The 144,179-nt window shown below is 38.8% G+C and overlaps 4 protein-coding genes and 1 long non-coding RNA gene across 37 annotated transcripts in view; 2 read left to right on the top strand and 3 right to left on the bottom strand.

The window, feature by feature from the left end:
* LOC112568905 overlaps window positions 1–10,442 on the bottom strand; it is a 94,985-nt gene extending 84,543 nt beyond the window's left edge. The window contains exons 1-2 of the mRNA XM_025246457.1: window positions 10,308–10,442; window positions 2,454–2,669 (exon numbers count right to left, since the gene is read on the bottom strand). Of these exons, the coding sequence (XP_025102242.1) occupies window positions 2,454–2,643 (190 nt within the window). The 5' untranslated portion in view covers window positions 2,644–2,669; window positions 10,308–10,442. The remainder of the gene's footprint in view (window positions 1–2,453; window positions 2,670–10,307) is intronic.
* A 135-nt stretch (window positions 10,443–10,577) lies between these two features.
* LOC112568921 lies at window positions 10,578–48,163 on the top strand. 8 transcript variants are annotated; one of them, XM_025246492.1, is made up of 16 exons: window positions 10,584–10,716; window positions 12,329–12,498; window positions 12,974–13,088; window positions 19,636–20,040; window positions 20,577–20,621; window positions 29,596–29,634; window positions 32,156–32,182; window positions 34,532–34,543; window positions 35,708–35,725; window positions 37,071–37,154; window positions 38,910–38,936; window positions 39,401–39,481; window positions 39,946–40,021; window positions 42,353–42,496; window positions 42,864–42,895; window positions 44,807–48,163. In XM_025246492.1, the coding sequence occupies exons 3-15, from the start codon at window positions 13,013–13,015 to the stop codon at window positions 42,886–42,888; spliced, it is 1,059 nt and encodes a 352-aa protein (XP_025102277.1). In that variant the 5' UTR covers window positions 10,584–10,716; window positions 12,329–12,498; window positions 12,974–13,012; the 3' UTR covers window positions 42,889–42,895; window positions 44,807–48,163. The 8 variants fall into 8 exon arrangements, with proteins under 8 accessions (XP_025102278.1, XP_025102277.1, XP_025102276.1 ...); XM_025246491.1 differs by lacking the exons at window positions 10,584–10,716; window positions 12,329–12,498 and adding exons at window positions 15,972–16,055; window positions 16,450–16,565 and having other exon boundaries at window positions 45,668–48,163; XM_025246489.1 differs by lacking the exons at window positions 10,584–10,716; window positions 12,329–12,498 and adding exons at window positions 15,972–16,055; window positions 16,450–16,565 and having other exon boundaries at window positions 44,835–48,163.
* Window positions 48,164–49,690: 1,527 nt separating this feature from the next.
* LOC112568930 lies at window positions 49,691–61,145 on the top strand. Its single transcript, XR_003100256.1, has 3 exons — window positions 49,691–49,957; window positions 57,249–57,284; window positions 60,751–61,145. It is a non-coding gene; the product is annotated as an uncharacterized LOC112568930 (long non-coding RNA).
* Window positions 61,146–78,603: 17,458 nt separating this feature from the next.
* Window positions 78,604–94,233, bottom strand: LOC112568904. Of its 4 annotated transcripts, XM_025246454.1 has the most exons (17): window positions 94,045–94,232; window positions 89,787–90,158; window positions 89,359–89,489; window positions 88,719–88,905; window positions 87,875–88,117; window positions 86,377–86,670; window positions 85,120–85,446; window positions 84,703–85,017; window positions 84,014–84,325; window positions 83,632–83,766; window positions 83,354–83,378; window positions 83,084–83,127; window positions 81,739–81,763; window positions 81,479–81,522; window positions 79,690–79,800; window positions 79,067–79,168; window positions 78,604–78,799 (listed from the first exon to the last, which is right to left on the bottom strand). In XM_025246454.1, the coding sequence occupies exons 1-16, from the start codon at window positions 94,100–94,102 to the stop codon at window positions 79,074–79,076; spliced, it is 2,718 nt and encodes a 905-aa protein (XP_025102239.1). In that variant the 5' UTR covers window positions 94,103–94,232; the 3' UTR covers window positions 78,604–78,799; window positions 79,067–79,073. The 4 variants fall into 4 exon arrangements, 3 of the variants coding, with proteins under 3 accessions (XP_025102239.1, XP_025102241.1, XP_025102240.1); XR_003100252.1 differs by having other exon boundaries at window positions 79,067–79,800; window positions 94,045–94,233; XM_025246456.1 differs by lacking the exons at window positions 78,604–78,799; window positions 79,067–79,168; window positions 81,739–81,763 and having other exon boundaries at window positions 79,665–79,800; window positions 94,045–94,231.
* A 5,365-nt stretch (window positions 94,234–99,598) lies between these two features.
* Window positions 99,599–138,712, bottom strand: LOC112568902. Of its 23 annotated transcripts, none has more exons than XR_003100243.1 (12): window positions 138,583–138,708; window positions 127,162–127,554; window positions 126,578–126,613; window positions 122,461–122,496; window positions 117,958–117,981; window positions 117,526–117,603; window positions 117,079–117,097; window positions 111,551–111,662; window positions 109,221–109,270; window positions 101,179–101,250; window positions 100,649–100,749; window positions 99,844–100,177 (listed from the first exon to the last, which is right to left on the bottom strand). XR_003100243.1 is itself a non-coding variant. In XM_025246446.1 (12 exons), the coding sequence occupies exons 1-12, from the start codon at window positions 138,659–138,661 to the stop codon at window positions 100,159–100,161; spliced, it is 1,188 nt and encodes a 395-aa protein (XP_025102231.1). In that variant the 5' UTR covers window positions 138,662–138,708; the 3' UTR covers window positions 99,844–100,158. The 23 variants fall into 23 exon arrangements, 8 of the variants coding, with proteins under 8 accessions (XP_025102230.1, XP_025102235.1, XP_025102231.1 ...); XM_025246446.1 differs by having other exon boundaries at window positions 100,649–100,918; XR_003100239.1 differs by lacking the exon at window positions 99,844–100,177 and adding an exon at window positions 103,103–103,852 and having other exon boundaries at window positions 100,680–100,749; window positions 101,179–101,883.
* Between the last annotated feature and the right edge of the window lie 5,467 nt (window positions 138,713–144,179).

The raw sequence follows: 144,179 nt of genomic DNA, 5'->3' as shown, positions 1-144,179 counted from the left end.
TAAAAATCTGAAGGGGTCCCTAGGACCCCAAAGAATTTAGCCTTAGCAGAAGCCCTGGTGTATCATTTTCATAGCCACCTGTTGGTTTTTTGGTGTTTGCAGCAGAGTAGAGCACTTGAGAGAAAATATAATTTTTTGGTACCTTATATGGTTGTTGTGGGGACAAGAAAATAATTCCTTTGTTAAATATGCTTCCAATGCACTAGGCTGCCACTAAGTATTTCATTTTGAAATGTGTGAATAAATAGTATTAATGAATCAGTGCTGTGGGTTTTCTTTGATAGCAGCCAGGGTATAACTGCTGAACTTTTTTTGTCCTCGATGACACCCATCGGATAAGTGACCTGTGCTTGGTTTCGGTCTGTGTTTGAAGACATGCTATTATTTTTCTCTCAAGCTATTAAAAATCTGACACAAATTTCAAAATTATCTCGCCATTGAAAGAAAGTTCATAACAGAATTTTTATAAGAGTGCCCTCACACTTTTATATTTTAATATTGTATTAAAGAAAATACAGAAACCTAAGGAAAGAATTAAATTATTTTATCCTTTTTACTATAGTTCAAGTGAAAATATGATTATTTTATTTCTTATTTTATTTGCATAACAGCATATAAGGACAAAACCCTTTCATACCACTTCAAACTCGCGATATGGTACCCGTAATGATGAGTACCCGATCCGCCACGTCTCTGTGACGAACCACCAACTAAAGAATAATTAACAATGTCAAAACAAAATCTAGAGTAAATTGACAGCCAACATTTAGTGATCCGTACAACCACGAATTAATACAGTGATACCTCGGTTCTCGAACATAATTCGTTCCGGGAGGACGGTCGAGAACCAAATTGTTCGAGAACCGAAGCAATGAAACCCATAGGAAATAATGGAAACTGGATTAATTCGTTCCAAGCCCCAGAAAATGCCTATTTACTGGACTAATTTGTATATAATATGTAGACAAACATGAGTCTCAACAAGAAATAAGAAATAAAAGTGTATTTATTAAAACAAAAAAAACAAACAAACAAACAAACAAAAAAATGTACTGTACAGTACAGTACAGTAAATTGTGTTTCATTTACTGTACCTGTACCAAACTTTATGGCAGGAGGGAATGAATGTGGAGGGAGGAGGGAAGGGGATGGTTATTGTTTTGAAGGGAGTCTCTTCAATAAAAACAGAGGGTAACTGCTCTTCGGGTGTTTCTGTTCTCTGTATCTTTTGCTGAGGAGAATCAGAATCTTGCTCTGCAGTTGCTTGTCTGATTTCTTTACGGAAGAATGTGTCAATTGTTTGCTGTTTTTTTCTCCTTTGCAAAATTTTGCGGAAAGTGGACATAACATTGTCATTAAAAATGTTAACTGCTCTATTTGCTACCACTTTATCAGGGTGATGTTGTTCAACAAAATTTGCGATTTCTGCCCATTTTGCACACATTTCATGACTCTCTCCACAAAAACGTGACTCTCTCTCTCTCTGCACTCACACTGATGACGCAAGCAAGGCGCGCTGGGCCGAATGAACGCTCAACTCGGCTCATCTCGGACGTTCGGATGTTCGAGTTCCAAATATTTGTTCGGATTCCAAGACAAAATTTTCTCGAATTTCCTGGTCGAATACCGATTTGGTCGAAAGTCAAGGCGTTCGAGAACCGAGGTATCACTGTATCCTATACACGTCCTTGGTACTACCGTTAACCTCGATCGCCAAGACCAGTGTTAGCCTTGCAGGGGCTGCTAGTCTCACTAAGTGCCGAACATTGCAGCGTGAGAATAGGCCTTTATTACGAGTGGGCCTTTCACAAATAGGTTTGCTGGCGACAGTGGTGTCAGTGCACAACTGTAGCATGTGTGCTTCGAGCTATAAATGTCTATCCGATCAGCGAAGTCTTTTTATATAATAATAATAAGCAAAAAATACTCATAATACCAGTTCACTATAAAATGATGATAAAATCTTTAATTTAGTCTAAACTCTAAGGAGAAAACTCACTTGGCCAAGTGGATATTTTTGTTAAGTAAAATTGTGGCTAAACTTACTGGCATGGCTCTGTTTAAAATAGGAAGCTGAGGTTATGTATCTATAGTTCAAACAATGTATGGCTCTTTTTTGTAATATTTGACATTAAATGGCTACTTTTTTCATCGGTAATCGATAATTGCCTTTTGGGCTTGGGACCTACGTGGGACAAATTGACTTTTGGTCTGGGACGAAAATTAATGGTAAAGGCGAAATGGCATTGGGAAGAAGTGACCTATGACCAGTAGAAATTTGCGAAACACGGTTAAATATTCTGTCTTTTTGTAACGTTTGTAACTGAGCACGCGTCCTAATTTATAACTTCACATCGGGATTAATGAAGTTAGTCATTTGCCCTTATGGGATTAGTGTCGGTTAAGAAGGCTCTTCAAAGATTAAAAAATGCGTAGAAAATTGATTTACGTACCGTTCGATGCACTGTACGCGAAAATGAAGCATGCAACGGCTAAATTCATAATTCTTTCTTTCTCCTTAATGAACTCCTTCCTCAGACTCGATTTACAGCATGCATTCAGAGCTGTGGGAGCGGAGCTAGTAATACCACTAAAAATAAACCACAGCACATCGCTTGTCGACACTTGTCTGCGCGTGCGCATTCATATCTACGCCTTCATTTGTCGGGCCGGGCCGCGAATTTGCTTTTCCCCCGCTAGCTCACGTGACTTACTCTCTAACCCATACAGATTTGCACATACACATATCGCACTGTTTTGGGTTGTCGTCTGCTCGATGTCAAGACTCCACATACGGCAGTTTGTGGCAGGAATAAGCAGTTTTAATAAATATTACAAAGTATCATTTAAAAAATAACCATTAGATTTTATATATCTCTAAACCATACAGCTGTGCACACACACGTTGCACTGTTTTAAGTTGTCGTCTGCTCGTTGCACTGTTTTAAGTTGTCGTCTGCTCGATGTCAAGACTCCACATACGGCAGTTTGTGGCAGGAATAAGCAGTTTTAATAAATATTACAAAAGTACGCGCGCTTATCTGCAGCAGTTTACTGTACAGCTTATCATTTAAGCGAGCATTTGGCACAATATCGACAACGCCAGTATTTTAGTCATCATGTCGATTCAGATGACACACACAACTAAACCCTGTGAATCAGGTGTACCAATCAAGGAATATCCTGACTTGCTGGTATGTATATATTTGTCAATTTTCAGACTTCATGTGCACGTGTACATACATTTCTTACGATAAAACTACGTGTTAATCCCAGAGAAAGACGTACTTTTGATCGGGAAAGTTTAGACAGTAGTTTTGCCTTATACTTTTGTTCTTCACAGAAAGCAGCATAACTGTCTTCCTCTATTATTTTCGGCCTGCAAAAATATATACATTTGCCCATTATATATAGGCCTATATATAAGGTTCCCAAATGAAGATTTATCAATTTTTTTCAAAGAAATCATTTTCCCAATGGTTTCAGAATGAGATACTAATGCTTAATTGTGTTGCCTCATTATTGCATAAAAACATTTCTTTACTCATGAACAACAATTATTAAATTAAAAATATGAGGAAATGGTAATTGCTATTAATAATGTTTGAAAAATGAAAAGCAAAAACCAGGCTCTTGAATTTCTAACAGTTTAGAAAACAGCAGAATCATTCATAAAATAATGTATTACCATTATGCACTTAGCATGACTGTTCTCTGCTGTTCTAATTCTTATGCAACAACAGCATTTACTTGTTAAAAATCAGGGTAATGCTAAATACAGCTGCATGCTATTTTTTGCTTCTCCTTCTCCTAAACATTGCTGTTTTATTAACAAAACATAATTTTCATTGTAATATAAAATTAACTGAACTTTGCTATTTTAACAATACATTTTTTTTATATTTGACAGGCTGTTTTTGGTTTATACTTAGCATTCAAAATTTCAAAATGCTTATTGCTAGCTTTTACATTGTTGTTGAATTATTGGCAGGCCATCCTTCCTGAAGGACAGGAATATCATGTCTGCTGGTATTCAGCAATGGGTGAAGGCAAGTTTAAGTGTGAAATAGAGTGCCCATCACTACTGCAGAAGATGCAAGAGCTTGGTTTGACCAACACAAGAAAAAGGCCCAGATTACATGGCGTGTAAAAACAACTGCCCGAGTTACTGGGAAAGGAACCCTACTGAAAATCTATTACAGGTGTCAGCACAATACTTTAGCAAGAAGTAAAACAGCAGATGAGAAGCCAAACTCCAAAAATACAAATTGCCCCGCTCAGATGACCTTGACAGTCAAAGCAACTACCATGTAAGTTCTGTCTTTCGATATCAGTATTACTTTGGGTGTGTGTGTATGGTGAGAGTATATTAAGTCATACATCTGTCATGTTACATCTACAGCAATGTTATTTAACTTTCTGAGTGGTTTTGCAATATATTATACATAGCTAACTATTTTGTTCCAGGAAAAAAAGCAGTGACCATCATTTGCCAGCTTTGCCTATGATTGTGCATATTGAGCATGTGCATAATCATCCAATCACAGGCAATGCCAAAGTAATGCAGCACCGGGATGTCTCAGAGGACACAATTCAAAAATTTAAAGATTTGTTTGCAAGAGGGCACACTCCAGCATCTGCTCTCAATATGCACAAATTTAATCTGCATATGGAGCACCCAGACAATTACATCTATTTGGCCTCGGACCGTTCAGTTTGTCCAGACTTGAGTTTTGTTTACAAGTAAGTAAAGTCTCTTGTGATACTACATTAAGTGCATCATTCATTGAACATTGAATGGGCTACTCTCAAATGTTGCAATGCACAAGGTTACATTTTCAAATAAGGTCACTTTTTGTGTTTTCTGTTGGAAAGAAGCAATGTATATGGGGTCAAATTACATGTAGCAACTTATCATGGATCATAAGGTTGTAATATAAGTTAAAACTGGAATAAGATTGCGATTTTTCCTGATAGACCTCTTGGTACCAAAATTATTCAATTGTCCACAAGAAGTGATGGTTACCTCCATTTTTAGTTTAAACATTAGTTTAATAAAATAAGTCCACGAGACAATGCAGTGTTCAGAAGTGACAATTTAATTCTCCCAAATGCTATTCTCAATTTAAACAAACATGCATGAATATGCCTTTTTTTCCAGACTGTATGCCAAAGTTTTCCAGAAGAGCTATGGTGCAGATTCAGGACAAGGTCTCCTGACTGCTGTAAATAGTCTGATTGAGAACTATAACAATGAACAGAAACTGAAGTGTGCATCAATGGAGCTCATTAAGGACAAGACTGTGATTGCTGTGTATACTCCTTTAATGAGGCGCATTAGCGAGAAGCATAGGGCCAGCGGTGAGCTGGTTTTCATTGATTCTACAGGAGGAGTAGACCGTTACAACTGCAGGGTCTTCCTCCTTCTTACACACAGTGCTGCTGGAGGTTTGCCACTAGGGTGCATTATAACCACCTCTGAGTCAACAGATGCCCTAGAGCTAGGCTTTGACTTGTACAAGAGGCTGCTCTCAAAAGATTCCTTTAATGGACGAGGGAGAGAGGGCCAGTTGTAATTCTCACAGATGACTGTGAAATGGAGAGAAAGGCACTGAAAACGGTGTTTCCAGAATCCATTCTTATTCTGTGCGTGTTTCACATCCTTCAGCAGTATGGCGTTTCTGTGGGACAGTAAGCACGCAGTTCCAAGAGATGATCGTCCTCACCTCCTGAACTTGTCCGAAACCTTGTGTACGCGGACAATCAACAGCAGCTGCAGGACTGTTACACTGTGTTAAGGAATGATCCTGTTGCTCTGCAGCACAGCAGTTTTATAGAATATGTCAAACGATTGTATGAGCGTCAGCATGTGTGGGCCATCTGCCACAGAGAGCAGCTGCCTGTTCGTGGCAATGACACCAACAATTATGTTGAGGCAGCCATGCGGATTTTAAAGGATAGGATCTTCCAAAGAGTTCGTGCATACAGTCCTGCACAGTTGCTTGATTTTCTGCTCACAAGCTTGCCAGCATATTATGAGCGAAGGCTCATAGATGTCGCCAACGGACGCCTGGATATGACTTTATCCAAGAAGTACGTACCCAGCAAGACAAATTTCACTAAGGACATGATAACACCTTTGCCGAACAATATTTTCCAAGTGCACAGTGGGAAGGCGTGTTATCTGGTGGACATGTCTATTGAAATGTGCACATGTAAGTTAGGAAAAATGGTGCACCATGCAAACACCAGTTTGCAGTAGTTAGCCACTACTCACTGGAGGCTCAAAATTTTTTGCCTAGAACAGATGAAAAAATGAAGTCTCACATGATGTATCTTGCAACAGGCAAGCAGAATGTGCCATTCACATGGTTTGCACACTACGTGGAAGTGGGCAGACACAGGATCTGGAAGATTGCCTTGAGGAAATATCTGATGCAGAAAAAGAAAATGAACCTACGCAATCATTTGACTCACTTCCTCTTCACAATGATTCTGCAGACGAATTTGAAAACCCTGTATTACCTGATGAGGAAACAACACTGAAAAGGAGGCAATCATTTGACTCACATCCTCTTCATAATGATTCTGCAGATGAATTTGATAACTCTGTAACATCTGAAGAGTTGACAACACTAAAAATGAGGTTCCACAACTTTGTAGCTTCTGTGGAGAAACAGTTGAATGAAAATACCAATGAATATGCACCAGCAGTAGAGGCTTTTGTATCGAAGTGGGAGAGAATTAAAACAGACACAGGTCGTGTTTCAGCCCTGCACACTTTTGGTAAAGACCATCAATGCATGCCATTTTCAGTCATAAAGAGAGGTGGTATTAAAGTCCAACCAACAGCCGTCAGCCGCAGACAAATGCCTCTTGGGGTCGGCGATGTTTACAATCAGGCAGACCACCAAAAAAAACATGACACTGAGAACAAAGGATTGAAGCGTTCAAACAGTGAAGATGGGGAACATGCATATGATGCCAAGCGGCGGCCTCAGCGAGCTCCCACAACTTAAGCAAATGTGTCCTACAAACGAGAACATTGGAAAAAACCACACATCCAAATGGTAGCTCTAGAGATTCTGGAAACATGACACACACATCGTCAGAAATCAGCTTTTGATATCCTCCTTCACACACACATACACACTTTCTCTCTCACACTCACACTGAAAAATAATGAAGCAGCAGGGCCCAACTAAGTGAGCTTTTCTAATATTCCTCAGCATCCATTGCCCCTTTCCTATTAGCTCAGTTTAACCACCTTTTGAAAATGGTTTGTTTCCTGATGCATGGTCTGAAGCTACCATGCAAGCTTTACATAATAAGGGTGATACTAAATGTATATTTATTTTTCCTAAAAACTTCTTGTATATGGACCTTACCGAGCCTTCAGATTGAGAAAACTGTAGAGGTATTTCTCTGTTTAACATCTGTAGTGAAATTTACATTTCTATACTTAACAAAAGAATCGCTGAATAGATTGAGCAACACAGTACTCTGGGTGAAGAACAAGTAGGCTTTAAGAGGGATCAGCACAATAGATCATATACTTTGGTGGCACGTATTTAGAAGCAGCTAGTAAATCATGAAAAGCTCTATGTACCTTTCATTGACTTCCAGAGAGCTTTCGATTCAGTGATTAGAGAAAAAACTCTGGACCGTATTACAGAAAAATGGTATACCTGGCAAAATGGTTAAAGCTATCAAAAAGTATGTTAAGGACAGAGTAAGGTTGGTGGGACCTGACTTTATGTTATAACTGCCCAAAAGGATTAAAACAGGGTAAATCTGCATCCCTGTCCTATTCTCTGCATTTCTCAATGATTTAACACATTAAATTAGACAAAAGCTTACATGGCTATATTATGTGATGATTTTTCTGTACAAATATGGATTTGTTTCATATGGAATAGTCAAGGGCTCTGTGTTCCAGTTCATGGCATGTTATTCTGTTCTATAGCGTCTATAGAATAGTTTTGATGACACTGAGGAGTCTTGCATGCCAACAGATTGACCTCTACTCTTCACACTTGGAAGCCTACATTTCAAAGGCATTAAGCAGCATGAGTACGATCTGCATGATTGAAACAGTTTAATAAGTAATGGTTACACTCGGCCTAGAGTTTTCATAATCTTAATGGGCCCATATTTTTCTCTAATCATTAAGTCATGTATAATATATTAACACTTAGCACTGTTATAGAAATCCAAGCCCTGGACATTTGAATATGAAAACTAAGTTTATCCTCCTCGCTGCTCACTCATAACTAATTGAGTACCCTGAAAATTCAGGTAAAGATGTTTAGCCATCATGCTTTCAATCAATCCTCTGGGTTGCCTTATGTAATAATTTCACCTGTTTTGGTGACCAATGAAAGTGGAAAATAATATCAGGTCAGGACATAGCATGGAACTCTTGTAAATCCTAATATTGTTTCTTGTGTGTATGTTGCTATTATTATTCAGATGGTTTCCAGTATAACATTTAGATTGCTGAAGGAAAAAACAGTAGTTACTATCAAACGCTATGGCAAAACAACATGCTCAAAATAATAGGGAACACAAATACCGAAACACAACATGATACTGGATTGAAGAATATAACAGAAAATGGACTCACTTGCTAGAGGCTTTACCACAAGATATGCACCAAATGGAATGAGCATGTATTTGTCAGTATAGTCAAACCTGAATTTGTTTATGATTATGCTTAATGTTAGTAAAATATACAAAGAATGTTAAGAATTGTCTTTTGCCAGTCCTGATATTTTAAGTTTACATGCTAGTTTATGATTTACGTTGTCCATTTTTATGAACATTTTTACTAGCAAGAAATTATGTTTATATCAAGTTTTAATTTGTTCATTTTTACACATAATGTTTTTTAATGTAACATTTTATTTCTATAACATCATAACATTGCAAGTCAGAGAAGTTGAAGTTAATACAATCACATGTCAGATGAACAAGTTGCATACAGAGCTTCCTTCATTCACCATGTTTCATGGATTATACAAGTGGGCATAAGCATATATAATCAAAATTTCTGGAGTAATTACATAGAATGTTAATGATACTAATGTTGTACTGGTAGAATTTAACAGAACTGATTACTGTTATGTCAAGAAGCCAATTTGGAATGCAGAAGCCATTTCTGTGTGCTTTTAGCTAGACTGTTGTGTTTTGCGAATTTGCTATTATGAGCTCAGGTTAGTGTGGGCTTTAAAATTCTCAGTTTAAAAATATTTCACTTTTTATTGCTAAGAAATTATTTTTATAACTTACATAGAGGAGTACCACTTGTTCTGTGTAGACAGAACCAGTGGTCACCGCAAAACAAAAAAATAAAACTTGGACATCAGTTGTTTATTGAGTTTGTGAGTCTCTGTTTAAGAAGTTTATCATGATACTGCAAGTTCTGCAAGAATAGTAGGAATGCTTGAACAATATAGACTACAAAAAAAGCTGTTTCTTTTGAAAAGATTCAAAAACAAAATAGCTTTTGGCAGCCATTAACTGTTGCATTGTTCATCCAAACAGGTGATTATTGACCATACTAGAACTTGAGAACCTGCCAGACTTCTTCTGGGGGGGAGGTGGGGGTGGAGAGATACCGATCTTAACATGCACGTTGAAGTACATTGTTATTTAATATTTCCTATGCGGGATGGAATGTTATTTAACAGCACACACAGTTGTCATAAACTCTGAAGTACATGGGTTAACAGATGAAGAACAAGAACTGATTGCTCATGTTAAGTGTGTTGAAAAAGAATCATCAGTGTATGGTATGGAAATCAACACAGAAAATTCAAAGTTGATGACCCAGCAACAGAAAGTGGAGTCAAGGGAGGAAGCAGACAGTCTCAAATATTGGGGTTCACTAGTCTCACTTGAGATAAGAGGATCTTTTGCCGTCATTTGTCTTTGTTTTGGTAGATGGTTACAGTTATAGTACCCTACAACGTAAATGATTTAAAAATAAAATCATCGACGATGTTTATCGCTAACTACGACAATCTACACCGCATGAATATTGGCGTCTTCCTAAAATTTATTAGCCTGCGTGTTTCATACACAGCTACACCCCAGTGAATGTGCAATTTCACCTTTATTGAAGCGTAGCAGTCGCTCGTCACCATCAGACTCTTTTATGAACAGACAACCCAAAACAGTGCGATATGTGTATGTGCAAATCTGTATGGGTTAGAGAGTAAGTCACGTGAGCTAGCGGCCAATCCGAAGGCTCGGATGAGGTCGCTATACAACAATTCTTCGGGAAAAGCAAATTCGCGGCCGGCCCATAGACTGTCAATGGTCGGGCGAATGACACGAAATTCGTTGCGTAGCTGTGAGGAGGCTTCTGTTTTCACCACCGAAGATAAGGCAAGATATGTTCAGACATCTTTGGATATGCTGGTATATAAATCAAAGTGAATGACATATATGAAGTTACTCTACTCTGTTCAGTTTGCTGGTAGCAGGTACCCATGATGAGATCCGACAGTGGTCGACATGGCAGAAGTGGTTTTTTTTCCCCCCCCAAAGGGTTGATGTCTCACGAATTTGTAACATAAGCGTTTTGTGTACCCCACAACCTACATCATATCTGACCAGTTTTTGAGTAGCATAGCTGGACGGATTCAATGGAATTGAAAGAAAACTGGCGGTGGTTGTTTATTGTGGTGTGTTTGAAAAGCCATGTCGGAGGTAAGTCTCTCGAAGTATGATTAAAATTAATTTATTGATAAAATAGTTATCACTGCTTCAGAACCTTCTGAGGAAACTGCGAAGAACGAAGGCAATTATGTTGATAATAAATAATAAAGCTTGCGGGAACAAATGTAGAGTACAGCTGTTTCATGTGAAGTAATCAAAACGTGAAAAACTGTTAGCCACCGATGGGGGTTCGGGACAGGTCATTTGGACCCAAAAAGCACTCCAGCCACCTGATCCCAGCCTGCAAATAGATTCGGGATTTTGAAGGGCCACGCGTGGAACGAGGGGTGAAGCTACGGGCTAAATGACCGAACGTCCAGCGGGCGTATACGCGCTTACAATGACCCGAATGACATTTCGCTCGATCCGCCGTGTGACCTCGGCGCCCGCTGGGTTTCTACCTTCAACAACAGCTTTGTTCATCGCACTAATGAGTTTACAAATTAGGTGAGAAGTGAGCTCTTCAATTCTGTCAAATCTTATAACATTAATTATTCATACCAGTTGAAACTGTATCTACAAAAAATAGTGATTTCTTGTATTAGTTTTATTTGTATATATATGATTATTGCCCAGCCCAGCCATTGTTTTATCATGTGGTACTTCCGCTATAAACTTGTTTGCTTTAGGAAGACGCTGCATGGGTAACATAAATATTTACAAATTCTCGACGCAAGATGTTAGTGTTTCAAATAATCCTTATAATCAATTTATCCAATATTAGTTCTTAGCAATTTACCTTATCGAAATGTGAACGCGTGCACCGTAGGATGATAGATTATCGTAATTGTTCTTTTTTTTCAATCTAGTGAAACAAAACTTTTTGAATTTAGACTTTGGTTAAACTTAGTACTCATGATATTAATTTCATTTTCTAGGAAAGGCTGAAAATTAAGGATCGTGCTTAGTCAAAGTGTTGTAATTATGAAGCAGACTACAAAACACAGTCAACTAATGACTCCACACAGTGTGGCTGAAGATGAGCCGAACTGTGTGTCGTATAAACTGTTCCATGCTGTCAAATAAGGCTACATATATCTTAATCTTTAGGAACAGCAGATAGTATGAAACAGCAGAGTTTGGTCAGATGTGATATATATATATAATTATAGTAGTCCAGTTTTCCAGCTGTAAGCGTATATTAAGTTAGAGTCCTCATTTTCAATTGTTTTGCATTCAGCAATTATAACACATAGAATAACATATTGTTGTAAAGGTGATGTAAAGTTTTGCAAACATTTAGACTGACCACAGTTACAGTTTATTAAACACAATGTAAACACAACTAAACCAAGCTCGTTAGCTTAGAATTTCATCTGTTTGAAACTTGAGTGAATAACCATAAATAATCTTTGGGCAATGAAGGATGTATATTAGAAAAAGAGACAACACAGGCTGCAGATTGTTTATGCATAAATGTGTGCACACATGATAACAATTTGTCTTTCCCCAATAAGCTTCCTTGTAATACTGTTGCTTATGTATGTCAATAATGTATATATTATTTGTCTAAGATGACAGTAATTAGAAGTTTTTCATGAAATTTTGCCATAGTTTAGCATGTTCTATGGGATCTGTAAAATGCTTTACTTTATTTGTTTAGGATATTCAAGATCCTGGAGGGGCTGTAAGAAAATTCACTGACATGGTATACGACAAGACTGGTTATTCCCTATCTGGAGGGAAAGAGTGGAATTATAAATTGCCAATGAGTGAAAGAAGAAGTAAAATATTTCAACACTCTGCATATCAAACAGGATTATTGCTGTACCAGTAAGTATTTTTGAAGTGGCTTCTTAAATCATTACTTTCATGATTTTATGAGTGTTAGTATTTTGTTTTGCAAGGAGAGCAATTCTCACAGTGAGTCTGACATTCAGCTTGACTGGGTTTAACTGTACGTCAGTCTCACAAGATAAATAATCTCCACCTTTATTTAATTGTCTTTTCACTTAAAACAATATAATTGTCACTACAGAACAGGTGCTTTTAGTCGGAATGCTTCTGAGAAGGAATATTTTGGGCAGGCAGGCATAAATTGTAATGCTAGTTATGTTCAGGGCAAAAGGTGGAATAATTAAAGGACGTTGATTGGCAAGGCTTTTTTCTTTTTGTTTCTGTAAGTCAATATGCTTGTATTTTTGATTTGCATATGACTCTGAAGTATACTGTGGCTTCATGTAGAAATGTATTACATGGAAACACTTGTATTTTACTTCTAACCATTACAATATTCCTTTGTGCACAGTAAGAAAACTCTCTGGGGATGTATTTGAAGTAGAAATTAATGCCACTGCTTACAAGTAGTTTGAAAGTAAAAGGGAAGAATGGAGGAACAAGTCAAAGGGCAAAGTCATCTGATGGTGAGTGAGATTATAAATTAAAGAAATTAAGCTTGCATGTGTTTAATTTATTAATGTAAGTATGCCTTTATCAGGGGTCTCAAACACGCGGCCCGCGGGCCGCATGCGGCCCGCGAAACATTTTTGTGCGGCCCGCAGCCACGTCCGCGGTGTATATGTATGTTGTGCTTGGTGATTAACTCCCACGGTGAAAATTACCCCCGTTCACAAGCGAAATGAAAATAACACAAGGGAGGGAACTACTAAACTTAGTGAGATGATAGCAAAGGCATCGCGACCATTCACTTAAGGCCAGTTTGTAAAAGAGTGTATGCTACAGGCGTGTGAAATTATCTGCCCCGAGAAAAAGAAGCTCTTCGAAGGCATAAGTTTGTCTGCGAACACAGTTGCAAGCAGGATCACCGAGTCAGCGACAAATGTTCAACAGCAACTGATTGCCGCTGCAAAAGACTTTGTAACATATTCCATTGCACTGGACGAGTGTACTGCTGTAACACACACCGCATACTGTGCCGTTTTCATTCGTGGGGTCGACGAAAACTTGAACATTGTTGAAGAGCTGTTGGACTTACTACCCATGAAAGGAACGACGACTGGACGTGACGTGTTTCAAGAACTGGAAGCTTGTATTGACAGGTGTGGGCTACCGTGGGAAAAACTTGTTTCATTGGCTACGGACGGTGCACCAGCAATGTGTTCAGAGAAGGTTGGTGTTGTTGGATTAATGGTAGAGAAACGGAATCAGCTCAGCTTGGCGGGACCTTTTTCAGCCATACACTGCATTCTGCACCAAGAAGCACTTTGTGCCAAAAGTCTACAAATGAAGAACGTGATGGATGTTGTCGTGAAGACGGTGAACTTCATACGTGCACGGGGTCTCAACCACAGACAGTTTGTGTCATTTCTAGCTGAGTTAGAAACGGAATACGGAGAGTTGCTGTATCACACGGAAGTCAGATGGTTGAGTTGTGGAAAAGTGCTGCAGAGATTTTTTGAACTGAGACGGGAAATAGTATTGTTCATGGCAATGAAAGACAGAGACATACCTCAGCTCAGTGACCCAATGTTTTTGTCGGATCTTGCTTTTCTTACTGACATCACGCAACATCTCAATACACTCAATTCACAACTACAGGGCTCAAAGCAGCTGATTACCGTGATGTTTGACCGCATCAAATCATTCAGAAGCAAGCTGACTTTGTGGGCCACTCAGCTGGCAGATGGAAACCTGGCTCATTTCTCTTTTCTACAGAGCATAACGGTTGAACCACAGCGCCTGAAAGACTACGTAGACATCCTCTCCAGACTACTGGAAGATTTTGAACACCGCTGTCAGCAACTCACTACTCTCCAACCACAGTTTGTCCTTGTTGCCACTCCGTTCGCAGTTGATGTGAAAAACGTTCCAGAGGAAGTCCAGATGGAACTACTTGACCTGCAGTGTGACACTGTTCTCAAGCGAAAATTCGTTGATGTTGGAGTTCCAGATTTCTACCAGTTTCTTCCTAGAGAGAATTTTCCAAACTTATTCTGCACAACTGCTAGAATTCTAGCGATGTTTGGGAGTACGTACGTTTGCGAACAGTTTTTCTCCAGAATGAAGATCAACAAAACAGCATTACGATCAAGACTGACTGATGAGCATCTGAGAGCAACCTTGCGGCTTGCCACTACACGCGACTTCAGGCCTAACGTCGATGTCTGGTCTCTGCCAAACGATCTCAGCTGAGTGGACAGAAACATGAGTGGCGAGCCATCTGCAGTAGGCCTAGTAATTGTAGTTGTTTTTTGGGAACTACAGTTTCTGCTTTTTTATTAGTGACAGAGACAACGTCAACTTATTTTAATAAACTAAACTGCCTGTTCATGTAATAAACTACACTAAATGTAATTAATAATTATAAAAACTTTATTTTAGTATTTAACTGCAGTGACAGTAGTGTTCGTAAAATTTAATGAAAAAACATTTTCTTTTCGTGGTGCGGCCCGCTGACTGGCTCTTACTTTCCACTGCGGCCCACATGCTAATATGAGTTTGAGACCCCTGGCCTTTATCATTCATGATGTGTTTATGAAGAAAGTATATCTTTCCAGTTACCCTGTGCTGGGTAATATCTGCGTGTTGTACACCTGTTTTCAGGGCCAACTTTGTTGTGATATTTTTCTAGTAGTTTTGCCTCTTACTACTTTTCCTTTCTAATCCACAAACAGCAATCAACACTAGGTGCCAACGTACATGAACCTTTCTATCTACACAAGTGGTGTTGACCATCAACTTCCTATTGCCTCCTCATTGCTTTAAAGCTCATAAATAGGAAGAAGTAGAAATACATGCACTTAAACTGACTAGCTCATTGGTTTTAAGTTCCAATAATTTTTCTTGTAAGTTTATTTTACAGCTTCCTGCATGATTTCATGGTAAACACTTTACAAGTATTTATGTTTTGATGGTTTATATGCATCTCCGTATCAACCTTAAGTTCTTGGACTTTTTAAAAAGTCAATAAATTGAAATGCCTAGTTTTTGTTTATCACTGAAGGACTAATATTTTGACTTCATATTACTGAACAGACTGAGTCATGCTGTTGAGCAAAGAAATATGCTTAAAAGCTTGCTCTACATATGAATCAAATTATGAAATCTAGGTGACTCCAGCAGCAATTCCAGATGTTTCAGATGAGGAAGCTTATAAGGTGGAAGAGGAATCTGCGTGTAGAGAATTCAGGGAAAAACTGGCTGTCATGAAAGATTGTGTTAGTAACATACATTCTTTTAAGCTACCATTTCTAATTAACGTTTTGAGACTCACATAAAACTGTTATTTTATATAAAGTCCCTAAGATTTTAAGTAATGTATAAGGACTTCTTTTTCTTGTTCCTAGTCATCCCCAGTGGAGCATAGAGCTGCAACATGAGGACTGGATTGCAGTTATATGTATTATCAAACCATCGGTCGCATCAGTGGAGTAAGGTTCCCATCATGTCGTAAAAAGCCCAAATCCAGATAACTCGATTTTTTTTATTAAACAGATTTGACCCATTTCCATAACCTCCCTTCTGTGGAGAATTTTAAGGATGTTTTGTTCTGAACTTGCACTAATATATAATTTTAGCCATGCAGAAGAGAGAAGCTTTCATCTCTTACACCCTTATAAGAAGGGTCTTAATTGGTGTGTGGTCTTATATATGACTACTTTGACATGTACAAAAATCTGTATGTATTAAGGATAATGTTTACAAATTGATTTTTCTAGTGACATGTAATATTATTTTCTCTACATTTACAAAGTTGTTATTACATAGGTTTGTATTAGAGTCCTACCATTATAATTTTCTTCTTTTTCATTCCAACTTTGAAAGCTGTCATAGATGGAATAGCATGCAAGTGGTTTGCAAACGCAAGAGACGGGAATGGAGGGAGAGGCTAAAAGAATGCAGTCTGATGTTGAGTGCAATTAACATTTCTCTTTTTTTAAGTAAGCATACCTTTTATCTATTTTTGTGGGCATAGTTTTACTGATAATGTTTCATATGCAGGACACAAATTTACCTATCTTGTTGCACTAAGGATTAACTTGGCTATCGGCAGATAGCAGGCATACCCCAGGATTTAAGAACTTAGGGTAAGCCTACACAAATCAGTCTCAAAAGATTAAAGATGTCAGATTTTTTTTGTGTAACATGTTGTTTAAGCTTTTCATTCTGCTTTTATTAAGAGTTTTGTAGTCGGACTAGTGAAGTAAATTTATGAAGGCAAGTGATTTCATATTCAAAGTGTGAGTTGTTGTCACAGATCTAGTCAGAGTGCTAGGACTAAGCGCACGTGCAGGGACGAAAGGGCGCGAATGATGGAAGTTTCCAGAATGTGTGTCTCTATGATGTTAAAAAAAAAAAAGAAAGAAAAGGTGTGACGGGAGAGGGGAGAGAAGACTGGGGGAGAGAGCGAGAGGACGTGAAATCAGACGCTTAATTGTGAGGAGAAAATATTGTGTTATTGGAAGTAAAAAGCCATTGCCAAGACAGTGAGCTTGACTGATTTATAGAGGACCTAAGGAATTCATTACATTTTGTGGATGTGTTATTTGAAGTGAAGAGCATTGCCAAGACAGTGTATCTAAAGGAATAGTATAGAGGAACTGAAGAACACTTTACAGTCTTTGTTGACGTTATCTCAGTGTATCAACGGATAGCCATTGCATTATTGACTGTGTTACTACCTTGAGGAAATAGATCGTAGTTGGGACTTTTGTATTATTATTTACGTTGTTTTGTTTAGTAAACATAGGCAGACTCTTACTGGCAAATCATTTTGTTTATTTGTGTGAAAGAACACGTAATTGTCTGACCCCGCAAGTGTGTTCGAAAGGGAGTGAGCGAGAGACACTACACGGTGTCATGATAGTTGTTTAAATTGTAGATTGTAATAAATATTTTTTGTTGTTTTCTTCATCCAGCATTCACAGTGACACCTAACCTAGTCATCAGGAGTTTGAAGCAATAGCTATCCTGGGGCCTGTTGTGTTTTATATATATAAACTTCATATGAAAACTTGTGTATGCAATGTAGTAAATTGTTGAACCATGGATGTCTTTTACCTACTGGTATTTACCGAGAGAAAGAGGAGTGAATGATAACACCTGCAGTTAAATATTTGAAAGATGTAAGATTGTTTTGGTGTGCCAAATGGTGGTTAGAGAGTGAATCTTGGGACAAGGTGAAGGTTAATTAGGGTTTCGAGCAGGGCTTTTGAGATGCTTTGAAGGGTTATGTAAGGGCTGAAAGCGTACAGACCCAGATCGATGAGGTATAGAGGCGGGAAAATTACAGGTAGTTCTCCGAAAACCCTCAGGGTGCCCATGCAGATCCTGCTTCCATCCCCGCTGGGCTGGGAGTGTAACATCCCTTTCTCAGCCTGTAAGGGGCCTATAAACTCTTGAGGGCCAGGTCACCGGTCATTTCACCCCAAGACCATAATTATCACTCCACTGCCTGAGTCAACTCGTCCCAGCCCCAAAAGACAAATTCATCACCGATGACAAAAGTAGCTATTACAGTCAGATATTACCAACAGAGCCATAAGTTTTTCAAACACTATACAAATGTAGGCTGACTGACTCCTATTTCAAAAAGAGACATGCAAACAAATTCATTGATTTTACGAAATAGAAATGGCATCTTGACAGTAGAATCCAGAGAACATATTTTTGCATTGAACATTTTTTTTTTACCAAATTAAAGATTTTTTTTGTTATTTATTCTTTAGTTTGGAGGTTTGTATTCAATTTCTTGATTGCTTCTGTATCTGTTGCTTTGTCAGGGCCGGTCATTTTGTACCAGTCATATCGCCCACAGCCTGAGTCAAACCGTCCCTTCTATGTCCACTTCATCCCAACACCAAAATGTCAAATAGTCCCTGGCCCAAAATATGAATCGATCACCAATGATATAAGTAGCTATTAACAGCAGCAGTAATATTGAGGTGAATGTTGCAGTCTGACATCCAAGAAACACAGTGGTATATGTTGTATGTTGTCTATTGTGAAACGCACTTCAATAAATGTGGAAAGTGACATGTTATTCAAACAACATGTGGGTTATTTGGTAATATTTGATGTTAATAGCTACTTGTGACGATTTGACTCAGGCTGTGGGGGAAAATGGTCTTAGGGCGAAATGACATATGACTGCTTTGTCTCTTTATTTTAAAGTTAGTAGGCAATAAGTTCCAATTCAGCAGCTCTTTGTGGAAAGTAACAGTTGCATTTAGTAGTGAAATAATATCTAATGAATAGCATAATTTTCCATCTGAATTTCTAGTAATCATAGTTTTTTGTTTATTTCTTGTTGCTTTTCTAGGACCATAGAGGCACAACAATGTTAGTTTGTAGTGGGGAGAAAAATACAGACATATCGATGCTGTCACAGCCATGAAAAATCTTCAACATTTGAATGAGATCCCCCCTGATTTTCCATCCTTTCTCTCTCTACTGCCAACAGACATGCAAACAAGTTCAATCACCATCAACAAAAATGGCCACTAGGCAATAGGCATTTAGAGAACATTTGCCTCACCTCTTAGGACCCTCTTAGTCATAATGCTGTTTCTCTTTAGCTGACCCCCTCATCAACCCATGAAAATGATGCATTTTGCCTATTTGTGTCCAAGCTTAAAAATGCAACTTTAGTAATTATTATGATTGTAGGGATATCATCTAAGTCCCATTTCATGTTGACTGACCAGAGGCTAGCTGTTCTCTTCTCATGTTTTGATGATGTCATGTGAAACAGCTCAATTTTCTTATATTCTAGATATGGGTGCTGTTGGGGAAGGATGGGGATGGTGCATGGAGCACTTTTAAGTTAGTAAAGATTTAAGTATGTTTTGTAAAGTGCTATGAGCTTGACTTCAGTTGCAGAAAAGTGCTAAATAAATTCTCTGAATTTTTATTATCATTACAAATTTAAAATACAATAAATGAAATTACAAATAAAAATATAAATATAAAAGATAATGCTGATGCATGTGTTTATTGATTTATTTCCAGTTCTTTCACAGAGTGATGGGAATTTAACATGCCCAGACAAGTGGCAAGATCAAGAGAATGTGACTTTGACTTGTGAAATTCTAGCTACGAGCGTGAATTCTACAGCTTGCCCTCAAGGCTCAGGAGATTTACTGTTTGACTTTATTCCACCTGCAGGAAGTCAGACAACATTTTGTAGTATTTTTTCATATCTTAATGCTGGATGTAATGGGATTTTTAATGTACGTGGCTGCAGATGTAGCAACAAGACCAGTGACACTTATATTTTTGAGTACAAGTTCACAGCTTCCAGAACTACTTTTGCAGGAGGAATCTGGAAATGTATTCCATCATGTTATGATTCCAATTTTGGTTCTACTCCAAAAAATATTGATCCAATTGGCAATTGCATAAATGTGCAATTTTGTAAGTACTTTTTTAACTATATAAAAAAATCTTGATAATGACATTTTGCAGCTAGCTCTATAAATTTGTACAGTTGTATTTATTATATCTGGGATAGCCACATTATGAAGCCCATAACAGCCACAACAGATGATTGAACTTACATCACATCCACTATTCCAAGCAGGTCACATATAGTCCATTGTAACAAATCCCTCAGATTTGAAGTCATTAAACAAGACAGGTAGACAATGATCTTACTGATGTTCTCACAAAGTACCTTGATATTCAGTGACCCATTCACTTACAAGTTATAATAACACATTATAAGTTTTAGTCGAAGACAAAACTTCTTATCATAGAATAAAATAAACACTCTTTAATTAACATCAAAGCAACTTGAAACACTGAATTGGGCACAGCATTTGGGGCCTAGTGAAGATTTTATGAGTAAAGGTGTTAGGAAATTCCCAGGTTTGTTTCTTAAATATATTTGTATGTACTTTGAACTCATTTCTTCTGTTGTGTATTATTATCATAAAGGTCTCCTTTTTCAGTAACAACCACACCATTAACAACAACTGTGACAACAACAACAAAAGGTATTTTTTTGTCTTTCATCTGGTATGAAATATGAATATGATTGACTTATCATCATTATTCATCCCTTAACTGGTACCAACCAATCCCCAAGCAAACCCATGCTCTAATTGTCAACAAGAAAAGAGAAACGAGATCACCCTACACACACACACACCTTGCCATAGTACTAGACACAAGCTGTCTAGAGAACAAAAGTTGTGTGGGTTGGGTTGTCTTAATCAAGCCTAATGGAACAACCGTAATGTTCACAGACTAGCATTTCATTTATTCCTTGTTACTCCTTGGGCAGCCCTCATTTGGGTCCATGTGATTCAGACATCATTTGCCTCGCACTCTCCTATTCTTTTCCAAGTCTGCTTTGGTCTTCCAACTCTCTTCTTCCCTGATGGTTCCATCACAGACTAGCAATTACGTATAATATCCCTAACATAGGTAAAATGAAAAATGCCATCTAGTTAAGTTTGTAGTATTGTCTACAGACTAAAACACTGTCAGTGCCCAGAGTTGCCAGACAGCTGGTGCTTTCCCCAGAAATTTTTGACAGAAAACATGAAACCACCTAGCCACAGAAATCATCCTTCTTTAATCTATCTGACTACATAGGTAGTGAATAAAATATTATACAGAAGAATGTTCTGTTAGATTTTAGTTTAAGGTTCTGGCTTAATGGTGGCTGTGATGAATTGGTGCGGGGAGAAGGGTGGCCTAACTTGCCCAAGGGGAAAGGAGATGCTTCTGCTGGCTCGCTTCACCCGACTTTTGCCCTCACACATCCACTCACCCACTTATTCGCACATCCACATGCATATGCACTGGTAACCACTTTCACCTGCGTGTGCAAACACAACCGACAAGACAGTTGTACAGCGTGTAAAATTATTATTAAAACGAGGAAAGCAAAATTAGGTTAATGTGAAATCAGATGTTATCAAATCAAATACGTATATAAGCTACTTAAAGCGACCCAGCATCAGGTCAGGAAATTGAGACTTACAGAATGGTGAATTTGGAAGACGAGGTCTTATGTCAATATCTATACATACTCCCAGACACGTGGTCCATTCCTGACCTACAGTTCACAGCCTCGCAATCTGGTAGGTCCCTGGGACACAAACTGCTCCTTTGCGCTGGAACTGGTAGCACCAATTGGCTACCTTGGCTCGGGTTACTTGGAGATGAGCGGCGGGTGCACCGCCTGCGAAGCACAACTGATGGCAAACACCACTGCTGGACTACTCTTGTCGAAGGTTTCCTGCCGCTGCTCCACAACAGTTGCCCCCGGCAATGGACGGCAGCAACAATTCCAAGCAGCAGTGATGATTTGTCAGCTGTCCTCTGAAGACAGCCACAACTGGACCAGTGGCACGGGGAGAGGGGTGGTCTACCAGCCACTGCCTTGCACTTCTTGCTACTGGAACACAGTTGGCTCCTTTCCTTTTCGCTTGGGAGAACCAGCCTCTTACTTGCACTGCACTCTCTTCTCTATACAACCAGACCGCAAGTGCCAGCAGGTAGACATATGTTATAAACGGAGCGGGCCTCCCTTTCTCAGACCTGCCTTGGACTGAAAATCACTCAGAGAGCTAAGGCTCTGCTGGAACACGAGGAAAAGCCTCGACTATTAGACCATGTGACTCTCTGAACCGCATATAACTTGCCCTGACGTTATCGATCTTTGGCTATAGGGACTACATTGCCCTGCGCTATAGTCGGGATACCTAGGACTTGTTTATTGTCCCTCTTTCTCGAGGTCCGCCACATCAACCTCCGACTGTTGCGACACCCATCTAGCTCCCTCATTCAGCACCAGCATCCAGTCAGTAGCAGTGCAAACAAACGCTGTTCTCCAGTGCTAAGTTAATCTAATCAGTCTTCTAATTAATGGACGTACCCCTGAAGCGATGACGCCGGTCCCCCTTACATAAGCAGCTGCAATTCCCAGGCTCAGCTAATGCCAGGGGAGATGAATAGTCCAACTCGCAGTCTGGTATCGCCCTAGGGCGACCGCTGGCTCTCTTTAATGTTTTATTACCAGCTTCAGCCCTGTTCTTCTGGCCTTGAACCAGTCGGGTTCGTGACAGTGGCCTCTACACCCCTTTAATTTATTATCTACCCTTTTATATTTTTTCCTTATGTTGGCTTCTATTGCTAAGGGTGTTTGTTGTTATTGTATCACTTCAGGGGCCTTGTTTTCCAATCTTTTAACAAATCATTACCCTCTATTGGAATGAGAATTTTTTATTTGATGGCTGAGCATAAAATGCAGATAAGAAGACCAAAACTATCATTAGACCTTAGCATTTTGCGAGTAGTGTATATTCTTCTTCTTCTTCTTCCTATTTGCCCCCAGTGGAGCATAGGGCCGCAACCACACCCTACAGTGCAGTTAATGTGTTTGCGGTTTCTGTAGCGTTTTATTTTTTTTACTGGGTGGGGTTGCTAGCCCCATGCCCAACCCTCCCTCCGTCATCCGTGCTTGGTTACCCAAGTGGTTTCCAGGCAGAGTTGAGTAGTATATATTACTAATGACATTTTAGAGAGTGAAAAATGAAGACTGACATAAAATTGCATCAATCTGATTGCTTACCAGAGCAATGGTTGGCAGTCTAGGACATAACTGACATGAGTCAGATGATGCTTCTTTCTTGCACTCTCTGCCACATAATGACAGGTGCAAAATGTATACCTTGCAACCTGGTTTTTTCATAAATGGTTCTACATAGGATTTGAGAGGTAGATTTATTTTTTTCTTCCTCTCGCAGTAAATGCTTCTTTGGTTATGCTGTGCTTGGAAAATACAGTGAGGGCATGCATTCTTCAAATAACTCTTGATTAGGAAGTAGTACAATTGTTCCTGAGGTTCCTAGACTGATGATAATTATGGAGTAAAGATTTTTTACCACGGTAAAATCAGTAGTATGGTAGGCTTGCCTTATAAGTGGATGTTAAAGAGGAAAAGGCCCATATGTCATATGATAACAAGGAATGTGGCTATAGGGTTAGTTTGCACTTCTACTTCCTACATGAATCAAGCAAACACGCTGTTAAATGGGCTCTTACAATAATAATGGGAATTTATAATGCGCAGCATCACGACCAAGATAGATCGCACTCACTGTGCAAACCAATAATGATAAGTAAAGATATATAAAGATAACAGCCAGTAGACAGTGAGGTACGTATAGGTACACTGAACAACGTAAAGATGTAGTACAATTGTAAAATGTAAAGCAATGGATGAAGGGGTGTAGATACTATTAACAGTGTAAGATGGAGTAGTTACATGATGGTTAGTGTGACAGACAGTATTGCCATGGAGTTAAGAATAGTAATTCTGGGATAGTACTTTGTGAACAGACATGTTTTCAGAGCGTCTTTGAATGTAACCTTGGAGTCCCAGTGATGAATGTGATGTGGAAGAGAGTTCCACTGCTTAGCAGCTCAGACTGTCTTTGTGAGAGGGAGGGATACTTGACACTTTGACTCTTTATTGACCTTAGCCATTGGGCTCAAATCAAGGGGTCATCCATATTCCAAGATTACATTGGTGCCCACTGAACCTCCTGTTGCTGTGTTACTGTATGAGTGGGTGTGTGTGCACATGTGTGTGTGTATGTCGCCAGAATCTATTCCCTTTCATCTCTCACATCATTCTTCCCTCTAGTGTGCTGGCGTGTCATCATACCTCTAATTGCCCTTGTGGATGAATAAAGTTGTATTGAATTGAATTGAATTGAATTAAACATTAAACTAACATCGCGGAATTTAAAAACTCTATACAGATAGCGGGAAAGCTGTTTGATGGTTTCCTCAGCCGCATCTCCCATAACCCATGACACATTGTTTGGGTCTATAGGGCACGCACCTTGCAGTACTGGGACTTGCGTTCTGATATAAGTGTAAGCTTTACAAAAAAAGAGTACATGTGCTTCAACTTCTATTTCTTCTTTGCAGAGGGGACATGCCACGTCACGTGGGGCCACATCATTTCTGTATCGTAGCTTATGTGTTGTTATATTGGATATCCCAAATCTGAAGCGGATATAAACTAGTTTAGAACATTTTAATTGGTGATGGTCAATATATCTTTCAGGTTGGAGGTAACTTTTATATGATGCGTACACTTCTAGTTGAGAACTGTTCTCCAAGTCGGAGTGCCAGCTCTGGACAAAACAGTCTTTCAATCGTTTTCGGAATGTCATCATCATCATGATCAAACTCTTTGTGTATCAGGTTGCACATAAGGCCTTGACCAGAGTCCGCCACCGATGTCGATTGGCTGAAACCCACTCTAGGTGACCCCATGTCCTTTCCTTTCATCTCCCTTTCCACCGTTCTTCTCCAAGTTTCCTTTGGGCGGCCTCGTTTTCTTCGGCCGTCTGGAGTCCATCGAAGGCGACTCTAGAGAGGTCAATTGCACTTACCTAACTCTTGCATATGTAACATCATATTGTAACCTTTACGTGGAAATCTATCTTCTGGCATACTAACAAGCCTAAGCCAGTATTTGATACACCTTACTTTGGATAGCATACATATTGGAAATCTACCTAGGTCGCCGTAAATTATTTTATTTGGTGTATTCAACCCCACACCTAAAAATCTTTTGCAAGCAAATAGATGAGCTTTTTCTAGCACATCAGAAACTTGATAGCCCCAAATTTCAGATCCATACAATAATATGGGAACAATCTGTATATCGTATATCTCAGGGATGCCCAACCTATGGCCTGCGGGCCATATCCGGCCCGCGACGCAGTGCCATCCGGCCCGCGAAACTTCTGCCCACAGTGCAGGAAATCGGCATGTTAGTAATAAAAAAAGACCTAAAAAAACGAAAAAAAGGGAAGAAGAAGTATTTATCCCTATGTAGGGGCGTCTCTCAATCTTTTTTTCGATGGACGAACATTTCGATTCAGTGCTCCAACTTGGTGTCTCTACGATGCAGAAGTTGATTTCGGGTAAACAACTTCAAATATCCCAGTAATTACTACATAATTAATGGTAAGTACAACTTGTTTCTAATAAGAATGGTATCTGCTCTATTTTTTTTTTTTTTCTTTTTTTGTATTTTTGCGGTGAAGTGGCCCGTGACACGTATGTCGGAAATGTGTATGGCCTGCAGGCCGAAAAAGGTTGGGCATCACTGGTATATCTTAAAGAAGACCTCTCTCTGGATACTGTCACTTAATTTCCACAGGCACCGCAGGAGCTGGCTAGTCCTTATCTTTGCTTTATTTGCTAAGTCAGTTACTGCACTAGTAACAGAAAGTTTCGTGGTAAAGTAGAAGCCCAAGTATTTATAAGAGTTGACGACTTCTAATTTATGGCTTCCGTAGTGCCAGGATTCTTTGGCACTCAGAAAACCACCCTTCCTGAAAACCATAACTTTTGTTTTCTGTAGGTTAACTGACATATCAAAGCTGTCTGCTAATTGTTTTAGTATGTTGATTTGCTTTTGTAGACCTCTACTAGAATATGATGTAAGTGCAACATCATCATCAAAGAGTAGTAAACAGTTGTACCACACATGGGGTAAGCTGTATACCATGTTCGCCATTACTACCTATTTCCACCGCGAGCTCGTTAATAAAGAGGGAGAACAGTATAGGTGAGAGGTTACACGCTTGTCTGACTCCTACCGGGCAGTTAATCCAAGCTGTAAGTGTTTCTCTACATCTTATACAGGACTTGACATTTTTGTACATACTTTGTAACATCACCAGCATTTTTGAGCTAACTCCTGCAGCTCAAAGAACGTTCCATAGGATGTTTCGGTTTACGGTATCGAAAGCTTTCTTAAAATCAACAAAACAGACGTACATCTGTCCACACTTTTTCAACAAGTATCTCTACCATTGAAAAGAGAACAAAGATATCATCAACGGTAGAGCGACCTGGTCGAAAGCCACTTTGTTCTTCTACAATCTTCCTGTTGCCTTCAACCCAGTCTGTAAGTCTTTTGTTTAAGATATGGGAAAATACTTTGCCCAAGATGCTAAGTAGTGATATACCCCTGTAATTATCCGGATTGTCACAGTCCCCACTTTTATGTAATGGTATGGCAATAGCACCTCTCCATGCCTCGGGGTACTGGGCGGTGTCAAACATTCTGTTGAAAAGTAGGACAAGGAATGTTGATATAGCTCCTAGAGCGCCCTTGAGCATCTCTGTGAGAGGGAAGGATAGAATGCGTGAGTCTGATGAGGGGTGAAGGTTTCAGACAAGATTTCAGTTACGTAGTGGGGGAAGGAGCCTTCTAAGAATCCATAGCATAGAGTTGAGAGCTTTTAGTCTATTCTATCTTTAACTGGTACACAGTGAAGAGAGTGAAGAAGTGGTGTGACGTGTTCAGATTTGTGAGTCCGGTAACCGAGATGAGCAGCTGAGTTGTGGACTTGGTGAAGCTTATAAATGAGGTACTGTGAACAGCCAGCAAGAAGAGAGTTAAAGTAATCTAGTTTATACAGAACAAATGAGCAGTTGAGAATTTTGGTGGTTAGGATGGACAGAGAATGGCAAATGGAGCTGATCTTCTGGAGCTCATAGTATGTAGAACGACGGATGTGAGAAACATTCTTATCAAGAGCCCTGTCAGCAGACATTGTGTAACCTAAGTTATGTGCTGAAATAACAAAAGTAACATCGACATCGCCTACCCAAACAGAGACAGGCAGTGAAGGGAAACTCTGGCTCCTCTCTTTGAAAAAAATTTAAGCTTCTTTTTTTTTTTGTCATTTAGTTTTAAATTTTTGTGGGTCATCCATTGTCTAATATCAGAAATAGTTTTGGATGCTCTGGATAGAAATGTGTGCCTGAGAACGATAACAGCTGGAATACAGCTGAGTGTCATCAGCAAAGGATTCATCAGATATAGAGTGAGATTGAATTAGAGTAGTAAGTGGCTTCATGTACATGATAAAGAGGATGGGACCAGGTACAGAACCTTGGGGGACTCCTGAGCGTATAAAGACTAGTATAGATACGAACCGTCCACTAGTCCTATCTGAAAGATATAACTGAAACCAGTTGAGTGGGGAGCCTGAGATGCCATAGAGAGTACTGAGTCTATGAATAAGAATAGTATATAGTCTGTAGTATCAAAGGCAGCAGACAGGTCTAACATGGTGAGAAATAAGATGTCACCTCTATCCAGAGCAGACAAAATGTCATTTGTCGTTTTAAGCAGGGCAGTCACAGTGCTAATCAGATGGACCATGACTATGACAGCAACAACAACGCTGGAAGACTTGGACTTTGCTGATGACATTGCCCTGTTGTCACACCGCCACCAAGACATGCAGGAAAAAACAAATGCCTTCTCAGAAACAGCTGGAAATCTTGGCTTGAAGGTCAGCGCAAAGAAAACGAAAAGTTGCATGGGCTCGAACCCTCTCCAAGGCTGCCTGGAGCTGATCGTAAAAAGCATCCTTGTCTTCTGCCACGGAGTCTTCTGTTGGTGCATAGCAAGCTAGCACTGTCAGCTTGGTGTACTTTGAATGGAATCTTGCTCTCAAAAGCCTGGGTCCATAAGGCTTCCATTCTAGCAGTGCCTTTTCAGTTTTCCTATTGAGGAGTAGTGCTACTCCTTCAGAGTGCTGACCATCTGATCTTCCTGAGAACAAGATGGTATGTCCTGATGATAGTCTACTCTTTCCGGTGCCAGTTCATCTGACCTCACTGACTCCCAGGATGCTCAAGTTGTAGTTGTCAAACTCCTTGTCTAGTTGGAGCATCCTGCCAGTCTGGTACAAGGTCTGGACGTTCCAGCACCCCACCCTCCTTCAAAGCCTTTTACATTGCCTCAGGACTCACAAACCTGAAGGGGTAAGATGTCAAGCAATCCCAAGAGGGAGTAATTGGAATCTGTTTTTAGGGAACTTGATTTCTGCTTTTTAAGCAATGGCTGAAACACATGTAGGCAGCCATGTGAAAGCACTGTTCTGTCAATTTGTTATCAGTCCCACATTATTGCTAGATTTTAATGAGAAAGTGCATTATGACCTCTGTAGAAGTAATCATTTTTCAGTAGTTATAATATCATTTTGTCTGTTTAGAGTCTGATAGCATTTTAACAAAGGCAAACTGGCTATCCTTTCAGGCCCCCTAAACCATCTGCCTCTCTTCAAGCTTTTCATAAGCATTTTGTGAACATTTCTCACATTGAAAAAAGATTCTGTCGATGTACTGGATGTAATCTGATGCTCCCTCTCAAGATTAATTTAACTGCTTTCTGCTACTTCTCTGTCTCTCTCTCGCTGTTTAAACACAAATGCATGTGTGTACTCTTAAAAATTGTTGATCAGTAATTGTCATATGAAGCAGATTTGTTTCTTGTATCTCAAGCTTCTCAGTTGGTGATAATTTCCAGTCACTCTGATTTGCAAGTTTTAGCTTTTGTTTTAGTTTAGGAAATTTGTTTTCTTATTAGATATACCTAGAAACATTGTTGGCTAAAAAGGCTGTGTTGAACTGAGGTACCTCGAGGTACTTGTGTGCAAGTGGGACCATTACAAATATGTATGCTAATGAACTGTAGTTATTCATAAAAATTAACTTACTAATTTAGCCACATAGTTCAAACTTTTTGTTTTACCATTATACAAGATGTAGTTATACACTATATAACAGGCATTGAAGAAGTTATGAATGGACAGAAAAGACAACTTTATTTATGTATAAAGGTTTGAAAGTTGTGTGTGTGCTCAAATACACACATATTCTGGCACATGCATGTACAAATTCATATTTGGCTATGTCAAGCGTGTATCTAACAAAGAATTTGTGAAGTCCAAAATTAATAAAGTTAATGAAGAGATCAATTTGTTTAGCAGATTTCCCGATGAGTCATATTTTTGCTAACAGATCATTTTTCAACGCTGCATAGAGTTTAGCTTCTAGTCCCTGTATTTTCTCATACCAGTTTATGCCCTGTATTATTTCATATTACAATCTATGGATATGATCTTACAGCAGTGACAACAACAGTCACCAAATCAACAACATCAGAAGGTATTATTTTCAACTTAGCACATTTATTATCAGATGGGACAAGCTTTTATTTTTGGACATGCAATCAGTTAGGTGCACTTCAGCTTATCAGTATACCTGTATAATGGCATGTATGTATGTCTTTATTTCATTCTGGGGAGCTTTCCTAAAACTGCCTTTCTCTTAAAAGCTGTCTAATCAAGACAATGTTTTATGTTTTGTTTCTATGTGTCACTAATGGGTCTCTGGTTTATTAACCTGAGCAGATAACATGTTCTTATAATAATTAATTCTAATATATGAACTAACTTAAAATAAATTAATAGTGCTTCCCAATCAAGGCTTGTCCCACTCCTCTGATGGCTTTTCCCCATTTTGTTCATGTAGCATGTGTCTTTTCATGTCTTTTCATGTCTTTTCCGGTGCTTTCCATAGATATATATATAAAAAATGCAAGAGATTTTCAGACCCACAGTTAAAATAAATGGAAATTTTCAGACATACAGTGTTCCCTCGCTACTTCGCGGTTCATCTATCGCGGATTCACTACTTCGCGGGTTTTTTTTTGAGTGAAGCATCGATCGATATTTTCGTGCTGGGAATTATCGTTCTACAAAATACCATAGATATTTCAACAGGAAAAAGACGAAAAATGTAGCTATATTTGTATTTCTATTAAAATACCATGGTTATTTTGTAGATAGAAAGAAAGAAATAATTGTGTATGCGAAATCCATTGCTATGCGGAAGCCACGAGCCATGATTGTTATCTCCCATCTCGCATCAGTTTTTTGGGTTTCTTTGAGTACAGTTATAATTTTTTTACACTAATTTGTTATTGTACTGTATTAATACCATGATTACTATATTACTTTACACTCACATGATATTGTTTTACATGTATATATTATTATTGCATGTATGTCCCTATTTTGCGGAAATTCGTTTATCGCGGCTGATCATAGCACCTATCCCCCGCGATAAACGAGGGAACACTGTACACTTAAATTTGTTGGGGTCTTATTGACCAGTCACTCAGAATAAGGAACGAACCAAATTCATTCCATTATGGCATTTAAAAAATCTGGGGTAACGCATATGAAAGGATGAGTCTTTTGATAGTGTTGCTGCCCGGGTTACCCTAGATAAGACTATCACTATTTGCTGTGTCTAACTTCCTCCTGCTCGGACATCCCGACAGGAGGATCTTTTGCGGATCTTTTGACCCAACTTCCTGCTCCCGTCCTTCTTTTGGGGGATTTTAATGGGCACCCCTTGTGAGGCGGGGCCTTGACTGACACCAGAGGAGAGTTGTTGGGATCATTTTTTTATGGAAAGTGATCTCTGCATTTTGAACGACAGCTCTTACACCTTTTGTCATCCATACAGTAGTACAGTGTCAGCAGTTGATCTGTCATTGGTCAGCCCAGCACTGTTATTAGATTTTAACTGGGCTGTACATGACGACCTGTGCGGCACCACCCCTGACACCAGGGGAGACTTGTTGGGATCATTTTTTATGGAAAGTGATCTCTGCCTTTTGAACAACGGTTCTCAAACCTTTTGTCGTCCTCACAGTAGCACAGTATCAGCAGTTTATCAGTGGTGAGCCCAACACTGTTACTAGATTTTAACTGGGCTGTATATGACGACCTGTGCGGCAGCGATCACTTTCATATAATTTCACAATTTGTAACTAGTCTGGAGCGGGAAAATAATCTTTATAACGGTGGGTGGAATCTGACTAAGGCAGATTGGACTGCCTTTCAGACACTCTGCTCCACCTGCCTCCTCCGAAGTTCTAGTTTTAAATGCGAGGTAAAAGACCTTGACAATTATACCACGGTGCATCCTGCTAAGATGTTCACCTCAATTTTAAATGAAATCGCTTCAGAGACGATTCTTGCACGAAGGCATCGTAATAGCCATACACGTGTTCCTTGGTTTAGCTTTTTATGTTCTAATAGTTTTTGGTTTTGGGTTTTGCTTTGTTGGGGGCCTTTTAGGCCACAACCCTTTTTTTTTTTACTTACTGTTTTACACTGTTCTTGCTTCTTGTGTTGGCTTTTATTGATCAAGAGTTTGTGTTTATATCACACGGGGGATTTGTCCCTAAACTTTTTGAAATAAGATTACTTCATGCTGCCGTGATATATAGCTTTAGTTGCTGGCACAACTTAAAACAACCAACCAACTGTCCCACCGGCAGCTATTTTCATATTTTTTAAGAAGGATATGGCTCTATCATAAGATTTAAGCTTTTTATGTTCTAATATTTTTTGGTTTTGGGTTTTGAAGTGTTAAATTAATATAACCAGTAGTCTAGTTTTTCACCCTTTTTAAAGTAATGCAATCTTTTGCCATAATATAGCCTTAGTTGATGAAATGGCATAAAACTTGAAGAAACAAATTTATTAAGGAACTGAAAATTTTCATCAGATGGGAGGGATGTGTGTGTGTGTGCATGTATTTGAGGTAGTTTAATTTAATTTTATCTTAAGGAGTATTAAATTGTTAATTTTATATATTCTATTTCTTCCAGTGATTTTTGAGGATACACTTCATCCATGTAAGTACATTTTTTTTTTAAGATGAGATCTACAAAGGGTATTCTGCCTCCTTTAAAAGTAGATGGTGCTAGATAATGTATTCAATGTTGCTAATTATACAGAAGAGTATAGCATATAACAAGTTTTGAAAGTGCTTGTCTTCTCATGCTTACATACACACACTACATATATTTATCACTCTAACAGACACTTGCACAAACAAATCAAAAAGGGATAAACCTGCTGAATGCATTATCACTAACGTAGCTGTTGGTATTTTTTTAGAACCCCAGAGTACAAGACATCCGAGTGTCTTGCCAAATTTGGATGAAAAGGACAGCAACTAGATATTAACATTAGAATGAGAAAAAGACCCTTGTGAAAACCTGCAATATGACCCCCATTCTCAAATAGTGCCTAATGTTATCTTGAATGATGACAACAGAGAGTGATTTTGTGTCTACATACAGGTTACTGCTTACTGAATGCTTATGTGTCAAAAAAGATTGTTGGCACTTTCAGCAAGCTGTATCTTAAAGCAAGGTTAAAAGATCAAATGACCAAAAACATCTTTCACAAGTGAAGGCAAAAAGGAGAGATGTGGCACGGCCAACAGGCATCTCACCTAAAAAAAAAACTCCTGGAGCAAAAGAAGAATTGTAGGATACTGCATCATGCATTCCAAGGGCTGGATTGTAGACTAGTAAACAAAAAGAAGTAAAGTTTGGCATAAACTGCCTAGGTCACGAGTAGTCTTCTTTGTGGAGGTGGAGAGAAGGAAGGGGTGAATTGGCGTTATTGTGAACCAGAAACTGCCTTTACCATGACAAAGCTGCCACATGCAGAGATTTGGAGTAAGAGATATAAATAATGGAGATTAAAACTCTTAATCTGTCCATTATGTAAATGCCAGTTTGAAAATTGTACTATTGCAAGGCACAAGATGAGTGTGCAGTTTTTCTAGAAACCACTGGAGAAGATGCATTTAGTATTCTTGCAATCAAAGGCTAGCAGAGCAGACCTAGACAAAGTGATGAAGAAGTTTGAAAATTTCTTTATTATGGGAATTCTCATAAGGTGTACAAATTGTGAAAATTTCACCCATGAAAATATAGTCATATACAGCACCACTTTCAACTGGAAAATATGATGATGCAACCAAGCTGGAGGGAAAGTAGTTAAGGAGGACCATTACTGTAAGTGAAAACAATTTCAGTGTGTGTCAGAAAGGGCAAGATCAGAAAGAAAAATGTACCACCAGATAAAATAAATACAAAGGAGGAAAGCATAAAAAAGTTGCAAAAGCTCATTGGCTATGTAGCTTTGTCATTGAGGTAACTATCCTGGTATAACATGCGCAAAATTTCCTCATTTCCTTAGTAAACAATAAAAAAATAAACGACATATCATAGAAGAACAAATTTAATTCAATTTAAAAATGGTTAAATTAACAATATGGATATCATATCAGCTTTATTGGTCATTTTGGGTATAAAAATTCTTTACTTTAGTACTTTAGATCAGTGGTTCTCAAAGTGTGGTCCATGGACCACTAGTGGTCCGCGGGCATAAGTCAGGTGGTCTGCTGCTGCAGTCGTCATATGACAGCAAAGTGATGTTTAAAGTGGTGCAATCCTCGTATTAACATTTTAATTACAAATAAGGAGGTAGTTTTATGTCAACTTATTACTATACTACTGTCACAAAAGTACATTTAATTTTGAATTGTAATGAAACAAATGCGGCAATTTAAATTTGAAATTCATAGTACAGAGTGATTTTTAGGCCTTGGTGGTCCGCCATATTTTGTACTTAAGTAAAGTGGTCCGCGGTCTGAAATACTTTGAGAACCACTGCTTTAGATATTCAACATAATCCCATATATCCAGTGAAATAGATAAGTAATAATCAAATAAAACACCTTAAATGTTCAAGATGTGGGAGGATCCCTTCACATCCAAGAAAAATATTCATTCCCAAGATGTAGAATGTCCTCATTTAGTGTTTAAAAGTATAAACTCTAAACTAATGTTGAAGTGACAGGAAGGAGGTGAGATAAATTATTTCTTTCTTTATTTCCATTATACAAAAGAAGTAAGAAATGATCAGTACAGTTGAGTAGTCATCAGATGTAAACATGAAAGATGCCATAGAAATTTGTAAAAGAACCAAACAGAAATTTTGGGTAAGTACTGAGGCTGACGACTATAATTCCAGAATATTTTTATGCAAGGGATTCATGCCCCTCCCACCTGCTTCCTTTCCCAAAACACACACACACCTTGATATGCATGTATCCAACAGCATTTGATGTTGATATTGCCTTCCAAATATTTTCTTTCATTTTATTTCTTGTTCTATTTTTTCAGGTCCTGTTTGTGGTAAGTAACATTTTTTCTTTTTAATAATATATTTGTATGTTTTTCATTTTATTTTGCAAGCCTATTTCTTTTTCTTACTCGTTCTTACTTTCTTTGATATACTCCCACACACGTGCATGCAAGCATGTATTTCCTAGAAACTAGATACTGAGTTATGAAAATTAGGGACAGTCCCCATTGTCCAACATCTCCAGTTTTCATCCATTTTCATTAAACACAATTTCTGGGTATGATCCATAATTCATGCACAAAACGATTCTTTTTTGCTGAGAAAAGCATCAAAGCCCAAGACTTAGTATTTGTCACCTGTCCACCCGAATTCAACAAACAACACTTTTAAAACCAACCCCATATATGCAGTGTTAGAGCTGTTGGCTGGACTAATTTTTGCTTGTCCCTATTGCTCTTCTAAATGTCTTAAAATGCATCCTGCTTTAGCTGTGAAGGCTTTTCATAGCTTTTCTGAAGGACTTCCTGAAGTACAAAGAAAATATGCCAGTCTTTCTTTTGCATTCCTAAGATCATGCATATCAGACTTCAAGTCTTATAGTTATGAAGAGGAGACTATTCAGCGCACAGAGAAACTGCATGGTGTCTTGCTGACGCTATCACAATCTGGGTGGCCCTTTAGGAGAATTCCCGCATCCTATCCCTTCTTATTCTGCAGCCATAATAAAATAAGTGCCACATTTTGTCTCCTTAGATCAGGTGGATCAGGTCCCCATCTTCCATTCTTCATATTCTTCTATAGATCATTTTTGTCCCATACCTTTCAGCCACCATCCTCATCAACATCAAGACCTATATCTGGTCTACATTTAAACTTCAGCACCATGCAGCATCCTACAGGCACACAAGTGTGCACACAATTATTATGCAGGGATATAAACTCCTAGAAGCTAGTTAAAACAACCATATGTGGAAGACAGAAGAAATTATTATTTTAATATTAAATTTATGTTCAAAACATGATGAAATATAAGCTTACCTATATTTATATATCATTTTTTTTCACTTGCTGACATCTCTTTTATGCTGCACTTTGTAATGAACTTTATTTTTAACTTTATTTTGTGTCTAAAGCACCTCTCCATGTTCAAATTGCCCATTGGGACAAACAAAGTTGGTCATTTTCATTGTTATTTGACATTTTGTGTGTTTCAGATCCATCTGGTTACTTAAGTAAGTACCTAATATATCTGAATTTGCTTTGTTTCCATTTTGTTTTACCTGACAATTATTAATTATGACGATCAAGAAATAATCTTTTCAATATGAGTGAGCCGCTTCAGTCATCTGAATGTCGAATGCAATTTATGCCAGTTTCATCAAGGCTCTTCAGCAAACTGCGGATAATATTAACCCTAACAATTATTTTAAAATATGAATACAGTGATACCTCGGTTCTCGAACGCCTTGACTTTCGACCAAATCGGTATTCGACCAGGAAATTTGAGAAAATTTTGTCTTGGAATCCGAACAAATATTTGGAACTCGAACATCCGAACGTCCGAGATGAGCCGAGTTGAGCCGAATGGCGTTCATTCTGCCCAGCGCGCCTTGCTTGCGTCATCAGTGTGAGTGCAGAGAGAGAGAGTCACGTTTTTGTGGAGAGAGTCATGAAATGTGTGCAAAATGGGCAGAAATCGCAAATTTTGTGAACAACATCACCCTGATAAAGTGGTAGCAAATAGAGCAGTTAACATTTTTAATGACAATGTTATGTCCACTTTCCGCAAAATTTGCAAAGGAGAAAAAAACAGCAAACAATTGACAAATTCTTCCGTAAAGAAATCAGACAAGCAGCTGCAGAGCAAGATTCTGATTCTCCTCAGCAAAAGATACAGAGAACAGAAACACCCGAAGAGCAGTTACCCTCTGTTTTTATTGAAGAGGACTCCCCTTCAAAACAATAACTATCCCCCTTCCCTCCTCCCTCCACGTTCATTCCCTCCTGCCATAAAGTTTGGTACAGGTACAGTAAATGAAACACAATTTACTGTACTGTACAGTACATTTTTTTTTGTTTTTGTTTTTTTTGTTTTAATAAATACACTTTTATTTCTTATTTCTTGTTGAGACTCATGTTTTTCTACATATTATATACAAATTAGGCCAGTAAATAGGCATTTTCTGGGGCTTGGAACGAATTAATCCAGTTTCCATTATTTCCTATGGGTTTCATTGCTTCGGTTCTCGAACAATTTGGTTCTCGACCGTCCTCCCGGAACGAATTATGTTCGAGAACCGAGGTATCACTGTACTTAGCAGATGTTAAGTTACTGAGTCCTGACAAAGTAATCCTGCATATGAAAGTGTATGCTACAGGTAGGACTGTTCAGAAATAGAATGTTTGGGTACTACAAACAGAATGACAAAATATGCCAATGGTTAGGGTACATATCCCTTGCAATTTTGACCACACATTGCTGGGATGTATGTTGAAGTGTGAGGTTATTGTGTGTGATAAAAACAAAATCTATGGAAGGAACTGATAAACTGGCAACTTTTGCATTTTATTTTTCAGAGTGGTGGCTGATTCTCATCATTGCTGTTGGTGCCATTTGTCTCTCAGCATCTTTAATACTTGTTATATTGACTGTACAGTATTGTGAGTATATTTTGTTCATATTTCTAAGATCATTCTGTTTTCCAAATAAAATTACATTAAAGTTTAATGCTTTGATTACTTAACCACTGTTATTGATCATTTATTGGCTTGATAGTTTCTCGTTTAAGGCATGATATAATCAAATGAGGTTAAATTTAGGTTTGGGGTATTATGAATGAGCTCTTGTGTGGTCTACTGTTTGTAGCAGGTCGAGTCCATATCTGTACGGCTAAATAAAAAAATTCAAACCTCATAGCATTCACACCTTATTCTGAAACACCATAATGTGACGAAACTGCAGTGAGAAGAGATGCTGGTTCACTTCATGCTCAACTTCCACCTTTTTACACACCCAATTTCACAAGTCTGCTTGCCTTGCTCCAGTGCTCTCATACCACTGGCGTGTGCATACAACAACTGATAACATAGTTGTACAAGTAATCTCAAACTATTATTAACACATAAAAAGCTATGTCAAGCACTATTAAATCAAATATAGACATATAAGACTGATAAGATGACATGACATCAGGCCAGTGAAACTTTAGTGTTATACATACACATCACTTCCATTACAGCCAGGTATTCTCTGTATCTCTCAGTTTAAAATCAGGGCAAATGAATTCACCCTCACGTCCCCGGGATGTAAACACTTGCCCAGCCTCGCACATAGCTGAGAGTATCTCAGTGTCCTTGCAGTGCACCTTGAAAACCAGTAATAGACACCTGCATAGTGGCCTTGGTAGCACTCATGGGCCCAACTTCTTGCGCTGGGGGTGAACACCCAGCCTCTCTCTGGCTGGATGGCTAAGCTGGCCCACCCCTTTCTCTTATGCTTTTCCTTTTTAGTGCGATACATTTTTTAATTTCTTGTCCTGAATCCCCCAGAGTATCCGGCAGGAGTTTTTTACAACAGCTTCTTTGTTTTCCTTGTTTAAGTCCATTCCATCTGCAGCTATTTTTACTTTTTTAGGAAGGACAGAGCTTTATAATAACATTTAAGCTTTCTATGTTGTGATAGCTTTTGGTTTTGGGTTTTGATTTGTTGGTGGCCTCTTAAGTCACAACCCTATTTTATACATTTTAGGCTTCTGTGATGGTGCTTAAGTTAACAGACAAACATAAATTGTAATGGCCACCTGCACCTTGCAGAATTTGATGATCATCAGTGATGCTTGCCACGTGGTACTATGAAGTCATTCTTGGTTGTCTGCAACCTGAGCATGTTGTGATTGGGGTTTGAACCGTCACAATTCTATGTTTCAAACATGTAAAGTTTTAAAACCTTTAAGGAAAGAAAGCAATGCTTCATGCTTGTCTTCATTACCAGAGCACAATAAATGAAGATTGATGACATTGATATATTGCCCTACCTGATTATTATATGCTTACCATCACATGCAAGAGTGAGATTTTGCAAGACCTTCTGACTATAAGTGGAAATCATCAACTTTGAAATTAGATAATAAATAAGCCGCTGTTTAAGGTATATACTTGTATCTACCTGCCAGAATCTGTTTATAATTCAGACCAGTTGGGTAGGTCTTTGCAGGAAAATTCATCCTAAGCCTAATTTGGTCTTAAATTTATGTTCCAAATCTTTTTTGCTCAAAATTTTTGGGCAAAAAATAATTACTTATAATTGCGCTGATTTATTTTAAATGGTTTATTACCTGCTGTTGGTTTATCTGAGTTTTTTAAAAGACCTTAATATCTTAAACTTAATGATTTTAAATATTACTATGCTTTTTTCAGGGAATCCAAACTATTTAACCAGAAAAGGTATGCTATGTTTTAAATTTTTTCTTCAAGGATGTTGAATGTGAAAGCTAAAAGAAAAACATAGAGGTCTATTAAGTTATTTTTCTTCTTCTTTGTACCTTTACTGAACATTGTTTTTGATACAAACTCTTCATCAATTATAACTTTGATTCCCAAGAAATTTTTCTGTGAAATCAAGTATAGATGTATTGTCACTCAATCCATAAGCTATCTTTGCAGAATTTGTTGACTCAGAATAAAATAATAAGGCTTTACATATCCTTTTCACATGTTTAAAATACTAAGAATTAATACTGCCCTTATTGTATGTAAATATTCCTGCACAATTCATGCATACCCACTTGTCTGTACACTGATGTGTATTTACACTTGGAGAGACTCTGATACAAGTGGAAGGTAAGGAACAGTGTATCTGTAAATTTACCTTAAAGAGTGAATGAAAAGATTACTTTCTTACATTTCAGTATGGTGGTTTATTCTTTTGATGGTTCTTGCATGCATCTGCGTCTTGGGCATCATAATTGTTGTGATTATTTTGCTGAAATGTGAGTATATATTTTTCAAAATCGTGTTCATTAATTTTTTTCAGTAAACAGCTTTTGCTGTAATAGTTTATTTCACAAAAATAGATTCATATCAGCATTATAAAACAATTGAAATATGTGCCTTTGTGCAGCATTATAAGAGCTTGTGCAATTTCTTCATTTTGTGCCATTTTTAATGTGTGGACTAGGAGTTAGCTTGCTCTAATGCAGCACTAGATGCCAACGTCATTCAAAGCACCAACAAAGAACAAAACTAAGAAGCAAAGTTGTTTTGTTGTTGTTGTTGTTGTTTTTGTTGTTGTTTTTTTTTTGTTTTTTTGTTTTTTTGGGGTTTTTTGGTTACATTTTTTGGGGGGCTCTGCTTAAGAATACGACTTTTTCACCTTGTCATTAAATCCATGATATCTTCAACAATTTTTTTTTTTGTGTTTTATTTTTCCCTCCTCCTTAATTGTGCTGGCAAGGGAAAGAAAAACTGTGTTTCAAAAAAACAGAGTTTAGCCCACCAAGGCAGCAACCAAATAAGAATGGACAAAACGGGTGAGTTGCATATTTTAACAAACCTGTCTAATTCTGACAATATGAAAATATTTTGTAAGCATCAAATCAAATCAAACTTTATTGTGTGTCCGAGGAAGTCCAAGACAGAATTTTTTTCTTGTGCTCACAAGCCCAACCACATATACAAACATAATATGAGCATAACAAAACATAATTGACAAGACATTCAACACACACACACCTACACCCTCTCTCACATGTATGTGAAACCTCCTAAGGAGGATGCCAGGTAGTTTGGCAGTCCTACGAGTCCTTGTGCCTCTTATTTAGGATAGTGATGGCTGCTGGCAGGAAGGAACTCGGGTAGACAGTTTTTTGTGCACATGGCACTTTGTAGCACCTGCCCAAGGGCAGCAGCTGAAATTTGAGATGGAGAAGGTGTGTTTGGTCTCAGGAGATGTTGTATGCCTTCTGTCTGACTGCATGAAGATACAAATCAGCTGTGGTGTACCAGTAATTTTATTTGTCTGGTGGATGACTCTGGCCAGCTTTGCCTTGTCTTTGACAAGAAGGTGACCATACCAGGCAGCAATGTTAAATGTGAGAATGCTCTCAACAAGAGACCTGTAAACAGTCTCCAGCATTTCAGAGCTGACATTGAAGCTGCTTAGTTTTCTCCAAAATGTCAAAAACCAGTCTTCCAGTTTCCCCATGCAGGCCAGGTACTGTGACAAGGACTGCGTGTCTTTGAGGCAGCCCACAAGAGCCATATGTCATCTGCATTTTTAACAAGTTTGAGAATAGCACTGTTAATAGTGATCGCAGTTGTGTATACAGAGAACAGGATAGGGAAAAGCACACATTCCTGAGAGGTTCCTGTGTTGAGGGTCTGCTCGTCTGACACTGTGAGAGTCAAGGGAAAGCTGAAAAAGTCTGGTAAAGACCCCACCTAGCTGACTAGCACACTCCTTTAGAACCTTGCATCTCACGTGGTCAGGTCCAGGGCTTTACGTGGGCTACCATGAGAGAGAATTCTGATGACATCTCCCTCACAAACTGTGACAGTGGCTGCCGACAGTGAAGAGCCGATATTATCTACTTCCTTACTGAAGTCTCTCAGTGTGTAGAAAGTGTTGAGCTCATTAACAAACGTGAGTGGGTCAGCACACTTTACTCTTTGTTTCTTTTGTTCTCTACCCATCATGGTGTTTAGTCCCCTCCATTCTTCCTTTGTGTTGCCCTCGCTGTAGCTTTTCTACCTTCTTTCTGTATTCAACCTTCGATGTTTTGGCCTTTGATCTGCCAAGCGGTGGGCGGCATTTTGAAACATAAGCATCCAGCACATTACCAAAACATCTGTCAAGCGTTCTGTCGATGCGGGTGGGACATGTCGTGTATTGACGGAGACAGGGAAGTATCTTACTGACATCACAGCGGTTGAAATCCCCGAGCAAAATTACGGGCTGGTCTACCGATCTCGTGTCCGCGATGTGCTCAGCTGTGAGGTTGAAGTCTGGGCTGGGCACATAGGTTAGTATCAGTGATTTGGCCGAATTCACGAGGTAAATGTGGCCCATTTCTCACTTACAAGCATACACAAGCCTCCCCCTAGATCAGGGTTGGGCAATTAATTTTCCCAAGGGGTCGCATGAGAAATTGGGATGGTTTTAGAGGGCCGGACTAATATAGTTAACTCAGTTTTACCCAATACTGTCTATATAGTATATATACTGGCGGGCGGGCCAGCGGGCGGGCCGGTCAGAAACAGGAGGCGGGCCGGCCTTTGCCCAGGTCTGCCCTAGATGCTCATTTGTTTCTTGGGCATTTCTGTCAAATTGAATCGTTGCGTATCCTTCTAGATCGAATGTGTTAGCCATGTTTCAGCAAGACAGAAGAGGCCACAAAGTCGGTCATTTTTGATTTGTTGATGGCTTTTTGGGGCTTCACCACTCCTTTGTACGCTTTATCCACCCTCTTACATTTTGTTTATTTATTGTGTTGACTTTTTAAAGAATGTTATGATCATATGACTTAGGGAGTTTTGTCCCTAAATTTTTAAAGTCAAAATTACTTTTGTTGCCTTGATATAGCCCTAGTTGCTGGCACGACATTAATAACAAACAAACAATGTGAGACAGTTTTGCCATTTTGGTAAAAGTGTAAATTACGCAATGGTCATATCTAGTTAATAATATGAGTCTATACATATTTATTCAAACAAAGATTTTGCTCTTGGGATTAGATGGTAAGTTCAATTTTTCTTCGTAACTATCAGCCAAGTGCGAGCATCCTAATGGTAAAGAAATCATTTGAAAATGATTACGACCCTGCAGTAAATCCACTTCATTATTTCTTTCCTAAAACCCAAAGCCCAGGGAATGCACAAAAACCACCAAAGACGCCACCAAGGCCGTTACCAGTGCCTAGCAAAGATACCTCCATTGAGCTTAATTCAGCTACAGATCTGCCTGTTCCATCACCTGGAAGACAGCCTTTGCCTCCAATATCAGGAAGGTTAGAGAAATTGTAGTGCTTACCATTATGCAGCTTCTATAGAATCATTCTTAAAAGTGTCTCAGAAATGAATGCCTAGTAAATATTTGTGATTTATCATTAGAGACATTTATCAGAACACTCAAGAAGAAACCTTGTATATTTCGGTCTGCTTCATTGGGTTGTGTGTTTTTTTTTTTTCTTCTCATTTGTCATGTGACTTTTGATATCAGTCCACTAAGATTATCAGATACAAATATTCATCTGGGAAGTAAAGTGAATGTGTATCTGGCATGTTTGTGTAGCATTGAATAATATAATCAGATTCCAGAATGCTTTCAGTGAAGATATACATGCTGATAACCACATCTGATCTGTAAATTTGCAGTGTTCACAACTCACCCACAGCATGAAATGAAGGTAGTTTTATTTTTACATTTTTGGGGGATAGGACCTTGCTTTATCTGCTTCTTACCACGTCTGATAAATTGCCTATCATTTCAGTCGCACCTGTGGTGTAGATCTGTGGTTTCCTACCAGTTATATCAGTCTTATCCATTGCATGAAATTGTGCTTCTGGAGCTAAAAGCCCTTTGTAACCTTTTTTTTTTTTTTTTTTTTTTTTTTGAAAAATCTGGACCATACTATAAATGGCAATGGTGCATGATATTTTTTTGAGCTCATTGATCATGTGTTTTTTCTTTGAATTCACCGTGTTCTATCTTCATCAAAATTCCAGTTATGTACAGAGTAAATACCTTCTTGATGTATAGCATATTACCTTGGTATTAGTACTAATTTTAGGTGGGAGAGGGCAATCTGATATTCTTGCACATGTACATACAGCTGTAACAATTTCCCTCAATGTTTTCATTTTGATTTCTCGCTATAACCATAATTCTGTGACTAGCATACCTGGATCATCATCATTAATAATAATAATGGTGTGAGCTTTTATAGCGCAGTATCCCAGCCAAAGCCATGCTCTCCCTGCATTACAAACACAAAAACACAACACAGACAAAATTTCTGTGGCTCTGTAAGGTTAATGGGAAAGCCAGGTCGTTCGTCTGCCCAAACCATTCATAGACCAAGATGTCAATGAGACAGATCTACAGACAGTCATTGGACTGGAGCAGAATATTAATAATCAAACACAGGAGAATGTCCAGATGATCACAAAGCAGAAATTACAGTAAAATGTTGAAACACATGACTGTTTGGCATGGATAAAGTCTATCGCAGGAACTACTATTAAAAATGAAGAAACTCTGATGGCATTAGCCAGAGAGGATTAACAACAATGAGAGAATTGATATTATCAGAGGAAAAAGGCCACAGGCAGGTAAACAATCAAACACAATTCCAATGACATCAGAAAAAAAGTGCAGTTGGTACAACAAATCCAATCTGAAAATGTGGAGAGCTGACCCCCTAATAGGCTTGTGTAATTATTATTAACAGTTTTAATTTTTGCTCAATACTTGAAATTAGATTGGTTTTTCTGTTTATGGCAATTTTTAATAATTAACACTGACCTGTAGGTAGATCTTTATTAGCCCTGCTGCCTCCCAACATCATGAATGTGGCTTGACACTTGCACTTGCTGGTTTTATTACACAGCTGTACAGAGCTTAATAATATTTCCTCACCCTTGCATGTAACTCACAGATCATGTATTTTGCAATGATCAGTGATCACATGATTGAAGATGGTATGCAAACTCTGCAGTTCCTAGCACTTACATGAAAATGGTGGCTTCAGTGCTGTGAATATCCCAGTTCTTTTGAAGTACTATATAACATTCAGCCGCTCACTAATCTTTGTTTTCAGTTAACAGAAATAAATCGCACATTAAATGAATTTGAGCAATGCAGATATATACATTGTGAATGTAATTTTTTTGTGGGGAAGTGAGGGGAGATGGTGAAGGGTTAGGGCTTTGTTACCTGAAATTTCTTTTTCACCTTCAGCTTTGCCCATCCCTCACCACCATTATCATTTGCAGACATTTCTTAAGATTATGATAGTTCTATGTCCAAGTATGATTGTCATTCATGCCCTCGTAATATATAGACCTTCTATGTTTTATAACTTTGCTCAGCATAATGCACTGCGAGAAGGATAAAACACTGGCACTGACATGCCACATTTCATAACTAATGCATCTTATCTCACTTTTGTTATGTGCCTTTTGAAAGATAAAGTGCTTATGAAGATAAAATTATTTTTAAGTTTGTATAAAGTTAGGCACCAGATTGTGAAAAAAAATGTATTTCATTTAAAAGAATTTTTTTACAATATTTGCTTTGCTTGGTTTCTATGATATAGTGGTGATTGTTGCTGCTTTTAATGTCAGCAACTGAGGCTATACCATGGAGTTAGACCATCACTGTAAGAGGGGCCATATACAGAGAGAAATTAAATGTGTTGGAACCAAAATCTGAAACCACAGCCCACAATCCTCACTGCGTTGGTGACAAATGCTTTACTGTTGCACAGCTGGAGATAAATTCAGTTTTGTTTACTTAATTGTTTTTATAGGTAGATTTTATGCATGTGTACCTGTGTATAAGTTTGTGTAATAGGAGGGGGAGATTATAAAATAGGGATGATGGTTTCTCTTGCCAGCCACAGAGTCTATAGCCTATTATGAGGGGATATTTTGGAACACAATTTGTAACCCTGTTTGTAGCTGAATAGCTATGAATGAGAAGTCAAGCTGCTTTAATTGCCTGTATGGACTGTAGAATTTCTTTTTAAATGATTGCAAGCCAAAGGGGGGTTGTATTTTATGTTTGTGTTGTATTTTAGTATTAAAGTAGTATTTTATGTTTATGTTGCCTTCGTGATTATATGTACTTGGATGCATATCTGTATATGTCTGCACACAAATGATTTAAGCACACCTCAATGGTTTTGTTTGTTTTTTTGTTTTTTTTTTGCAACTGTGATAATTTTGTTTAGTGTATCGTTATAATTTAATATATATTTAAAGGATGCCATTTTGTGAAGAAGACTGATAAAGTGATTACTGATAAGAAGAAAGCCGTTAATTTTTTCAGCTAAGCATAGTCAATAGCTTTTAATACTAAAAACTAACATGCATGCAAAATTGATTTTTGAATAAGGAGATTTGAATTATTAGAAAATACTGATAAAATATGAAAGAAGTATGTTCCATTTATTCAGTACAAGCCTTTGAAGATCCCAGACCTCATCTTGATGTTGAAAAGGGGGGTTCCTGACTGGGAAATACTTCATTAGCATATGCTCAATGTTCTGGCATTTGTTCCAGTCATCAGGGACATCAGTTATTTGAATTTAGGTCAATCCACATTTGCTTTTCTTCAAAAAGTTGATTACAAATTCTGTGTAACAAACATAATGTTATGTTGACTTACCAGAAGTATGGGCTTAAATCTCAATATTTTACTCAAAATGTATAATTAAAAAAAATACATGTTTACTCAGTGGATGAGTAAATCAACTCAAACTCAAAATGACTAAAGTTAATCTGCAAGTAAAATTACTTTTAAGTTCTTGAACATTCTAAAAATTCTTGTATAGGAGTTTTTGTATGAGAGTCTTTATTATTATGCATAATGATATAGTGATAATGATATAATTATGCATAATGTCATTTCATCACAAAATTTAAATACAAGAATGTTCTCTGATTACAGGCATTATATAGTCATATTACAGATGATTGTATAATTAACTTTTTGGAAGCCTTTTACATCAAGAAATGAGCATAATTAACACTCAAAATGAAAGATACATGTTACTGGTCATAATTACCAATGATGCAACAATTCGCAAGACCGAATAATGATGTATTTCAGTTCTTTGTACAATGTATAAACATATTTTTGTATTTTTATTTTATTAAATTATGCATAACTTGACAATGCACAGCTTGCAAGTTATTGTGGAAGGACAGAAAAGATGTTAAAAAAATTTGATATGTATTCTCATTAATAATCACCAGTATGTCACCAATCACATTTGTACCCGGTCCAAAGGCACATTCCCGTGTTCTGATTTTTCAAGGGGTTTTCCCTGTTATTTCTGTTTTATATTTATGCAACATTTACATCTGTATTATTTAATTTAATGTGTAACAGAAATTGTGCCATATAAAATATAATCACATATACAACTGTGTCAAGGATTCTTCATACACATGCAAACATTCCTGTGAATGCAGACACAGCCATGTGTGTACAAAGTTGCATATAATGCCTGCTTAATCTATCTAAACTTATAAATATTTATGGAAATAGTATAGATATGGCTTTATTCTATTATTTACTGTAATTTTATAGTATTATTTTCTTTGTCATTGTAGAATGCTTTTTGTTTTTTATGATCATCTAGCAAAATGGTAAATATCTGTAAGAAATTCCCCAGTTCATTTAGTTTGTTGATCAGCAAAAAATAAAATGTTTTTTCGTCAGTTTTTCAGCATATTTTATAAACAAGGATGTACACTTTTTCATTTGCTGGATTTATTTGTGTGTGCATGTGTTTGAGTGACAGAGAGGGTGGGATGATTGTATGCATGAAAGTGATCATAGCTCACTCATGGCTGACCTATATGTAATAAGTTCTTTAACAGCAAAGCTTTGTTTTCTAATCAGTTAGCTGGTACAAAGAAAGATTAAAGGTTATTTTCATTAGTAGTAGCTATAGTCCATTTATTAAAACTTGTCCGTTTTACATACACTATATCAATTTTAAACATTTTTCAGAAAGTTTCCTGGGTATCTGTTAAGAATTTTCCTTTACACTATAAAAATTGCATGATGTAAAAAGAAATTTTAAAACATGACCATCTCCAGCTTATGTAATGATAATCTTTGCAAATAGTGCCTTTTTATATTATTTTCTCTTAAGCAAATGTTGCGCAGTTCATATCTTTCCTGTTTTGTTTCTTATATGGGTTTTTAAGTATGATACTTTTCAATTTGACTGTTGAATAATCTTATGTACTGGTAATTATGTGATAAGTGTTTGGTAACTTCTGAAGTATTCATCACAGTTTGTATTAAGTTTTCCCTCTCCTATTGTATTTTCCTTATGGCTTACTGTTTTATTTTCATTTATAAATATATATTTACTATTACATATCAACGTTTAATTTTTGTGCTTTAATGCAATTAAAAATAATTTTGCTTTACATTCATATATGCAGACTTCTGGATTAAAGACATAGTTTTAGTAATAAAGGAACAAAACTAGGGTTAGAGGTTTTTATTCTAGATGTAATGTTTTTTAGATGGCAAATTCTGCTTTTATTGTTAATACTATTTTTATCAACTAAAATTTTTCACACCTTTTAATATATAAGTTAATTCTACATTAATCGGTGTTTCTTCTTGTTGTGGTTCTTAATATGGAGAGGAAAGCTGAAATTTACCTAGCGTCAAGAAAATGAAGCATTTGAAGGTACTATTGTAGAAGATTTGTAATCAGTACCTCAGCTTAAAAAAGCTAGTGATAAGCAGATAACAGTTTTTGACAGTTGGAGAATATATTTATCTGACAAGTATGAATTAATAAATAGTTATTTTAAATTTCATGTACAGTTTAGTATCGCTTGATAGGTGCACATATACTTTTGCAGTGAGCACTGTACCTTGTATTCACTCTGCTGTGCATAAATAAAATACATAAATCGGAGGTCTTTGTGTTTTTGAAATTTTATGAGTGACAATTGGAAAAGAAGATCACATAAAGAGATGAGGTATTTGTTTTCTGTGTATTCAAATGCTGATAATACATTTTGCAACTCAATTGCTGACGAAAGATTCTAAGCCTTAGTTTAAGTTGAACAGTTCATATACAGAGCAGCAAACTTATTTACTATTGAAGTAGAAGGAATCAGTTTCACTGGATTGCAACTTTTCTCCATGATAAAATAGTTCCATAAGACAACAATATAATAAACGCAGTAGAACTGAAATTGTATCCAGGACATAGATCACGTGCAGGCCATGAATCTTCCATGGCTGAGAGGCTATCAAAGACGAGAACTTGAACATCTAATGAAGATTGATGATGATGTAGTTTTGTAACGCGCTAGTATCCGCATCACAAAGATGCGCTCAATGCGCGGTGATCCCAGCAGCCACCAAACTGCAGGTCAAATGAAAACTTCAAAAAAGTTTGAACAAGTGAGTCTTAAGATTTTTCTTGAAAGATGCAATACTATCAGACTCCTTGTCGAGAGGGAAGCGAGTTCCACAAAAGCGGGCTACATTGGAGAAGGATCTGAACCCGCAGTCTTCTTGTTAGTATTCCCTGACTGAACACTCGGTCGTTCAAGTCTGAAGTGTGCTGCTGAACGAAGGTTCCGCTGGGGTTGGTAACAGCGAATGAGTTCTTGCAGATAGACAGGCGCAAGGTCGTGAAGACAGCCATAGGTTAAGGTTAACAATTTGTGCTCAATTCTCTTCTCCACAGGAAGCCAATGTAGGTCACGAAACACAGGAGTAATATGGTCAGTTGTTTTCTTTCCTGCAACTATCCTCGCAGCCGTATTTTGCACTCGCTGTAGCCTCGACAACTCGCTCTTTGAAATCCCCCAGAGGCAGCTGTTGGCATAGTCTAATGTAGAACCGATGAGGGACACAGCAACTGCATTTGCAGTCTTCTTATTAAGACTGGGTCGGAGTCGTCCAAGATTGCGGATATCGAAATAACATGTCTTGACTACAGAACTGACATGATCAGACATAGAAGATTGTCGACATAGAGTCCAAGGTTCCGTACGGAGCTGGAGAGGGGGATTCTAGCTTGACCCACTTGGATGGAGTCTAGAGAGACTTTACTAAGGCTAAGCTTGGAACCACATAGCATCGCCTCTGTCTTCTCATCATTAAGCTTGAGTTTATTCCTCAGCATCCATGACTTGACCTCTAAGCAACAATCTTCTACAGCACAAACTGCCTCACGCACCGACTCACTGTCTGTACTGAATGAAAAATAGAGTTCAGTGTCATCTGCAAACATCTTACGGTTCACATTATGCTTCTCAATGAGAGGACCAAGCTGAGATGTGTAAATAGAAAATAGAACCGGGCCCAAAACAGAGCCCTGCGGGACACCGCACAGCAATGGAACTGTCACTGAAGAAGCTTGATTGACCATCACCCTCTGAGTGCGATCACTGAGGTAGGAATGGAACTACTGCAAGGCCATTTGTTCCACCTAAAAGGATTGACTTCAAAGTAAGATTAAGTTCTGGTTTATTGACTTTGTGTTCTCCTGATTATCCTCCTTCGTCTTGTGCACAAAACACAACAAAAGGAGCCTGCGTTTGTGCACATCAAAATGGTGATATATCTACATACCAGTACAATTTAATTGGCAACTTTGATCACCAAGGAGGAAATTTTACATGTGACCTCTGTGCATCACCTCAAACACCTCTGAGTACAAAGAGCAGTGGCAACTGTACATCTATTATCTTTGGTATGTATCCTTTTATAGTACAGAGAAATTATAATAGTTCGGTTTCACACATCAACACACACGATCATGGCCAGTAACATTTTGCACTAAAGTATATTTAAAGAGTATTGCTTATGATGAAAATTATGAGGGCAAAAAGGATGAGGGGTTTTTATACTGTGTAAAAGGGGAAAAATTACATAGTTCTTAACCATATTCAATTTACAAACTAGTATGTTTTGTGTTGATTCATTTCCCATGCTTTTTAGCTGTGTATGATTCATTTATATCAAATTTAGTTTTAGTTAGTGTTTTTATTCAGTTATCTATCTATTCCTCTTCGTGCATCAGGTTGCACATAAGGCCTCAGCTAGAGTCCGCCACTGATGTCGATCGGCTGAAACCCGCTCTAGGTGACCCCATGTCCAGCCCTTTCCTTTCATCTCCCTTTCCACTGTTCTTCTCCAAGTTTCCTTTGGGCGGCCTTGATATCTTCGGCCGTCTGGAGTCCATCGTAGGGCGACTGTGGAGAGGTCTGCTGTCTGCTGGCGGAGCACATGTCCAATCCATCGCCAACGCCTTCGTTGAACCTGCGTTTCAGTCGGTTTCAGTTCTTCGGTGGAGTTCTTCGTTGGTGATGGTATTTGGCCAAAAGATGTTAAGTATGCGCCTGAGGCATCTGTTTTGGAAGACGTCAAGCTTCTTACTGATGGTTTTGGTCATCTTCCATGATTCTGATCCCTAAAGAAGGGTGCTGATCACATTTGACTTGGATATTCTCAGCTTGATCTTCTGACTGATGTTTTTTGTCTTCCATGTGCTCCTGAGTGAGGCGAAGGCGTGGCTGGCTTTCGCCAGTCGGGCTCGAATCTCCACCTCCGCATCCCCGGTGTTTGACATTTTGGACCCAAGATAGGTGAAACTGTCAACTTCCTCAATCTCTTCTCCATTTAGTTTGATACTGCCTTGGACTCTGGCGTTCACTCTCATACTTTTTGTTTTCTTTGCGCTGACCTTCAAGCCAAGGTTTCCAGCTGTTTCTGAAAAGGCATTTGTTTTTTCTTTCTTGCATATCTTGGTGGCGGTGTGACAGCAGAGCAATGTCATCAGCAAAGTCCAAGTCTTCCAAGTCAGAGCCTACAGAGGAGCAGACGTTTCCAGTGACCACACTCTTGTGATAGCCACAGTTTCTCTGAAGCTACGTCGATCGCGAGGAAAACAGGCACGTCAGCAGAGAGTGGACTCCGGCAAACTAAAAAATCAAGCCACCGAAAAACAGGTTTCAGGCACTAGGAGACCAACAAGAGATGACCTTAGACGACTTCAATCAAGTCTTACAGGAAACAGGAGAGAAAATACTGGGCTTCCAACGAAAAAAGAAAGAACAGTGGATCAGAGAAGAGACATGGAAGAAGATAGAAGAGAAAAAAATCAGCCAAACAAAACATCAAAAGCACTAGATCTGAACGCCTGAAGGAACAACACAGACAACGATATACAAAACTAAACAAAGAGGTAAAGAGGATGACAAAAACCGACAAAAGATACTACACAGAGAAACTGGCAAATGAAGCAGAAAAAGCAGCGAGAAAAAATGACCTGAAGACACTGTACAAGATAAGCAAACAGCTAAACAACAGGTTTAAGAACAGTGATGTGCCAGTGAAAGACATGTGTGGTAATGTAGTCAAGGGAGCGCTGGAGGGAGCTTTTTGAGTCAGTTCTGAACAGACCATATCCTCCTCATCTTGCAGACATCCAGCCAGCAGCTATAGACCTTGACATCTGCACAGACCCTCCAAGCCTGGAAGAAGTGACAGCAGCAATCAAGACAATGTAGAGCGGCAAAGCACCAGGGGCAGATGGAATAACAGCAGAGATGTTGAAAGCAGATGTGAATGTGACAGCTCTGAAGCTGACTGAAATCTTCAGGCAATTTTGGGAATCGGGGCAGCTCCCTGATGCGTCAAAGACAGGGCTCATCTTCAAGTTACCCAAGAAAGGAGATCTTGGAGACTGCAATAATTGGAGGAGCATAACACTTCTTTCCCTCAACAGCAAGGTCTTTAGCAAGATTGTTCTGTCAAGACTGACGGCAACCCTTGAGAAAGACCTCCGACCACAACAAGCAGGATTTCGTCCTGGGCGATCCTGCTCGGAACACCACCGAGACCTGGGCAAATATTGAATCAAGAAAGGGACTGAAACAGAAGCTCAACCAGTGTCAAGATCAACAAGCGAAGGAAGGTCTCAGAGCTGAATATTGGGAAGACAACCGCCAAGTGAAGAGGTCTGTCAGAGAGCACAAAAGACACTTCACCCATGAACTGACAGAGGAAGCAGAGACAGAAGCTATACAGGGAAAAAAGAAGCGAGTATACGAAATAACATGAACTTTGTCAGGCATTAACCCAAACAAGCCAGTGAAAGACAAAGAAGGCAAGACCATAACAAACAATGCAGGACAAAGAGATCGCTGAATGGAACACTTCAGGAAGAGATCATGAATCAACCACATCCATCATCTTTACCTAATATACCACCAGCAACTGAACAACTTCATGTCAACACCAGCTCTCCCACTAAGACAGAAATCATCAAAGCTATCAAAAGCATGAAAATGGTGAAGCAGTAGGCCCAGATGGCATGCCCCCCAGAAGCACTAACCGCAGACCTAGAAACAACAGTAAAAATTTCCAAGCCCCTCCTACAGAAGATCTGGGATCAAGAGCTAGTACCAATAGACTGGAAGCTAGGCCACTTGGTCAAGTTACCAAAGAAAAAAGACTTCTCCCAGTGCAACAATTGGCAGGGGATCATGCTGCTGTACATCCCCAGTAAAGTTCTATCAAGGGTAATTCTAGAGAGATGGAAGAAGGCAATAGACAAAAGACTGAGAGCAGAACAAGCAGGGTTTCGCCAGGATAGATCATGCACTGACCACATTGCCAGCCTCAGTATGAGCAGTCTGTTGAGTAGCAGTCCTCCCTCTATATAATTTTTGTGCACTTCAAGAAGACATTCAACAGTATAGACAGGGACGTCATCTGAAGGCTGATGATCCACCACAACATTCCACCTAAGCTCATAAACATCATTTAAGGATTGTACGAAGACTCGTCCTGCCAAATTATTCACAATGGCAAACTCACTAAACCTTTTGTAGTGAAGACTGGCCTAAGACAGGCTTGCATATTATCACCAACAATCTTCCTATTGGTCATAGATTGGATTATACACACGACAACCTAAGACAACAACACCGGTATCCAGTGGACCTTCACCAAACAGGTAGAGGATCTGGACTTTGCAGATGTCATCAATCTCCTATCTCATTGGCAACAACATGCTAGTAAGCTAGCAGAAAAGACCGGCTTAAAGATCAACAGAAAGAAGACTGAGGTGATGAGAATCAACAACAAGCAGGAACTCTCCATCCAACTTCAAGGAGAGAACATCCTGGAAACAGACCGTTTCATGTATCTGGGGAGCACAAGGACGGTGGAGCGGATGATGACATCAAAGGCCACATCAACAAGGCCAGGCATGCTTTCAACAGCCTATGCCCCATCTGAACTCCCAAGCATTATTCTTCTGCAGTAAGACCCGCATCTTCAACACCAATGTGAAGATGCACTGTATGGTTCTGAAACCTGGAAACTGACAAACACCATCAACAACAAGCTCCAGACCTTTTCCAACCGATGCCTACACCATATTCTGGGATTAAGATGGCCTGAAAAGATCTCCAACAGCAGCCTGTAGAAAAGAACCAACCAGAATGCCACTAGCCAAGACATCGAAAAGCGCAAATGGCGCTGGATACACACACTGCGCAAACCAGCTGACACCATTGCCAAGCATGCACTTGACTGGAACCCTCAAGGGAAGAGGAGAGTAGGGAGACCAAAGGAGATTTGGAAAAGAACAGTAGAGAGCGAGGCAAAGGACATCGGAACCACATGGGCCCAACTGAAGGGGGCTGCCCAAAACTGGGTCCGCTGGTGAGGTGTTGTTGCAACCCCATTCTCCTAAAAGGAGCAACAAGGAATAAAATAAACTAACTAAACTGATCTTGGTGATGTCATTGTCTGCTCCACCATCTTTGTTGACAATGCTTCCCAGATACACAAAGCAATCTTTTTCCTGGATGTTCTTTCCTTGAAGTTGGATTGGGAGTTCCTGGTTGTTAATTCTCATTGCTTCAGTCTGGTACTCCCAAGCATTATCCTTCAGCAGTAAGACCCACATCTTCAACACCAATGTGAAAGCAGTTCTACTGTATGGTTCTGAAACCTGGAGATAACATCCACAACACCATCAACAACAAATAACAGACCTTTACCAATCGATGCCTAGGCCATATTCTGGGAATAAGATGACTTGAAAAGATCTCCAACAGCAGCCTGTGGAAAAGAACTATCCAGAATGCCACTAGCCATGACACTAGGCTATGCCCCTAGGAAAGTAGGGAGACCAAAGCAGACTTCGAAAAGAACAGTATAGAGAGCAAGTCAAAGGATCTCAGAACCACATGGGTCCAACTGATGGGGGCTGCCCAAAGCTGGGCTCACTGGCAAGGTGCTGTTGCAGACCTATGCTCCTCGAGAAGTAACAAACTACAAATTAAACTGAAAGCACTTTATACATATACGGGCACATAAGGACACATTTTTAGGCTTTCTTTTTCCTATCATGCCTTTTTTAATATAGCTCTTTGTCTGTGGCCTCCTTTAGCCCCCCTGAATTTTACGTGCAGAGTGTCCCATGTTGGGAAGAAGGATGGCATCCTGGAGGTTGAGGTCTCTAATGGGTTTCGACCCATTATACCAACACCTCTTCGGCCCGATGAGGCTTCCAGAGAAAATTTGTAGGGTAGTGTAGCATGTCCCCAGTTTCTTGTTGTGGAGGGCACAGCATCATCCCAGCCACTCCCCCATTTCAGTTGCAAAGGGGTTCAAAAGCATTTCATCAATCAAGCACTTGGACACTGGACAATTTCTGGTCCAGTGCAGCACTGAGAAGGCCTCTAAAGCCCTTCGTCGATGCGATGGTAAACAGTTCTTCTGAGGGCCCTAACTGTCGTGAATACCGGGGAATGAGCACGCGAAGATGGTCAGAGGTTGCGAATGGTGTTGCTTCGGACTAATCACAATCTTAACACTTCTTCTTATTCACACCGACATTCACCTTGCACGCACACTTACACTAAATTGGTAATTACACTTTACTTGACTCTGAGGCCCCCAGCGCACATCCCCAATAACCAACACAAGGCAATTTAGTGTGATGAAGAAATTAATAATTGAGAGTTTTACAAATCAATTTACAAGATTATACAATTCCAAATATGACTGTTCTCTAGGTGCCCCGTCGCTTCTCTATCCCTACTCCAGATATTGTGAGCCACTAATTACCTTAACTACCACACACAGCACACTACACTTGTCTCTTCACACAAGTCTCTTGTCACGTGAGGGCTCTCCAATGTTCTTGACATCCGAGAATCTGTTGTTATATCCTCCGTCAATCGTGCTGCCTCCTTCACGGGCGCTGAGACTTTGGTACTGCCATATGTCACCACGTGTCTCTTCCTCACCTCTTAGGCCGTAACAGCGGTCAGAGCTTGACCACGCCTAATATGGACCAACGCTTATCTATCAGCCTCGAACTCTTCTGTCTGCGACCAGACAGCTGCTGCTGCTGAACCATTGAGCACTTTGTGATAGAGTGGGTCTTGACGCACTTCCTGAGTCAGTTATACTGGATCACTTACAATTCCAAGACAGACTCACAATGGAGAATCTGAACAGCCTTGAACAGATCTCTGTTACAACTTTCCTCCTCGTGAACCCTGTGCAAAGATGCCGATTTCTCGACGGACACGATGTTAATTAAATTTGTGTCTCCGGCAATCTTCAACTCTCACGATTGGCTAACTTAACCCAAAAATCTTTCTCTGTCATTCCGTGACTAGCTATGACCAATCACAACCTAGCTAGTACGTGAGACAGGTGGTCACTGACTTTCTACACACCCAATCTATGAACTACAACCGATAGTTCATCAATGCTAGTGTAAGACAAGTTCTAGAGGACCTTCACCCAAAATTAACTTACTTGTTGTGCCCACCATTTCTAAAGAATGGTCAAGTCGCTAAATTGTCATCCGTGTAACCTCCACTGAAATGTGCGGTTACCGACTTCTATTCTTTCAGAACCATAGATAGCGCTACTGCGCTTGATTACTTTGCATCAATCACTCTCCTATCTCCAATCTCTACCTGGGTACTTGAGGTCGGTGACCCGGCTGGCCTGCCCTACTTGGCAGTGTTTATGACCCGGGTCGACTCCGCCTACAGTCCATCACTGGTCTCCCTCCCTGAGCAATCCGACACCTGCCGTCCTTTTCTTCTGATGGACAAAAGGATGGGCTCTACACTGACACATGGTATGCCTCTTCCTCCTTCTACAGGCAGTGGTGACACCCAGTCATCACAAGTATCTCAAACCTTACAAGCATCACAGTCAAAATAAGCTTTACAGCCAGAAATACTATGCAATGAATACAATGAATACAATGACACAAAATCACCGAAAAACAAGAATACTACACCATTGACTGACAAAAACACATCACCAAAAGGAAAATCAGAAAAAAACACTTGACTGCACCAAACATCAGCTGTCTCTAACTGTTTTGCCTCTCTTGGTGTGCAGGGGATGGATGTGGATGAGTGACCTTTAACATCACCTTCTCCATCCCACTGTTTCCTGCCTTCTCCTTCTCCCTCTGCTTCTGTGAGATTTTTTGTATCTTTTACTCACAGATAAAGCATGTCAACGTCAACAATCATTCAAATGGAACTAGGGGGGGACCCAAACCAACTTAGATGAACTCCAATGCCTAGCATCATGTTTCTCCCCTGATATCTTAGCTCTACAGGAAACTCTTCTACTTTCCAACTCATTTTCCCTCAAAGGCTTTTGAGTTTTACATCAGGACATCCCTTCACTTTTTCCCACCCTTACTGTAGCATTATTTCTGCAGTAGATCTATCAGTTGTCAGCCTCACATTATTTCTTGATTTTAACTGAACTATGTGATGACCTATGTTGCAGTGATTACTTTCCAATATGAAAATATGATTAAAATGTCAAATAAAAAATAAGTAATGAGACAGCACTGAAGTCAGTTACTCTCTTTTTAAGTTTATATAAAACTTGTCTCTGTGTACATGATGTCTGCTTAATGTTTCTTATATTTTTTTTCTATAATTGACAGTTACCTCTATTAAAGACCTCTTTTTCAGAAACAACCACTGCAGCAGCTACGACTACAACAACAGGTACAGGGCATTTTTTGTGTATTTTTTGTAGCATATTTCAGTTTTCAATACAACTTTATTCATCCACAAGATTATTTCAAGATAGTGCTCATGCTAGAAAATACATTTATATGTATGTTGAAATAATTTATTTCTTTCTTTCTCGTACACACACAAACATTCACAGCAACAGTAAATATACCTCAGGCTAGTAAAAGATGATGGCCAGTAGAGTTTATCAATTTACTGGCATGTGTCATGATTGAATTGCTGTGTCAATTGGTTCTGCATACACACATTGCATACCTACAGCCAGACTGCAAGAGTGAAAACTCACATGCCAACACATGATCAGAAATGAAGAGGATGTGTGATACCTTTCTAAGGATTTGCTGATGACATAAGGCTGCCAAGTCCCTCTGCCTGATTCTGTGATCTTGGAATAGATTTTAACAAGGGAGACGAGACTATTTCTGTTCCCTAGGGAGAGGATGTGGAACCAAGAGATACAAGAAAAAGTGATACAACTATCAATTAAGGATGGATAGAATAGAACCGAGTAAGGATGACAGAGCTGACAGAAGATCTGAGTTTCCGTAGGAGGTGCAGTCGTTGTTGACTCTTTCCGAGGATCGTATCATTGTTGACAGGGATGGGCAAGCTACTTTTAATTTGTAGCCGGCTAGGCTACAGCTACTTTTTTTCAAAATGTAGCCGGCTACACTACAGCTACAATTTTCCAAAAAGTAGCCAGCTACTTTGGGCAACTTTTAAAAGCGTGATGTTGTAAAAAGTTAGCTGTAGCCAGGTGGCTGTAGCAACATACACAAACATCAAACATACACACAAAACACTATATTACTTGCTAACACAAGAACTGGTTTTTATATACATTGACCTTTATTCTGATCTGAGACCACCAAAAACTCCATATTAACAACAAAATGCAAAGGTGTAAAACAACCTTTTGACTTCGTGCTGATAATTTGTGAATACTGTTCAAACAAATCTACATGCTTTCAGTCCTTCATGGAATTGAACTTGACCAGAACTTTGGCCTCGAAGTTGCTGTCTGTCACACTAGTGCGCAGCTTTGTCATGATAAGTCCTGCCAGACTGAACTATCTCTCAACCGCAGCACTGCTTGGCAAGACAGTGTTGGTGCGCAGATAGAGTTGTTTGATCGTGGGCTATTTGTCCAGTTCATTGACATTCTGCGACAATCCAGACATCAGTCTCAGGGGTGCCGGTAACTTCTTCATAAATGATGAAATCTGCCTGTTCAGCTGAGCACTTGGTTGGGGATTGGACTGGCGTGTCCATCAATGCTGCCTCTGCAGTCAAGAGGGATCTGCATTTCTCACGCAGGGTATGGTCCCCAGTCCACATCAACTTGCACCTGAAACAATAATATGCACAATAATTAATGCTTTGTTTAATTTGGTTAAATTTTCTTTTTTTTCTTATTGTTGTTTTTTAATTACTGGAGTGGGTGGGAGGGGGAGGGGGAAGTGAAACAATTTTGTTAGTAAACAAATGAAATACACACACACACACTTTATGACAAAGACTAAATAGATAGCACAGAAACGGTAAAGACAGCAGTTTGATCAGTCGTCGCCCCAGCGGTAATCACGTTGATGCAACCCATTACCTTTCCACAATCTTTACAACATGTACACTCCTCTATTCCAAAAGCAGACAAGCAAGAAGACGAAGAATGAAGATCGATGAAAATCTCAACGAACTTACCTGCAAGTGCGTTCTCAAATTAGACGCCGACGTCTTGTTCGTTGAGTACTTGTTCGTGCTGCCGCACCCATTCTTGCATTTGAAAGTATACCCACTCTCTGTTGCTTCACAAAATGTAAAGAATTTCAATTAAGGCTCGAAATTGATGGGTACGTCCATCTTCGTTTTTCAAAGGAAACAAAATACCTGGCAAATCGCTCCCGCCACGTGGACGACCCGGTACTTCCGGTTACTGAGCGTTCGAGACACGTGGGTGTCTGGCTGTCAACATACCGAGCAGTGAGAGCAGTGTCTGTCGTCGTCTTGCTGACACGCTGTCGACGAATGGTCGTGAAAGTAGCCAACATGTAGCCAAGCTACGGCTACTTTCTAAAATGTAGCTACGGCTACAAGCTACTTTTTTAAAATTTGTAGCCGGCTACACTACAAACTACAAAATTTGTAGCCGGCTACAGTAGCTGTAGCTATCCCTGATTGTTGATGTCCCATTTGAGCTTGTTATCGAAGATAGTACCAAAATATTTGTAATAAGAGTCAGCTATCTTGATGGCATCATAATGGATAATGCTGACGACTGCTTCAAGCTTGTTTATTCAAAACTCAAAAGTCATTTCCTTAGTCTTTGAGGCATTCAAGACAAGGAAGTGTTCATCACACCAGTGTACAAAGTCAGGAAGAGCTCCACTGTGAACATGTTAACTATCATACAAAAGTGACAGCAAGACAGAGTCATCAGCAAATTTTACAAGAAAGCTTCTATCCATAGTGCATCTACAACTGATAGTATAGATCAGGGGTGGGCAATTAATTTTCCGAAGGGGCCGCATGAGAAATTGGAATGGTTTTAGAGGGCTGGACTAATATAGTTAACTCAGTTTTACCCAATACTGTATATATATAGTATATATACTGGCGAGCGGGCCAGCGGGCCAGCGGGCGGGCCGGTCAGAGATAGGAGGCGGGCCGGATACTCCCTCTCAAGATTAATTTAACTGCTTTCTGCTACTTCTCTGTCTCTCTCTCGCTGTTTAAACACAAATGCATGTGTGCACTCTTAAAAATTGTTGATCAGTAATTGTCACATGAAGCAGATTTGTTTCTTGTATCTCAAGCTTCTCGGTGATAATTTCCAGTCACTCTGCTTTGCAAATATTTGCAGATTTTACCTTTTATTTTAGTTTAGGAAATTTGTTTTGTTATTAGATAGACCTAGAAATATTGATGGCTTAAAAGGCTGTGTTGGACGGAGGTACCTTGAGGTACTTGTGTGCAAGTAGGACCATTACAAATGTCTATGCCAATGAACTGTAGTTATTCACAAAAATTAACTTACTGATTTAACCACATAGTTCAAACTTTTTGTCTTATCATCATACAAGATGTAGTTATACACTACATAACAGGCATTGAAGAAGTTATGAATGGACAGAAAAGACAATCGGATTTATGTAAACAGATTTGAAAGTTGTGTGTGTGCTCAAATATACACATATTCTGGCACATGCATGCACAAATTCATATTTGGCTGTGTCAAGTGTGTATCTAACAAAGAATTTATACAGACCAGTATTAATAAAATTAATGAAGAGATCAATTTGTTCCCAATGAGTCATATTTTTGCTAATAGATCATTTTCCAACACTGCATACAGTTTAGCTTCTAGTCCCTGTATTTTCTCATACCAGTTTATAACATGTATTATTTAATATTACAATCTATGGATATGATCTTACAGCAGAAACAACAACAGTCACCAAATCAACAACATCAGAAGGTATTATATTCAACTTAGCACATTTATTATCAGATGGGACAAGCTTTTATTTTTGGACATGCAATCAGTAAGGTGCATTTCAGCTTATTAGTATACCTGTATGATGGCATGTATGTATGTCTTTATTTCAATCTGCAGAGCTTTCCTAAAACTGCCTTTGTGTTAAAAACTGTCTAATCAAGACAATTCTCAACTTTTGTTTTTTTGGTCACTAATGGGTCTTTGGTTTATTAACCTGAGCAGATAACATGTTCTGCATAATAATTAATTCTAATATATTAATTAACTTATAATAAATTAATAGTGCTTCCCAATCAAGGCTTGTCCCACTCCTCTGCTGGCTCTTTCCCATTTTGTTCATGTAGCATGTGTCTTTTCATGTCTTTTCTAGTGCTTTCCATATATATATATATATAAAATCCAAGAGATTTTCAGACCTACAGTTTAAATAAATGGAAGTTTTTATACACTTTTATTTTTGGGGGTTTTAGTGACCAGTCACTCAGAAAAACACAGGATCTTGACATCAGGAAAAGCGCGTTTTAATTATTTGTGCTGTGTTTTTATACTTCTAAAAACAGTCTCATTGATGACAATTAATGGCAAAATATAACCTTAAATTGACTGATTTATTACAAAATATCTTAGGAAATGATACCTCTTACATTTTTAGGCTGATCCTCCTCCTCCCCCACTCCTCCTCCCCCACTCCTCCTCCCCAACTCCTCCTCCCCCACTCCTCCTCCTGTTAATGTGAGGCGCACTGCGTCTTTTCCTCACAGATAAATTATGTCGATAATCCTTCAATCGAATGGTCGAGTGATCCAAGCCAACTTTGAAGAACTTCGATGGCTAGAATCTCGTTTCTCTCTTGATATTATAGCACTGCATGAGACTCTTCTCCAACCGTCCACCTCTTTTTCCTTCAAAGGCTTTCGAGTTTTACGTCAGGACTCACAGACTGATGTCCATTCAGGTGGGACTGCTCTTCTCATTCGCTCCCACCTTTTGTTTAGTCAGATACCACTTTCCACTCTTCAAGCTGTTGCTGCCCGGGTTACCCTGGACAAGACTATCACTGTTTGCTGTCTTTATCTCCCTCCTTCAGCTCGGATATCCCAACAGGACCGTGAGGGTCTTTTGACCCAACTTCCAGCTCCCGTCTTTCTTTTGAGGGACTTTAACGGCCTTGGTTTACAAAGGAATGTAGGGTTGCACAGCATGCTCAGAAGAAGGCCCAGCTCCTTGCCTTCCACCAACTAACTCCTGAACATGTGATAAGTTATAAACGCAGTAGAGCTCATGCTCGTTATATTTTCAAAGAGGCAAGAAAACTTTAATTGCGTGGCAGAGGTTTGTGTCCTCACTGTCCTCCCGCACCACTTCTACAAGGTATGTTTCCAAACCCATCTATTTCTGTTAATGGCACGGTACTCAAAGGTTCCAGGAAGTAAAATTCCTCGGGGTCATCTTTGACTGTAAACTGCCTTTTCTGTCTCCTTTAAAAACTGTATGCCTTTATTGTCAGAAAGCCTTGTACATTCTTAGAGTAGTTGGACATGTCAGCTGTGGGGCAGACCGCACAGTCCTGCTTTGTTTGTATTGTGCCCTGGTCCGCTGCAAGCTAGACTATGGAGCCATCATCTATGGCTCTGCTCGAGAGTCCCACCTCAAAATTAGCGATCCTATTCACCATCAGGGGCTCCGCATCTGTTTGGGTGCCTTCCGCACCACTCCTATACAAAGTTTGTACGCAGAAGCTGGTGAACCCCAACTTTCTTTCTGTCGTCTGAAACTTATGTTATCCTATGTCTGTCGTTTAAAAGCTCGTCCTGGAAACCCTGGAAACCATGCTGTTTTCGGACCTTAGCATGCTGCCCTGTATGCCATTCGTACCAAGAAGTAAAAGCCATTATCACTCCGTGTTGCACCACGCCTACAAGCTGCCAGAGTAGATATTCAACAGGTAGGGCCTCTTTCTCTAATACCAGCTCCTCTTTGGACCCTTCCTATTCCAGAGATTTTTAAAAAAGGGGACACTAGTGACTTCATCTTTCTCCAATGTTTTCATGAACTTCTTTCTGACTATCCTGGATTCTCTTCTATCTTAACAGAAGGCTCCAAAGTTCTAAGTGGTGGCCCAGTCGCTGCGGCAACAGTTCTGTCTTGTCAACTGCAACGGGCTGCTTCCGTCCGACTGGCGGATGGCTGTTAAATTTTCACTGCGGAACTTCACGCCATCTTGCTTGCCTTGCATCATGTACACCGCTCTTCGGAGCACAACTTTTTGATTATTTCAGACTCTCTTTCTGTCCTCCAAGCTCTCTTTTCCAATGATTTTGACCACCCTCTTGTGGTCCAGTTTCATACAACTCATGCAGCACTTATACAGCAAAACAAAGACATTGTTTTTATTTGGGCTCCTGGCCATATTGGTATCTCAGGCAATGTCTGAGCAGACCAGGCTGCCAAGGCTGCATGTCAGTCTCCTGGCAAATAACACTCGCTGATATCATCAGACTGTGAACATTTTCTTCTTGGCCTACATTTAGTCCCTATGGCAATGCCACTGTTTTCTTTGTTCATGTCCGTCCCATTGGCAGCAGTCCTTTCATTTTTAAGGAGGATAGGACTTTACCATCAAATTTAAGAAATTTTAGGTCCTGGTGATTGTTTTCTCTAGATCAGTGGTTCTTAACCGGGGTTCGATCGCTCCCTAGGGGTTCGGTGAGTTGGTCTCAGGGTCACTGAGGTCAAGACACACCTGCAATTCGTGATGACACTAAAGAAGGGCTCGGTGAATGTGTGACTCTTAAAAACTGTCGAATCAAGACAATTCTCAACTGTTTTATGTTTTTTTCTATGTGTCTCTAATGGGTCTCTGGTTTATTAACCTGAGCAGATAACATGTTCTTATAATAATTAATTCTAATATATGAACTAACTTAAAATAAATTAATAGTCCTTCCCCATCAAGGCTTGTTCCACTCCTCTGCTGGCTTTTCCCCATTTTGTTCATGTAGCATGTGTCTTTTCGTGTCTTTTCCAGTGCTTTCCATAGATATATATATAAAATGCAAGAGATTTTCAGACCCACGGTTAAAATAAATGGACATTTTCAGACATACACTTAAATTTGTTGGGGTCTTATTGACCAGTCACTCAGAATAAGGAACGAACCAAATTCATTCCATTATGGCATTTAAAAAATCTGGGGTAACGCATGCGAAAGGATGAGTCTTCTGATAGTGTTGCTGCCCGGGTTATCCTAGATAAGACTATCACTATTTGCTGTGTCTATCTTCCCCCTGCTCGGACATCCCGACAGGACCTTAATTGCGGATCATTTGACCCAACTTCCTGCTGTTGGGGGATTTTAACGGGCACCACCCCTTGTGAGGCGGGGCCTTGACTGACACCAGAGGAGAGTTGTTGGGATCATTTTTTTATGGAAAGTGATCTCTGCATTTTGAACGACAGCTCTTACACCTTTTGTCGTCCATACAGTAGCACAGTGTCAGCAGTCGAGTTATCAGTGGTCAGCCCAGCACTGTTACTAGATTTTAACTGGGCTGTGCATGATGACCTGTGCGGCAGCGATCACTTTCCTATAATTTCACAATTTGTAACTAGTCTGGAGCGGGAAAAAAATCTTTATAACGGCGGGTGGAATCTGACTAAGGCAGATTGGCCTGCCTTTCAGACACTCTGCTCCACCTGCCTCCTCCGAAGTTCTAGTTTTAAATGCGAGGTAAAAGACCTTGGCAATTATACCACGGTGCATCCTGCTAAGATGTTCACCTCAATTTTAAATGAAATCGCTTCAGAGACGATTCTCGCACGAAGGCATTGTAATTCCCATACACGTGTTCCTTGGTTTAGCTTTTTATGTTCTCATAATTTTTGGTTGTGGGTTTTGCTTTGTTGGTGGCCTTTTAGGCCACAACCCTTTTTTTTTACTTACTGTTTTACACTATTCTTGCTTCTTGTGTTGGCTTTTATTGATCAAGAGTTTGTGTTTATATCACACGGGGGATTTGTCTCTAAACTTTTGGAAATAAGATTACTTCATGCTGCCGTGATATAGCTTTAGTTGCTGGCACAATGTAAAACAACCAACCAACTGTCCCACCGGCAGCTATTTTCATATCTTTCGGAAGGATATGGCTCTATCATAAGATTTAAGCTTTTTATGTTCTAATATTTTTTGGTTTTGGGTTTTGAAGCGTTAAAGTAATATAACCAGGAGTCTTGTTTTTCACCCTTTTTAAAGTAATGCAATCTTTTGCCATAATATAGCCTTAGTTGATGAAATGGCATAAAACTTGAAGAAACAAATTTATTAAGGAACTGAAAATTTTCATCAGATGGGAGGGATGTGTGTGTGTGTGCATGTATTTGAGGTAGTTTAATTTAATTTTATCTTAAGGAGTATTAAATTGTTAATTTTATATATTCTATTTCTTCCAGTGATTTTTGAGTTGATACTTCATCCATGTAAGTACATTTTTTTTTAAGATGAGATCTACAAAGGGTATTCTCCTTTAAAAATAGATGGTGCTAGATAATGTATTCAATGAATGCCCTTTGCTAATTATACAGAACAGTATAGCATATAACAAGTTTTGAAAGTGCTTGTCTTCTCATGCTTACATACACACACTATATATATTTATCACTCTAACAGACACTTGCACAAACAAATCAAAAAGGGATAATCCTGCTGAATGCATTATCACTAACGTAGCTGTTGGTATTTTTTTAGAACCCCAGAGTACAAGACATCCGAGTGTCTTGCCAAGTTTGGATGAAAAGGACAGCAACTAGATATTAACATTAGAATGAGAAAAAGACCCTTGTGAAAACCTGCAATATGACCCCCATTCTCAAATAGTGCCTAATGTTATCTTGAATGATGACAACAGAGAGTGATTTTGTGTCTACATACAGGTTACTGCTTACTTAATGCTTATGTGTCAAAAAAAGATTGTTGGCACTTTCAGCAAGCTGTATCTTAAAGCAAGGTTAAAAGATCAAATGACAAAAACATCTTTCACAAGTGAAGGCAAAAAGGAGAGATGTGGCATGGCCAACAGGCATCTCACCTAAAAAACACAAACTACTGGAGCAAAAGAAGAATTGTAGGATACTGCATCATGCATTCCAAGGGCTGGATTGTAGACTAGTAAACAAAAAGAAGTAAAGTTTGGCATAAACTGCCTAGGTCACGAGTAGTCTTCTTTGTGGAGGTGGAGAGAAGGAAGGGGTGAATTGGTGTTATTGTGAACCAGAAACTGCCTTTAGCATGGCAAAGCTGCCACATGCAGAGATTTGGAGTAAGAGATGTAAATAATGGAGATTAAAACTCTTAATCTGTCAATTATGTAAATGCCAGTTTGAAAATTGTACTATTGCAAGGCGCAAGATGAGTGTGCAGTTTTTCTGGAAACCACTGGAGAAGATGCATTTAGTATTCTTGCAATCAAAGGCTAGCAGAGCAGACCTAGACAAAGTGATGAAGAAGTTTGAAAATTTCTTTGTTATGGGCATTCTCATAAGGTGTACAAATTGTGAAAATTTCACCCATGAAAATATAGTCATATACAGCACCACTTTCAACTGGAAAATATGATGATGCAACCAAGCTGGAGGGAAAGTAGTTATGGAGAACCATTACTGTAAGTGAAAACAATTTCAGTGTGTGTCAGAAAGGGCAAGATCAGAAAGAAAAATGTACCACCAGATAAAATAAATACAAAGGAGGAAAGCATAAAAAAGTTGTAAAGCTCATTGGCTATATAACTTTGTCATTGAGGTAACTATCCTGGTATAACATGCGCAAAATTTGCTCATTTTCTTAGAAAACCATAAATATAGTCACTTCGTGTTTTCCTGCATAGCTGCTGTCTCTGCTTCCTCTGTCAGTTCATGGGTGAAGCATCTATTGTCCTCCCTGATAGACCTCTTCACTTGGCGGTTGGGTTCCCAATATTCAGCTCTGAGATCTTCCTTCTCTTGCTGGTCAACACAGGTTGAGCTTCTGTTTCAGTCCCTTTCTTCTTCTTGTTTTTTTTTTATTGCTTTGGCTATCTCCCTATCCTCAAAAGAATGGTGTGAAATGATGTAATATTTGGTTGTAAGAGATGATAGGGAGATAGCCAAAGCAATAAGAAAAACAACTTATTCCATACCTCGACTAGGGTTAAAGGTTTTTATTCTAGATGTAATATTTCTTAGATGGCAAATTCTGCTTTTATTGTTAAATACTATTTTTATCAATTAAAATTGTTCACACCTTTTAATATATAAGTTAATTCCTACATTAATTGGTGTTTCTTCTTGCTGTGGTTCTTAATATGGAGAGCAAAGCTGAGATTTACCTAGTGTCAAAAAATTAAACATTTGAAGGTACTATTATAGAAGATTTGTAATCAGTACCTCAATTTAAAAAAAACCAAGTGATAACAGTTTTTGACAGTTGCAGAATATAGTTATTTGACAAGTATGAATTAATAAATAGTTATTTTAAATTTCCTGTACAGTTTATTATTGCTTGATAGGTGCACATATACTTTGCAGTGAGCACTGTACCTTGTATTCATTCTGCTGTGCATAAATAAAATACATAAATCGGAGGTCTTTGTGTTTTTGAAATTGTATGAGTGACAATTGGAAAAGAAGATCACATAAAGAGATGAGGTATTTGTTTTCTGTGTATTCAAATGCTGATAATACATTTTGCAACTCAATTGCTGACGAAAGATTCTAAGCCTTAGTTTAAGTTGAACAGTTCATATACAGAGCAGCAAACTTATTTACTATTGAAGTAGAAGGAATCACTTTCACTGGATGGCAACTTTTCTCCATGATAAAATAGTTCCATAAGACAACAATATAATAAGCGCAGTAGAACTGAAATTGTATCCAGGACATAGATCACGTGCAAGCCATGAATCTTCCATAGCGGAGAGGCTATCAAAGACGAGAACTTGAACATCTAATGAAGACCATGTTCTTGAATAACAGTACAATGCAACATTATGTACATGTACAGAGACTGGACAGGCGATGAAATATATGAACAGCTACAGCACTGATATGAATGCAGGAAACATCTGTTAAGCTGTGTGCATCAGTTGTGACTGCACATGTTTTAAATAAGGTGGGGCACTGTTTGTTTACAGCAGGGGAGGGAGCCATCTTTTGCCAAAGGTCATCTGAGTACAGTGGTACCTCGACATACGAGTGCCCTGACATACGAGTGTTTTGAGATACGAGCCGCCGAGCGAGCGATATTTTGCTTCGAGATAAGAGCAAGATTTGAGATACGAGGAATCGCACACTAGACCGCTGCACACGACCCCAACATGCGGGGTGAATGTTGGGGTCGTGTGCAGCGTCTAACAGTTTCTCCCACCTCAGACTAGACCTCAGTCTGTGTGCTTGTTTCCCTCGTTTTCGAAGCATTTTTGATAAGTTGGGTTCGCGTTTTTTTTGCTTTTTGTACATTTACAAAACATTATCACATTTATTTTTGTAACCATGGGTCCGAAGAAGAAGATGATGTCTATTGAATTAAAGCGCGAAATCGTAGAAAAACATGAGCAAAGTGTGCGAGTAATTGACTTGGCGAGGATGTACGGGTGTAGCACATCAATGATATGTTCTGAGCTTAAACAGGAGTTGATAAAGGATACAACGCCAGCTAGGGGCGTTACAATAATTTCTAAGCTCCGGACTTCTCTCCATGAAAAGATGGAGAAACTATTGACTGTGTGGGTGACAGAGAAGCAGCTTCAAGGAGGAACCTTAACACAAAGCATCATGTGTGAGAAGGCACGAGCGATTTACGGTGATTTGCTGAAGCAGATCCCACACACTTCCACAAACGAAGAATTTAATATGTTTTTATAGAATATCTATTTGTTATTCATAAATAAATGTTTCTTCTTGTAAATACACTTTTTCTTATTCAAAAACACTTAACAAAAACAACTGAGGTGGTGTTTTGGGAGCTGGAACGGATTAATGGCATTTTAATGAATTTCAATGGGGAAAATTGCTTTGAGATACGAGCAATTTGACATACGAGCAAGGTTACGGAACGAATTAAACTCGTATGTCGAGGTACCACTGTATATATAATATCATTCCTGGGCCATAAAAAATTATCAGCTTAATAATTAGCCTGTTATATCTGGTAACGCAATAGTATTGCCACAATGTGTTCATTTTATAAAGTACAGTCTCAGCCTGCCTGGCACTGACTGTCCCTGATTCAACGCAAGACAGGCAGATAGGATAAGGGCAACCCTCGAGATGCATACACATGTTTGTCCCGACATGTACACGTTTGGGTCTTGTTCATCTCATAATAGACGTTTGTTATTTGTCCCTCAAAAACAATATTATAATGATTCACTCAATATAAATTTCTGTTGCTATAGATTTCCTGAATTTTGAGTTTCATCTTCAGTTACCTCAGCCGGGCGAGACCAATGATTGCTGGAAGCTGCCCACCCCTGGTTTACATCATGGGTTCTAACAGAAGACCTGAGCAATAAATTAAGTTGTAAATGTCAACATGTCCTCATTTATTTAATTTCCACCAAAAACTCATTCTTGCGCACGCTGAAAAGTTATGACGGGGGAAGGTACTGTAGACTTCGCGAAATTTCGAAACCGATCTCTATATATACGGGGTGGACGCCACCTGCCCTTTTGGCAGTCAGTTTGAAAATTGATGTCATCCACTCTAGGGCTGAATGTTTTAGAAAATTCTAAATGACATTCTGTGTGTGTGTGTGTGTGTGTTGGGGGGGGGGGTGTAGATGCTGAAGAGAACCATTCTTCTTTGTCCACGCGATCGGCCAGAAAACTAAAAGTCAAGGTGATCGCGCATATCAACATCCAGTACTGATCAACTTTACTCCTGATGGTTATATCTGGCAGTGGTGTCTCGTGTGGCTGATACTATAGGATGATGTCACAAAAGGTGTGTTAGGCCAGGCAGCAATTGACACGTCACGAACTGGGAAAAAAAAAACGTTCAGAGATTGCGGCGGGGGTGGGGGGGTGATCCAAATAACGGTCGACGTTGACATTTTTATTATTTGAAAATCCGGTACGTGTTGTGAGGGGGTAGTTTATTTTGTGGGTGGTGTTTTACTCTGAGTCAGCAGCTGACATTATATATGATCACGTCTCAGTTTGTCCAGCACCTTAAACTTCTCTAGAAAGAAATGTCAATGAAGAAACTCATTTGGAGACTAATATTAAGTGGAGCAACAAACTAGTAATTGTAACATTAGCATCAGCTGTCTACTGCACATAGAGATGGCTGGTCTATGCAGCTATCAAAGCTGAAACAGATAACGAGCCTCACGATCCTGTCTAGATATCATGTCCCCTCTCTAGTCTGCTCTTGTAGTTTGTATTATCTCGTCTCAAAACAAAAAAAAAAAAACAACAAAAAAAAACTTCTCTCTCCCTCTGTGTGTGTGTTGTTTTCGATCATGCTCTCTCACACCATTTTATTTTCTTAAAATATCCTCGTGAAAATTTGAGCTTCCCCGTCACCACTTAGATGAAAAACACATTGACTCTAAATAGAAATTATATCTGTTGTCAGTCACAGTCTATGCAATACACTAATTTAACGCGATATTCAGTCGTACGTGTTCACCTGCACCAGAACAGTTACAACGATTAGCTTGTGAATATCTACCGCATTGCTGTGATATTGCTGTAGCGTATGTATTGCTGATAAAAAAAAAAATGCACCAGGGCAACCCTAACCCCTTGCTTTTGTCACCTCCACGAGTGTTTACCTGACTATCCACAGTATTTACTCAAGGTCTGTGGACCGGGAAGTTGAACATATGCAGGTGTTCTTCAAAACCTGTCAGAACAATAGACAACACTTCTATTCAATGCTATACATGCATGTACATCTACTGCTGCAGGTCGACGAGTTTGTATGCTAGATCCGAGATAAAAGAGGTTAGCTGTGCCACGAGTAAGCTATAGATAAGCTCTAGGGAAATCCTGGTGACACAAGTCGTAAAAATAAATTTTCTTCAGTTCATGAGTGTCCCTCGTTGACTTTTCATAAGCCTGCTCTTGTGGTAATAAGTGCAATGAAGTCCACTTGAATATGTTCATAGCAGCCCATAAGTATTGCCGCTTGTCTAGTTCCAGCCTATTGACCCTGAAACATGGCCACAGGTCATTTACACAAGTGCGTCAAACTGACGCTCGTGTTCATCCCTGGTTGACGTTACTGAGATCATCATCGTCGTCGTCGTCGTCGTCGTCGTCGTCATCATCGTCGTCGTCGTCATCAACAGCTAGCAGAAATGTCCATGTAAATAAATGTTAACATCCTACTTATTCAGCGGCATCAGAACTTAAAAACACAGAAGTTTTAGTATGATTAGTCTTAAAAGGGCCATGCCGTCGCCAGATGCCATTTTAGGACTCCAGCTTTCCAAAACATTTGATGCTGATGGAGTGTGTTTCGAATTGTTCTTTTAAGTATTTCATATCCGTACTGCCTGAAGTCATTAAAAATCATCGTCAGAGAATTCAATATTGAAAACTGACTCAACTCAGCTACCAAGAGCCAGCTACCTAGGTTATCTCGATGGGCAGACATCCTTGGTAGCCAAACTCCTCTATATACAAGCTTCGAGCGGTTTATTTAGTTTTTAAATGAAAGGATAGGCGATGAGATATTAAAAGTTAGTGCGCCAAAGTGATACAAAGACAAAATATCACTTATCACTAATTTTTGAAGATAAAAAGGACAGGGCGATTTGAAGCCCGCCATTTTTTTGTGTTTGATGGCTGTCTTTTGCCAATGCCCGAGCTTGTGTGCAAATGAAGCCGGGGAAAAGGAAGAAGGGAAAAAGTCCCCTCTGTACAGACCCTGTTAACATAGCTGTATTTCAGAAGACGTCAGCTCCTTGACCTCCCAGAGTGCACAGTGTCCGTACTCGGCTTTGTGTTAATGTACTTGTATGGCATTTCACAAGACGCCAGCTCGCTGACCTATTCCGCACCTTCGATGTTTGTTCGTTGCTGACCTCTGTGTATTAAAAAAGTGAGATAAAAACAGATATCCTTGTAGTTTTACTTCCTCGTTCCCAGCAGGTTTTTGACAACCGCGAACTACCGCCACGGTGCTCATACCAGCTGAGCTAGAGAGGATCCCTTGGTATGAGTAATCATCTTCCTTGTTGAGAGGAAAATATTATCTTTGTAGTTGGTTCTTTTCATTGGGTGGCCAGGTTCTTGGGACAGACAACAATCAGGGCACAACTCTCTTAATCTCAGTCGACCTACTTCCCTGGCTACTTTAGAAGAAACAGGATAGCTGTACTTTCAGGAAAAATTATCCCACAGATAGTTAAATTCGAGATTATATTGAGGAAAACCTGGGATGACTTTTGAAGACTACACCATTAATTGAAATATAATATGTTATACGTTGTTATGTTTCTCGGCATTGTGGACATCCTTCATCACTGACAGTGTGAGAAAGCTGTCAATATTTACTTACAAAATTGTTTTAAATACGTTTAGGATTGAGAAAATACAAGCTTGAGCCCTGTGCATGAACGGTATACCAACGAGATGCCAAAGGGTTTAGTAAAAGTGCAACTGAGAAAATTTCAGATATGATGCATCTACAACAAACTTCTTGTAATCTGTAACAAACTGTAGATACAAAAAGGACATAACATTTTTAATGTCTCCTTTTATGAATGGTTCGTGGTAGTTATGACGCGAGGGTAAGTCGTTACCCATTGGGCATATGGGGAACTCAAGAACAAGCGTCTTGTCTCCATAGTTATAATATATAAAGCAGTGTAAAGCCCCGCTGATGCCTCATGGTAAAGTAACATAAAGCAATAATGCTTGTGGGGATCTGCACATTGCTTCACATCATTGGAAACCAGATGCCTGTCTTTGGCTTCTAAACTTTACCCCAGTGCAACGTTTTACCTCACAGAGTCCCAGGAAAGACGTGTTACACCAAAAGGAAGAAAAATTACTTTTCTGCAAACTGCTCACTCGGTTAGTGCTCTACGTCTTAACCCTCTTAGCACGGCATAAAAATATAACATTACAATGACTGGCTTATAACTGAAGACTATGAAGACGACAGTTTTTCTTATTGCTGCTCTGAGGTAAACATTAGACCAAGAAACCTATACATTTTTTGAAAGGAGAAAACATAAACTTTTCAATAAAATTCCCCGTGCTTCCCGACAAAGCCACGATCGTGTCCTATAGTGCTAAGAGGGTTAAAGATCAGTATGCCATTTATGTAGTTTCAAAGGAAACTATGGTTAAACCTGCCTGGTTCCACGTCGCTATCTCTGGCAATCCTGTTCCTGTTCGTGGCAGTAACTTAGCAACGAGAACAACAAGGAAGTAAGGTGTTGGTACACGAGCTTGGCACGAACCTTTGAGAATATTATTTATTTTCTCTGGTCCCGACCAGGTCACCACTCCTAAAACCACCTTACCATTCATCGCGTTTTTCTTGGCAAAACCTTTTGTGGAGCGGAAGCCAACTGATTGGCTAAGAGATAACCTTTAACAGACTGTAACAATGTTTAATAGAAATGATCAAATAAGACATGATAAATGATATATTAAACTGTTGTTCCTGAACACTTGCAGCTAGCTTAGATAACTACTTAAAAAATTTTAAGTCTTTTAGTATAGTCAGTACTTCGGTATGTAATCACCCCGTTGGTCCGTGAAACGAGATGTTTTCCAAATGCCTGCAAAGCTGAAGGGGAATTTTTCGTGAAGAACTTCCACCTGTGGAGGTATAAACAGAAACGTCACAGTTTAATTGAACCAGGAATAGAAAGTATATCTCTGTTATTTGTGAAAAAGTTGCCAAGAGGGTAAATGCAGAATAAGTATGACATTGTTGAAAACAGGGGAAGGGGGAAACCCAAGTTTATACTTGAATTCGAAACCAAAAGTAATTTTCCATACTCTCTTGACAAACCCTAATCCTGCTTTTCTTTAGAGTGTTCATACTGTGGTACTATGGGGAAGTTTACTGTTAAAGGGAAAACTAGCCTTTCCCAGAAACGCTCGATCGTGCTCAGAATAAAGGTTGTCAGGGCTTGGCAGCTTGCTTTTCAAGAAATGGAATGCAGCCAAAGGTTTCGACAAAACAAACCGTGTCTGAGTAGATCAGTGGGAGAGGCTGGTATACATCGATCATTGCTTGTGCACGTGTATCGATCGACAAGCAACACGTTTGAGGTCAAAGAACACCGCCCCTAACCCCACCATCAATAAACCTTCAAGGCTACAGGGCGCTTTAACAACAGGTACGATGGACCATGGCGGATGTGTAACAGCCAGGTAACTTTGTCATGCAGGTCCCAGCATGTGACGATACCCCGCGCACTACACAGGGGCCAATATACCCCAGCAGCGAAAAACCCTGGCCTGACTGTGTCATTAAAAACAAAGCTTCCCGGTTGCAGACAACATGATTAGCTATTGTGTACAGACAATAGGACAAGACAGCCAACATGGCTGTCATTTGAGAACGATGGCGTGTAGGTGGGGGAAACTATATATATATAAACCTGTCATAAAAATTTGATACGTTTTATTTTGAAACATTTTATGGATTGCTGGTCCAGAAAGCAATTTCGTTGGGTATCATTTCTGGTCGTAAATCTCTCAAAGAACGATTGCTCGACAGTTTTGTACCCTAGAGCCATCGTGTTCTAGGCTTAAGATGCTGTCAAGTGTTCAAGGACGGCGTGTTTCCCTTCTGATAAGCTGCATGTGTGCGGGTGCACGCGCTCGAGGTCACATAAAATTACAGGATGATAAACAGTTAACGGATGGAATTAATGTATTTCTCAAGAGGTTTAAGCAGAGTAAATGATATAATCTTCTTAAATCAGCTTTAGTAACTATAGAAATGTGTGGTGTTTATGTATAATCACACATAGCCTTTCCTTCACTGTTGCTAGCAGAAGTGATTGTTCTATAAGCACCTCTCACTCTCAAACACTTGAGCATTTCCCACCCTTCAAATCAACTTCCCAGTCTAAAAATAGACTGCGTCATTGCACGTTCCTTATTGATTGTCATAATTGTCCTTATGCCGTTCGGCAGCCTGTCAACACCACCAACCCACGCACACAGGTACCAACTTATCTACGTGCAAAATCACACAGACTACATCTAAAACAATATATGCACTGCTGTGAGTACAGGCTACTAATGGCAACTGCCTGTAAACAACAATAAAGGAACACAACAACGTGCCTAGAATATCCCCCGTTGTCAGTTCACTTAGTTAATGGGGCGTAAAATCAATGAAGGAAAACAGAGCCCAGACTTTGTTGTCTGTCTCATGGAGACTGTGGGTAGCGCCTGAACCACAACATTGTCTCCATGGTCACCGCCACGATGCACACACAGCTGCACACGTGACAACGTCAGGTACAAAATCAATATGACTGGATGGGCATCATCATTTGATGCTCCATGCAAATACTGTCATGCAAGCCGCAGAGTCGGGGTTGGGGATGCAGGCTCAGGAAAGAGAAGGAAGATTTAGAAGATTTAAAGGCTGATTAAAAATGGCCGACTTCCTCGTGCAGAGGCTTATCGCTAGTACGACTTGCTGTCCTTTTAGGGTCACCACTGTACGGCAACGTGCAGTACCGATGAGCTATCGTGAACACTAGTTTTCTAGTGTGACCTGGGTAGAGGTCAAGTGCTTCCCCCTCACCACCACCACCACGCACCCACTTCCTGCTTGCCTGAGTGTACTTGTGCAGGATTGCGGAGCTTGGAGTAGCGCCAGGTCACTTTAATATATGAGTTTATCACGCGGATAGCCAGTCTCGTGATGTCAACAGCAGTATATGTCACCTACAGTCCTAAATGTCGCATTTCAAGTGTTTCGGGGCGTGCATACACTGACATTCACGTCTTTCATTAGCTGTGTGACCTTCTCATCACGCCACACAACGAAACCCGATAAAGGTGAACGAAAAGGGGAATCCCCTCCAAAACCCCTACGTCACGCCTGACGCAAGGTGAAGGACGTCTGCAAGTGGTACAAAGTTGAAGTTAACCTATACTTAACATCACAATGAGCCACAACAATTAAACTTTTAACACTGCGGCATCGATTATGGATGCATATAAATCTTTGTCTATGTGTTTGCTGGTTGCTAAAGTTCCGAGAAACTGTCAGCAGCTCATGACCTGCTGGTGCATAACAAAAGAGGCAATTATGGTGGCCATATTTGTTGCTATATTTGGTCACATGATTTGTTATGAGATTCGTTTTTCCTTCCACTACAGCATCATTATTACCGTTAAAGCAACAAGGAAATACTGGTTAGATTATTTTCTGTGCTATTATGTAACAACTTGTATGGGATGGAAATATCTCTACCTACTGGTGATTTAGCTAGGAGAATTAAGGCTAAAGGGGGAAATAACAAGAATACTATGAAAAAGGAACACCCGCGAACAAGCCTTGTGGATAGATGTCACACCCAGAGGAGAAATCTGAGCGCAGCCCAAATCGCTCTTTGTGGTGACACGTAAAGGCGGTACCGTGCACCTATAATGTTTGGGTAGCCAAGATGCAAGGGAAATTACTGACGCAAAAGACACGAGCGTAGACCTGGAAATGTTAACTTTGGCGCCTCCATTAATAAGAGAGCTCCTGCATCGTCTGCTCTTTTGTTTTGTGTACTGTACACCGATATGTGTGATATTTGGAGTCTGTGTGTGCGTGTGGGAGGGGGGGGGCGGGGATTCCTGCTTTTCTCATGCGTATACAAAGCGAAAGATAATAATAATGACAATAATTAATAATAAACAATAAACAATAGCTAAACATAGACAGCATATACGAGAGACAGGAAAACAAACAAATAACATATGAACTACGAAAGAATCAACAGCTCTACTAAACGAAGAATAAAATCAAATACAGAAAAAAACACAAAGAGGAACCAAAAAACAAGACCAAGAGCTGAGAGTAACATGACATTGCAAAACGAAGGGTGTGAAAAAGGACTAGCATATGGGAAAGGTTGTTAGGAGACCTACGGACGGAGGTGCAAAAATCATCCTTTACAAATCTGAGTTTAGTCAAATGTGTTATATTGCACTAATTTCTTCTCCCTTCCCCAACAAAACAATATCGATTCACGCAATGTCAAATTTGGTTCCTCTTTGTGTTTTCTGTACGAGCATACTCCTTATAGGAGTGTGAGTGTGCGCTTTACAAATTTTGAACATATTTATTATTATTAGATTTTACTGTTGTCTTAATTTCTTATTTGGAATAGTTATTCTGGCCCGAAATTACTCAGACGTTTTCAGCAACGATTGCAATTTAGCATTAGACTATTTTTACGAAAGAAAGAATCTTGATTTTGCCACTGGCATTAAAGTTAATAACATTCATCAACAAAAGTTGTTGAAATCTTTAACAATAAAATTGAATTTAATAATAAAAGACAGTCTAGAAAGCATCAGCCTACTTATTATTTATTAAACATAAAGTGAAATTCATTTTATTACATGTGATAATCGCAAACTCTAGTCTTTTTTGTTTAAATCTCGTGTGGCCTACGATATATATATACTTATATCTATGTGTGTGCTTTGAGTTAACATTTATAAGGGAAGGGAGAGAACTAGTAGTAAGAACAGCATACCTCCCCTTGCTTACTGAAAAAATCATGTATATTTAGTTAAAAGATATTGTCCAAACTTTTAATCAGTTTCTCGGATATGACCCAAGAATCCGGTCTAATTTATTATGAAATCTAATTAAGTTATCGGTTAAACTCCATATTGCATGTCGTCTTAATATCTGTAGCTGATATAGCTATATCAATCTTATAAATATGGAGTGTGGTAATGTGTGAATAGTTGAAAGTTATCTTAATCCCCGTAGTTCGTCCGATTATAAACTAACTTTTTTCTTTTGTTGACAGGAATCCTTCTAGACTGTGTATGGTTCGTGTAGAAAGCACGTGAGTGTGTTCTTAACCGGAGCCTCTTCATTAGCAGGAAAGAATGTCAAACACGTATGGGTCCATAGAAAACCTGTGCTGCCCATATGCTTTACAGAGGGACCCATCCATTTTTCATATTCTGTGTTTCTAGGTTTTATTTTATATTTATTGTACCAGTCCATCATCCAGATGAGTGTGAAGAGAACGATTAAGAACATATAAGAACATAAACACTGCAGTGAAGATCATAAATCCTAGCAATCAGGTCTCGTCACAAGGCGGAATTTTTTTTCTCTCCAGAAACTCGTGTTTAATTCCCACCTCTGCTGTACCCCTTAATGTCCTAAGTGCATAAAAACGAAACTCAACTTTGGGCACATTTAAAATCACTTTATGAAAGGCACAGTGCCAGTAGTGTATACATGAAGATGTAGACACATTAATTTTAGTCATGTTCTTCATTGCATTAGTCAACACAACGAAGTATTGCAGTAATTAAAAGGAAGAGCAAATTGTTTGGATATTATGATTATCAGGACTTTATGAACAAATATAAGTATAAATATATGCAAAATAATCCTTCTTCAAACGCTAGGAGTTAATACATTAAAATTATTTCTGCCGTTCAACATTTCTACATTTTGAGCTTTTACTTGATCAGCAGCTGTTTATCGTTATCATCATCATTATCTATGTCAAGCAAGGTACTTGCACACACACGCACAAACACACAGCTAAGGAAAGCAAAAAGTACAACTTCTTCCAAAACATGTTTCTCCAAATGTCTATTTTGTTCATTTCTTTTCTTGATGGTAAATTTTTCCATAAAGAATTAAAGCATAAACGAAAGCAGTATACTTCATATTGTTTCTTGACAAAGCGGTTAGATGTTAGAAAAGAAATCCCGTCTTAGTTCACAAAGTTATGTTCGTCTGTCGTTGTGCGACCACTGTTGTTTACAACTGGAAAAAATGTTATTCAAATATGAGTTTAACAAAAACAAAAACCGCTTTTTATTCAATTAGTGATTAGTTGTAACGCTGTCTCAGCGCGTTTAAGATATTGTAAAGCTATGGGTATTTCCATAGATTATTATAAAGCCTATTAATTCAAATGATTTTAAATTTACTTAAACGAATGGCTAAATAGGTTACTTCTATGAAATAAATCATTCCAACCTCAAACTTATCCATTAATATAAAAATATTAAAAGTTTGAAGCCTGAATACCTTCCTGTCATATTGCCGAGGTGTTCTGGTATCGTTGTAACTCTTCATAGTCTGACCTCTTGCCTACATCGTGCACTTGTAATGCTGCATACAGCGGAGATGCTACATGTTGGCAACATAATATAATCCATGACTTAACTGAGGAATTTTTCCATAATTTAGTCTTGGCTATATTAATGTTTACGACAGAGATTATTTTGTTGTTTAACTTTAAACATGTCTCTCTATATATGATGTTAAGCTAAATTAAAGTTATAGCTGTTAGAGATATCAACCCCTACTAAGTACCAAGAAAAAGAGAAAATAAACCATTGAATTCACTGCAATTCTTAGTTCAGACTTTTCAGTCTTCAAACCAACTTTATGGGTCCACAAGGACAATTACAGATCCAGTATCCAATAGTCTCATTCAATATATCCATTCATAGAAAGCATTTATGCGTTGTTTATTGTTAAGATGTGTGTACACTTATTTACCACCTTTTTCTTATCAGTTTTACTACATATTCATGATTTGATAAAGCGCATAATTTTGCCACGCGTTATTATTCCGCGATTTACAAGCATCTTATGGATGGATGATGATGATGACGATGATGATTTTTTTAGTATAGTTCTCTTGCCCGGCGATAATGCTGAGGCGTTCTGGTATCGCTGTAGTTCTTCATACTGTGATCTGTTCCCCGTGTCTTCCAGTTGTAGTCTTTCATACGGCGAGGTCCCTTGTCCGACAACTAAAAGTAGAATTAAATAATAGTCACCGTTCTTATCCTGTTTACTTGTGAAGGTATCACCAAGGCATTGACTTCTTTTACTGAACGTTTTCTACCAGTTTTTCAAGTGATCAATACAATAAAAGAAGAATACTTTATGACACTTATAGCAAAGATATTTGTCAACACCACGATCAACGTTGCGACAACACATTTTTTTCTTTCTGTATTTATGTTTGTCTACCGGCAAGGCTTATGTAATATTCAAATAATTCATAATATTCTCTTGGTTTCGTTACTTGAAATAAACATATATGATGCTGTTGTTTATTTGATGTTACCATGTAAAAATTGGTATACTACTTGATTCTGTTGCAACATGTTTTTTAAGTAAATCTTTAGATATTTGTGTTATTTCTGACAAATCGGGTCACACATCTTAAAACAGCATTTTCTTTCTTGTCTTTAAATGCATTTAAAAGGGAAAGGGATCAGCCTATGTTCATGTGCAGTTGTTTTGTTATGTTTTTATTTTTATTGTGCTTCATCAATTTACCAATTGTGAGAAAGTGTGTATTTTTTTATCTGACTGAAGTGGATAAGCATGTTGATCGAGTCAATTTTGGAGATTAACTGTATTCCACATAAAAGTGAAATTTTTTGTTGGAGGGGGATTTAGCATGAACATATTTTAGCGTAGAATGCCTTCCTGATAATTTTTAATAATAGAATATATTTGTATACCAAGCTATATAATACACACTCATACGCAAGTAGCTACAGCCGCAGCTATAGAAGAATGTTAAAATGAGTTTTAAAAGTGTAAATAAAAGAGCATTTTCACCTTTTACACAGACACAGAAAAGATTGTCGAAGAATTTTGATACTAAATATTACCAGTAACATTTAAAGAACATTTAAGCTAGAGCGACGGCGTCCGAATCTTATAACGACATTCAGTGAATCATTTAAGAATATTAGGAAAGATATAACTTCTAACTAAATATAAAGGTTATTTAGCGGATGGGAAGGACTTAAAGAGGAAGCGAAAAGGAAAGGTCATCGCTCTCCAGTTTTGTTTTGTTTTTTTCATCAGTTACACTTACCTCATTATCAAATAAATAATTATTTGATTACTTTAAATTATTATAATTGCTTGTTAAATAAGTTAAATTATCGTAATTACAGCACACCTTATTTTCCTTTCCTCTCTTCCTTCTCATCTTTAATTTCTTCTACTTTCCTGCATCTAAAACACGGCCTATAAGAATCTATTTTTCCATGGGATGTTGGCAATGTTGTCCAAGAGAGTGTGATTGTTGTGTGTTGTTACTGTGAGTGACCATGAGTGGGAATAGGCGACGCAGACGTCATTTGGTCGTACACCCACACAAAAGTACATAAGTGCACAGCTTACTGTGTGATTAAAGTATAAAATCGTTTACTTTCAACATTGTTGATCATAAGTTCCCCATTTAGAAGAAAGCATGTCCTTTTAAAAAAAAGTGGTTATAAATAGATGTTTAGATCAATAAAATGAATTCTTCCCTTAAATTTTTTTGTGAAGTTAAATTCTTTTCTTCTTAGTGCTCTTCTTAGTATTAGTGACTTTTACAACCGCGCTAAATCTTTACAAACAAAGAAAACCTGGATTATAGGTAAAATTATAGGTAATTATTCATTTAAAAAGTTAACCTACCATCAGCAGCATTCTGTTGATTTATGCTTGAATGATCTTCACTTCTGTATAAATAATAGAAAAATATGAGTAAGTCTGTAAAAAATATCGCCATATCTATAAAGAAGTTCAAGGCATTTAGTTTCCTTTTGTTCCTAAAAGGTTTCAACAGATTGGCTGTACTTAGTATTCCAAATCCCATTATGAGCTTTAAAATGGCGTTTTTGCAAAATAAGTCATAAACAATAAACTAATAATGCTCCAATTAATCCTTTACTTGCCTTGACTTCTGGTGTCCACCCTTTCCTGTGAAAAGTTGATAGTTTGTAAATTTTTAGACTAGCAACATTTGAATAAATTAGAGATTTTTGAAAAGCTTATCAGGAACATTTGGGTGTTTTTTTCTTTTTCATTTAATACACTTAATGTATACTTTGTTTTCTGTAGTGAGCTTCTTGATCTAACGATAAACTTTTTTTATCTTTTTACTAATGATCAAATGTGACATAAAATGTTATATATAAATGGATACAACCATTATTATAAAGTTGATACTTAATAAAATAATTTACAAATAAATCAAAAAATAAAACAATTTTTTCTACTATATCAAACGTTTCTGCTTTTATATTGAATGTTGCTTATTCATCTTTTTTATTGATGAACGCGATACTCTATGCCGCAGTGATGCCCAACCTTTTTCGGCCTGCGGGCCATATCCATTTCGGACAGCCGTGTCGCGGGCCACTTCACCGCAAGAATACAAAAAACGAAAAAAAAATAGAGCAGATACCATTTTTATTAGAAACAAGTTGTACTTACCATTAATTATGTAGTAATTAGTGGGATATTTGAAGTTGTTTACCCGAAACCAACTTCTGAATGTCCGGCCTCATCGTAGAGACACCAAGTCGGAGCACTGAATCGAAATGTTCGTCCATCGAAAAAAAGATTGAGAGACGCCCCTACGTGCGGATAAATACTTCTTCTTCCCTTTTTTCGTTTTTTTTCGGTTTTTTTTTTTTTATTACTAACATGCCGATTTCCTACATTGTGGGCAGAAGTTTCGCGGGCCGAATGGCACCGCGTCGCGGGCCGTAGGTTGGGCATCCCTGCTCTATGGTATTGTAAGATGGATGAATTTTTCTCACTGCAAACGAGATAAGTTGTTTAGTCTATATTTTTCCATATACAAATTAATGTATATTGGAGACTTACTTCTGTATCTCTGCACTAAAAAATGCGGTTACAATAATGTTGACAACCATTATCTGCAATGCTAAGATTCCCACAATTATTTCTGGAATATTATGCTTTTGTTCCTGCCCTTTTTGCACAAATCGTTTCAATGGTCACAGGAACTGATTAGATATATTGTTGATAATAAGTTTATCTATTAAAATGCATGAAATTACCAAAATTGTATGAAAATTGTACTTTTCTAATGTAAAATTATTCTCAAGTGGTGCCTTTTTTCTTAAATAAAAAATCTATTTTCCTTACTCTAATGTTTTCTTTAGTTTGTTTGAGAAATAAATAGTAATCGTAGTAAAGACTTCAAAACCAAGAAGATATTCTAAAGTGTTCATAACAATGATAAACAATCATTTTTAAATTGTTACTAACCATCAGCAGTCTTGTTTTGATTTGTTTTGGGATGATGGTCACTCCTGTTTAAATAATAAAAAATTAAGTTATTTTTCTATGATAATAACAATATTACAATCGGAACACAACTCAGATTTTTTCATTTTAAAATATTCCCAAACTGTTCAACTGGATTGCAAATATTTAATATTGCAGATATATTCTAAGCATTTCAAGTGTGCTTTTAAAAGTATGTTTTATTAATGGCGTATATAACCATCACTTCTGCAAATTTAATACTGTACTTGCCTTGACTTTGACTGGCTACCATTTCCTGTAAAAAAGATTTAAATGTATAAAGTTCAAAAGATAATAATAATAATGTACTCTGGACAGGCAACAACATAAATATATAACTCAATAAACAAAATAACTATTGCTTTCTTGATTCTAAAACAAAAAAAAAACTTCTTTCTTCTAACTTTTTCTTATTGTTGAACATGATATTCTATTTGTGTTTCTGTCTTCGCAAAGCATGTTGTGTAATGTTTTCCCATGTATATATATATACACAAGTAATAACTTACTTCTGTGTCGCTGCAATAAGAATACAGTAACAATAATGATGACAACCAAAATCAAGGCACCAAAGATTCCGCCAATTATTGCTGGAGTGTTAGGGTTTTGGTCTTGACTGCTTACTTCACTCGCTTGATCTAAAACTTTAACAACAAGATAGAATAATAAAGATCAATACCTTGTATGGTAAAATGTCCCTTATAATTAAATAACTTACCAGCAAATATTAAACTATGCTGTTAGCCAGTAAAATGATCGTTGAGCAAAACAAAATATGCATTCTGATATAATCAAATATTCCTAGCCTAGTATTACACAAAGCGAGTTTTAGAAAAGGAGATAAACTGTTTCCCAGTGTTTAAGTAAATACTTTCAAATTAATGTAATTACCTGTTACAGAGAAGATGAAAGGGAGAACTCCTAAATTGTTGCTGAAAACAATTCTGTAAAAACCTTCCTCGCTCTTTGCCATGTTGATGACCGTTATATTGCAGGTGACCGCAGCTGGGGCTAAAGAGCTGGCAGAACACTGCACATAAATAGTATTTTCCTTCACTGGTTCTCCATCAGAACTCTTGTTGAGGCCAAGAAATGTTATTTTCTCTACCATCGGCGTGGGGTATGCAGTCATTCTAACAATAAGCTCTCCTGTACTGCTTGTAATATTGACATTGCCGTCACCAAATGTTCCTCTGGGAGCACCTGCACATTATATGTTATGATTTTATGTGGTATTGAACACTAATTTAGCAGTGTTTCTGCTTGGTTATATACACAAATTACTTTTAAAAATCAGTTCAATTGAACCTCTGCTATTCACTGCGTATAGTCGAAATTATAGTTTCACATCGCCTTATTATGCATTACTAGTTTTCAAAACATTTTATATAGCCTACATTTTTTTATCACTTAGAACAATATATTAATCATAAAGCAATCACTTAATAGGACACAGCAAAACTGTTTTCAAATCTTCTCCAATGTTAAAGAAGCTCGCAAAGTGCCTTATACTATATAATATTCTGACAACATTAGTACCAAATAATCTACAAACAAGAATTTTCTCAAATTATGCTCACAGTTCACAAGTAACGTGCGACTCTGACTGTCCTGTCCAAGACTGTTTTTTACATCACATTTGTAGATTCCCGACGCTTCACAAGGAACTTGGTCCATGCTGAAGTTGACCCCCCATCTCTGTTCATCAACGGAAATGTTGCCGGTGGCCTCAAATTGGTTTAGGAAATGTTCTGGGTCTGTTACGTTAATGAGTCTAATGCTTGGAGCTGGTCTGCCATTACAAAGACACTTCATATCCACATGAGATTTCTCCTGAACATTCACAGTCATGTTGTCCACGTTGTTTATGGTAAAGTGCAGAACAATGGGAGAGTCTGCAACATAAACATTTCGTTGCCAGTGACATGATGTGAAAATAGGTGTTTGATTCATGTAATGATAATATAATAAAACTAATTATTTAATTTTTTACTTACAGCCAACAATAACAGTCAGTACAGCAGATGATGTTAAAGGAAGGCGGCTGTCCATGTTTTCTTGTTTCGTGACTACTGTACAGTTGTAGTCACCATTGTGGATGGTGTGGTTAGCAGATGTGATCACCAGCTCACTTGAGTTAGAGTAGACATCTTTCTTTTGACTCAGCCACCTGAATGATAAAGGGGATGGATTGCTGTCAGCAGTACAGTTGATGTGAACCATCTGTCCCTCGGCAACAACACACTGTTTGTAGTGAGACACAGTGGAAACCTTTACACAGTCACTTCCATCAGAAAAACGTGTGAAGTTGATCACAGGGTCATCTAGAGAAAATAAAAAAGGACATATCACACAATTCGCCAAACGTTATGAGAAATAGGACATGGCTGTCAGAATAGGACATTTACTCTTAAGGTTGCTCAGTACGTAGAGGACTGAGTAACATTTCTGATCACAAAATCTGGATTGCGCTTCAAATTATTTCTTCACCTTATATACCCAAGTATGCAATCCCTACTTACCAGTGCTTCCTTAGAGTAAGATCAGTAAATAGAAAAGGCTATAACCTCTTTGAAAGCAGAAAATAACATGATTTGTATAGCGCATTTACCCACAAGGAGAGAAGCTCGATGCACTTCACAAGATCACAAGAGACCAGAGCCAGTGGGGAAAGTGGTCTTGTGATGTAGTCGTTACAACCGAGTACAAACAACCTCAAAATATGTATATACACGAACATGCACCAAATGGTAATACAAGAACACGAAGAATTGCACACTGTTTACAATCTTTGAAAATATTATCTTCCCACAAACTGAGTGATTCGGGCTGTTATAAATTCAGTTAAATCTGTCTTTTGATGCTGTCGTTGGTGTTAGCCAAAAATTTTGGTAATCACGAGAGTTTCTCTCAAGGCGTTTTTCAAGACGACATTAATTATTACAACTGGCAGGCTTGACAGACCCCTATGGCCAGACTGTGAAATCCCATTTTAATATCCTGAAGGGAGTGGAAGAGATCCTGCTGTTGTAGGAGGAGATTGAAGATCTGGTCCACAGGAAACCTGCTCTTCTGCTAACAGTTCTTAATGTTTTCTTACACAAGTGCTAAAGAAAACTCCACTGATCTTTTATAACCCGTGTATGCATGCACCCATATGTAACCACGCATGTGCGTCTGGACATAGAATTACACACACCACATATTTACCAAAGAGCAGTGTTGGTAAGGATTTCATTTCCCCAGGTACTCACAGTAGACCTGTAGGACAAATGTAGCATCATCAACAGGCCGCCTGTTCGCTGTGTAATTGTTGCTGGCCCTGCACTTCACTGTTCTCCCGTTATCTTCTCTCGACAGGTTGTAGAAAGTCAGTTTACTCCCTGAAGCTTGACCTGTAGCGGGAACAGGCCAGCTGTAGGTGGCTTGTGGTCGACCTGTCTGGTTACTCTGACATCCCAGTATACCTGAGGTACCCATCAAGAAAGGATACGCTGGTGTTCCTGTTGTGCCACCGAGTGAAAAAATCACTGGAATAGATGGAGGGGCTGGAACACAAGAACGAAAATAGTATTTAAATAAAAATGTTCTAAAATAAAATGACTTCATACTAATTATTAAATTTTTGCTGTCGGGAAGTTACTATACGGTTTAAAAGAAACAGTGATTTTATTTTAGCCATAGGCAATAACTCCACTAGCTTTAAAAACTGTTCTATAAATACTATCACTGATATATCCATAGGTGTTCATTTATTATACAACAGCGGATTGTTTAAAACCAAAAAAAAATCTATTTTTAAAATCACTTCACAGAGAAAACCCTTTTGGACAACCAAAATAAAAAAAATGAAAGATAGTATTTAAATGCTTTGAGTACTTCTAGGAAAAGTTTAGCTATTTTTTTGAAGTAAAGATTTGACAAGACGTAAACGTTTGTATTGTCAATTTACTGGTTTTATCGAACGGAAAGGACTTCTTAGGCAGCTTAATGTCATCAGACCCGAGTTTTCTTTGACTGTGATTCGAAAGTGACCACAGTCTTTAGCTATTCTCTGACAAAAAAATTTCCTTTTCTTACTTGGAATCAAAAAGTCAGCGCAGATTAACGCCGTTAAAAAGTTTGCAATCAGAAATCGCAGAAGGCAATGTGTTCTTTATGCAAGAAAGATCAGTCTTTTGCTTATCTCTTTCAACACCAAGTCAGTCAACCAGTCAGAGATACTTTGTGTGTACATAATGTGTAAGTAGGTAGTACTATGCCATTAAAGAGCTTTCTTTCTTATGATCATGTTTATGACAAGTATTAAAGCTTTTAATTCCTTTTCAAAATTCAAAATTCTAAGATGCTAACTCATGGTGTCACAACCATTATCCACCTTACATTTTTAAATTCTCTTTTTTATAAATTTATTGCTATAGGTGACCTTCAATCTCTCACTTTTCAGAAACATATTTTTGAGTGGTTTTTTCCTGTTAAATATTCAACGACGTACATCTTTGGTGGTTGAGCCAAAACCTAAATTACAACTTACAGCAGTAAAAAAAAAAACACGTTTTCTTTACATCAGTCTCACATTCATTACAGTTATCTAAGCTTTTAAGAACAATAAACAAGGACTGGGATGGATTTCATTGTTTAATTTAGCAATCAATTACATCCGTGCATGCGAGAGGGCCCATTCACACAAATGCATCTACAATACACACATATATAAATTGCGGTGAAGAATAAGAGAAAGCTTAAGCTCACATGCCATGGTCAAAGTATACTCCACGGACTGCACGACTGTATTGTTCCACAAGAGCTGACAGGTGTATGTACCAACATCCCCAGCCTGAACAGCTAACACCCGCAGTTCTGCTGATCCTGTTGTATTCCACTGTAGTACACCGGGAGGACTGCCCAGGTCACTCACAGAACACGTGCACCTGAGGTCATTGCCTTCTGGTATGTATTGTAGACAGTTGTGGGAAGGTTTACTGGAGGGTCTACCTGTTGAAGAAATGACCTAAAACTACAAACCAAAGTTCCTAGAGAAAATGTATATGCTTATTTGCTATCCCCTCGGACATATCTTCATTTATGTTTGATAAATGTGTTTTCATCAGGCATATTTATAAACGTATTTATCGTATTTAAATCTATAGATAGTAAAATTTCGTTTGTCTCTAAGTAGGTGCCTGGAATATTTAAATCAGAGGAAGCATGAAAATCAAAATCTATGTATGTGTGTGCGCGTGCGCGCGCGCGGGAGCGTGCGTGTGGTTTTTGTGCGTGGTTTTATGTACGTGTTTTTATTGTTGACCCTTTTTCTTTGTGCTGAAAACTTGTGTATCTATCGGAGACACGTCATTTTTTTCTTCGAAACTGTTGTTATTTAAGGAAGTCAAAGGCAATGGATTACAGACGCATGATAACGTGGGATGCTGGTGTAACTAGTCTTCTTGAAAGCATCAGTTATCTGCATCACACAAAGAAAACGTAAGTAAAAGGTCTCAGTTAATTTTAGGGTGAACCTGAAACTTTAGAGGACTGTTTTCAAAAGGGAGAGCGGACGGTTCAAAACGTTGTATGGTTCACACCAAACACTTACTAATTGTATTATTTCCGATGGCACTTGCAATGACTGTCACTTCACCGGGAACAAAGGTCACGCGGTAAGTGTACTGACCGACAGGCGGCAGGTAACTGGTCATGTTACACGATCCACTGACGTACGTCCCGACAGAGGGCACCACAGTCATTGAAATGTTGGAGATAAGGATTTCTTCTCTTGTTGGCTTCAAAGCGAGAAATATATTTCTTAGACATATTTACCAGAAATACGTGTTAGGGTAACTGATTGGGAGTAAGTCTATTTTCGCCTCATAAATCGACAAAGGTCCTCTACCTCACTTTTAACAGAAGGAAATGTAAAAGGAAATGATAATAAAAGGGATTTGTGACGGCAAACTTTAAAGAATATTTTGTACATGAGGAATAAAATGATTTTGTAAAACCAATCCATGATAAATATGCCGTACGGAAGACTCACAAAATAGTTAAGGAATCATTTACTTCAAGTGGTATTCTTATCTCAGTAAGAAAATAAACTTTTTAATAGTAGTTTTTACTTTGGGTAGGTTGCAATTTCCATAGAATAAGTTTATTAAATCAATTAATCAGTAGATTTTTTCACATAAAGAATTTCCATATGAACTCCATTATTAGCGTTTTGGTGCATCAATAATCACCTCTTTAGTCTGGATCCATTCACACCGGTACCTCTTTTGAGCTGAATAAACTCTTTCTGTGCTACACTGACCAAACACACTCCAGGTGTCGTTTCTGAACTGAACCGTGCACGATAAATTTGCACCTGCATCTATAAATACAGAAGAAATAATGTGTTAGGAACGCCAAATACTGAATCAGGGAAAGAGTAGCTTTATATTAATTTCAGAAAATGGTGAAAGGTGTGGGTGATGTCATGAGACAGAGATCCAAATCAGTAACAATCTATTTCCCTTCATTGCGAGTCGTTATTTCTTCTTTAGAAGTTGTTAGGCGCTATTTCACAAAACAAACGTTTATTACTCTTGTATAAGAAAATGCTAGCTTTACTTGCAATATATTAATCGGATTAAAAGCTTGAATCGAACATCTCAAATAAATGTCTTACATATGTAATCCAGGCGGCAGCTCTCACTTCCAGCAAGTGATGTCTGACGAACAGCCGAGCAGCGCATTCTCCCTTTGTCAAATAATCTAGTGTCTCTAGTGGCCGAAGCATTAATAAGCATCACACTTGTGTCATCAGAAATTCTGCTTGGAATGAAAATGGGGCTGAGTGGTCTGATACAAACAGACTGACTTCCGTCTGCTGGACGAGGCGGACAATAACCAAGATTAGTGGTGGATGTGTCAGGCACCCAGTGATCCCACTGGACTGTGTCCTGTGCTGACAGCCCCGTGCAGGTGTAAGTGTTATCTGGTTTATTACTGTGCACTTCCCAGTAACTGTCACTCGTGACACAGACTGCTGTCAGGTTTTCTAGGTAAGAGATCAACAAATAATTGTTACTTTATTTCTTACTTAATACAAGATTTCGTAGTTTTTACCCCCAATATCAAATACCTTTGTTAGAAAAAAACTATCATTAAAGGTGAGTTTTAGACTACCTTTAAAGAAACCTTAAAATACTGCTATAGCTATAGTGCAATTAGTATTACACTGTTTGATATTTGCCTTTTGATATCGCCCTTTTCTCGCTTTCGTTTTTTACCATGCTCTTCTCTTCTGTGTCCTGTTGTGATCGCTTCTTCGTTGTACGGTTAGCTGTCTTTCGTGCACAACGCATTGAGCTTGACACCCACACAACGAAATGCACTCTACAAATTCTGTTATTGGTAGTATACTAACGTTCTGTGGTTTTTCTGTCCTGGCTGTTTTTCTATCCGTCATTTTGGAGCACTCAAGTAATATATAAAGAAGTAATACAGCATTGTTATACATTTATGGGATTTTTTTTTTTTTTTTTTTTTTTTTTGCATTTACGATCACTGAAAGAGAATGTATATCGAAAGATGAATTAATATGTAGGGGAAAAACAAAACTTCACAAGTGTACAAATACAAACTAAGGACAGATGATGTTACATTGAAAGATGGAATATGTAGATGTTACTTGCGTAAGTCTTGTGCACCTATGTCGTCGTCAATGGCTCGGTCGTGGGTCCTAATCTACGGTGCGAACCTATCCAAGAAACTGAATCAGTGCAGTCGGAGACATTTCAAACACTTTATTTACAGCTTTATACAATGGTCTTCACTTACAGACAAAACACACCAAAACACGATTAACAGCGACACTCGCCTACACGAACAAAAGCGACACTTTATTGACGTTGCTCCGTAACTACTCTTGCTCTCTCTACTGCATTTTACCACTGTGTCTGCTGCTGCTTAGTCACTCTCAGGCCTTATATACAATGTACTAAACACCTAGATGCATCTAGTGCAGTGGTTCTTAACCTTTTTTGAAGTACCGAACCCACAAGTTTCATATGCACGTTCACCGAACCCTTCTTTAGTGTCATCACGAATTGCGGGTGTGTCTTGACCTCCGTGGAGGAGGCTCCGCCGAACCCCTGAGACCGATTAACCGAACCCTTAGGGTTCGATCGAACCCAGGTTAAGAACCACTGGTCTAGTGCCTGCTCGCCCCGCATGTGCTCTCCCGCACCGAACAATCAAGGTAACAAGTCTTTCATCAGTCATACTCGCTCGCACACCTGCTAGAATGGTGAAAGCAAGGGTTCCCAACCTGTAAATTCTCTCTGTAGCCCTGCAGACAATTCATGCGCAACAACTTCAAATCACTCGAAGACTTTCCCTTCCCTCTGTGAGAATCCAAACCAACGCTTTATACAAATGTCTGCTCGAATCAAGTCTCGTCATTCGCAGACAGTATTACATGCATAAAGTCTTGGCATGGACATTAAAAAATAGACATTAATCTATTCGGCATAAGTTATCATTGTCAGTTTAGCATGGTAAGTCTAAGTTTAAACATTTACACACTTCTTGAGACCCATCAACTTTCCAGTTAAGACTCGTGTTGGTCAAGAGCGTCTACTTCGCACGACTTTAAGCAAGTAGTTAGTCCCAAGTGATGACATGCCTATAAATCAAAATCCCATACATTATGTCTACTCTCTGTATCTCTGTGTAATAGGGGAGATGAGGGTTGCTTGCCCAGTCTCACTACAATAATTAACACAGTCAACACTCTCGTGGGTAGAACGGACTTTACTGGTACGCCGGTTGGTTTAATCCTTTCGCTTATTCTGCTTTTGTAAAACGTCTGCTGCATTTTTAAAAGGAAATAAAAATCATATCTTCTCTCGTTCGATCCTTCATTCGATCTTTTCTAGTCGGGTTTTCGAAAAGGAAAACAAATCGACACGGAATGACGCCCTATAGCATTCGCTATGCGGTATATCGATCGTCATTTAAGCGACTTTTCCATACCAAAAAATCCACAAAGCTCTGTGTGCAAAATTTCCTTTTCATTATTTACAAAAGTAAAGATTTTCTCAATGCTATAGCCTGTGATGTTGACTCTTCGGTACACAATAATAACCAAGTACAAGGGCAATTCGGTCGTATTTCCCTAATTTTTTTCGTTGTTCCTTCTGCTTTCGTAATGATCTGTTAACTTTATAAAAAGCTTTTAAAAATCATATTTACTGTCGTTCTATCCTGTTTTCGGATTTTTTTAGCGTCAACTAAATATTGTAGTCTTTCTTGATGCAATAAGCCTGAATCAGTATGTAGATGAGCTCGTAGAACAGTAGAAGACTACATGCAGCCTCTATAGGCAGAGATACTTTGTTCTTAGAACAGACTGAGTCGGGGTCGGATTGGACGGCATGCTGCTACGGTGGCCTTTCCACCCATCTCCCTTCTTTTGGAAAAACCAGTGAGGAAAACAAGGAGGTCATGGGGTCGCTGACCAGTTCACCCCACCAATCTCTTTTTCTAGGGATAAACCCTAGAAAAAGTAAAAGATTGTCAAACATCGAAGCATCGAGGCAGCTTTCGTTTGAACAAGCGAGCGTGCCTTGAAAAATTCACAAAAAAATAAACAATACCTGACCGAACGTCACTCGACAGAAACTTATGGGATGTCTTCTGTAAACTGGCAAAACTTATTATACCATTCAGTAATGACAGCTATATAAATTCATGGCAAAAGGTCATCAAAGGGACACAGCTGTGAAAGTATGTAGCTTCAACGACATCTCGTTTACCTCCCTTTCCCTTCAACTGCTTTCTACCCCTCGTGATATTCCGTTCCGATATTTCTAACGTACTAATCAAACTGAAAACACAAGCCAACTGTCAACCGGATAAAGAAATTAATCTCTGAAGCGACTATGCAGCTAAAAGGATATGTGAAGGATCTATATGATGTAGACTTAACTGATCTTCTTACACCCTCTGTGAATATAGAGAGAACATAATCTGCTCGAGGTGGGCAAGTATGCTATGCGTCCGGTAGTGCCGTGGTTTAAACACTTGCTTGTCATCTTGAGACGCTGGGAGTGTTTTCTCCGCGTAGTCCAGTTTTATCACCCTCTCTCTTCTCAAAAAAAAGTGCACTAAGTACTTTCACACCAAATCTGCCATGCGAATATATCATCAGACATTACATGATGGTTACGTCTTTAAAAAAAAAAAGCGGAAACGGGTGCCAGCTGTATGAAAACCTTCAATCAAAGACGTGTCCTAGTCATGTTTTGGTTGTATGCGGGGATTGCTGCTGGTTGTGGATTTGAGAATTCTAAGCCTGCCACTTCTGTTTATAGGTTTGTTGTCGAAATCCTGTCGGAGTGGATGAGAGTTGTCATTAGCAAAAATTGTAGTCTGTGATAGTTTGTGATATAGTGATAATGTGTCTCTAAGCCATTCTGTCCCCTAAAAATCACCCATCCTGCTTTTTTTAATGTATTTGTTCAGCTTGCCCCTATCCTGTTGTGCTGTGCTCCCGCCCCAACACACTAGGACAGAAGTCACGGTGCTGCATATTACTGAAGTGTAGAATAGTTGCAGGAGTTCGCTAAAAGATTTAAGTGTTCTCAAACTAACCAACCTTGTATTCTAGGATACTGAAAATCATTAAGATAGAGCAATGTACTGATTATCCATGATTTTAGTTTAAAATAATGAGAGCGGTCAAGTCGGGGGTATTTTGTTTGTAGTGATCAAGTCGACTAATTTTGAAACACTGTAAATGTTTCCTCCTATCAGAGATAAAGAGTAGATCATGAACAACAGTAATTGTATTTCAGCGATGAATGTAAACACAGACGCTTCAATCTTCTATAGAAAATGACGCTTGGCAAAACCAACTACAACAAATTAAATTTACTTACCCGAGCGTGACCTAAGTGGGACGGCTAACACAAAATGTATCACAAGTATGGTCTTCATTTGTTTTTGATTATTTTATTTTATTTAGATTCTACACAACACATGAGAGAGCATCGAGACATGCCGCCTCTGTCATGTATTACTTTTACAGAAGTCCTCACACAGTACACGAACATTTCGAAACACGGAAGTAATACGTTGACCTAGTTTACATTATCGCTGGTTTCTCCTTTCCATTTGAAAAACTTCCTGTAAATTATGAAATGTGAGAATCAAAAGCTATTTATTAAAGTCTGCTAAACCTTTTTTAAGATTCCTTTCCTGATTACATGAACCTTTAACCGTTTGCTATCCCGCATGACTAAACTTACGAGTATTAAGAGTTTCATCTCATTAAATATTAAAATACATTTCATCAGAAAACTTTCATAGTGTAATGTGATGAGTTTTCGTAAATGAATGAGCAGGGGCGGATTGGAGCTTTAAAGCGGCCCGGGAATTATTTACAGAGCGGCCCTTCTCACTAAAATAGGCCTATAATATTATTCTATAGAACAAAATAAGCCCACCGGCCCACCGGGCATTGCCCAAATGCTCGACTTGCCAGTACGCCACTGTGAATAAGAGATAATGTGCATCAAAAGGGTTTAGTTTGCATATGTTACCGAGTAGACTCAGCAAAATGTTTCATAACCAGAGGCAGGAAATAGCCCGTCTATGAACCTTTAATTAATGGGCTTAATTGCAATGGGTGCAACCAGGCCTGACGAGAGGGGGGTACAGGGGGGTCTAGTGTACCCGGGCCCGCGGCTGTCAAGGGGGCCCGGCCTTGGTCAGTGGATTTTTTTTTCTTCTTTTCCTTTTCTTTTTCTTTTAAAGAAAGGTCTAAGGACAGAACACCCAAGCATTACACATGCAGAAGTTGAGTTTCAAGTCTGTAGAATACAATTTCGGGGTGCTGGGGCCTGTCGTGAGAAGAGTAGTCAGCGGTTATCATATTCTCGCTGGACAAGCCAAGAGGCGACGGCCGCTGGACACCAAAGATTTTATCGCGTGTGAACCGCCCTGAAGAACGTTGGTGCCATGAGATTGCTGGCTACAGGTGCCACTACGGGGAAGGGTGGGGTGGAGGAGGGGGCGGGCCCTGCAAGCAAATCGGACTTAACAGTGGAGATCAGGCAGGTATGTTACTGATGTGTGGCCACTCTGTGAACCGACATGGTGGGGGCCCGCCCCTGGCGCTGCAGCCTGTAAGCGAGAGACATCAAGGCTGCTTTTTTTCGTAGTTACTAAGCAACACTGAGACTTTTTTTAACCGTATCTCCATCACCAAACAAACAACTACATTAGTCTACACAGTAGATCCTTGATACAATGAGACTATTTTATCCTGTAATACTATCGCAGCCAGCAAAATAGAACACATTATTGCAAAACATTTTAAAAACTGCCGTCCCGCAAATATTAGGTTTATAAATTGATCACGGTGGTGTCGCGGGAAGTTTGGAGCTGGAGGAGGATGATAAAGAGGAGGCTAGCATGAGAAAGGTAATTTAAGTGTAGAGACAGTGTTCGCACGGTGGGTGGATGGCCCGGATAGAGGTAGGGAGGAGAGTTATGTCACCGGGAGGACTCTGACTACTGTAACTAAAGGTCTGGGACGATCGCACGACCTCCGGCGATGTACCAGCATCGCCCTGTAACAACACATCGGCCTCCGACCTTCTTTTGCTCTTTGCCGACAAAGCCCCCGGTAAAAAGGAGATACTATCTACCCACCATCCGTCCCCCAAAGCCACCTCGGAATCTTTCTTATTGTGCGCTAGTTGTCTTCAAGGAAGCTGTCATATATGATGCTGTATACAGTCAAATCTCGCTACTATGCCACCTACCGGGACCGAGCAAAAGTGGCATAGTAGCGAGGGTTCGTAAAAACGGCTTTATTTGCTCAAGTTACTTGTCAGTCCTATGCTCTCAAGAATCGTCGGCTGGCGCTAGCTGTCTCCTCTCATTCTCCCCCTCACCTCTTCATCCTCCACCCCTCCCAACCACATCCGCGCACCTGCATCCTGTCGCTAGTCGACCCCCTCACATCTTCCCTGCAACACGTGGCTGTCACCCGGCCAGCGACCACCCAACCCCCACATTGCCAGCCTCCACCCTCCCTGTGTGCGTGCTATGTTCCATCCCCCTAACTGCGATGTCCACACTACCTGTTACGAAATTGAGTATTCTTAGTTTGACGGGGCCTTGGCGGAAGTGGCGATGTCAAGGTCAGGGCGTACTGCGTCTTAATTTTTTATATATTTTTTTATATTTTTTTTTATTTTGTATTTTTAGCATTTTAGAAGGGATCTATAAAAAGCTGGGGTAGACCTAGGTGGTCGTTATTCGATTTTTCTGAGTTTTTAGTAGTACTCTGTGTTAGTAGACTGTGTGGCAGTCCGCTGATTATGTGATTATAACGTTGAGTTGTTGAACATTGAAATAATACTGAGAAATATTACAGTGTGAGCCGCTGTATACATGTTCTATCCTCTGTTCAACGGATGACTGAAGTGACTTTGTACAGGAAAGTGTGACACCGCAGATTTTCAGATCTTTAAACGAGCCAAGTTACCGCTACAGTCGTAACACTACCATACAGTATAATAATCGAGTTTATTGGCAAATAGCATTTGACAAGGCAGGAACATCAGTGTCAATGAGAGTGACTAGCGTCTCAAATTGACTGACAATAATGAAAGTTTGTGAGAAAAGCTCATAAAGTTTTTAGTCAGCAGGTAAAATGACAATATTAGTACTGTATAACTTTGTTCTATGAACTATTACGATTCAGCTAAAATATGCTAAACATTTCTATTTTTTCTGTCATTTTTACAAAACATTCTAATCTCCTTAAATATTAAAAGTATTAACACTTACTAGCTAACTAGTCTTTAAAACAGTTGCTTTGTCTTCTAAAACTCAACAGGTATTTTAACGGCTAGTGACTGATGGGGGTTGAAGTCGACCGAGTTTATGCTTCGTAAAAAGTTGGATGAATTCAAAATTTCTGCTTTAAAGAGTCTGAAGGCGACAGTTCAGTTAAGATATTTGTTTACGTGTAACAGCATGCGTGTGTGTAGTTATTGTGTGTGTGTGTGTGCGCGCGCGCGCGTGCGGTTTTGCTAAAGGAATAATATAGGAAGGGACTTTCGATAGGTGCTGCGTGTTTGTTATGTAAGTTGATAAAAATGATAACTGATGTGCTCTGCTGTTCGTCGCAGCAAACACTTTTTTAATGAGGTTATTAACGACACTCGATGAAGACTTGTTTAGGCATTTACTTCTTCGGTTCTTCCTCTTTACATGTAGAAGTATAAATCACTTACATAGAGAACATTTCCTTGCACGTCAGTGAGCTTAGTACAAAAGCGCAGCACTTAGAACAAAAGGCGATGTGATACATCTAGCCGTTGTTCTAATCTGTCGAGGTTTTGACATCGCTGCTGACGTAACAGTCCTTATAAGGGGGGGGGGGGGGTCTGTGGAGCGAGGTGCTACAAGTCTGATCCTTTAACATCATTTTTCCTCATTTACTAACCACTCGCATGTAAACAACTTTATGTTCAAGTAGTGATGTAGATCCTAGTGTCCTAATGTTTGCAGTCTATATTTCGTTACTGAATGAAGTGTAGATATTGAGATTCGAATTGTAAACATACATTATATACTGGGAAAATAATTTACGATTACAAGTACAAGGGGCCCGGAGAGGTCGTCTGTCCCGGGGCCCGGGCTGGCTCTCGGCGGCCCTGGCTGTAACTTCGAATAATACACTGATATTTTCAAAATATTCTATACCACGACCGACACTAGTTCATGCTGCTATATCAAATATGTGATCAGACGCTCTGTTTCGTTGCTGTTCTTTCGAATAGTAAGCTATGTTCAAAGCTTTATTTGGCTGTGTTCAAACGTCCGATGGATTTTTAAACATTTTCTTGGGCTTATACATCAAAACCAGCTCAAAACATATTGTGAGTTGTATAATTTTGCTTTTACAGTGTTATTTTATTTCGTGTCTTGCAATGTTTTGTCCCTTATGTTCAAAGCTATTTCTATTCATTCCCACATTTGATGTCTAACTTCTCTTTTCTAGCAAGAGCCTAGTGCAGACCTGGGCAAGGGGCGGCCCGAGGGCCGCATCCGGCCCGCTTCCTGTCTCTGACAGGCCCACCCGCCAGTATATTAACTATTTATACAGTATTGGGTAAAACTGAGTTAACTATATTAATCTGACCATCCCAATTTCTCATGCGGCCCCTTGGGAAAATTAATTGCCCACCCCTGGCCTAGTGGAAAGTATTTAATGTGGTGCCCTTTTTTTTACCCAGATTCAGCAATAAAGCCATATTTCAGATGGAATTCCAAATTTTTAGTTTATTTTCCCACTGTCAAGCAGCTCTAGCATGTAACATGAGTTATCATTAGGCATCAATATGCGTTTTACAATTTCATTCACTATCAGTAACATCACTCGTAACTATCTCCGTTACACTCTCTCTTGCTCATGCACACACGATGGAGGAAACCAGATAAAAACCATTGATGGTCAGCCTTGTAAATAGGTGTCATATTCAGGAACAGGTATTCCTGTGGGTCTACAGTGCCAATACCTGTTGTTTTTTTTGTTTTGTTTGAAACTCCAATGACACAGTACTATCTATGGCATCTCGGGGTCCCCACTCTACTGGTTTCAGTCATATGTCTCAGACAGGACTCAGTTATAGTGGATGACTGCGTGTCTTTGAAGGCTACTCCCCCAACTACTTGAAGGAAATCTTTTGTCCACACCCCTGCCCAAAATCTTCAATCCTCATCAGACTCCTGCATTCTGTCCTCCCTCCCACAAAGACAGTAACAACAGACAACGGACGTTCTCCTTCTGTGCTGCTAAGTAGTGGAACTCTCTTCCACATCACATTCTCCACTCTGATTCCAAGGCTTCATTCAAACGCTCTCTGAAAACATATCTGTTTACTAAAAAGTCTAAGTACTATTCCTGAATGGCTATTCTTAACTCCCTGACAATACTGTCTGTCATGCTAACCGTTATGTAACGACTCAATCTTTACATTTCTTACATCACTTCATCCATTGCTTTACTTTTTACTCTTGTACCTCATCTTTATGTTGTTCAGTATGTACCTCACTGTCCACTTGCTGTTCTCTTTCTTTTATTATTAATGGTCTGCGCAGAGAGTGCGATCTATCTTGTTCATGAAGCTGCGTATTATAAATTTACATTATTTTTATTAAGGACACCTATCATTTTTGCATTACTCAAAATAAACAGGTGTAGCAGTCACATGCAATATACTGGTGATGCATCAGTTTATGCTTTCAATCCAGAAATCCCATTTATTAACATTCTCTGCTGGGACATGTACTCCAAGGATTGGGATTGGGGATGACATGGAATTGTAGAGACTAGTCAAAATGGTTCAGTGTCAGTGAACATCTTGGCAAGTGAATCCAACCACAATGGTTTGTCAGGGTCTCCATCTGTCTCTTCAGATGGTCATAAGTAACTACTGTTTCCTTGCCTGCTTCTTTGAATGCTGGCATGTTTATCACAAATGAAACTTGCTTCTTAACTAGCCAGTGCGATAGAAAATGCCTGAGCATATCATGCATAAATGCCCAATACATAGGCACTGCATGGTTATGATAATGTATACCAATTCAATCCATATAGTGCTAGGTAATAATGGTAAATGCTATTGTCTCATACTACTACGCACAATCAGTCTCACAATCTTTATCCAAATAAAATCTTTTTGCAATTCCTTTATTTACTTCTCAATTCAGCTACTTCAGTTCCTTTGCCATGATATAGCCTTAGTTGCTGGCATGGCATAAAACACCAAAAAACAAAAAAAAAAAAACAATACTTCAGTTCCTCGTGATAGTACTATCGTGATAGTTCATGGAGTAGTTAAATAGTCCAGGAAAGCTGGATGTCTATTGTATGAACATTTCCAGACTACATGGCAAAATACATTTTAAAAAAAACAGCTGCAGAAACCATCTGCAACATCAGGGATTGGTAGACACTGACCACTGGACAATCAGAAGTGGCAGACCCACCTGAAACACAGGAAAGTATGGTTAACAGTCTAGCTCTCTCATTCAGTCGGTGGCAAAGAAAACAAACTCTGTTCTCATGGCCGAGTGTATCGGCCTTTCAATTAACACCTGTACCTGTGAATTGGTGCCTGCGGCGCCCCCCCCCCCAAATTTCGTAAGCGGCCTCGATTCCCAGGCTCAGCTACCACTAAGGGAGATAACCTCCTTACCCCTATTGTCCATTCACGGCCTGGTATCGCCTCAGGGTACCAACTGCCCCTCTTTAAAGTTTCTATTACTAGTTCGGCCTGTTTTCTGGGTTAGGATTAGGGTTAGCTAAACAGTAACAGTACAAGCATGATACTAATTTCCATGTGCCACATCTATATTTCCACGTAAAGAGTAAACTTAGATTTAACATAAAGAAAGGTAAAGACATACAGGTGCGTATGGAATATTGACTATGTCTGTCGACAGATGGTACACTCAAACCTCTTGGGTAACTTGGCTTTATCAGGTAGCTTCATACACCGGCAATGATACCATTTCTCACAGATGTCACAGGAGATCATTGGCAGCTGTGGGTAGTTGGGCTGTAGACAGATACAAAACACTTCTTCCTGCATCTGCCCATGCAATTCTTTACCATTGGTGTCTCTTTGACAAGGCAGTACTGGAAATGGCGTCATCATTCTGGCTGATAAACAGCTGGATAAATGGATCCACATGTATTTTTCGATCTCTTGACTTCCATCTTTTATGCTGCTGAAACAAATACTTCAGAACTTCCACTGAAGTTTGTTAGTAACGTTGAATCACAATGGTAAGTAATTAACTAATCATGGGCAAGAGTTAAATAAAAAGTAAAATATACCAGCACCTACAACACTGTTACACAAATGAAAATCTACAGCAACAAAGCTATTAAGAAAAACGGTGCTGATGAATTACATAAACAGCTAAAGCAGGATCAAACTTAAAATCTTAAACGAAAAGGCTATAAATAAGAAATCACATATAACCTGTAAAGTAAATCGACGAAAAGTGAGACTTGACAAGGTGTAGGAAACCACAGATCTACACCACAGGTGTGACTGAAATGATAGGCAATTTATCACAAGTGGTAAGAAGCAGATAAAGCACAAATGTAAAAATAAAACTACCTTCATTTCATGCTGTGGGCAAGTTGTGAACACTGCAAGTTTGCAGATCAGATGTGGTTATCAACATGTATATATTCACTGAAAGATCTACCTCCAGGTCAGTGTTAATTTGTAAAAATTGCCACAAACAGAAAAACCAATCTAATGTCAAGTATTGAGCAAAAATTAAAATTGTTAATAATAATTATACAAGCCTATTAGGGGATCAGCTCTCCACATTTTCAGATTGGATTTGTTGTGCTTGTTGTACATATTGTACTAATCTACAATTTTTTTCTGATATCATTAGAATTGTGTTTTACTTGCCTGTGGCTTTTTTCCTCTGCTAATATCAACTCTCTCATTGTTGTTAATCCTCTCTGGCTAATGCCATCACAATTTCTTCATTTTTACTAGTCATTCCTGCGATAGTCTTTACATCAATGCCAAACAGTCATGTGTTTCAACATTTTACTGTAATTTCTGCTTTGTGATCATCTGGACATATTCCTGACGATTTGATCAACCTGTTTGATTACTGATACATTCTGCTCCAGTCCAATGGCTGTCTCATTGGATATTTTCCTGCAGAAGAACGACCTGGTTTTTCCATTAACCTCACAGATCCACAGGAATTTTCTCAGTAGTGTTTTTTGTTTTGTAATGCAGGGAAAGCCTGGCTTTGGCGGGGATACTGAGCTATAAAAGCCCACATCATTATTATTATTAATGATGATGATCCAGGTGTGCTAGTCACAGAATCATGGTTATAGCAAGAAATCAAAAGGAAAACATTGAGGGAAATTGTTACAGCTGTATGTACATGTGCTGGGATATCAGATTGCCCTCTCCCACCTAAAATTAGTACTAATACCAAGCTAAAATGTTATACATCGAGAAGCTATATACTCTGTACATAACTGGAATTTTTATAAAGATAGAAGACTGTGCATTCAAAAAAAAAAATACATGATCAATGAGCTCAAAAAAAGTATGCACCATTGCCATTTTTAGTATGGTCCAGATTTTTTTTACATGCAGGCTACAAAGGGCTCTTAGCCACAGAAGCACAATTTCATGCAATGGATAAGACTGATATAATTGGTAGGAAACCACAGATCTACACCACAGGTGTGACTGAAATGATAGGCAATTTATCACAAGTGGTAAGAAGGGTTCCCAGTCACTTAATCCCCAGACACTTCATCCCCGACACTTAATCCCCGACACTTAATCCCCTAGACTTTTAATCCCTAAGCACTTCATCCCCAGACACTTAATCCCTAAACTAAATCCTTAACTATAAAAATTATGAAGTCAGCGAAAAATTTAATTGAAATTCAAATAATTCAAATTCAAACCATGCTATTAACTTCAACGTCATTTGAACATCTACAACGTTAGTTAAAGTTCATATAAGTTAGTAAATTTAATGTTCTTCAACAATATGATATGAAAATTGTTCTTGAGTGTTCGCGAGGTAATTGCTGTTAATCAATATGAAAGTAAGCTAATGATCGGAGGTACAGAAGACGATCCATTGACTCATATCTCTCTACAATGTTGCCAGGAGTAAATGTGTGGGGATGACGTATTCTAATTCAATGCTTTGACAGAAGCATTACATAATGCTTTATAAAGGATTAAGTGCCTGGGGATTAAGTGTCGGGGATGAAGTGTCTGGGGATTAAAAGTCTAGGGGATTAAGTGTCGGGGATGAAGTGTCGGGGATGAAGTGTCTGGGGATTAAGTGACCGGACACCGGTAAGAAGCAGATAGACCACAAATGTAAAAATAAAACTACCTTCATTTCATGCTGTGGGCAAGTTGTGAACACTGTAAGTTTGCAGATCAGATGTGGTTATCAACAGGTATATATTCAATGAAAGCAGTCTGGAATCTGATTATATTATTTAATGCTACACAAACATGCCAGATACATATTCACTTTACTTTCTAGGTGAATATTTGTATCTGATAATCTTAGTGATCAAAAGTCACATGACAAATGAAAAAAAAAACCTATAAACCAATGAACCAGACCTAAATATACAAGGTTTCTTCTTGAGTGTTCTGATAAATGTAAAAATAAAACTACCTTCATTTCATGTTGTGTGCAAGTTGTGAACACTGCAAGTTTACAGATCTGACATGGTTATCAACATGCATATCTTCACTGAAGGCATTCTGGAATATGATTATACTATTCAATGCTACACAGCCATGCACATTCATTTTACTTCCCAGATGAATATTCGTATCTGATAAACGTCTTTGATATCTCTAATGATTGATCACAAATATTCACTAGGCATTCATTTCTGAGAGAAATAGCAGGAAAGATTTTAGAGAGAAGCTGCAAAATGGTAAGCACTAAAATTTCTCTAATCTTCCTGATATTGGAGGCAAAGGCTGTCTTCCAGGTGATGGAGCAGGCAGATCTATAGCTGAATTACGCTCAATAGAGGTGAGTTTGCTAGGCACTGGTAACGGCCTTAGTTGTCTATGACTTATTGCATATGAAGCAGACTCCCGGATGTGTGTATTCCCTGGGCTTTGGGTTTTAGAAAAGAAACAATGAAGCATATTTACTGCAGTGCTGTAATCATTTTCAAATAATTTATTTACCATCAGGATGCTCACATTGGGCTGATAATTTCAAAGAACAGTTAAACTTACCCTCTAACCCCAAGAGCAAAATCCTTGTTCGAACAAATTCTACATTATCTGCTTTTGATCAAGAATTTGGTAAATGCACATCCATGCTCCGGGATGGTGATAAATCTTAGTGTGATTTTTAATGCACCACTCAAACTAGATGATCAAATTAATATAGCAAGTCAATTTTCCCAAAGCCTTGCAAATTTGTCTTTATTTTCTACCATGAAACTCATGTCTGCAATTGTGCTGTCCCAGACTACTGGACCATTCCCCGTTTTCGGAGCTTCAGCAAGCTTCAAATAGCCCACATCCATGCTGTCCGCATTATCATACATCAGCACAAATTCAATCCTGTGACACAACTCATTTGTGAACTGCATCGCTTGCTGTCCATGCTTGCACTGACCACAAGATGGCCTCAATCTACTAGTATTGTCTTTATGGCCTTGGTCCAGGATATCTGAGATTTTAACACCTATCAGCCCACTCAGCCTCTCTGATTTGCTCATATCCTGCATGTGCCACATTTCACATAGGTTAAGTTTGGCCCCTGCTCTTTCTTTTCTGGCCCCAGAGGCTGGAATGCATTTCCACATCATTTTGCACATGTAGCGCATTTGATGCTTTCATGTCTGGCCTTAAAAACAACCTTTTCTGGGAAATGGTGAGAGGCTTTCTCTTTTCATACTTCCACGCCTATGTGCATGTGCGCTGTGTATGTGTGTGGGTGAGTCAGATACAGTTAAGCCAGTTGTTTATGTCAAAGGACAATGTACTTGCTGCTGGAAGGAAAATGCACTACAGAAATGTTCCAACTGATGGCCAGTTGGTTGGCAGCGCAGGTCTGAAGCTCTGATTGGTGCACAGAGGGGACGGAGGAGGCTGGGTTCGGAGGAGGCTGAACCCAGCCTCCTGCTAGGCAGACCCCAGCAACACAATCGGCACTGTTCTTCAAGATGTTCCACCCCTTGTAGCGACATCATGACCGATCATATTGTGACTTTGGAGATTCAGTGGGAGAAATTTTGTCAGACAGAGTTACTTTGCCTGTTCTAAAACAAACACCCTGGCTATTTTAGTCGTAGTGTCTTCATTGATTTCAGCGAAACAGCCATGTTAAAATGTGCCTCTGGGGTTTGTGCAACTCTGATTCTGGGTACCATGAAAGACTTGAGAATGGACGAGAAATTCATCCAAGGTGATATCGTGACAGGGAGGAATGTCTTAAATGGATAACACTCTGCTATCAACCTTGTGGGCAGTTTAGCCTACAACATTCGGTCAACAACTACATCCTTTACGAAAAAAATGACAAGACAAAAAAAAAAAAAAAAAACAGGCAGTGCTTGACATGTAATTTTTTGTTTTAAAATGTTGAATGTGAGATATAGCGATCAAGGCACGTGTTTGTTGTTACTATGTGGTTAGGTACAAGGTTTTAAAAGAATTGTGTAAATTTGGTCTACTAATTTAACCAATTTGTCTCATCAAATGCTCCTTCAATTACACCGACATGCAATTATTTCCATTTCTTTAGAACGGACTTGAACAGCAACACCTGGACTATATAGATGAAGTTTGTTCCTGAAATATCTCATACTGCTTTCAAGCATGCAACGGAAAACAACACATAATGCTAGAGTTTGCCAGCCTTGAATACATATTCCTAACCCTTAATGCACAATGAGCCATGATCGTGGCTTTGCCGGGGAAGCACCAGGAAGGCGACTTTCATAACTTTTATAGCAAAGTATGAGTCTTGTCCTTTCCAAAATTGTGTAGGTTTCTTGATCTAATATTTACCTGAGAGCAGCAATAATAAAAAACAACTCCACCCACTGTTGTCTTCACAGTCTTCAGTTATTAGTCGTTCTTTGTGACACATATTTTTATGCCATGTTAAGAGGGTTAAGGAACTGCCAAGCTACGTGTGTTGCAGGACTTCACAAAGTCATATGGCTCAAGTTTTATACTGCATTAATATTGAGATATACCTGCCATACAGTTTCAAACTGCACACTAGAGGTCACCAGTTTAAGCTTTGTTGCTGTCTCCATTGCTTTGTTTTCATTTCTTTGCAAGCTCCTGTCCTGACTATTTCTCTAAATGTGTCTTCCCCTACATCCCAGCCAGATGTCAAGACTCTTTATCTGATGATGATATCCTATTACTCTCAACAGAACAACAACATGCAGTCAGAAGAGTTTAAGTTACTGTGCAGCAAAACAATGGAACTCATTCCCCTTCCACGTCTGCTGTTGAATCTTTTAAATATGACCTGAAAACACACCTCTTCCTTGAGCATTATTCCTCACAGAAGTCTACGGCAGTGGTTCTCAAAGTGTGGTCCGCGGGCATAAGTCAGGTGGTCCGCGACTGACAGTCGTCATATGTCAGCAAAGTGATGCATTCCTCGCATTAACATTTTAATTACAAATAACGAGGTATACGTAGTTTTGTGTCAACATATTACTATACTACTGTCACAAAAGGTCATTTAGTTTTCAATTGTAACGAAACAAATGCGGCAATTTAAATTTGAAATTTATAGTACAGAGTAATTTTTAGGTCTTGGTGGTCTGCCATATTTTTTACCTAAGTAAAGTGGTCCGCGGTCCGAAATACTTTGAGAACCACTGGTCTACGGTACACAATGCCACTCCTTTTTCAACCCCCCCTTACCTTTCATTTATTGCTACTTCCCTACTTGTCCTCTGGTAAATCATGACACTCTTTCTTGTTACCTGATTCTTCTTTGCATTTTCTATATTTGTCTTTTATTATTCATCAGTACTGTCGTTCATCCTTCCATTCCTTTGTTGTCCATGTATTTGTTCTTGTCTCAAGAGCTAAGAGCACACTCATTATGAGCATGAGTATGCACTATATAAATCATGCATTGATTATAGTGTTATTAACCATGATATTGCCACTGCAACAGTAATGGAGACAGCAAAGCAGATATCTACATGAAAAGACAAATAGATAGCAGAAAGAAGAGGTCAACAGCTTCAAGTACCTGCATCAAGCATACAAAGATGTCAACTGAATGACAGTAATTTGTATTATGGCTTAACAGCAAAAGCAGCAATAAAAACCAGGCTGTACAGAATTTGGCACAGCAATACCATCAGGTTTCCCACAAAATATTGACTGGACAAAACTTTTATAGTTCCCATCCTGCTTGATAGATCTGAGATGTTAATTCTGCTTGATTATATGGAAAAAGGAATCCAAACATTTAAAATCAAGTGCCAGGCAAAACTGGTCTGAATTTCCTCATGAAACATAAGATGAACAAATTTGAATGCCTACCACCAGACTAATGTCATCAGCAAAGTGCAGATTACATACATTACAACCCACCAATGGACACGAAGGTGTGATGATCATGGTGGGTTTCCTGCATGATGCTCTCGATGGTGATGCTGAACAGTACAAGTGATGAGGGTATCCTTCATGGACACGCATTGCTGTCCAAATAAGTGCTCTAACTGGTTGTTGACTAGTACTGCGCTCAGTGAGATCTTGTGTAAATTGTTTTGATAACTTGAATAACGTCATCTTCAATGCTCAATTTTGAAATCATATGCAATAGCCTCTTGTACCACACTCTATCGAATGTCTTTCTAAAGTCAATGATATGGAAAAGATCGCACTGGTATTGTAAGTGTTTTTCTAAATGTTCTGAAGATTTGTTTCAACTACTGCCTGGTCCTAAGCCAGCCTGATCTGCTCATTGGTATTGTTGATGCCAATCTGGATTACTTTTGGCATTACTTTTCTTAGATAGTTTATTAGGCTGATGGGTTTGTAGATGAGGCACTGTTTACTGTTTCTTCTGTCTGGAATGGGTATGACTAATGAGTGCACCCGTTCTCTGGGTCATTGTGATCCCAGATTCTTTGGTAGAGCATTAATAGCCTTTATAGTTTCATGCTCACCCTGTTTCAGTGGTTCAGCTGGAATGTTGCCAATGCCAGGTGACATTCCTCCCTTCAAATAACATTATACAGCTATCTTGGCCTCTTTCCATACAACTGCTAGGTCTGCAGTTGGTTCTAGTCTAGTTGTTTTGGAGGATATTGGCATTGTTGTTCACAATATTATGCCAATAGTAAAATTGTATAAGCTAGTCTTGTTCGGCCATATCACCCAGCACAGCACTTTGTCTCTATCTAGGACAGCGGAAAAAACTGGCTGGCTAAAACGAATGGACTGGCCATAAGACTTAATTATTGCCATCTATGACAGGCCTCTGACGAACCTGGATCTCCCCTAAGACTAGAATGGCAAACTAACAAAGCTGGTTATCTCGTTCTAGTCAAGGGAATGCTGAAATATGCTTCATGTCTAGAAGTGTGCAAATACTTTTTTGAAATTTAGGTTGTCAATCTCTGGAACAGCCCGACTAAGGTGACAATCCAACCGATGGAGGTGAGGGATGTTTTGGAGAGAAGTCGGGTGTGAAGGTCGGGTGATGAAGGCAGGAGGACAGAACTTGAGGGACAGAGCAGAGGTGGGAGCTAGGACTCATCCAAAGCACAAGTGTGTGATGTGGATGTTTCGCCTTAGCCAGAACTATCGACTGGCATTAAAGTCAAAAGGACTTGAAACCCATGCCAGTGTTGTGTTTGTTCTTGTGGTGAGATCAGGAAAGCAAGCCCAATCTACTCTGTTACATCTGTACAACATGTTGAGTTTGTCTATGGTGAGATTGTGTTGTCTCCTAAGCTACATGGATATTGCTGACCGATTATAGATGTGAAAGAACATTGAGCTTGCTGCCAGCAGGGAAGTGCTACTATTATTGTTACTACGATAAAACGTGTGTGTGTATGTTTTGGTGAGGCGCTTTGAGCCTACCTTCGAGGTTGGGTAAAGTGCTCTCTTAATCAAGGTTGTTTATATTTTTCTATGCACTGTGTCTGCATGTTTCTATGTAAGCCGAACATTTGAGGTTAAAATGGTGTCCTTGCGTGCCTATATGTATACTAAGTGATTTGAGTCTGGCTGATGCTGGAGAAAGGCGATATATACATGTTCTTCTTATTATTATAATTATTATGATAATCTTTAAACTATTAGATTCAAGGGAAGGGGAACTAAATAAAAGGCATTCAAACAGAAATGGTGAAAAGTAGGATAATGACCCATTAGAAAAGCTCAAATATTGCTAGAAGACACAAATCAATGGTCATAATCTTTGAATAGCCTTAGCATTTTAAACAATACTACTGTACTTTTAAAAACATACATACCTGGCACAACAAGCTTCCAATTTTACTTTCTCACAAGGGAACCACCCAATCTGTAAATTGTAAAAAAACATCTTTCAATGAACACACAAGCACAAACAATGGATATAGGAGATTAGCTAATCCTGATTCATAAGTTTGCTATTGTTCCCTACTGACTGTTCTGTGCCACTATTAACAAGGCTTTCTGACAAGAAAAACATAGAGATTTGATATGAGAGAGAAAAGCTTACAGTCAAAGATGACCCCGAGAAATTTTATTTCCTGGACTACTCTAAGTACTGTGCTATTGACAGAAATAGATGGGTTTGGAAACATGCCTTGCAGCTTGCAAAAGTGGATGCATACTGACTTTGTAGAAGAAAATTTGAAGCCATTTTCGGTCACCCACCTTGGTATAGCATTTACTCATAGCTGAAGCTGGCTTTTGAGGCATGCATGGTAGGGACTGGCCTCGAATACAGAGAGCAAAGTCATCTACATATACTGAGACCTCCAAACCTGGACAGACAGATTTCAAGAATGAATCTATTTTGATGTTGAAAGGAGTTGGAGAAAGAATACTGCCCTGAGGGATGCCCATTTCCTGTTCCTGAGGATCAGACAGGATAGACCCTACTCAAACTTGAAAGAGGCAGTGCGAAAGAAGTCTTTATGAAGAGGGGCATACAACACCGGAAGCCAAGGGAGTGAAGATCTAACAGAATACCTTGTTTCCAGGTAGTGTTGTACGCCTTCTGCAAATAAAAAAACACCCCTAAAACATATTCTTTGCCGGCGAACACATCCCTGACAAAAGTTTCAAAATGGTACTGCGGCATTTTCTGAAGCCACACTGCAGGCTGGAGAGGAGACCTTGAGACTCGAAATGCCAGGTGAGCAGGGCATTCACCATGCATTCTAGAGTTTTGCACAGACAACTAATAAGAGTGATAGGACAGTAAGAGATCCTTGCCAGGTTTTGGGATGGGCACCATGACAGCCACAAACTCAAATAAAAAAAGATGTTTAGAAGGAGAAGGAGAGAGCAGCTGATAAGAAATGTTGTCTGGGCCTTGCGCAGAGTCCTTGCACTTCTGAGAGAGAGAAGGGTAGATTGTACTTTTTTGGAGTTATTGAAAGAAAAGTCACAGCCAGAAGATTTCTGAACAGATTTCAGGCGTTGGAATTCTGTAGAGTAGTGAGAAGAGGAGTTATGAAATACTGGTCTTCTCTTGCAAAATCATGATACTCTCAGTCCTTGTTACTTGGTTCCTCTTGGCATTTTCTGTATTTGTTATTTTTTATTCATCATCATTACTGTGTTTGTCCTTCCACCATTCACATGTTATTTGTTTGTTCTTTTGTCCCTCTTATGTTGTCCTTGTTCTTAAGCACTATGGGCATGCTCCTTACAAGTTTGAGTTTGCGCTACACAAATCTATTATTTACAAATCTATTACAAATTTATTATTTTATAAGAAAGGGAGCTGGTCGTGGGAATGCAGGGGATGTGGTTGTCACTGTTGTGGTAGTGTCCCAGTCAAATCAGCCAGCCTATCAGGGAGGATGGAGTCCCTAGATATTGAAGTGCATGTTAATTTTATGTATCCATATGCTTCAATGACATTATGACATTACGGCTTTAATTTTTTTCTCTCTGAATACTCATATCTAAAGACTTTTATGTTTTCAAAGGCCTTGGTCTAATCATGTGAAAATAATATTTGCATTGTGTTAAGCCCTTGATATTAAAAAAAAAAAAAACCTGTTGCCTGATTCAACTGAACAATATGGCAGTCTCCAAATTTTCAAAGGTGTTTATATACAATTTACAGAAGCATAATAATAATCCATTAATGAATAGTTAAAAGTTTTAAATGCAATCATTATGCTCTTAAAATTCTGTCTTAATGAAGATTAGATCAAGGTGAAGACTAACTCGGTTTTCCAATTTTCCTTGCCATACTGTCTCCTTCTGCTGTATGATCAAAATTCTGTCATTACCTCTGAAAGTAAGCTCATCATTCTGTTTCCAGCCACAGCTTGCCTTCACTTTGCAAGCAGAGTGCAATCTGATTACAGACTAAACCATTTGGTGGGTGTCCAATTGGCATGCTTGATTTCTTGTCAGGATGGAGGGTATTGGCTATAGTCAGCCTACAGCTCTGTGAAAACTCTAGAAGTCTTTAGGCTGGTTTCTCCTAGGTCAAATCTGCATACTAAATAAAGGTAAACCCAATGCTCAGTCAAATGCAATGGGGTGAACTGATTACAACCCTGCTACTGCAGGTCATAATTTAATAAACACATTTAACAAGAAATTATTTAAATCTTCTTCTCCTACCACTGACCTGACTATGTGTCTCTCGTTTCCAGAGTGATCCTCTATACTCCAAAATTGTAATGAAATCTTTAACCTCCAGTATTTCTTTGCAGCCATTCCAATCTTCTATTGCCATTGCCCTGGATCAGAAATTTTCCACAAGTATTTTTCTATGTTATACCACAGTAGAAGATAAAATTGCTTTCAGGCAGGGAATCTATCAACCAGTTTTAATGGATTAAACAATATGGATTGTTAGGGCCTCATTCACAATCAAATGAGGAGACCCTCTTTTAAAATTGTCTTATATATATATATCTTTTGATCCGATATCTAGATTTTAAAACCCCGTGGAAAACATGCTATTCTTGTTGACAGCTTTAAACTTTACATTTGTATATGTAAACTGTGGCTAAGAAAATTATTAAATTCAACAGCAGATTAAAGGCAATTCCTTCTCACACACAAAATATTATTATCAACCCTTCAGAGAAAAACAAATTTACAACCATGTATACCCTTCTCACTCTCCACCAACACTCCCTGCTGACTTATCCTAAAAGCAAACTCCTTGCCACAGGACCAAAACCAATAAGAAAGTCAGCATTATAATTACAAAATAAGCGGAAAGGCCTCTAAATCAGTGTGCATATGTAACATACTTGTTGGAATAATGAGACGATATAATCTTATTAGAAACTATCTTAACCTGTATATAAATAGTGTAATTTTTAAAGTTAAACTGTATGTGTGTGTATATATATATAACTGGCTAGATAAGATTTCAACATTTCAATATGTGTTTTCAACAGATTTATTATGCATGTAATGCCAGTTTTTGGTTTCACACTGCCTGTACTAACCAATTTTAAGTTTCTTCTGATACTGTTTTACATCTAAACTGCCAATAGCAATATGTTAGCCATTACTAAACTGGTTAATGTCTGTTTCCAAGTATCACCATGCCAAATGAAACAAACAAACAAAAAAAAACATTTTAGATTATGAAAAATAATTAGTTCCTAACATGACATCAAAATTTAGCAACAGAGTGAATCTAATCACCAGTAATTACCAGATGACTTAAATATAGGGAAACATGTTTTTAGTATGCTTTTGAAAGATCTGGATGGTCAGTCTCAAAATTTTTTCTGAAAAACCACCAAATTTGACCTCAATGGAGAATTTTTGAAAATATAGAATACAAAAGACTTTATAATTCAATAATCATCATTTTACAATTATCAGAGCCCTGAGGCGACCTAAAGTCACCAACTGTATCTTACTGTTGCTGGGAGTATATACATATAGTGCAAAAAAAGAGAGAAATTATTTTAACATGTATATGTACTTAAATGTATATTACAAGCATATGAGCACTACCTGGAATTGCCCTTATGGATTAATAAAACTGTATTACATGAGTAAAGACCACAATTTTTCTAAAGCTATGGTCCAGTTAACTGAAAAGTAAAAGTGGTCTAAAGCTAATTTTTGGATAGTGTTAATGGTTGTGCAACTGGCATGATATTAACAAGAGGAAGTACTATTTTTCAAAGTATTAGTTGGCAGTTCCAGGTGACTGTATAAGCTAGATTAATGGTAAGACATTGCAATGTAACAGGTAGACAGAAGAAATATGTGCCTACTTTTCTGCTTAATTTAAGTCATTTGTTATGAAGTATCATTAAGTGAAGTTGTAGCAATTCAATGTCTCAATTAAAGTACCATAATATACATGTACTAAAAAAATAACCAAAAAACCCCAAATCCAGCAAAAGATGGAATTATCAGTTTTACAGAGAGGACAAAAGAAAATCCAGATCACACCCCCCACCCCACAAAAAATGCAAATACATAGTACCTAAAATGTTTTGAACAAGGTGTAGAATTTTAAAACACCAAAAAATTAGAAAAAGAAATAATCAATACCTAGGAAGAAAATCTGTATCATTATGCACAAAAATTAGTTAACAGTATGACATAAATAGTAAGGCTACTAGTAAGCAAACAGCTAATGAGCTTTTTTTGTTTCATGCATTTATAATTTTTCACTGGCTAAATTACTTCTGCATAGGTTGAAAAAAATATTTATTAAATTATTGTCACCTTTTCAACTATTGATTAGTTTGCTTCACAGTGTTTATATAGCCTATTTACATTGGCTGCTCTTTTTAAACAACTTTCTTGTAGTTGACAAAGCCTTATAAGGTTTTTATGTATGTGTATAATGTTGAAACACACTATCTACTGTAGTATCCTAGAGAAAAGACTATTAATAGATAGTTTAGACGAAGGATCTTGACCCTGTCTGGGTAAAAAAATACAGAAGGCAGAAGCCAATATACTAGGGAGTCAGATCGAGATTGGACAGCATATACAGGCCTGACGAGAGGGGGGTACAGGGGGGTCTAGTGTACCCGGGCCCGCGGCTGTCAAGGGGGCCCGGCCTTGGTCAGTGGATTTTTTTTTCTTCTTTTCCTTTTCTTTTTCTTTTAAAGAAAGGTCTAAGGACAAGAACACCAAGCATTACACATGCAGAAGTTGAGTTTCAAGTCTGTAGAATACAATTTCGGGTGCTGGGGCCTGTCGTGAGAAGAGTAGTCAGCGGTTATCATATTCTCGCTGGACAAGCCAAGAGGCGACGGCCGCTGGACACCAAAGATTTTATCGCGTGTGAACCGCCCTGAAGAACGTTGGTGCCATGATTGCTGGCTACAGGTGCCACTACGGGGGAAGGGTGGGTGGAGGAGGGGGCGGGCCCTGCAAGCAAATCGGACTTAACAGTGGAGATCAGGCAGGTATGTTACTGATGTGTGCACTCTGTGAACCGACATGGTGGGGGCCCGCCCCTGGCGCTGCAGCCTGTAAGCGAGAGACATCAAGGCTGCTTTTTTTCGTAGTTACTAAGCAACACTGAGACTTTTTTTTAACCGTATCTCCATCACCAAACAAACAACTACATTAGTCTACACAGTAGATCCTTGATACAATGAGACTATTTTATCCTGTAATACTATCGCATCCAGCAAAATAGAACACATTATTGCAAAACATTTTAAAAAACTGCCGTCCCGCAAATATTAGGGTTTATAAATTGATCACGGTGGTGTCGCGGGAAGTTTGGAGCTGGAGGAGGATGATAAAGAGGAGGCTAGCATGAGAAAGGTAATTTAAGTGTAGAGACAGTGTTCGCACGGTGGGTGGATGGCCCGGATAGAGGTAGGGAGGAGAGTTATGTCACCGGGAGGACTCTGACTACTGTAACTAAAGGTCTGGGACGATCGCACGACCTCCGGCGATGTACCAGCATCGCCCTGTAACAACACATCGGCCTCCGACTTCTTTGCTCTTTGCCGACAAAGCCCCCGGTAAAAAGGAGATACTATCTACCCACCATCCGTCCCCAAAGCCACCTCGGAATCTTTCTTATTTGTGCGCTAGTTGTCTTCAAGGAAGCTGTCATATATGATGCTGTATACAGTCAAATCTCGCTACTATGTCACCTACCGGGACCGAGCAAAGTGGCATAGTAGCGAGGGTTCGTAAAAACGGCTTTATTTTGCTCAAGTTACTTGTCAGTCCTATGCTCTCAAGAATCGTCGGCTGGCGCTAGCTGTCTCCTCTCATTCTCCCCCTCACCTCTTCATCCTCCACCCCTCCCAACCACATCCGCGCACCTGCATCCTGTCGCTAGTCGACCCCCTCACATCTTCCCTGCAACACGTGGCTGTCACCCGGCCAGCGACCACCCAACCCCCACATTGCCAGCCTCCACCCTCCCTGTGTGCGTGCTATGTTCCATCCCCCTAACTGCGATGTCCACACTACCTGTTACGAAATTGAGTATTCTTAGTTTGACGGGGCCTTGGCGGAAGTGGCGATGTCAAGGTCAGGGCGTACTGCGTCTTAATTTTTTATATATTTTTTTATATTTTTTTTTATTTTGTATTTTTAGCATTTTAGAAGGGATCTATAAAAAGCTGGGGTAGACCTAGGTGGTCGTTATTCGATTTTTCTGAGTTTTTAGTAGTACTCTGTGTTAGTAGACTGTGTGGCAGTCCGCTGATTATGTGATTATAACGTTGAGTTGTTGAACATTGAAATAATACTGAGAAATATTACAGTGTGAGCCGCTGTATACATGTTCTATCCTCTGTTCAACGGATGACTGAAGTGACTTTGTACAGGAAAGTGTGACACCGCAGATTTTCAGATCTTTAAACGAGCCAAGTTACCGCTACAGTCGTAACACTACCATACAGTATAATAATCGAGTTTATTGGCAAATAGCATTTGACAAGGCAGGAACATCAGTGTCAATGAGAGTGACTAGCGTCTCAAATTGACTGACAATAATGAAGTTTGTGAGAAAAGCTCATAAAGTTTTTAGTCAGCAGGTAAAATGACAATATTAGTACTGTATAACTTTGTTCTATGAACTATTACGATTCAGCTAAAATATGCTAAACATTTCTATTTTTCTGTCATTTTTACAAAACATTCTAATCTCCTTAAATATTAAAAGTATTAACACTTACTAGCTAACTAGTCTTTAAAACAGTTGCTTTGTCTTCTAAAACTCAGGTATTTTAACGGCTAGTGACTGATGGGGGTTGAAGTCGACCGAGTTTATGCTTCGTAAAAAGTTGGATGAATTCAAAATTTCTGCTTTAAAGAGTCTGAAGGCGACAGTTCAGTTAAGATATTTGTTTACGTGTAACAGCATGCGTGTGTGTAGTTATTGTGTGTGTGTGTGTGCGCGCGCGCGCGTGCGGTTTTGCTAAAGGAATAATATAGGAAGGGATTTCGATAGGTGCTGCGTGTTTGTTATGTAAGTTGATAAAAATGATAACTGATGTGCTCTGCTGTTCGTCGCAGCAAACACTTTTTTAATGAGGTATTAACGACACTCGATGAAGACTTGTTAGGCATTTACTTCTTCGGTTCTTCCTCTTTACACGTAGAAGTATATAAATCACTTACATAGAGAACATTTCCTTGCACGTCAGTGAGCTTAGTACAAAAGCGCAGCACTTAGAACAAAAGGCGATGTGATACATCTAGCCGTTGTTCTAATCTGTCGAGGTTTTGACATCGCTGCTGACGTAACAGTCCTTACTAAGGGGGGGGGGGTCTGTGGAGCGAGGTGCTACAAGTCTGATCCTTTAACATCATTTTTCCTCATTTACTAACCACTCGCATGTAAACAACTTTATGTTCAAGTAGTGATGTAGATCCTAGTGTCCTAATGTTTGCAGTCTATATTTCGTTACTGAATGAAGTGTAGATATTGAGATTCGAATTGTAAACATACATTATATACTGGGAAAATAATTTACGATTACAAGTACAAGGGGCCCGGAGAGGTCGTCTGTCCCGGGGCCCGGGCTGGCTCTCGGCGGCCCTGAGCATATAGACTTGTTGAGCAGACCATGAGACTATTTGTGTAAATACATGTATATACGTTCAATCTGAGTTGAGCATTGAGCAAGAGAGAGAAAATGTAATATACACCTGTATAGTTGAAAATAAAACTGAAATATAAAAGCTTACCACTTATGATGATGCTTACCTGAAAAAAAAAAAGTCAAGACATATTTAGCACAGAAAAGAAAAGCTACCTAAAAATAGCAAACACCTCTTTTACTGTAAATTATCGAAGACAAATGCATTCTTATGAGTATAAGAATTCAAACACCCAGGCTGTTTATTTACTGTAATTAAGAAGAAACCAGGAAATCTTTAAACATTCATCTGTTCATCTTTATGTTAGGCAATGATGAAATCCGCTATTGACAAAGTGAGACTCATCTTTACCACCTTCCACCCGTTTATGTACGCTCTCTCATCTTGCAACAATTTTTCTTATTGTCTATACCGTTTAATCAATTTCTCCTTAGGCTTCGTATAGAAAATTCATTGCTATCTAATAAATTTTATTAACACTGCAACTATAAATACACCACCTTACCAAATAATTTGGAAAAATAAAATACTTACGCCTAACTACTATGATGATGATGATTATTATTATTATCAATAGAATGATAATAATAATCAGAAGAATACACCACCACTCTGAAAAAACATTATTTGTAAAAGTAACAGTGAACACTTATAGAGCACTAATCCCTGAAATCAGGTTCAAAACATTTTACATACCTGCGCACGCGAACACACACACAATTATGGTGGAAGAAACCAGAGCTTGTCCTGTAAGCCTCTAATAAAAATTTCAAAACATCAAGAATCTCAAATATCTCTTTTCCATCAGTTAAAAAGATAACTCATTTTATATGTTTTATCTGATTCTCTGACAACATAATTTTCAACAGTTAATTTTGCTTAACAAAACAAAAATACCATCACACTAAAAAGTGTAATTGAAAATATTTAAAGCTACCCATCTTTAAAGAAAAAAAAGTAGCTTACCTGGCTGGCTACTGGACGTGCTTCCTGAGGAAAAAAGTCAAAAACATGAACATTTCAATACACACAATTTGTTTTGCCCACTCCTCAATTCTTCATCCAAGCATTAGTTTTTGTCATGGTATCATTTGGTTGCTGATGCTTCTTTCTTGTATGGTTGACTGTTGGTTTGTAGTCTTTCATATGCAGCACACTGACCTTCCCATCCACACAGCAAAATGTGATTTATCATTTTTAAATTCTTTTCTACAGCTGCAGCTGTGGAAAAATGCTTTATTTGTTTACTTTTCAGAAGCATAGATGTGCAGTATTCAAAATCCTTAGAAAACATGGACTGACAGCACAGGGAAGTGAGATAAATAGGATACTATATATTCACAAGTTGTAAATATTCAATAGCTTAGTACCCATTTCCTAATAAGTGGATCAGTTAAGGGGAGGTTTGCTGCATCACATCGGTATTGAATCAGCACACCTCCAACCACCTCTATCCACCACAACCCTCAAAAAAAAAAAAAAAAAACTAATGGGAAATGAGAAATTAGTAAATTCACACACAAATACCAAGTACAGATACATCTTCACAATTCTAATGATAAGCAGTAATTTTTCAACCAATGTTAAAACTTGTCATCTCTCCACAGAGGTAAAATGACTGGTGAAAGGTACAATGACCTTCCCATAACCTGGATATACTATTTTGTTAAGAGATTATGCAACAAAGTTTTAAAAGAAATTTTATATTTGATGGATATTATAATCAGAAGATCACTGTTCCTATTGGTGACAATGAGGATAAAGATGATGAAGATGCTGAAAAACATGTTCCATACTGCTCAGTAATACCAAACATTTTGTTTTTGAGATTAAAAATTATTGCATGCTTAAACTTTTAGAAGTTTCTTAAACTTATTACATTCATGTCTACAAATTTTCAAACACACACAAACATTCACATTCAGGCCATCTTTGCAGATACAACTGTTTTCTATTCCTCCCTTTCTTTTACCCATTTGTACACAGTGCAGAAGTGAGCCTTATATCTTTTGCTTCTGCAGCTGTTCCAAGCTTACTATTATTGAATGGGTTCCCAGTCACTTAATCCCCAGACACTTCATCCCCGACACTTCATCCCCTAGACTTTTAATCCCTAAGCACTTAATCCCCAGACACTTAATCCCTAAACTAAATCCTTAACTATAAAAATTATGAAGTCAGCGAAAAATTTAATTGAAATTCAAATAATTCAAATTCAAATCATGCTATTAACTTCAACGTCATTTGAACATCTACAACATTAGTTAAAGTTCATATAAGCTAGTAAATTTAATGTTCTTCAACAATATGATATGAAAATTGTTCTTGAGTGTTCGCGAGGTAATTGCTGTTAATCAATATGAAAGGTAAGCTAATGATCGGAGGTACAGAAGACGATCCATTGACTCATATCTCTCTACAATGTTGCTAATTCTCCTGGCTAACTCAGCGTATTTCCTCTTTGCACGCTTCTCTGTGCCGGCGCATGATTGTAGAACAGACGCCTTGTGTAGCTGACAATCCTTACGTAGACCTTCAAGGAATGTCCACATCGTTGGGTGATGACAGGAGAAGAGAGATTGAAGGGCGTGATGCCAACCCTCCACAGAGTTGTTTGTTCGTGCAACACCGCCGATGACGTCAGGTATTTGTTCCAAGTGTCTGGAGGGAATAAAGCTGAAGCTGTTTCTGAGTCTCTCACGATGTCGGTTAAGAGTCCTGTTTATAGTACTTTTACTTGGTAGAGTCATGAGAACAGATGGAGGTAAGTTGACACTTACTGCAGCTTGACAAGCCCCCGCCGTTGTTGTTGATTCAGTCATCTTCTCCTTCATTTTCCCCACTGCATTCTTTGCCATCGCCTTCTCTTTGTTGCACTCATGATTGTGAGCAGATAACTGCTTGATGATTTCATTTTCAGCTATCACTAACGTGACCGGACACTTCAGTGATTGATGCTTGGTACATCTCCAGTTCATGTTTCCGTTTAGCGCCTTCTTCTTGAGCCAGAATTCATATCCATCATGAACTAGTATAGATCTACCTTTACCACTTATTATGAACTCCAGAGGCATTTCTCTTACGGTTATATTTCAAGCTCACAGAACTGTCGTTCAACGAAGAATAAAAATATCTTACTTACTCAACACTTTTATAGAGGCATTAAACAATGCTTTATAGAAGAATCAGCGATTAGAAATCACACATCACACATTGCTCTATACAGTGTGGGGATGACGTATTCTAATTCAATGCTTTGACAGAAGCATTACATAATGCTTTATAAAGGATTAAGTGTCTGGGGATGAAGTGTCGGGGATTAAGTGCTTGGGGATTAAAAGTCTAGGGGATGAAGTGTCGGGGATGAAGTGTCTGGGGATTAAGTGACTGGACACCTATTGAATGGGCATAGATGAGTCAACCTATGGTTTGTCAGTGTTTTCAAATACAGAAGTGATCAAAAGTCAGGTTGGTTGTTGGGAGTTTTACACCATGCCAGCAACCAATACTATGTCAAGGCAAGAGATAAGAGAGAAAGGGTCAAAGAAAGACCCCAGGTAAGACAATAACAACAGCACAGACAATATAACACAAACAAAACGGAAAGACAATATAAAAGGGTAAGTAACGTTAAAAAATGTGTTGTGGCCAAAAAAAGGCTGTAAATAAAATCAAAAACAAAGTCAACAGTAATTAACTACCATCTTAAAAAAAAAATCAATAGCTGCCTGTGGAATGGACTTAAACAAGCCAAACACAGAGTCAGCTGTTTAAAAAAAAAATTGCTGGCAGACACTCTGGATGGCAGAACAAGTGATTAAAACATGTAACACAGTAAAGTGTCCTTGGCACTAGGGACATATTGATGGGAATTCAGCTCGTAAAAGGTAAGAATGCATGGCACAGTCATGTCCCATTATAAGTCTACTGAGGACTACCTTTTCCCATCACACAGAATGGCCTGAAGGTGGACGTTTCACCATCTTATGACTTTCATTTTGCTTATATTTTTGTGATTTAAAATTTTCTACCTTTTTTAAATATTACTAGTATGGAAAAGACAGTGCTTCTCATCACATAAAATGTTCAAGAGAAGTGTGAATAAAGCAAAGAAAATCTGCCAATGGATCAGTCTGAAAATGGTATCATTTCCTAAGATATTTTCTAATAAATCAGTCATGTAATGCTTATATTTTTCCATTACTTGTCATTAGAAAGACTATTTTTACAAGTGTAAAAGCACAGCACAAATAACTAAAATGTGCTGTTTCCTGATGTCAAGATCCATATCATCATGTTACTGACACATGTAAATTTGTGACAATGACAATGATCAACTTTATTTGTCCCAGTGGGAAATTTGAAAATGGGAAGGTGGTCTGGTTACAAGGAAAATGTTAGAAATAAAAGTAAGAATAAAGTTTGTTGCAAGATGCAGCGTTAAAAGATGATAATAGGAATGAAAAAAGAAGGCAAGTGACAATGATATATCTATACAATATGAAACAAACAACAAAGTTACATCAAGAATAATCATGTGCACACCTAAACCACACACACACCACTGATACTTCATCTGAGGTTGAGCAGCTGGACCGCAGATGGCACAAATGATATCATGTGCATATTACTTTTACATATTGGCATGGAATAGCATTTACCTGAGCTTAATAATACAAATTCTCTCGTTAGTACATGTTCAGGCATTGACAGAATACGTGAAGCTTTCCTTACTGTTTGTTGATCACAGAAAGAAGTTAAATCCCTCTGTTTGATACCAAGTATTTTAGAACAGATGTGGACAATACTTTTCAGCCTATTCCTATTATGGATAGAGAGATTGCGAAATCAGCATACAAATGAAAAGGATAAAAGATTCTCAATAAACGACTGGTAGAAATGGCCTAAGATTGTTTGACTAACTGAAAAACTATTGAGCTTACGCAGAAGGTATATTCTTTGTTAGACAGGTGTAACAATGTGTTCGGTGTTTAAATTCTATTTTTCTGTGACTGGTCAACAAAACCCCAACAACTTTAGGTGTGGGTCTGAAAATTTTGCAGTTTTTATATGGGAAGCACTGGAAAAGACATGAAAAGACATATATATTGCATGAACAAAATGGGAAAAACCAACACAGAGTAGTGGCATGAGCCACGACAAAACTGGGAAGTATTATTCATCATTTATAATTGTTAACATATTATAATTAATCCTTATACAGAACAGGTTATCTTCACAGTTTAAGAAACCAGAAACCCATTAATAACACAGGAGAAAACATTAAACAGACTCAGTTGAGAATTTTCTTGATTAGACAGTCTTTCCAGAAATTAAAGGAAAGATCTGCAGGAAAGAAATGAAGACATACATGCCATTATTCACGCAATCTGATAAGCTCAAGTGCACCTTACTAAGTGCATGTCCAAAACTAAAAGCTTGCCCCATCTGTAAGGTTAAAAATAATACCTTCTGATGTTGATCTGATGACTGTTGTTGTTACTGCTGTAAGATCATATATATAGATTGTAAAGTGAAATGATACATGGCATAAACAGATACGAGAAACTACAAGAACTAGAAGCTGAACTCTATGCATAGTTGGAAAAATGACCTATTAGTAAGAATATGACTCATCAGGAAATCTCCTAAACAAATTGATCTCTTCATTAACTTTACTAATTGTGGTTAATTATATGTGTTAGATACATGCTTGACATAGCCAAATAAAAATGTGTGTACGTGTATTTAAGCACACACACAATCTTCAAACCTGTATTCATAAATACAATTGTCAAAACCCATGCATACACTTATATTCTTTTCTCTCTATTCATCACTTAAACTATGTGGTTAAATCAGTAAGTTTTTAAGATTAACTACAGTTCATCAGCATTCACATTTGCAATGGTCCCACTTGGACAGAAGTCCCTTAGTCCAATATGGCCTTTTCAATCAACTAGCCATCTTCATTCAATGCTTTTTTAGATATGACTGATTATAAACCAAATTTTCTAAACTAAAACAAAAGTTAAAACTTGCAAATATTTGCAAAGCAGGGTGACTTGAAATTAACACCAACCGAAAAGCTCGTTATACAAAGGAAAATAAATCTGCTTCACAGGACAATTGCTGATAAACAATTTACTTTTAAAATAAGAGTGTACACATGCATTTGGGTTTATAAAAACAACATAAAAAAGAAAGAAGAAGAGAAGATATCAGTTAAATTAATCTTGAGAGGGAACATCAGATCAGAATTTATGCGGCTGAACATCCAGTGCATTGACAGAATCTTTTTTCAAGATAAGAAATGTTCACAAGATGCTTCTGAAAAACCGGAAGAAAGGGAGGTGCTGCAGGGGGCATGAAAGGATAGTCAAGTCTGCCTTCAACAGATTCTGTCCACCCTTTGGTACATGCTATTAGACAGATAAAATGATATAAACATCAAAAAAATGATGACTGCCACAGGTTATCTTATGTCATTATGTACTTTCCCATTAAAATATAGCGATAATGTGGGGCTGACAACAGAAAAGTTGACATCTGAAACAATGTTTTCATGTGGCTGCCAATATGTAGTTGAACAATTGTTTAAAAACCAGAAATTGTTTTCCATAAAGACAGATCCCAATAACTCCCTTTTGGGATAGCTTGACATCTCACCCCTTTAGGTCATCAGCCTGTGAGTCCTGATGCAAAATCTGAAAGCCTTTGAGAAAAAAAAAAAAAAAACAAACGATGGAAGGTAGGAGAAGAGTCTGGTGTAAAGCTACAATAGGAGAGAAATTAGTTGCAAAACACCTGTTAGGTTAGTGTGGTTTAACGCCATGCCAGCAACATAGCAAGATCTTTGTGCTTTATGCCGTGCCAGCAACTATGGCTATATCAAGGTGAAATAAAATTATATTCTATACCTAAATCTAAGATATTTAAAACTGTATCCCCTATAACAAAAACCAGCACAAGGTTGGTTGTGTTTTACACCATGCCAGCAACTAGGCTATATCACAGCGACATAAAGAATCTTATTTTGAAAAGTTTAGGGGCAAAAACCCTGTAGTGATATAAACACAAAATCTTAATCAATAAAAGCCAGCACAAGAAGCAGGAAGAATGTTAAAAAAATGAGTAAAGTGTATAAAATAAGGTTGTGGCCCAAGAGGCAAACAACAAAACAAAACCCAAAACCCAAACTATCAGAACATAAAAAGCTTTAGTCTTATTACAGAGCCCTATCCTTCTTAAAAAAGTAAAAATATCTGCCAATGGCACGAACTTAAGTGAGGCCAGACTAAAATGTTTCACCCTGGCCCTCCAGGTTAGGGGTTCTGCTTTATGCAAACAACCTACTCATGTTAAAAACAAAAGCTGTTACAGAAACTGCAACAGTACCACAACAAGGACCTGGTCGGGAAGATTCCTCTCTAGAAAAGCTTATGATATGTGCTGGTGAAAGCCTTAGGGAGGCCAGCTTGCCGACTTCTTTTCGTGACCCTATGCTCCGCGAGGAGTAACAAGGACTAAACTAACCAAAGTAATTAGAGATTGTAAAATTATAGGAAAGTAATTGCTGCCACACAGGTCGTCATGCACAACCCAGTTAAAATCTCATAACAGTGCTGGGCTGACAACTGCCAAATCAACTGCTGACATTGTGCTACTGTTTGGACGACAAAAGGTGTTAGAACCATCGTTTAAAAGGCAGAGATTGAGTTCCATAAAAAATGATCCCAACAACTCTCCCCTTGTGGACAAGGAATTGTCCAGAGTGCAGATATTCGATAGTAGAGGTTTGTTGAAATATTCTTAAACCCTTCTGCTGTTGTGAAAAGGGAGAAGGACGAGAGCAGATGGGCTGGCACTGCGCCCTCTACCATAAGAAAACAGAGCCAGGCCCCCTCAACATTCATTCTCTCTCTCAAACCTCATCCTCACAATCTGAAGATTCAGCATTTCTTACGCATTTTCCCAGGTTTGGTTTTTTTGGTGCCATGATATCAAGGATTCAGTTCGTTCCTTATACTCCCCACCTACCATGGAGTCCAACAAGGAGATGGAAACAAGTGCTTCCACTTAGGGCATTTCCAGCAAGGGATACATAAGAAATATACTCTGGCCTTCCTAGTATGAAGACCAGCCACAGCCTAGGAAAGATAGGACAATACACGACCAGCTGGTTGATTGGTGTGGGCCACACCAACCTCCCATCTAGGAGAAGTCCGGGCCAAAGAGGTGTGTTGTTAAGATGGGCCACAACCTCAACCTCCAGGATATCCCATCATTCGCCGACACTGGTCACTCCTCATGGCAAATGCAAGGGGCTTGAAGAAGGCCACAGACAAAAAAATGACATCCAATGAAAGGCATGGTAGGAAAACAGAAGACAAGAGAAAGACCAGTGTACATGTACATAGAAGATAGGAAAGATAAAACTGTAGTTAGGAAAGATAAAATTGTACGTAGTATGACAGCAAGATGTTTGTTTACAAGAATACAGATGAAAGGGCCAGGTAAGGGACAAAAAAGAAAAGCACAAAAAAAAAGGATGAGCCAGCTTAGTCACCCAGCCAGAGAGAGTATGCCTGCCAACAGTTCAATGCCGTTGGCAAAGTAGAGGTTACTGAAGGCCTCCCTTTGATGGACGTGGAGGTGTGATGGTCCTGGAGTGTATCCCGCATGATCTTCGTCAAGTAGATGTTAAGCAGCACTGGGGACAAAGGGCTGCTGTTGAAGATCTTTTTCAGGCCATCTTATTCGCAGAATATGGCGTAGGCATCGGTTGGTAAAGATCTGGAGCTTGTTGTTGATAGTATTTGTCATTCTCCAGGTTTCAGAACCATACAGTAGGACTGCCTTCACATTGGTGTTGAAGATGCGGGTCTTACTGCAGAAGGATAATGCTTGGGAGTTCCAGATGGGGCGTAGGCTGTTAAAAGCATGCCAGGCCTTGTTGATGAGGCTTTTGATGTCATCTCCTCCACCTACCTTGTTGACAATGCTCCTCAGATATGTGAAGCCCTTTGTTTCCAGGATGTTCTCTCCTTGAAATCAGATTGGGAGTTCCTGCTTGGGAGTTGTTGATTCCCATCCCTTCAGTCTTCTCTGCTTCCTTGGCTAGCTTACTCAGCTTGGTTTGTGCATGTTGTTGCCGTCGAGATAGGAGACTAATGTCATCTGCAAAGTCAAGGTCCTCGAGCTGTTTGGTGAAGGTCCACTGGATACCGGTGTTGTTGTCTTGGGTTGTCTTGCGCAAAATCCAGTCTATGACCATCAGGAAGATTGTGGGTGATAATATGCAACCCTGTCTTACACTGGTCTTCATTACGAAAGGTTTAAAGACTTTGCCGTTGTGAATAACTTGGCAGGATGAGTCTTTGTACAACGCCTGAATGATGTTTATGAGCTTAGGTGGAATGCCGTAGTGGATTATCAAACATTCCACAACTGTTCAGATATTCAGAAATGTTATTAAAAGAAAATGAAGAGATATATGTGCATCACTGGCATTTTCATTGATAAAAACATGATATCCTTTGCAAACAATGTAATGTACTATAAAAAGTGACAAAATGCCCTATACCTGTTGTTTTAGTGGTTGTTGCTGCAGTGGTTGTTTCTGAAAAAGAAGGTTATTGGAGGTTACTGTCAATCATATGAACAAAAACAGAAGCAGATTAAGTAGACATCCAGTGCACAGAGACAAGTACAAACATGTATAAGTGCATACATACCCCATAAGGCAGTTGCTATGGTTGTGTACTTTTTAAAAACAAAAATTTCAAATGACAGTAACTGACTTCAGTAAATGTTGTCCCATTTTTTCTTAATTTGATGCATCAATCATACTTTCCTTTGCCCTTCTGCTTATTATCAGCAACTACAATTTTTTTATATATTTCAAATAAAGGAGACTTTACATGCACTCAGTGTTCATTTAGTTCAGCCCATTATGATGCTGTGAAAGAAATATCATGTCAAGGTATCTGTACAGAAAATCCTTTTAATCCAGTAGTTCCTTAGAGTGGTTGACAGTTCTTGATACCTCCATGTTCAGCTTTCCAGTTTTGGTTTTGTGAATTTAGTGAATAATGATAATATGGCAATGTGCATGAGTATTTAAATAACTGAACTGTTATAGTTTTGCTGTATATCATACATACATACCAATAAAGATATTTGTACAGTTTTCACTGGTCTTCTTAGTTGGACTTGTTGTAGGTAATGCACAGATGTCACATGTTATATTTCCTCCTTGGTAACCAGCATTTGCAATGAAATTGTACTGATATGTATATATATCACCATTTTGATGTGCACAAAAGCATGCTCCTTCTGTTAAGTTTTGTGCACAAGATGGAGGAGGATAATCAGGGGAACACAAAATGAATGGCACAGCAGTAACTACCACTTTGAAGTCAAGCTTTGTAGGTGGAATGAAGCAGCCTGCATTTGAAATACTGGTCTGGTTGATGTCGCAGGTGATGTTGATGACTTTCCCCTCCACAAATGGTCGTGCAGGACAATTTGTAGTAACATCTTCCGAATTCCCTCCTTTTCCTACAAAAATGTAAATTTAATGTCATTAAAACTCTAAGTCTGAAAGTAACTCTGTTTTGAGAAGAATAAGAAAGAAAAACAAATGCAAATGAATGAATCATCATCGTGGTCCACAAGTCAGTGTAACTTACCTTGTAGTAGTGTGGTGGCTTGAATGCCTTGTCTATCCACAGAGCTATGTCAGAAGGAGCCTTGTGCTCCTGGTAGGTCTAACCAAGCAGAACAGGTCTGTCAGGGTAGAGGCCAGACTAAAATGTTGCACCCTGGTTAGGGGTTTTGCTTTACACTAACAACCCACTCATGTTAAAAAAAAAAAGCTGTTACAACAAAGACCTGGTTGGGAAGATTCCTCTCTAGAAGAGCTTATGATGCATGCTGGTGAAAGCTTTAGGGGAGCCAGCTTGCTGATTCACCTTTTGACGACCAAGACAAGAACCAGGATAGGGACCAGGAACATCAGAACCCTCTATGAAAGTGGCAAGTCAGCATATGAAAGTGGCAAGTCAGCTCAAGTGGCAAGCAAAATGAGAAAATACATCAGGGTTCTTGGGTTAAGAGAAACCAGATGGAATGGAAGTGGCCAGACCAGACTAACATCAGGAGAAACCATTATTTACTCTGGCTAGAAAGACCTGGACCATGATTATATCCAGGGAGTAGCACTGCTGATGTCAATAGAGGCAATGAAGTCTCGCCACAGGTCATGTCATCAAGATTCACCGATTAAGGAAGGAAAATCACCATCATCCAATGCTATGCACCAACAAATACAGCAGATGAAGAGGATAAAGAAGAATTCTACAGCCTCCTTCAGTCTCCACTTGACCGCACACCAAGAAGAGATCTAAAGATCATTATGGGAGACCTAAATGCCAAAGTGGGAGATGATAACACCAATGGGGAAGACATGGGAAGACATGACGTCGACAACTGCAATGAAAACGAGGAGCTCTTCACAGACTTCTGCGCTTTCAACGACCATGTCATAGGTGGCACTGTGCTCCCACACAAAAATATACACTTGGAAAAGAACAGAAGAGAGCAAGGTAAAGGATGTTTGAACCACATGGGCCCGCTGGGGAGGTGTTGTTGTGGTCCTATGCTCCTCAAGGAGTAACAAGAAATAAAGTAGACTAGCTAAATATCATCATGATCATTCATTTCTTGACTGGTACTAGTTGAATAACAGTGTAGCCCACCAATATCTGGCAGGGTTGGAGAGACCTAGCTAGATGCAGCTAACAAGGCTTACCACTCACGCTCATCTCGAGTGATAGTGAGCAAGTTCTTAGGGTAAGCATATAGTTGAATAGTTAGAGCACTAGAGTTAAAATCAAAAGGCACACATGTTCAATACTTGTGGTGCAAAAGGTTGGCATCAAAAAAAGTGACATTTCTAATACCTCAACAACCTAAAAAAATGGTTAAGGGACAACCTTTTTTCCTTTCTAATTATTTTAGGTTCAGCACGAAATGACCAGCCCATCCTTCATGTTTGCCATACAGTTTCAGTCTGTGTTGTTTCAGAGAAGAGTTTGTGGAAAGAGGCTTTTTGTGTCCCACTAGGTTGATGACCATGCTCCATATCGTTAGTTTTGCAATGTCTCGGATGCCTGGATTTGTTTTTCAGTTTTAGAGAGTCCACATGTTGTGTCCATCAGCAGGATGGAAACTATGACACATGAATGACTTGCACAGCCTATACTTGACTGTAAACCCAAAGCTGTTGTGCCAAATCCAGTTTAATAATAATAAATGAAGATCCATATAGGGCATACTCACACTCTTAAGGATTATGATCTTAGCGCTTCAAACAAAAATGAGACATGGACATCATATGAGGGATGGAAGAATTGACTACAGTGTCGAATGCAACAGACTGGCCTAACAGAAATATCATCACTGTCAAGGGCTTATAATATGTCTGTGGTTACTTTATTCAGAGTAGTCTCAGTGCTGTGAAAAGGTCTGTATGCTGACTGAGCTAGTGGGATGAGATGGTGCTCTTGTAAGTAGGCCCAGAGCTGTGTCAAAATTACTTTCTCCATGATCTTGGAGAGAAAAGACAAGTTGGAAACCGGGAAATAGTTGTTCAACGCATTGATGTCAATCATGGATTTCTTAAAGAGTGGCTACACCAGGGCATTTTTAAATAAAGATGGGATCACACGTGTTGACAAACTGACATTTACAATATTTGTGATGGCATGAAGTAAAATATCTAAGCACTCAACAAGGCTTGTAGCAGGGCTTCTGCTTACGCAAAAAATTGCGTACAGTATGCATTAAAAGTTCGGAGGACCCCTTCAATTTTCGTCAATGGGATCCCAGGGGACCCCTTCAAATTTGGGCGAAGAACAGATACAAAGTCGGGTAAGTGTAGTGTCTGACATCGTAGCCCAATCTAGTGTTGTCGTCTGCCACAAGGTGAGAGTTACTTCCCCTGCACTGAGTTTTTTCCCTTACCGGGAAGAATTCCATTAACCTATTTGCAAGATGTCGTTGACAGCATAGTTAAAATCATCGTCTCAGAAACGGAAAGAAAGTGAGCACCCCAAGTACAGTGAGCATACGCTCATCACAGATGCTTGCACAGACTTCATGGCACAGAAATCTCACCGTTTCTGACCAGACATTACAGTCCTTTGTGTGTCTGAAAGGCAGTTGAACAAAGTAGTTGATTTGTTGGGGTTTTTTTCCAGCTTTGTAATGGGACCCCTTAGAGCTAGCCTGGGACCCCTTAGAAATCTGAAGAAGGGGTCCCTGGGACCCCAAAGAATTTAGCCTTAGCAGAAGCCCTGTTGTAGGCATTAGATCCAACTAGTAAGTTGTTGGCTTAGTTTTTAGAATAATCGCTTTCACATCAGCCTCAGAGACTGGTCAAAACTTGGTCGGACAGCACTCCAGGAGATCACAAAAGATGCTGTCAGGCACAGACATTGAGTTTAGGGTTGATCGAATGTCAGATATCTTGCTGGTGAAGCAATCACTAAAAACTTGCAGCAGCTGTGGAGCAGGGTAGGAAGTGGGGAGTGGTGAAGTCCAGTCATTTGATTGCAAATGTGAAATAGCTTCTTGGAGGAGGTGCAATTAATTATTTGGGCCTGAAGATATGATGCTTTAGCCTTGTAAATGTTTTTCTTTGCCGCCTTATAAATCTCTTTGTGTACGGTGAGTCCAGTCTTCCTCCAGATACCTTCAGCTCGCTGGCGAGTGCACTTCAAGGCACAGAGTTAGACACAGATCTGTGAATACCAAGGTGCTCATCTGGCTGCTATTGCTGTTGTGATCCTGATACAGGTATTTGTCATGCAGCTGTCCTCTTTGGAAACGAAGGCTCCCCCTAGTAGCATTGAAAGAGGATCCCATATGGGACCCATATGGGATTTACCCAGGATTCATCTGCCAAACCCATATGGGTCCCATGCCGAAAATGAAAGCTGGCAAAGCATGGGACCCATATGTGTTTTTCCGTGTAAAAAAAAAAGGTAGATCCCAGATAAATCCCAGTTGAATTCTTGATGATATTATTGGTATTTTTAGGTATTTTGACATATCCTGATTTACAACAATGTAAAAATACCAATAATATCAAATACATCAAAATAACCTTATAAATGCCAAACAAATGGATTAATACGGAGTGTTTTGCCATGATTACATTAATTAATCAGCAAAAAAGTGCACAAAAAATACAAAATATTACACAAAAAAAAAAAAAACATGAATTGTCTTTTACTGACGTTTATTGAAGTTAAAATGTCTGTGAAAATAAGGATAAAAAGCAAGGTCATTAAAAAAATAATTTTAAATATACAACAATTGTGAAGCATTGTCCCATTTAAATGCATAAAAAATGTTTCCTCATGACATGTTAATGCAACACTCGTTATTTGATTATGAGTTGTAGAAGAAGCAAAAACAAGTATCCACTGACAAAACCATTAAAATTAAATTGCAGTTTTACATTAATTAGATTTTTCCCAAAGAAAAGGTTCAAAGATCTATTACAATATATCAAATGATGAGCATGAACTGAATTGCTTTCAAAAGGGAGTGATTTAAGCTTCAACAGACATTTCTTATAATAAATAAAATCCACGAGATTAAATATAAACGGTTCCAGGCTGGATTGCAGCTTCTGGTATTAACTACAACCATTTAAAAAAAATATGCAAATTTAAAACTTGTACTTTTATAAATAGCTGATAAAAAAAAAATATCGTTAAAAACCTAACAGTCTTTTTTTCTGCAGGTAAAGTTGTACAGCTTTACTCGTCGTCCACCCCATAACAATTTACTGACTTGTACAGGCTGTGCTCAGGCCCTTCCCTTCTGCTATTCTCTCGATCCCGAGCACCAGCTAACCAAATTGATGTATACACCTGCAGGTCAGCATCTGTAGCTTCAGGATAACTTTTTCTTGCAGCATCTAAAAATAGAACAAATATAAGAATATGAGGTCCGCATAAAAAGTAATCACTTAATTGCAGGTCACCGACCCTAAAATCCAGAATATAATGAGAAAAAAAAAGGAAGAAAACAAGCAAATCATATAGATATGTAAAGTGCCATAACAATTTTAAGTGTTATAATCAGAAAGGTACAAGTGGAACTGCATTCGAATTTCTTTAGGCACACAAACTCTGGACATATACTGATTTTTTTAAAAATCCCAATACATGCGAAACGTAAAGATGTCTATCAATTATTGTGTTCATTCCTTTCTACACAGCGTTAACCAGCTGATTAAAGGACTAGACTGCATAAACATGTGTCCATATTTTTTATTTTCCAATGTAATTGGATCACAATGAAATGAGGTAGGAAAAGTTTGCCAGGCTAGAGTTGTTTCCCTGTAATGTTTTTTTTAATCTCATGAAAATACAGTCAAATATTTAAATCCTTACCCTGAACTGTTTGTAAAATAAAGGAGTGGTTCTTGAGTCCCTTCTTCTCTTTCAGACCATTGAAGTTGTAACACTGGGCTGAGTCAGTTGACAATAGCACAGATAGTATGCTCCTCACCACATGCTTTAAAGTGAATATTCCACCCATCGTCAAATGGCATTCCTGGAAACAGACAATAATAAGCATACATCATTTTTTAAAATAAAAGTTGCTGTGGGCAGTATCACGATACATGTTATGAGAACTAGTATTATAAAACCAAAATATGGATGAAAACCATTAAGGAAATTTCCCATTTCTCTCTGTAACCAAGCTGAAGTTGTTACAGAAAATTTATTATCAGCTGTAATCCATGCCAACATAACAATGCCTTTGTTACTTTTTAGTACTGCAGACATGTCATTTGTTCTATAAAATAAAATGCTATAAAAACCTTCAAAGGGAATAGCAGAAATAGATTTGACTCCTCCTACTAACAAATCAGAATACAGCACATACCAAGTGTGTCCGTTTTCCAGGGTCAGTCTTCCAATCCCACTCCAGATGGTCAACATCCTCTGAAGATTATAAGGGAAACTGGAACCCCTCTGGCAGTTTTCCTCCTGTCACCTCCTTTTCCTGGTGTTGTTTCTCCATCCTTGAAGCCTCCTTTTCACATCTTTTATATCATCTCTCATCGCTTCCAGAAAAGACAGTTGCTGCTGTCCCAAGTTTCTCTAGTTGAGCTGAAACTAACGAACACAATAGCAGAAAACATATAAGATGTCATCTTTGCTGGCTTCGCTATAATTCACAATGCTTGGAAAATATAACTACTCTTGGTTGCTTTTCCTATTTGTCATATATCTATTTGATATCTGATCCATATTTATTTCCTTTTTTTTTTCACTATGCCAAAAGAAGGTTGGGATTTTCCACTTCTGGCTATATTTCACAAAAACACTGTTAATAAGTCTTGGCCGAGAGTAAGAAAAAACAAACTTTTAAAATGATTAGAAACAAAATGACTTCAAATTACCTTCCAAGGGGTTGTGGGTCCCTATGCTGGCAGGATGAAAACCTGAGAATGAGTGTTGGAGATGTGAAGGCAAAGGTGAAATAGTACTTTGTCGATAGCTGCTACTTGGGGACACCCTAGGGCTGACAACTACTGGCGGCAGAGAGTATGGAAATGGTAGTGGACACTGCTGCATTGAATGGTCATCACATAGTGATTCCTCGGCATTCTTTTCTCCTTCGCTGTCTGTTAGCTGTGCATCCCTGTGTCAAATGAATATATTTGCATAAACTTATTTAGCTCACTAAATTTAAAACTATAAGCTGTTGATATGTTGTTTAAAAACTTTATTAAATTTCACCAATCCAGACCAAAAGTATATCATAAATTTCCCTTTAACAATACTACACTTTTATAGTGCAGCATAATAACCAAAGTTACAGTACCTGTTACTTGTTCCAACAGTCCAGATATCATCTTTTTATCTCCTTCCTTTGTCCTGCAGTACATAATGGTATAGCAGTCATTTTGACAATTAATGCTCACATGCTTCATAAATTTTCTTTCTGGTATAAATTAATTATGAATTAAAAAATTGCACTTACTTAATGACTTGTGCAGGCGAACTGGATGTATGGGCCATGAGGAATCTGGTGTTTAATAATGAAGCTTGCAGATTTTGATGGCCAGTTGCACATCCTGCGACCACTGGAATCTTTAAAAATGCTAGCAGCCAGCTGTCTGGAATTACAGCTACTGGCCCCTTTAAACCTTCTGCTTCTTCCAAAAACTCACCATGGAATAGGCCATCTGCTGAAACAACATGCAGTTTGTAGGCATTTTATCCTAAATATGCAAAGCCTATCTCTTTGTAAACATCACTGTTAAATGTGTAAAGCAAGCATAAATAAAATATGTATGTGTACAGCATATTTGCAATGATAGTTCAAATGCAGGTGTTAAACACAACACAGCCCAGTACATTTCTTTCCCTCCTAAAGGCCCCCCCCTGTACCCATGAATTTACCCCCTTTTCAAGAAATTATTAAAAAGTAACTAAACAAGACAGAAGAACAATTCAAATTGATAATGACAGATCAAAATGTGTTGAAGTGGAACAGTCTTACCTTAATCTTTCTTAAGAACGTACTTTTCTGATAATCCAACCAGACTAGATTTAGACAGAGATTCTTTAAATCCAAAGTGAAAATAATATTCAGAACTATTTTCTACAGATCTAATGTTTAACTTTTGGGGGGTTTTCAACAATGTTCTGGGATGCTTGGGGAGAGATGGATGGTAATTACGTAGAATACTCAGTAAACGAGACAATTATTCTGCAATTATAATATATAAAATAACATTGTTGTAAAGCTGTTGTACATTATTGCAAACATGAAGACTGACCACAGTTACAGTTTAGTTAAACACAATGTAAACACAACCAAACCAATTAGCTCATTAGCTTAAATTTCATCTATTTGAAACTTTAGTGATAACTTCAAGTAATCTTTGGGCAATGTAGGATATATATTAGAAAAGAGACAACGCAGGCTGCAGATTGTTTCTGCATAAATGTGCACACACGTGATAAGATAACAGTAATTATAATAGAGGTTTTTTCATGAAGAGTTGTGACAATGCCATTAAATTAACGTGTAGGATGCTTTACTTTATTTTGTGTAGGGATATTCAAGATCCTGGAAGGGTTTTAAGAAAATCAGCTGACATGGTATATGACGAGACTGGTTATTCAATCTGAATGAGTGGAATTATAAAAGAAGAACTAAAATATTTCATCACTCTGCATATGAAACAGGATTATTGCTGTACCAGTAAGTGTTTTGAAGTGGCTTCTTAAATTGCTACTTTTTTATTATGTGAGCTTAAAGTACGTTATTTTGCAAGGAGAGAGATTCTGCAGTGATCTGACTGGGTTTAGCTATAAGTCAGTCTCACAAGATAAATGCTCCACTTTCATTTAAGTGTCCTGTCACTTGATAGCTTGTCAAATTTTAATTTTTCCATTTTAATGTTCTGTTCAAGTAGATTGAAAACTTTACATATAATATGTAAGAGAGAGTGATAGCATATCTAACCATACACTGAAAACTACTGACATTTCATCAATACATGAAAGATGTTGCTACTCATAATGAGATAATTGTTACAGAGCAGGCTTTTTAGTCAAAATGCTTCTTTGAAGAAATAGTGGGGCAGGCAGGTAGAATTGTGGTGCTAGTTATGTAGGCAAGGTTTGGGATACTGAGAGCATACTTGATGTTTTTTGCTTTGTTTTTGCAAGTCAATATGTTTTCCTGTTTGGGTTGCATATGACCCTGAAGATAGACTGTAGTTACAATGAAACATTTGTATTTGACTTTTAACCATCACAATTTCCTTTGTGCACAGCAGCAGCCTGGGATATTATATCTGCCACTGCTTACAAATAGTTTGGAAGTAACAGGCAAGAATGGAGGAACAAGTCCAAGGACAAAGCCATTGATGGTCAGTGAAGTAAGAAATCAAAGAAAATAACCATGCATGTGTTTAATTTATCAATGTAAGCATGGCTTTATCATTCATGATTTGTTTATGAGAAAGTTAACCTGCCTATTACCCTGTTTGGTAATTCTGCATGTTGTACACCTGTTTACAAGTGCAACTGCTTTGATGTGATATGGTTTAGTGATTCTACCTCTTATTAGTTTTCCTTTCTAATCACAAACAGTAATCAAAACTAGAAGCAAGCCTACATGAATCTATTTACATAAGTGGTGTTGGCCATCAACTTCCTGTTGCCTCCTAGCTGCTTTAAAGCTCAAATAGTAAGAAACAGAAATACGTTTACTTCAACTGAATGGCACATCGGTAAGAAGTGAATATAATTGAAATGCCTTGTTTTTGCTTATCATTAAAGGACTAATATTTTTGATTGCAGATGGGTCATGCTGTTGAGGAGCACAGAGAATGTTTCGAAGCTTGCTCCACATATGGATCAGTTACGAAATGTAGTGAACAAGGAATGACTCCAGCAGCAATCCCATGTTTCAGGTGAGAAATTTGATAGGCTGGAAGAGGAATCTGTGTGTAGAGAATTTAGGGGGAAAGTGGCTGTTGTGAAATCTAATTTAAGCTTTTTTCGCAACAACTAGCCTGAAGACTTTGAAGACTCAAATTCTTTGTTGTAAATAAATGTTAAAACATGTTTAGTTTTGGCTTGTATATAATAAATTTCTTCTCTCCTTTTTGTGTTGTATATAGTACATTGTTTTGAAGATTGTAAGGATTTTTGTTTTTTTTGGTCAGGTATTCCGACAACTTAGCCTGAAGACTTTAAAGACTCAAATTCTTTGTTGTAAATAAATGTTAAAACCATGTATATTTTTTGCTTGCTTGTATATGATATGTTTTGAAGATTGTAATGATTTTTTTCATTTTTTTTCTTTTGGTCAGGTATTCGCGACAACTAGCCTGAAGACTGTAAAGACTCAAATTCTTGGTTGAAAATAATGTTAAAACCATGTATATTTTTTGCTTGTATATGATAAATTGTTTTGAAGATTGTAATGATTTTTTTTAATTCTTTTTTGGGGGGTCAGGTATTCGCAACAATTAGCCTGAAGTTTTTGAAGACAATTCTTTGTTGTAATAATATTAAAACTATATTTTTTTTTTTTTGCTTGTATATGTATATGATAAATTGCAATGAATTATTTTTGTCAGGCATTTGTGAAAAATTCTTTGTTGTAAATTAATATGAAAACCTTTTGTATCTGCTTGTATTTAATAAATTGTTGAATCATGTCTATTTTTTGTCTGCTGGTATTTACCAAGTGCTTTGAAGGGCTGAAAGGTGTTTTTTAGGATGGGGCTTTGGAGGGCTGAGAGGGGCTTTGAAGGGCTATGAGGTGTTTTTAGGTTGGGGCTTTGGAGGGCTGAGGGACTATGGAAGGGCTGTGAGGTGTTTTTAGGGTGGGGCTATGGAGGGCTGAGGGATTATGGAAGGGCTGCGAGGTGTTTTTAGGGTGGGGCTATGGAGGGCTGAGGGATTATGGAAGGGCTGCGAGGTGTTTTTAGGGTGGGGCTATGGAGGGCTGAGGACTATGGAAGGGCTGCGAGGTGTTTTTAGGGTGGGGCTTTGAAGGGCTGAGGAGTTATTTCTCCCAAACCGCAAGGGGCGATGCACTTTAGGCTCCCATAATACGGCGGGCTGGGAGTGTAACTTCCCTTAACGGCCCCATTTCTCAGCCCGAAACGGGCCCGATGAACTCTTGCAGGCTGGGAAGTTATTGGAGGAAATTCTGACAGCTCCGAATTCTCTGCATCATTAATTACGACTAAAGAATTATCAAATTGTTAGGGTTCAGAACTGCTGAGCCTGCCGTGACTTCTTTCTGGAAAACTTCTGCATTTATTGCTTTCGTGTATTTCTTAACTTGTGCTCTAATTCTTCTTCTCTGAGCGTGGTATTCTGCATTGAATTTGGACATTATTGGAATGAATAAATAACTAGTATATTTACCTTAGAGTATGTATAAGTTAGAAAAACGTACTGTATTGTCGAACAGTCGAATGCTGCTTGCAATTGATCCTGGAGAACACTTAAATTTCCGCTCAGCTGCTGGAGAACAAAATGGCGAATTGAAACAAAAATTTTAAAATGGCGGCCGCGGTGGCTGTGCACGTCTGCCATTGGCTAAAAGTAGTTGCTTGTATTAGGAGATCCAGTCAGAACCGCATTTTCGAGATCATATGGGACAATCTTTATGGGACCCATATGGGACCTATTTTCAATGCTGCTAGGGCCTAAGTAATCAAAGCTGTTCACTTCCCTGAGATGTACTCTGTTCATTTAGATCTCTGCTTTGTTGGCCTGTTAAATTGGTGTTTACCATGACTTTGCTCTTTGTTAGCGCTAAAACAATAATTCTAGCATAATAAACTTTAAAAAAATATAATACATCATAAAATAAAGCTGATAAAATAGTGCTTGAGGTGTAATGTAAGACCATGGACGTGTATAGGTAAGATTGAGTAAAACCAGCAACATGAATAGTTGTTGCTTACAACAGCTAATATCAAACTTTTTAATATAACTTTTTGGATTTTTCACTTACCTCCTAATATTTCCATCAAAGAAATCAGCCACAGGATCTGTTTTAAACGATGAATCGATGGTTGACCACCTGCTACCATTGTGCATCCAAATGAAGTGAACAAACTATATGACAGTGTCTCCTCTCTAAAATGTAATAAATAAGAATGCGGGCTTCCCTGCGTTCCGCAACGCGTGCGCGCGCGCGCGGGCCGTACCAGAGCGAAACGTGCGTGAGCGCCCGTGAGCGCACGCGTACCAGGCATCAGCCACTTAGCTACTGTATTGTGGTTTACATATTTGTTCAAGCTTTGCCCCATGTATTGTGCCATTGACTTATAAGTCTATAAACAACTATTTTAACTCAGATATGTGGTGTTTTTGTTTTAGAAGTTAAAGGGCAGTGTGACCGATGCTGATGTAGCACTCTAGTAGTGTACTAAGTTATGTCTTTGTTTGTAGAGGGTAGGGTTCGAACAGCTCCTTTCTCACGCTGGCTTCCTAGGTAATAACCAGCCTTGAACTGTCCACCCGCTGCTACTGGCGACAGGACTTATTGTTACACTGGAAGTTACCAAGTTGCCTGAGCCACTTGGGGAGACGATGACCAGATAGGGCAAGGTGGGGGTGTCCACTGGCACCACGGGGGCTGAGAAATGTCGTGACGAAACCATAGGAAAAGGGGGTGGATGGTTCTGGAACGTTGATGGAGATAGAATAAGTAGTGTAGCTTTAGGGCTGATAGAGGCTTTTTTGTTTGAAAGTGAGATTGGAGAGACGGAAGGCCAGCTGCCGAGTGAAACACTGAATAAAATCTACAGTTGTGTGGCAATTTCCATCTCTGTTGTGTTCTTGTACGACTAGCCCACCCTGCGTATCCATCAGGGACTGACGTTTTGGTTACACTGAGAAAAATCGTTAGAAAATAAATTAGATAAAGCAAATGAAACCCTTTAAAATCCTGGAATTTGATGTTTTGTGACCTGGGGTCACTTGAAGGAGAACACTAACCCAATAAGTGCAATTTCATTGAAAACAAGCTATAGTATACAACAGTTGTCGCCATATGTTTCGCAGGGAAAACATGGTGTCTCCGGCTTTATATTTCGTCTCAAACATCTTATTTTTTGCATTCACCATCCACTGTCCCGATGAATACATTTGAACACTGATATGAGAAAGAAATGGGGTTTTTCTCCAGCTGCCGATTCTGACATGAAAGGCACATTAAGTCAAATTTAAAACAAGTCTCCTAACCATTAACTTTGCCTAACGTGGATTAATTAATTAATGCATGACGCGCGGAGAAATAACAGACGGATGTGTTCAAACACGCTTCGCATCTTCTCTTGAAGCAGTCGAGCACGAACAGTTACAGGGATTCAAGTTTATTAGTACCTATTGTAGTTTATTATGTCAGATAACCTCAAATAACCTGTTGGTTGATTGAATATGACCCTTCCTCAGATCTTAGAGTAGAATTACCTGTTCACGGTATGTATGCTATGTCATATCAGAGATCAAATGACTTAGGGGTGCGACAAAGGAGTTCAGATAAGCTAAGCCCCGGTGACGGAAATCGTAAAAATAGTTCTCCTATTCATGAACACCTTCTCTCGAAATTGAGTACTTGTCGATAACATTCTATGCAATGAATTTAAAGCACGATATGCGGCTGAATCCAAACACGATTTTCACCTGTGGGGGTCACTTGCGCCAGCATAAGCAATATAACAGAGATTGCTATGCTATCTTGGTCACAAACTATATCACGCCAGCCCTTAACCCCTCGCTCCTGCCACCTGCCTGTGCTTACCTGAGCATTCACAGTATTTACTAAAGGTCTGTGGATAAAAAAGTATAAGATCTACAGGTGTTCTACAAAACGTGTCTGAACAGGTGATAGCACTTACATTCAAAATGTTATACATCATAAGTACTGTATGACTAGGGTATGCTACACCTGAGATAAAATGGATTTGGTGCCACAAGTAAGCTTAGATAAGCTCAATGGCATTCTTATTGACGTAAGTCGTAAAAATAAATTGCTCTCCAGCTCATGAATGTCCCTCATTGATTTTCCTTGACCTGCACTCAAAGTAATAAGTGGAACTAGGACCTCTTGAACATGCGCATAGCGACCCTAGTGCCAGCCTATTGACTTTTAGACATGGCCATAGCGCAATGTCTCTATATACACGCGCTACAGGTCATTTACATAACCGCCTTAAACTGACGCTCGCATTAATTATTTGTTGAAGTTTTCTAGTCCATCATCATCATGATGAAACCTGCAGTAACCGGTTGAATTGCCAGAATTTCACTTTACATTTGCCCTTGCTAAGTCAGGTCGCAAGCGGGTTTTGAACACGTGTATAAGATGCATCATCATTATCCCAGATTCATGTTCTATGAATGAAAACGCGACGATTATTCAGCGACATCAAAACTACAGTACAAAAGTGTTTCAGCATAACGGATCGTGAAAGGGTCCCGACATCGTTAGACGCTTTTTCGAGGTAGTCCGGCTCTCCAAAATATGTGATGAACATGCTGGTGGATTTATATGTTCAAAGTAAATTAACATTTGTATTTAGGGATTTTCATTTTAAATATTTCATATCCTTATCGCCTAAAATCATTGGAAATTGTAGTAAGGAGTATCAGGACAGCCAAATTCAATGTCAAACTTTTGGTCAGCTACCAAGATGGCGACTCTTGTTATCTGGACAGGCAGACACTTCACAGCCGAAACTCCTCAGTTTCTTCAGCCAACAGCCAGACATAAAATTCAAGCTTTGAGAGATTTATTTTATCTCTTATGGAAAATAGGTCATGGGAGATTGGAGGCAAATGCGCAAGAATGATACAAAGAAAACATCGCTAAATTTTTACGATGATAAGGACAGGACAATGCGAAGCCTGTCTTTTTTTCTGTTGTTTCTGTTTTCTGTTGTTTGCCAATGCCCTCTTTTCGAGCTTGTGCACAGTTGACAACCGGAGAACAAGGAATTAAAAAAAACCCTCAGTTACAATCTGTACAGGTCCTGCTAACATACTTGTTTCACAAAATGCAAGACCCTTGACCTACCAAGGTGCACAATCCCCTTGCATGGCTTAGTGTTTCTGTACTTGTATGGTATTTTACAAGACGCCAACTCGCTGACCTACGCCACACCTGCGATGTTTGTTCGTTGTTGACCTCTGAGCATTGAAAAAGGTGGATAAAAACAGATATCCTTGTAGTTTAACTTCCTGGTTCCCGTCGTTTACAGCAGTGTTCGAGAAAGCAAGAACTATCGCCACGGCGTTGGTACCAACTGAGCTAGAAGGAATCCCATGACATGAGTAATCATCTTCCTTTTTAAGAGGAAAAAATATTATCTCGATGGCTGGTTCCTTGTACTGGGTGGCCGAGTAGCTGGGGCAGACAACAATCAGGGCACAGGTCTCTTTATATCAGTCGTCCTACTTCCCTAGCTGCTTAGAAGAAACATGATAACTGTACTTTCAGGGGAAATGATACCAAAGGAAAGACAGTGAAAATCCAGATTTTTCCTTGAATTTTTTCGTGCAAATGTTCTTTGTCTCGGGACCACAAGAAACCACTTTTTTCTCTTGGAGCACTTGCATCTATCACCTTTGAGAAAACATGCAAGGGTTTGTGAAGTCTCGTGTAAGCCTCAGCATCTTTGGTTATGGTTATGTGTTGTGTGTCTTACAACATTCACTGAAATATAATACGCTATTCTTTGTTTTCTGTCCATTGTCGAACAAAAATTCCGCCCTGATAGAGTGAGAAAGCTGTCAATATTCCCTTTTTTTAAATGCTTAGTACGTTAGGGGAGAGAAAATGCGAACTTGAGTGCTACACATGAACTTTTGCGAAAGTGTAACTGGCAAAATTTCAGATGTAATATACATAATGTGCATCTACAAGACCCTTACAATCTGTAACAGACTGCAGATACAAAATCGAACATATAGCCTTATTACTGTTTCGCTTTATCAAGCCCGGGGCCTTAGTTGTATAATGCGAGAGTAAGTCGTTGCCCCGGGGTAATACAGAGAACTCAGGGACGTGACTTGTGTCCACAGTTATAATAAAGCCCCAAAGACATACCGTTTCCAATGGGACTGTAATTGAGCCGAAAGCTAATGTATTAAAAAGCAGTGTTTGTGGGGATCCTCACACTACTTTGCAACTACGGAGCCGAGACTCTCGCCCTTATTTTCTAAACTTTACTAGGTGCAATATTGTACCTCATTTCACAACTACGGTCCCAGGAAAGATGTGTTACACCTAGGGAAAGAAACATATCTAGTTTCGACACATTGTTCATTCGGTTAATGCTAAACATTGTTAGATATGACCTCTGTTGGAGTTTCCAAAGAAAGTATGGAAACCTGCTTGGTTCCGAGTCGCTGTTGTGACAGTCCTGTTCTTGTTCGTTGCAGTAACTTAGCAACGAGAACAACAAGGAAGTAAAGTGTTGGTACACGAGCTTGGCACGAACCTTTGAGAATATTATTTATTTTCTCTGGTCCCGACCGGGTCACCACTCCTAAAACCACTTAACCATTCATCCGGTTTTTCTTGGCAAAACCTTTTGTGGAGCGGAAGCCAGTTGATTGGCTAAGAGATAACCTTTAACAGACTGTAACAATGTTTAATAGAAATGATCAAATAAGACATGATAAATTATATATTAAGCTGTTGTTCCTGAACACTTGCAGCTAGCTTAGATAACTACTTTAAAAACTGTTAAAGTCAAGGAAGTCTTTTAGCATAGGCAGTACTTCGGTATTTAATCACCCCGTTGGTCCGTGAAAAAAGAGATGTTTTCCAAATGCCTGCAAAGCTGAAAGGGATATTTTCGTGAAGAACTTCCACCTGTATAGATATAAACAGAAACTTCACAGTTTAATTGAACCAGGAACAGAAAGCATACCTCTGTTATTTGTGAAAAAGTTGCCGGGGGGGGGGGGAATGCAGAATAAATATGACATTGCTGAAAACATAGGAAGGGTGAAACCCAAGTTTATTTTTAAATTCGAAACCAGAAGTAATTTTCCATACTCTCTTGACAACCTCAGATCCTGCTTTCTTTCAGAGTATTCATACTGTGCTGCTGTGGGGAAGTTTACTGTTAAGGCGAAAAGCAGCCTTTCCCAGAAACGCTCGTGCTCAGAATAAAGGTTGTCAGGGCTTGGCATCTTTGCTTTTCAAGAAATGGAATGTAGCCAAAGGTTTCTACAAAACAAGCCGTGTCTGAGTAGATCAGTGGGAGAGGCAGGTATCCTTCGATCATTGTGCAAGCGTATCGATCGACAAGCGACACGTCTGAGGTGAAAGAACAACGTCACCAGCCCCCACCCTCGATAAGCCGTCAAGGCTACAGGGCGCTTTAACAACAGGTCCGATGAACCATGGCGGATGTATAACAGCCAGGTAACTTTGCCATGCAGGTCCCAGCATGTGACGATACCCCGCGCACTACACCGGAGCCAAAATACCCCGGCGGTGAAAAACCCTGGCCTGACTGTGTCATTAAAAAAAAAGCTTCCCGGTTGCAGACATGATTAGCTATTGTGTACAGACAATAGGACAAGAGAACC

Source organism: Pomacea canaliculata, linkage group LG7 (assembly GCF_003073045.1).
Source record: "Pomacea canaliculata isolate SZHN2017 linkage group LG7, ASM307304v1, whole genome shotgun sequence".
Classification (NCBI taxonomy): domain Eukaryota; kingdom Metazoa; phylum Mollusca; class Gastropoda; order Architaenioglossa; family Ampullariidae; genus Pomacea; species Pomacea canaliculata.
The sequence above is the reverse complement of the archived record's forward strand: the minus strand, read 5'-3'. Positions and strand labels throughout refer to the sequence as shown.

Bases quoted from the DNA above. Each gene is read 5' to 3' on its own strand.
- LOC112568921 (XM_025246488.1), top strand. From the start codon at position 16,469: ATGCAAGTGGTTTGCAAACGCAAGAGACGGGAATGGAGGGAGAGGCTA. The intron at 39,482-39,945 runs GTGAGTATATAT...TGTGCTGGCAAG, and splicing joins TGTGATTATTTTGCTGAAAT to GGAAAGAAAAACTGTGTTTC. The intron at 40,022-42,352 runs GTGAGTTGCATA...TAAAACCCAAAG, and splicing joins AATAAGAATGGACAAAACGG to CCCAGGGAATGCACAAAAAC.
- LOC112568904 (XM_025246454.1), bottom strand. From the start codon at position 94,102: ATGAAGACCATACTTGTGATACATTTTGTGTTAGCCGTCCCACTTAGG. The intron at 90,159-94,044 runs GTAAGTAAATTT...TCTCTTACCTAG, and splicing joins CCCACTTAGGTCACGCTCGG to AAAACCTGACAGCAGTCTGT. The intron at 79,169-79,689 runs GCAAGAGAACTA...GCCAACATGTAG, and splicing joins CGCCTCAGCATTATCGCCGG to CATCTCCGCTGTATGCAGCA.
- LOC112568902 (XM_025246445.1), bottom strand. From the start codon at position 138,661: ATGGTAGCAGGTGGTCAACCATCGATTCATCGTTTAAAACAGATCCTG. The intron at 126,614-127,161 runs GTATGTATGTAT...CTTCTTTTTCAG, and splicing joins CTGTACAAATATCTTTATTG to AAACAACCACTGCAGCAACA. The intron at 117,982-122,460 runs GTATTATTTTTA...TTTTTTCCTCAG, and splicing joins CATCAGATCAACATCAGAAG to GAAGCACGTCCAGTAGCCAG.